Here is a 144,179-nt window from a genome sequence, read left to right as displayed (position 1 = left end):
GAATCTAATTTTTTTTCTAGTGAAGCTACTAGGGATTGAACCCAGGACCTTGTGCACGCTAAGCATACACTCTACTACTGAGCTATACCCTCCCCCATGAATCCTAATGTTCTAATTCCTTGATTATTGTGGCTCCAAATTCAGTCTACTCTATACTCTCTAAATTTTCTCTTGGATTAGGCACATAAATCTAATAAGAAATGATTGTGGTTTCAGGATGATCACATAATTCATCAAGAGTAACACCTTTGGCAGCGAAAAGGGGTACTGGCAATCTGGGGTGTATGGGTATTCTGTATTTCAGTAAAATCAAAGGACATTCTAATATGAGGCCCCAAAATGCAGATTAAAGAATCTCTAGAGCACAATACATGGCTCACTTGACCAATTGGTATCACTCTACCCAGCTTAAAATCAAAATAAAAAAAAATGACAGGTGATATGTAAAGGCCATTCCTAAGGGATTCCACGGATCACTGGTAGTCAGTTGGTGCTTCTGAAGGCTGCAGTAGTGGGGCCCTCATTCCCTTATATATCACCAGAAACTTCTACAACTTCAGCAGAGAACCAGGTACAGCCCCTGCCCTAGAGGCATTCACAATCTAATGAAGAAGACAGATTAATAAACAGATATTTACTGTGCAGAGGAATAAATGTCATTAGAGTAATAAACAATGGTTTGTGAAACACAAAGAATGGGAAAAGAACCTTACTATTTCCTGGGAAATTGGCCAAGACTACAATAATGAATCCTTTAGGTGGAGGAGGGGAAAGTAAAACAAAAAGACAGACGCATTAAATCACTCCCCTTAGGTATACTAAGTACAGCTGTGCAGGTTGCTTATCACATCCATTAGGTTGTGACCAGGTTGTTTGAAGGGCTAGGGAGTCTGCACTTTATCCTACAGATAATAAGGAAACCCCAGTGTTTTTGTTTTTGCTTTAAAGCAGGTAAAAGAAACAAACACACATGTGTTTAAAAATGTAATTCTGCTGGTAGTAGCAAGGGGAGGAGAATCTATATAATGTCCTTCCCTAGCTTACATGGTTCTTTGAAAACCTAAGTATAATAATATGATAAATACTTAAACATCTTCACCACATGTAAGTTATGTATTTGCTTCTATTAAAAATACTCTCCAGCCTCTTTCCTCACACTTCTGCTTCCCTTCTCTTTCATGCTTATATTTTCATCTTAAGCAAAAAAATTTTTTTTCAGAATCCCATGTCACAGGGCCTCCTTTTTAGGTTAAATCAGCATCCTTTCTGTCCTGCTTTTCCAGAAACTACACTTGGGATTTGCCTTGCTTTGGTTTCTTTTTATTGACAAGATGAAGCCAAATATTTTTTTCCTCCTCTTATCTTTTCTTTCGCTTGATTTCCACTCTTTCTTTTAGACTTTGATCAGAAGGAGAGAGCTGTCTGCATTATCATTAAATTTGCTGAGTCATTTGTAATTTTCTTTGAATGCTGAGGGCTTCAATGTCATTAGAGATGAGGTCCAAGCTGGTTGGTTTTTGAATATAATTGAGCCAAATTACATATTCTAATTGTACATCCTAATTTTTAATGAAGCTGAAATGAGAAGAGGTTATAAGGGTGCATGTAGTTACAAAATCTTTCATGAGGTAATAGAGAAATAGTGATTCATATCTTTCAATATTGTATTTTCAAGGAGAAAAGCCACTTTAAAAAGAAACCAGAAAAAAAAATTAATTGAGAGAAATATGGGAAAATCCAAGTTTCAAAAGAATGATCTAATTTTAAAAGATAAACTAAGAGTTTTTTCAAGTAAATTATAGAATCATTCTTTGCTTTACAGAAGTAGTGTATGTGTCTGTGTTGTGGCATCGTTGTACCCAGTAGTTTTCTTTATCCCTTGTTTGATTGACTTTACATGTCTAATGGGTGTGGCAGATTTTAACAGTGGCTACACTATTTTTCAGTTCTTGCAATTAGGAATATATTTCTCCACCTCTTGAATCTTGGCTTGACACATGACTTGCTTTGACTGAAAAGACAATTAGGAAACATGATAGAAGCCAAGGGTTGAAAAGTGCTTTCTATTCCTGCTCCTGCTTTTGGAACCTAGCTACCTTGTGAAGAAGACTGAGATAGCTTTCTAGATTTTGGAGAAAGGTTGTCTTGTTGCCCTGTTGCCCCACCCAATTACCAGAAACATGAGTGACACCATCTAGGACCAAGAAGCCCCCAGTCAACCCACTAGCTCACTGCAGTTGTATGAGTAAATCCAGCAGAAGTGATTGGAAAGACTTCCCAACTAAGTGCAGTCTAAATTGCCAACCCATAGAATCATAAGCTAATAATTAGTTATTTCTGTTTTAAGCCACTAATTTGGCTTGCAAGCATCGAAAACTAACATAATTGATTAATGCATCACCAGAGGTGATGGGCTGCATTCTAAGTTGGTCCCCAAGATTTCTGTCTCCTGCATGCCCTAGAAAATTTGGGAAAGAAAGGGGTCGTCACTCCTGTGATCAGGAAAAAGTGAAGGGATTTTGCAGATGCAGTGAAGGTCTCTGATCAGTTTACCTTGAGTTAGTCAAAGGGGAGACTCTCCTGGATGGAGCTGACCTAATATGGTGCATCCTTTAAAGACCTCAGAGAGACCTGACACAGAAGCAGACACTCTTCTTTCATCCTTGGAAAAATAAATCTGCAATGTTGTAGACATGATTACAGGACAAGGAATGGTGGCCAGCTTTCAGAGATAAGAACAGCCCCCGGGTGACAGCCAGCAAGGAAATGGGGATCTTAGTCCTCCACCTGAAAACTTTCAGCAACTAAAAGCTTGGAAGAGGACCCTGAGCTGCAGATGAGATCACAGCCCCAGTCTGCTCCTGGATTTCAACCTGATGAGACTCTGAACAAAGCCCCCAGATTCCTGGAATCCTCACTCATGGCTACTATGAGATAACAATTAGTTTTGTTTTAAGCTAAATTTATGGTAATTTGTTATGTGGCAAGATAAAATAAATACACCAATCTAGTCTTTCAACTTTTAGATATAGGCAGAGTTATGACTTACAGAGATGATCCGTTTATGATTTTCTTCGCCAGGTTGTAAATCTTGGTAAAAGAGAGAAGTGAGGCTCCTTAACTTGAAGAAAGCCATTTTCTCTTCCTCTAGGCTCACAGAAAATGCAGACCCCTTCAGTGTCATGTGAATATAAAGCAAAGAGGAAGATTTTATCTATAAGTGATGATCTCTTCAAAAGTTAATGTTCAGCTGGAGTCAGAGGATTAGATTATATGACCTCTTGAGGGAATTTCTTGCCCCCATAATGTTGTGGCTCAGAATAATGTCATCTTTTCTTGCCCCTAAAAGTGCTGAAAGGCACTCAAAATTATAAGTCAAAGTGCATGACTGATGGGCTTGTTAATGTTGAAAAGAAAATGGCTTGTTCTCTATTATAACACAAACAAAAGGAGCATAACTTCCACCAAGGAAAACAAAGACTAGAGGAGAACTGTCTACTGATAAAATAAATGGCATAATGAAGCCAGTAAAAGTCCCAGCTGGTTACTAACACAGATACAGACTAGCCACATCTCCATGTGGCAGAATGGATGCAGAGCTTTCTCTGACAGAACAATGACAAGAGATTTCAGTGAATATGCATTGATTTAGCAGGGTCTCGGACAAATCCATCTTTACTGAGTGGCATATACAAGTTCCCTGTCATTAAGTACAAATCAAAGCATTTAAAATGCATGCAAGAAAAAGTTTTCAATCCTACAAGGCTTAGTACCATGCAGAGAGCACCATAGGGCATCAAAGTTTTATTGCGTTATCCCTGTACCACTTGCCTGGATCCATCTGACTCTCTACTCCCTAATTTGCACTTGATTCTTCTAACTTCTGACCTTTTTATGTGTTCACCCTGGCACTTTTGTAGTTATAGCCTTTGCTTCCTTTCTTGAATATGATTTATATTTTTCCCTGAATATAGTCTCTTTATCCCATAATGTATAATGCTAATTTTTCAGGTGGCCATTTTCTCCATTAAGAATGTTTCCGTTGAGTTCACCTTAGCTCCTCAAACAAGACTGAGACAAAACTTGGGCATTGTCATACCCCATGCAAATACCCCTTTCATTCTTACATAATTATTCCAGTGCTTTGAAAATTCTCTGGGTTGTCTTTATGGAGAATGAGGACTTTGAACTAGGACTAGTGGAAGGAGCCATTCATTCATTCAACAAATTTTAATTAAGCAACTGCTGCATTTTTGGCAAAATTTTAGGATCCTAGAATATGTTGGTGAACAAAAAAAGATCACTGACAAATTATTAAGATGTAATATGGATAGGTATAATGATACCATAAAATGATACCATTGGTAGCAAACAATGGAAGAGTGAAATCCATACAAGAACTTAAGAACAGAACTGAGTTCTTATTAAGTATAATTGCTCGGACTAGAAACTATATCTACATTATCTATCTCTTTGCATCCTTCCAAAAACCACTTGAAGTAGGTATTACTATCCCCAAAGCCACCCACACATTAAATGGTGAAATTTGAATTTGAACCCATGAATAAGGTGTTCATTATAGTGGGTTTCCCTGAAACTATGAATAAACAGTGTAAAACAAGTTAGAGAGCATAAAATTTCAAGGCAAAAAGAACTGAATTAAAGATTTTTCTCTGCCAGTTACTGGGAGTGTGATTTTTGTGGCTTCTCAGATAAAGCCCCCTTGCTAACCACCATCTTCCATGGCCTAAACAACATGCATTTGAGACAGCAGCACTAGCCTCTCCCATCAATGTGTATTTGTAGTTAGTGTAAACTTGAAAGAGCCTAAACACGTAGCAGCCACCTAGAGGAAACACGCACAGAACCTTAACGGACTCCTGCTGTTTCACCTCAGCTCTACAATAAGGGCTTTATCCTCACTCTATCCCTTCCAACACATCAATCCATATTTTCTATTTCAATGATTCCCAAATTTGTAGCATGAAAATCACCTGGAGACCTTATTAAAACATAGATGGCTAGGCCCCACCCTCAGAATTTCTGATTCAGTCTGTCTCGGGTGGGACCTGAGACTGACATTTCTAATAAGTTCTCACATAATGCCAATGTTTCTGGCCTGTTGATCACACTTTGAGAACCACTGTCCAATGCATTTACTTTCTCTTCTCGCCTCATTCCCTTCTATACAACTTTTAACCCCTAATTAGATATATGCAAGCAATCTTTCTTCTGATGGTTCTAATATGCATTAACTTCAGTAACCATGGTTTAGCTAAAAATTACCAGTCCCCCACAACGTGGCATAAATTTCAGTTACTATGGGATATTAACTGTGAGTAATTGCATGAAGTATGAACTTCTATGGCTAGTTCTTCAATCTATATATCACTGAGTGAATAACAGATGTGCAAAATGACCAAGGACAAATCACATCAATTCTCTGAAAGTCTGTCGGTGGTTGTTACCATGGACACTGTTAGTTTACCGGCAGACAGCAAAGAATGTGGCTGTTTTGCCTCCTTGTCCCCCAGTAATAAAGCAACATGGCATTTTACAAAAATGGATACTCAAAAGAGAGAATGGCTAACAAAGATAAAAGTACAGCAAAGAAACTAAGTGATAACATTGGGAGTGAAATAGCAATCAAAAGTAAATGGAGTTAAAGAAGAAATTGCTGACTGTGGAAGACAGACACTGTCACTGTTTGAAGGACTCTAGATAAGAAGCCAGAGGAAATTAGTGAAGATGAATGTGTTAACATACATGAAGAAAATGGTTATAATGAGAAAGTTGAACATATCCCAGTAGAAGCAACGCCAGGAAAAAACTTCACGTTAAAGGACCTCTCAAAGATATTTCATGACATTGAAAGTGCAAAAGGTAAAATTTTGGAAGGTGATCCAAACTTAGAAAGGTATGTGGCTATTTGCCAAGGCAGAGAAAAGATGTTCACTTCATATCTTAAGCTATAGGACAAGAAAGAAAATGCTGTTCAAGCGATTCTTAATGTAAAGAAATAAAATACTTTAATTCTCAGTCTTTCCAAAAATTTAAAGTGTACTAAATAAGCACTAGTTTTACTGTAGTTTTTCTTTTTTATTTCTCTATGCATCTACAATAGACAGTAGAAAATTTTTAACGTTTTGACAACAGATTTTTAAAGGTTACAGAACATTCATAATTTTCCATTGATTATTAAGTTTCCCTTGCAGGGTTTTGACCTGCATGGCATTTTTATGGTCCTTCGCTGCTTACAAATTGAGTATTGTCTATACTGTTTCTCTTTTCCTAAGTATATAAAGCTCCTCCACCCCGACTTTGGTTATAGTGGACCAACTGGTAGTTATATTTGCATATTTGCCAGAGTTCCCAGTCTTTACCTCTTAGTCATCCTCCCCAGGAATTGTGCTACTTGGTTGGAATTTACTGCTGTGGTCTAACTAATGACCTGATATTGGTAATCTGCAATAACGCATTTCTTACCCAGCTTCAGTTCTTGCACACGTACTCGATAGGAAGTACACAGTCTGGAGAGCACACTCCCCACTATGCCATTACTATACGTTCATCACTTGCTATGTTATTTGCCTAGAGTTGTTGTAACAAAATACCACAAACTGGGTGGACTAAAACAACAAACAATAGAAATTTATTATCTCACAGTTCTTGAAGGTTAGAAGTCCAAAAATCAAGATGTTAGCAGTACCATGCTTCCTCTGAAAGCTGTAAGGGAATCTTTTCTTTGGTCTTTCTAGCTTCTGGTGGTTTACTGGCAATTTTTGACATTTCTTGGCTTGCAGCTGTGTAACTCCGACCTCTGGCTTTTGTCATTACAGGGAGATCTCTCTGTTTCTCCCTGTCTTCCCATGGCTGTCTTCTTATAAAGACACGAGTCATATTGGATTAGGGGCCCATCCTACTCCAGAATGAACTTATTTTAACTAATAATCTGCACTGACCCTATTTCCAAATAAGGTTCCATAACATTTATTTATAGTGTCGATGCACCTTATGAATCAGCCATAGTTCAAGTATTTAGTCCCTGAGACCTATACTCTCTCACCCTCCATTGCTTCAACAGTGTATTTGGGATACTAATTCCCAGTCACAAAGTATTTATAAGGATTAATAAACATATTTGTAATGCATATAATGCCACATGTCAAAAGTTCATGGCTCCTTAAATATTAGTTCCTTCTGAACAACTCCCCACCCAAACATTTATAAATTTAATCACTCATTGAACACTTAATGTTTATGCCTTATATTACTGATAAATGCCACTGTCTATGTTGGGTCATCTAACAAAATTGCAAAAATCACCAAAGTAATTATGTGTTATTATACAATTTTGCATCTCCAAAGAACCAGAGACATGGCTGCAGACAACAGAGAATTTTTAAAAAGCCCTATTGGATATTCTATCACTGAATAAAGTTAATTACATATGAATGCATATTATGATCCTAGTTCCTGAATAATTAGGTTAAAATAAAAATCAGATTTCATAACTGAACTTTGAAAAAAGAAATAAAAACCAGCAGAACTATTGTATATATAACTGTTTTCCTTTTTCTCACAGGATAACGTGGGAATATAATTATTAAACAAAACTAGTTAAGTTTTTTTTTCTCCAAAAGTCTTTTTGTTCAGGTGAAAGTAAACATATTACTACAGCTTTCAAGGGAGACGGATACCTTACAATTGAATGATTTTGCTTGGAAGTATGAGAGTTTCTGATTTTAGATCTTTCTGGTTATCAGTTTTTGAAGACCACAGATTTTCTCATAAAGAGGAGTTGTAGGGTTATTTACTGAGAAGTCTTAAAAGTCTAATGATAGAATATCAAGGAAATATATAGAAAATATTAATGAAGCTAGAAAAAATAACTCAAAATAGCTTTGAGTATCTATGAGCAATCAATATACAAAAAGAGTGCCACTTACCTTTACCAAGGAAAAGAATAATTTTTGTAATAAACAGCACTGGTGAAATTTTTTAGCTTCATGAAAAATATTAGAGGAAGACCATGCCTTTACACCGTATGGAAAAATAAATCCAGATAGATTTAAGATTTCAATGAAAATGTAAAATAGTAAAACTATTAGAAAAATTTAAGATCTTTGTTTAAGCCAATTTTAAATGTAAATAAATGTAGTAAGGATGGAGAAAGATGTATCATACAAACATTAACCAAAAGAATATAGAAGGATTAATATCTCATAAGTTAGACTTTAGAACAGGAAGTATTATCTTGGATAAATAGAAACATTATACAATGATAACACAACCAATTCTCCAAGAACAATAACAATTTTAATATGTATGTATTTATCAGCAGAGTGTTAAAGTACATGAAAAAAAACCCATAGAATTAAAAGAAAAATAGACAAATCCAAAAAGAGAAAATAAAAGATATAGAAGAACTGAATACCCTATAACCAGTAGTCCTATTTGATCTTAATAGATTTCACTCAACAATATCAGAAAACACTTAATTTACAAAGGTAAACAGAACATTCAGCAAGACAGGCCATATTTTGAGCCGTTAAACAAATCTTGACAAATTTAAAGATTAGAAATCATACAAAGTATGTTTATTGGCCATAACAGAAAAATAGCTGGAAAATCTCCAAATACTTGGAAATTAAACAACATACGTCTGAATAAACTATGATTCAAACAGGAAGTTTCAAGGGAAATTTAAAAATATTTTGGACTATAAAAATAAAAATATCATATATCCAAATGTGTGGGATGCATCAACAACATTTACTGTTAAGTTTGTAGTCAAATGCTTAGAATAGAAAAAGGGTCAAATAATCTTAACGAGAAAAAGAACAAACTAAATCTATAGCAGGTACATAATAAAAATAATAATATAAATAACAAATAAAATTAAAAATAGAAAAACATTAGATAAAATCAAGGAACAATTGATAAAATTAATAAATCTCTAGCCAGACTTAGTAAAAAAGTGAGAAGACACAATTTACAATGTCAGTATCAAAATAAAAGCTATAACTATAGACCCCAGTGACATTAATAGAATTAAAGAAACAAAATGAACAACTTACAATATAGACCTCACAGATATTAACAGGATTAAAAGGACAATATAAACAACTATTCCTACAAATTTGCAACTTATGGGAAATGCACCAATTCTTTGAAAAACACAAACTACCAGTACTCACTCAAAAGAAAAAAAAAGGTAATGAATTAATCACATATCAATTAAAGAAATTGAATTTATAGTTAAAACTTTTCCAAAAAGGAGAATCCAGCCCCAGAAGTGTTCTCTTGTGAATTCTACCAAACATTCATGGAAAAAAAATACTAAGTCTACAAAATATGTACTAGAAACTATGAGGAAGCACATCTCAGCTCATTTTATAAGGGCAGGTTACTATTTCTATTACCAAAACCAGATAAAAACATTACAAGAAAAGAAAAGTAAAAAATAATAGCACTCGTAAATACAGACATAAAGACCCTCAAGAAAAATATTAACCTACTGAATCTAACAGTATATATAAAAAAGTTAATATATCTTAAATAAGTGGGGTTTATCACAAGAATTCTGGTTTAGGGTTCAAAAATTAATTGATGTAACTCATCAAGGTAACTAATGAATCAAGAGATCATGTAATAATCTCAAATAATGCAGAAAACCATTTAACAAAATCCAGAAGTCATTCCTGATTTTAAAAACTCCCAGCACACTTGGAAGAAAAGGAGCTAGACACAATGAGGAAAGAATCAGCGAGCTTGAAGAAATATCAATGCAACTTCCAAAACCAGAATGCAAGGAGAAAAAAAGTGTAAAAGATGGAACAGGATATTCAAGAACTGAGTGACAATTATAAAATGTTTAACATACATGCAATGGGAATACCAAAAGGAGAAGATAGAAAAGAACAAAAGAAATATTTAAACTAATAGTAATAAATAATTTTCCAAAATTAATAACAGAAACCAAACCACTATATCCAGGAAGCTCAGACAACACCAAGCAGGATAAATGCCACAAAAATTACACCTAAATATGTCATATTAAAACTGAAAAAAAAAAATCAAACACAAAGAAGAAATCTTGAAAAATGCCAGAGAAAAAAGCCACTCTATCTAGTAAAGAGCAAGGGTAAAAATTAAGACATCTCCTTAGAAACCCAGCTATAAGAGAGTAGTGAAACACTTAAAATGTTAAAAAACAAACAAGCACCAGATTACAATTCTTTTACCACTGAAATTATCCTTCAAAAGGAGAAATAAAAACTCTCAGATAAATAAAGTTGTGAGACTCTGTCATCAGTAGACCTGTTTTGCAAAAAAATGCTAAAATAAGTTCTTCAGAGAGAAGAAAAATTATATAGGTTAGAAAATCAAATTTACATTTACATTTAAAAAGAAACAATATTAGATATGAACTAAAATAAAGGTAAAAGAAAATGTTTTTTATTCTTAGGTTGATCTAATAGATAACAGTTTTTTCATAACAATAGAAATAATCTATTCAATGATTACAGTTTATGGAAAGGTAAAATGAATAACAGCAATGTTAAAAGGGACAGGAGGGAAAAATTGGGCATATTCTGTTCTAAAGTATTTGCATTGTTTGTGAAGTGGTTTAGTGCTGTTTAAAAGTAAACTTGAAGTTGTAAATGTATATTTCAAATCCAAAGATGGCTATCGAAAGAAAAAAAAAAAAACACTGATAGGCTAAGAGAAGAAAACTGAATCATATAAAATGCTTGTTTAATACCAAAGAGGGCTGAAAAAGAGTGGATGACCATGAAAGGAAGGAAGAAAAGGAAGTTAGGCAGGAAGGAAGGAAGGAAAAGAAAGAAATGACAAAAGGCAAAGAGTAAAAAACAGTAAAAATATGTAGTACATATTAATCCAACTAGATCAACAGTCACTTTAAACATCAATGGTCTAAATATATCAATTAAAAGACAGAGACTTTCATACTGAATTAAGAAAAATGACCCAACTATGTGTTGTCTGCAAGAAATCCACTTTAAATATAAAACCCAGATAGGTTAAAAGTAAAGAAATGAAGAAAAATATATCATGTCAACACCAGGTAAAAGAAAGCTGGCATAGTTATATTAATTTCAGGCAAAACTGACTTCAGAACATGACAAATTTCCAAGGATAAATAAGGGCATTACATAATGATAAAAGATTTAATTCTCCAAGAAGACATAACCATTCTTAACATGTATGTACCTAACAAAAGATCACCAAAATATGTGAGGCAAAAACTGATAGAAATGCAAGGAGAAAGACAAATCCACTCTTGTAGTTGGAGTCTTCAACATCCCTCTTACAGTAATTGATAGATACAGCAGGCAGAAAATCAGTAAGGACATAGTTGAACTGAACAGCACCATCAATCAACTAGATCTAATTGACATTTATAGAAAACTTCATCCAACAACAGCAAAATGCACATTCTTCTCAAGCTCACATGGAATATTCACCAAGATAGACAATGGTCTGGGCCATGAAACACACCTTAACAAATTTAAAATAATGGGAAATCAGGCAAAGTATGCTCTGAGAAAACAATGGAATTAAACAAGATCAATGACAGAAACATAGCTGTAAACCACTCAAATACTTGGAGAGTAAATAATACACTTTTAAATGACACACAGGTCAAATAAGAAGCCTCAAGAAAAATTTAAAAATATTTTGAACTAAATAAAAATGAAAATATACCTTATCAAGATTTGTGGGATTGTAGCAAAAGCAGTGTTTAGAAGAGAATATATAGATTTGAATGCATATATTAGAATCAAAGAAAGATCTAAAATTAATTATGTAAGCTTCCACCTTAGGAAACTAGGGGAAAAAAAGAGCAAATTAAGTTCACAGTAAGCAGAAAAAAGTAAGTAATAAAAATTAGCAGAAATCAATAAAATTGAAAATAGGAAATCGGGGGAGAAAAATCAGTGAAACCAAAAGCTAGTTCTTTGAAAAGGTAATATAAGTATTAAACTTCTAGCCATGTTAACTAAGAAAAAAAAGAGATGGCACAAATGACTAATATCAGAAAGAAAGGAGGGGTCATCACAGCTGATCCTATGAACATTATAATAAGAATAAAGGAATATTATGAGCAACTCTACCCACAAATTTGATAACTTAGATGAAATGGACCAATTCCTTGAAAGAAAAAAAATCTATCAAAACTCACACAAGAAAAAAGATCATGTGAATAGGCCTGTATCTATTAAAGATACTGGATCAATAATTAAAAACTTTTGAAAACAGAAAACACCAGACCACATAGGTTCACTAATGAATTCAATCAAGCAGTCAAGCATTTCTAGAAAGAAATTATACCAGTTCTCTGCAACTTCTTCCAGGAAATAGAAGCAGATGTTTACTTCCTAACTCATTCTATGAGATGAGCATTACCCTAATGCTCAAACCAGACAAAGACACAAGAAGAAAGGGAAACTACAAACCAATATTTCTCATGAACATAGATTGAAAAATATTCATGAAGTATTATCAAATCAACTCCAACAAGGTATAAAAAGAATTATACATTACAACCAAGTGGGATTTATACTCAATACACAAAGCTGGTTCAACATTTGAAAAATCAGTGAATGTAAACCATCACAAATAAGCATTTGACAAGATCAAAACCTATTCCAGATAAAAATGCTCAACAAGCTAAGAATAGAGGAGAACTTCAACTTGAGAAAAGAAACTTACAAAAAACCTACAGCTAACATCATACTTAATGGTGAGAAAATGAATGCTTTCCTCCTAAAAGCAGGAACAAGATGAGTATATTATCTTTCATCACTCCTATTCAGTGATATAATGCAAGCCCTAGCTAATAAGACAACAAAAGGTATACAGATGGAGAAAGGAGAAATAAAACTGTCTTTGTTCACAGATAGCATGATTTTCTATGTAAAAAATTCCCAAGAATAAACAACAACAATAAGCCCCTGGAATGAAAAGCAATTGCAATAAGATTGTAGGATGCAATGTTAAAATAGAGGAGTCAGCTACTTTCTTATATACCAGCAATGAATAACTGAAATTAGCAATTAAATGCACAATATAATTTACATTAGCACCAATAAAATAAATACTTAGGTATAAACCTAACAAAATAAGTGCAAAATTTTTATAAGGAAAATCACAAATTTGCAATGAAAGAAATCAAAGATGATCTAGATAAATGGAAAAATATTCTATGTACATGGATATAGAAAGAATCAATATTTTCAGGATAGCAACTCCGTAGGCACATAATTGTTCATAATCCCCAATCATCCTTGTATTGCACATGGAATCAGTAGTGATGGAACAACTTTCATTTCTCATGTTAGTGATTAGTATATTCTCTCTTTTTTCTTAGTTAACCTGGTTAGAGTTTTATCAATTTTGTTGATATCTTGGGGTAAGAGAACCATTTGGAGCTTCCTGTGTTACTGAAAAAATAGGCAAAAAACAAGAATATAAGTTACTATACTGTCTGGAGTGATAGTTAATGATGACCAAGGGAAACTGGGTTACTGATAAACTACAGAGTAAAAGAGAACTGTGTCTGAAACCCAGTGTTCTTTGGTATACCTCTTAATATTCCCATTTCCAATTCAAAGATTAATGTAAAAGTACAGTTAAAAAAAAAAAAAAGATGATTGAGGCCTTAGCCTTTTCAGGAACGAAAATCTTTGTCATCCCACCAAATAAAGTATCCTGAGGAGCTGTGGTTCTAGCCGAGGGCAATAGAAACGTGGAATTAAGAATAGAAGGAGGATGCCATAGATGTTTCTAGGGCTTTAAGGACAAGAATTTTAAAAAGGAATTGTAAGTAAATATGCACATTTTCTCTTTGCTTGCTATATTTATGTGTTTATTTGACTATAATAACCAGTTTCTTCTTTCTTCTTCCTATTTTCATTTTATATACAAATTATTCGAATTTAAACTCACAATTTAGTTTTGATTTATTCAGTAAGTATGTAAATGTATTTCAGGAGTAATCAATATAAGCATGGAAACAACTGTTGTAATGGTGTTTTCTTATTTTGCAGAAAAAATTAGGAAGTTCTTCACTTGTAACTTGTGGGGTGAAGGAGCAACTTAGAACGGGCCAGCATAAAAGAATTGTGGGGATGATGCACCTGTTCTTTATGGAGGCAAGGTGTCATACACCTGTATGCATTTGTCAAAATGAAGACAACTGTACCAAATGAGAATAAACTGTACTCTATTTAAATTTAAAAAAAATCAACCAGGATGTGTAGGAAAGATGGAATGCGCACAGAAAGCAAACAGCTGTAATTATTACATATGAGTCATATCATCACTCTGAAGGAGTTGGGGAAAAGAGGCTAATCTAAGAATGATGGTAACACTGCTTTGACTGGATACTATAGGGTTAAAGACAAAAATAATTGTACATAAACACTTTAATTCAGTTTACAAATTTGTTTTTCATAAGGATATAGGTAAGCGAGCCTGAAACTACTTTGTTTTATATTAGTGTTGAACAAATGAGCAGAGATAAATAATGAAGAGCATATTTCTCACAGTTGGAGGAATAAAATATGATCAAGAAAATGAAGAAGATTATAAGGAACTCTGTAGTGCTTGGTTCTACATAATCACTATGGACACATCAACTAAATCACTATGAATACAGAAAAAAATGCTTACGCGTGTGTATGTATGCATAAGGTAGTATATATGCATATATTTTCTAGCTCTGTTTATTAAAAAAGACTAAAAGTGATGACATACCCTGCAGCACTGAGCCCACCTACTGCTCAGATATTGGCTTCTAAATGCCATTCTCCAATTTAAAAACAAACACAAAAGCAGGACCCTTGGAAAATTGATGGATTATAGGGATGAGATAGGAAAAAAAAAATACAAGACATGCCTGGTGTGTCCTGGAGGGCTTAAATATATATGGGCATGTCAAAAGGGGAGAGGAGGCAACCCAAAAAAAGCTCTGCATGTCCAAAGTTGGAACAATTTGAACAACAAAGTAAATAATGATAGTATTGGATTCAAATCAAAAGGATAAAATAATTATCCAGGGTTCCATACCGAAATAAATGAATAAGTGAAAGGGGGGAAAGGAACAACTCTTCCTTACAGAATAATTACCATTAGGAAATGTGGAAGGAATGAGAGAAATAGAAAGTCGACATTGGAACGCAACAGTAGTAATTGTCACAGGCGTTGTTGCCTGGTGGTTCTTAAAATTAGCAGCAGAAATAGGACATTTGCATTTATCCAGTTATCCACCTCAAAACATTAAGAGTTTACAAAATAAAAAAAATAGTAACTTTACATTAAAAACCCTGGCAGACCCCACCTTGACCAAATAAACAATGTTAATATTGTTTGTAATACATATCAACAGCGCATATCCTTTGATATGAAGCACTGGGTAGAACATGTCACTTCTTTGATATTCTTCCCCAAAATACAAAACTTTAATCATGAACAAATTCCAGACACAGCCAAACTGAGGAGCACTTCACACACACACAAAAAAAAAAAGACCATATTTTTTAGGGTGCAAAGTAGGGAAAGACTTTGGAACTGTCACAGACTGGAGGAGAATAAGAATGTGACAAGTAAATGCAATGTGGAATCGTGGATTGAACCCTTGAATAGAAAAGAGGCATTAGTCGAAAAATTGGTAAAATCCAAATAGTTTAGATAATAGTATTTTACCAAGGTTAATTTCTAACCAAATTTAGTTTTGATAATTGCTCAGTGCTTATGTAAGATGTTAGTGGCAGCTGAGAGAAGGCTATGCATCAACTCTCTGTAATATTTTTGCCACTCTTCTGTAAGTCTAAAATTATATGTTTAAAAGAAAAACAACCTTTAAAATATGCAGAGGATCCAATTAGGTACGTTTTAAAAAGAGCATATACAAATGGTGAAAGAAACTTACGGAAAAAATATTTAAACTCTCCAGCAGTCAGGACAATGTAAATTAAATTAACTGTGTGGTGCTGTATTTCACCCATTGGGTTGGCCATAAGGAACAAGAGCCATAATACCCAGTACTCATGAACAGATGGGCAAACACTCTCTTTTACCCTTCTGGCTGCAGCATGACTTGTTACAGTTTTTTAGAAAGAGTAATATTCTACAACCTTAAGCCCTGTATCTAGTTCTGAGGAATTTATGCCATAGGAATAATGTTACAAGTATATAAGGATGTACGTAGATTTTCATGTAAAACAAACAAACAATGAAACAGAAACATGGAAACTTGGAAAAAACCCAAAATTTCATCAATAGAGAGATGCTCAAATCACTTGTTACTATGAAATATGGTACGATTATTATGAGTTAGCTCCAGGCCATATTTTCTGACCTGGGCAGATATCAACAAAAATTTTAAACAAAAGTTTTAAGTGAGAAAAGAAAGTTGCAATGCCATGTATATATACACATATATAATCCCCAGATTTGTAATTACAAGCATTGACAGTGAACATTCCTGTACATAACTTACGTAGATACTTCTGTACGAATACAGAGAAAAGAGTGGAAGAATACACTCTAGGCTGATAACAATGTCCATTTCAGGGGAATAGGAAAGCCATGACCTCTGTGTGGGTGGTGGTGATAGCGGTATTTATTAACATAAGTCTTCAGATGCTCAGTCCGTTGCATATTTTTCTGCCTCTCTCACTAGGGCCATTCAAACAAAAAGCAAATTCTCATCTCAATCAATATTTTAAATTACCTACCAATTGTTATCTGAAGGTAGAAACAAAAAGTAACTACATCTTTTCTGATATTTAGTAAGGGAAAGACAATATTTTTTCTTCTATTCATAGAGATGATTCCGAGAGAGTTGAGATGTTGAAAATAACTTCATGTTTTGAAATGTTGTATATTGATGAATAATATAAACATAAAAGTTTATTTTTCACGTAGGCACAAGTTTCTCTTAATTTTTCACTGTGTCTGCAGCAAAATGACTCCTTCTGTTCAAAACAATGACAACACTGAGAAATCCCAAAGCATTTTATAAATAAACCTTCAAAAGTGTTCCTGTATTTGTGACGTGTCGACTGAAATAAATGTGCAGCCTAAAAGTTGAGAGTTATGTTTTATTTGGTGGGAGGACTCGAGCTGGGATGACAGCCTCTCAGATCGCTCTGAGGGACTGCTCCGAAGAGGTAGGGGAGGAGCTAGGATATATAGGAGCTTTACAACAAAGACCAGGTAGTTGGAACATTAAAAAATTGCTTATTATCTAACGAAAACCAGGCATCTCAAGTTAAAGAATTTAGTGCTTTTCTATGTATGGGAGGAAGCAAACATTTGGGCTCATTGAATTCATTCCTTTGACAAGCACCTAGCTATCGAGGGTGCTTTATTTTGTCCTTTATTATTCTGAGTCCCCTCAGGGTGCACCATTGTGAGTGGCTGCAGAGGCCGGGCTGCAGGTCTGTCCTCCCTGCGGGTGGCGGCAAGCGCTGATGACTTGGTTTCAGTATTCTTTGTTTACTGATACGGTTGCAGTATTTTCCCTCACAGATGTTAAATGTATCTTTCTATATAACACTTTCTATATAACACTTCTGTTGAAATTTGATGAGTATGTAACTCTCTACTCACTCATTCGTTCTTTCAACAATTATTTACTAAGCGCATGTTAAGTACCAGGATCTAGGCTATTCATTAGGGATATGAATCAGCCTGCATGGAGCTCCAGTCAGAGAAGACAGACCCTAAACCCAAACTCATATGAATTAGGTATTTAGAGAGTAAAAGTATAGGATGTCCTGGCCTCTGTAATGAACTCATGTTTAGAAATAAGAAAAGGGTTAGAGAAAGAGAGTGACAGTTAAGTGAAGGCCTCAAGGGTAGGTAGATAATAGCTAGAAAATAGAGTGACAGAAGGGGAGGTTCCTTGCAAAGCCAACAGTACACGTGAAGGTCCGGAGGAGAGAGAGAACTTGGCACCTCTGACAAACTGGAGGTCCTCAGGATACCTGGAGTCTAGAGGGCAATGGGAAAGATGAAGAAGAAGGAAGCCAAATAAGCGGGTCCAGAGCGTGGGGGCTACATCAGCTGTTAAAGAGTTGGGACTTCAATGGCTACTCCCAAACATCTTAATGGACTAGTTAAATATGCATAATTGAAAGATGTCTCTTGCTGCTTCCTTTGAAGTCTCTAATAGATCTGCTACCAACAGACTTAGCTTTGAACTTTGCGTTTCGTAGATGTTTGATATATTTCCGTTGAACTGAGTATTTTATGGATAATTCTACTAACAGTCTCCTTTGTTTTCATTTATATCTTGCCTTCTTCCAAAAGGATTCGGGGCATAGTGCAGATAACATATTTGTGGTAATATTTCTTCTGAAAAACTCATTGGTTTATAAAAACCAGAAGACTGGCACTGAATTTTTTACAGACCCCTAAATAATGATTATGGGTTTCTAGTAAGTGTGAGTTCTCTCGGCCTGGGGATGATGCTTAGTAGATGCTCAATTAGCTTTTGGTAACAAAGGAATGAATATTTTATTGAAGATGTAAGGTATGGATGACTTGCATGCAATGGCAAGTATCAGACCAAACACTGAGCAGCATATGGACGGGTACATGACACGATCTTTTTCTGAAGCTCCTTGCAATCAAATAGGGGAAATTGCATGCCCACAAACACACAAGAAGATTCACTCTACCACACATGCACCTTACACTGAAGACAGAACATGATAAGCCCTGTATGAGAGGTACAGTGTCTACATTTCCTATTGCAAAGCAATATTTTCATTTTGCCTCAAATCAACCCAGTTTGCAAAAGTTCAGATACTTATCCAAACCAAATTCAAAGTCTAAAGCCTTGGGGTTTTCCCCGTCACTGTTTATATTACAGTTTTGAAAAATCACTGCAGGATGACTTAATTAATTGTCCCTTCTTTCAGGTCTCCATCTAAAATAGATGAATACCTATGCATCTCACAAATCAATGAGCCCTGGAACTTCCTACAGATAGATTAGCACATCTGTAGTTTAAAGCCAGTTTGCATTAGAAGGGAAAAATATATTCCCACGAGGAATGTTTAAGGGATCAATTCATATGCAAAGAAAACATGCTCTTCTCAGCAAGGAAACAATATATTTTGCTTCTGTTGCTGTGATTAATTACCCACCACAACTCGGAGAATGTTTTTAAAGGGCCATAGTCAATCTTTTAAGACCCACAAGTTGACCTGCATTAAAAGCTAAGGAGGAATTGCACACTAATTCTGAGCAGCTTTGTGTAGCAGGCCTGTTGGTGAGAAGTTATGGATAATAATAAAAATGCACAGCCTTTGTATAACACTTAAAGTGGGCAGTGTAGCCCCACCTCTTGTGACTGAGTCCACTAATGAATCACAGTTAAAACAATCAAACCTCTTCCCTGAGAGTCTCGCCAATTACACTGCAGTGAAAATGACGATGAAATAATGGCTTCAGGAAAATTTCAGGGAGCCTCAGATTCTTCCAGATTCTTCCTTCTAATCAGTCTATGCAAAAATGAATTTTAAGAAGAAATTACAAGCAAAAAATATTCATTTTAAGTCTTACTTTGTTTTGTTTCTTCTGATTTGCTGTGTAAGGCCTTGTTCAAGCATTTACACTCTGCATCAATGACCAAAAAAAGAACAACAAAAAAAGCATAGTCTTTCAAAGCCAGGACCTATGTGCAATTTCTTTCTCTTCTCTCCTTACTGTCCGAGCTTCCCTTCTTCCTTCTTCCCTCCTTTGCTGATCTTTCCGCCTTCAGATAATGAGCAGAGCTCCCTCCAAGTGCCACACCTCACCTAAGTGCCACACCTCACCCTGAAGCAACCTGATAACACATTACGACAACTTTAATGTCTTCACTGTTTGCAGAATGAAGGTTCCTGGCCACCTCTTTTCAGCGGAGTCTTCTTCCTGTGACCTCCTCCCTACTCTATGGTGCTTTATTTCATTTGTTCTTTATTATGCTGGACTTGCAAGAGACGGGTGTGGACTCTCAGTGCCGATTTTTCACTCCTCATCTCTGAACAACTTTCCCCTACCACACAAAGCTATGTACTCCTGACTAGGACTATATAAATAATAGTCAATTTGGCTTCAATTTCAGGCAGATGAACCCTGCCTTTGCACAGTGACCCCTGGCAATCATAAGAAATGAAGCATGTGCACTGCCCACCCATTTGTGGAGAAAGGTTGGAGACACCTATTCCATCAGTTTTTTTCCCCATCTTTCAAGCTCCATTGCCACTGGTACATTCCCAGCAATGACCTGGAATGGGACCTTGAACAAACATAGAATCAATTCCAGGTTGTCTACTTCACAGACATCTGGATAAAGGCAAATTATTTGAAAACCCATAAGTTTGAAGATCTACCACTTCACTACCATAAAAGCTTAAGGCTTCATTTCTGATGCTTTAAATCTGCCACACTGGGGCAGTGTGGAGGCTGACAAAGACAAGAATTCTATGGTTACCAAAGGAGAAAAGGTGAGGAAGGGATAAATTAGGAGTATGGGATTAACAGATACACATTATTATACACAAAATAGATGAACAACAAGGACCTACTACACAGCACAGGGAACTATATTCAATTTCCTGTAATAACATGTGATGGAAAAGAATCTGAAGAGAAAAAAAAATATGTGTGTATATGTATAACTGAATCACTGTTGTACACCTGAAACTAACATTATAAAAAATAAAATAAAATAAAATAAAAAGAATTAGTAGCCTCAAGAAACATTCTATCTGTGCTATGGAGTGTTTCAGTATTTTAAATTTCTAATACCACAATATCTGAGTACCACATACTCAACAGCTTGCTGGTGCTTTGTAGATTTTTGTTCTGTAACTTAGTCCTTGATTTTTAAGAACTTAGAATCAAAGAAAAAACCATAGATGCATACAAATACATAAAATACTCAGATCATCTGTCTAGTCTCAACATGAGTCAGATAGAGTCAGAGAGGGTTAAATCTTGAAGGAAAAATAGACACCAGGAAGGTCTGTACTAACAACTTCCTTCCTTCTTGTCCCACTGACTTTGCAAGTCCGCCTCGCAGGTTCTTCCCCTTCCCTCTACTCATCCTCCAGGAATTATTTTGGCTCTCTCTTTTTCTTAGGATTCTTTCTAGGTCAACTTTCTGTCCATAAATTTGGTTTAGAAGCCAGCTTTCCTCCATAGCAATCTGTAATTACCCCTCATGGCACTTCTCATGTGGCATAGTCACCCTTGTATCCCCAGGGAATTGGTTCCAGGGCCCCCATGGATACCAAAGTCCATGGATGCTCTAGTGCCTTATACAGAAGGCGCAGTGCAGTCACTTATCTGTATCTTCAGGTTTGGCATCCAGGGATTCTGTTTTGATCTACATTTGGTTGAATCTGCAGATACCGAGGGCCAACTGTCATATGAGTGCCTAATTCTATATTGATTTCAAGCCTTAGAGCTGAGAACCTTGAGAAACTTTATCCCATTCCTTTTTTTCCCCTCTTTTCCTTTTATTGAGTGCTAATCTTCACGTATGTTGCATTAATGAGTATTTGTTGAAAGTTCATCATGAAGGCATGTAACAAGAATATGATACAGTAAATATATGAGACTATAGCAGTAAGGGTGGGAAGGGAGAACCAGTGGAGAAATAAATGGAAATGGAGATGGCAGAAGAAGAATGCGGCTTTGTCGATGTTGGAACAGAGGTGACATCCTTCACAGGATGCCTTTTAACTTTTTTCTTCATTAAAGAGTATAATTCCTTAGTGCAAAGGTGAAAATAAGGAATTACGTCAAAATGCTTTCCAATGATAATATCTCAAAAACTGAAAAAAATAAAAGTTTTAAAATGGAGGGAAGCCAAGGAGAATGTGAAGAAATAAAGCTGAAGCCACGCTTCCATGGAAACTGCAGGAAAAAGACCATTTCCGTAGACTTTATCAGCATTTTTTTAAAATATGCACTGGTAATGCAATTAGGCTGATGGGTTAAATACTCACCTGTGTAACAGGGGCACGGACAGGGCATTATGTGCAGAAATTATACAACATATTTACCAAATGTAATGGGCTGAGTCTATCACCAGATTTGTAGAACATAATGAAATGTGTGCTTGACTAACAGGTATTTTACCTTAAAGTGCTTTTCTCAGTGTATTACAAACTTATTTTCTGACACAGGCTATTACTTATTTCTACAGCCTTTATTATAGGAGCAGTTAAAGAGTAACTTCTACTCTTAAAAAGGTTGATTTGTTTTGTTCCGGGAAGGAGTCTGGTGTGAAATGTTGAGACAAGCTTTAGTTAAGGGCAGCTGCCAGGTAACAATGGAAATCATTCATTTCCTTTGCATGCTACCTGTCCTTTTATTTCCTCATCTTTCTTACACTGCAAGTAACTGGTTACAAAGTCAGTATTCTCACTTGCCTATTTGCAATGCTCTTTATTTATTCTTTTTTAATCCCCTCAATTCAAGAGCTAGCCAGTGGTAGGCAAAACTATGCAAATCTATAAATGGGAGTGTGAAACAGAGCGCAGCATAATGCTTGTACCCATCTTTGCAGATTGGATAACATCCTGTGATGCACTGGAAAGTTGGGTTAAGCTATTTAATTGGTCGCTGTTAAACATTTACTTTGTAAGGACATTCATTTTCTATTCAGAGAAATTCTCACGTTTATAGATGAAGAGACTTCATTCGGCATGCTTTCATATATTTAAAAATATTTTAGTTATTGAAGTTTCTTGTACTTAATCCAGTCTTTTACTTATTCTTTCATGGGGGAAAAAAAAGGGCAGGTCTAAATGCAAATTAACATTACTGTTTAAATATCACAGACCATTTTCTCTGAGCCCAGTTACAATAACTAGTAATTATAAAAATTGCTTGCCTCTGGCTTCCGGCTAAGCCAGTGCTAAACTTGTCCTTTTATTAGATCTGTCAGACTGAGTTAATTATCTTTATGATAATAGATGTGCCTTACCTCCAACAAAACAAATACACTTATAATTAGCTTTTTAGTTAGAATTTTAATTTATTTATAAAGAATGTTTGTTTTCCTTCTTTTTTCCTGCTTTAAAAGAAAGAGGATGGAGAGAGGGGGTTTCTCATTTGTCAGGTTACCAGTCTGCTTACCAGCTTGTAAAGGAAGAGAGAAAAGGACTCGTATTTCGCCGCCAAGTCCAGTGTTTAATAGTGCATCATGCCTCTTCCATGTTCTATCAATTCAACTCCAAGGCATTTTATTTTATGTCACATCACAAAAAGGGACCCTTGTTATCTGCCTTCTCAAAAGAATAGTGTTATGAAAGCTATTATATAGAAATACTAACAAGTATGAATTGAAAAGCTTTCTGTATCACAGCAAAGCTGCCTTAAAAGTCGAATTATCTTCTAATGTCCCCACATTTTTATGTCACTTGCTTTTCTTTCATCTATGCCCAGCATGTTTCAGAATATTACACACAAGCCTGCAATGAATTTTTGCAGAGTATCTGTGCCGAAGAAGAGTGTAAAGGGAAAACATACGCTTTGGTGTCATGTCAAACAAAGCTGGGTTTCATTCTCTGTTCAGCTATTCATTAGCTGTGTGGCTTGGACAAATTGTTTGCCCTCTCTGAGCCTTGGTTTCCTCATCAGTATAATGAGAATAACGCCTAAGTTAGTAGGGAATGTTGCAGGAATCAAAGAGAATGCATAGGGAGGGCCCAGCAGGGTGCCTGGCACAGTTGAAAAGCTCAGTAAGGGGTGGTTGTTATTATCAGTATTAGAATCCTGGAGGGGTGTAGACATCTAGAGAATCTGAAATTAGTATTACAAACTAATAATCATTTCATAAGTTCGATTTTATATGGGGATATAGTTTCTACTAATTTGTAGAAACTGGCATCCCTGATTATGTAGAAATTCACTCAAATTCAAATTAAATAATGAAATCACACTGCAAAGAAACAATTTTCTCAAGTTGCTACAATAAGCTTCCATGTGTTCCATGCTGAAGTGGACTGCCTTATCTCTCAGCCTTACTTAGAACAGAACACAACTAATTTTTTTTTCCTTCTGTAAACTTACTGACTCACTCATTTGGCTTTGAAAATTTCCATTGGTTGAAAGTTCCCCTCTAGCTACTTTTGATCTGCCAAATACAGAGATCTTGGTTAGGACAGCAAAGATCTTATTCATTCAATGTAAGTTCCAAAGATTTCATAATGCAAAGGCAGATTTGTCCAGGCTAATATTCATTTTGCTTGCAAGTCATTAGCAGTGAGTGCTCATTACCCCTATTCCTGGCCAGAAGAGCGATCTCAGTACAGGGAGAGATGAATCACACCTTGACCCTGTAGCTCACACATCTGAGGAGAAAGTGTGGGTGGGATGTGAGAGGAACCAGCAGAGGGCAGGAGAGAGGCTCCTATCGCCTCTCAAGCCCAGCATGCCAGATCCCGGACCGATTTGTTTCCACAGCCGCCTTAGGAGTTTGGGTGTTAAGAGGTCAGATACGCAAAGTCAGAGACCACCAAGGCCCTTTGCTATCAGATTCCATGACTTTTGCAACCAAGTCCTTACGCCGTCAACATCATATTCTCATGAAATCACTTGATGATCTTTCTTGTAACTCAGAACCATGGCAACCACTCTCAAATTGCTCTATTCCATCATGGAATTGCATAGATTTTTTCTTAAAATCAAAGGTCTCTTTTGTTTCTTTTTTCCCTAAATGGGGACATAGGTTCTTGTTCCTGGACCTTCTACCAGGTTTTGTTACTAAGACGTTGAGGGACATTGAGGGGTACATTTCTGTGATTTGTGCTTTTCCCCTGAGCTCCTAGAACAGTTTATTCATTCATTTATTCATTCATTCAATAATTTATCTTTTTTGCCAAATCAATGTGCTAGATACAGATGTATAGCAGTAACATGGTACCTGCTTTCCCAGTCCTCTCTCTTCACTCCCACCCTTGCAAGTTTTTGAAAAGGATGCACTGTTACATAAAGACCAGCCAGTAGCAACAACAACAGTGTGGGGGACGACTCTTGACAACAACCCTGAGAAAAAGAATATTTGAGTTTAGGATAATAGCATTAGAAGAAAATTTTATCAATCAGCTGCTGGATAATTGGAATCTGGAATGTTGTCAGTAACTCCTGCATTTTTCAATTAGCAAAGTCACTTATAAAAGAATATAAATATTTTAGCAGCAAAGAAAACAAAGATAGGTGCTTAGTACAGATACCTAGATTTTATAGTCTTATGAAAATGTATACATTTATCATGTATTCATTAAAAAATATGAGTTAGGATGTTACAACATATCCGGCATTTCTAGCCATTGGGTATTATAAGTGAACAAGGAATTACTGAAGACAGCTGCTATATCACTGCATAGCCTTTCGTTATATCTGCACATAAGTCTAGGTAATTCGGAAAAGGTTCTCTCAAACCTGTCTCAATCTGATCAACTTGCCAGAATAATCAACCCCTCCATCCCACCTCTAAAACACACATCCCACATCAAATACCTCCCACCCAAGTGGTCTACGAAGAACCCATTGTGTTTGTTCCTAATTTTTTTGTGTGCATGTTAGTTGTGCTTTTCAGCGTGATTGTGCCAGTTAATTAAATGGGCAAACTGATTATACGTGAGTGTGAAAGGAGAACTGTAGATTCGATAAAGCTGATTGAAATGCTTTAAAGACTTGATGAGGATAAGTCACTAAATAGACTTGATGTTGGAGTAAGTCCATGTCCAGCACGTGCTTATGCACCCGCACCTGTCAGGCGATGGGGGTGCCCTGCGGGTGTGTGCGGTGGCTGGGTCCATGGACTGCTGAGGACCGGAAAGTAGAGTGGAGATCATCGAACATTTGAAATATGGAAGCCTTTTTCAAAGTAATTCTGATGAATATCCTAAAAAATGAAAAGTAATAATTCACATTCTCACTTTCACAAGAAATTAAAAATGTCTTCATTTATCCCTCATGAATTAATTCATGAATTAAATATTTTGGTGAAAAGAATTTTTTTAATAGCTGCTAGTAAGACTAAGTAAAGGAAATGCGGCTGAATGTAAAAAGGCCAATCTTGCCTTCCTTTTCTTTCTTCTGTTTAAATCATTTGGGGCTTTTCTTTGCTACTGCTGTGCTCCAGTGAGCCAATCTGATCTCTAAGTCATTATTACCTTTTTTGCCTGAATGGCAGGGCTACATACAAATAGAACTTGTAGTGTAATTCTACACTTGTATTAACACTCATTCCTCTCCACTTTATTTAAAAGTAATGGTGCAGAGAGGTCCAAAAATAATATTAGACTCTAGTAGCTTGCCTGCAAATTACCATTCATTTCTTTGTATCCTGTATTTCCTTAGCTGTCAGTCCCATGGGCTTAAACAGAGACTCAAGCTCCGGCAGCTTGTTCCACTACTGATACATTTTAGAGATTTATTAGATAGATGTGGGGGATGGGCTTATATGTGCTTATTAACAGGTCCCATCTCCAGGCTTCTACCGTTCCTTTCTCAAAGCTAGGTCTGGCATCTTCTCTTAGGCATCTTCGTGTTTTCTGGGCACAGCTTCTCCCTGTTATGTCATCTCCTGCAGGACACTGCTCAGGCACTTTTACAAATTTATTGGACAACTTGCAGAGTATTTTGGAAAACTCATAAACAATGCCGCCTGTGTTCCAGGCAGTGGTGGGGAAAAAATATACTTTCCTCTTTAATTACAGGTATACTTTGATATGCCGGTACCTATTCACAGTTCTGTGTCCCTCCAGGAAAATTCAGAATTGTTATCAACCCATTTAGTTTACAGTTTCAGTCCCTGGCTCTCCATGAGTCTCTGAGAAGAACATGGTAAGATGAACACGAGACCCAAGCAAGTAAAAAGCTGTGCATCACACATTATTTTCCTGTAGAAAATGCCTCCTCACTGAGCAAAGCCTGTCTGCTTGACTCTTTCTATGGGCTAGGAGCAGCAAAGTCTGAGAGAGGGGATGAATTAGTGAATCAGGCTGGGAGGAGCCTTTAGCAAAGAAAGAAGTCACATTTTCTATTTAAAGGGAGTATCCGTCAGCCTGAGCCAATTGCCGTCATGCTAGGATGTGGGCCAAACACAATCAGACCTAAATTCTCTGGTAAAGCCCCAATCCAGACTTTTATGTGAACTCACTTGATTTTTGAATCTTGGCAACCAATTCAAAACCTATTAAAAGTCTTGGCCAAAAACAATGCATCTCCATTTGGCTCCTAAGTACCTAGTAAATGATGTCTGATTTAGGTCATTGTTTCTTAAGCATTTCCACCCAAATATCCCTTAGCTAGAGAAGCATGGAAGTTTTCCCCTGGGAGAGTATGAAGTAACCACTTTACAAAAAATTTCAAGTGAAGCAGTGCCTCGGGATTCTATACCAAGTTTATCTCATGACCTTGTGTTTGCCCCCATGTAAGATCTTCACTCCGTTTTCTTTAGGAGGCTCTCCACTCCTCTACGACCGAATTTCTGCAGCTGGTCAACTTCACTACTCAGAAAAACATGCCCATGCCCAAGATGCTTTACGCTAGCAAGATCAGCTTAAACTTGAGGTAGACATTAACACACTCAATAAATATTCTTTGAACAACTATTTTGTGCAAATAACGAAGTTTAGTTCACACGTCTACTCCTTAAGGATTTTTTGACCTAGTAGAATATTTAAGGAGGGTAAGGTTAAGAAGGGGAGAAATTTAACTTTGTTATATGCCTGCCATATAACAGGTACCTTGTCATTTTATTTAATTCTAGGAACCATCCTATAAAACAGGTAAGTTGAAGCCCATTTTTAATGCGATAAAGCCAAGTCCTAAGGAGATTCAATTAGTATCAGACAAAGTGTAATTGGAACACCAAACTGCCAGTATCCAAAATCTGCCACTTGAATGTTAGGTATATATATATCCAATTTGATGTCTTTAGGTATATTATGTATCTGCAGATACAGACAGAGATACTAAAGACATGTATGTATAGATATAGATGTAGATAAAATATATTTTAGGGATACATGTACACACACCTGTAGGATATATATCTGTATATCTGTCTGTCTATCTGTCCATTAATTTGATGTCCTTCAGGCAAATGCAGAAAAGAACAATTACAGCTTGAATAAACCATAACAGACTTCTTTCTCTTCCTTCTCTCCCTCCCTCCCTTCCTTTATTCCTATCCTGGATTGGGGATTTTTGAGAAGCTCCATTTGCTGAATATCCTCAGCTTGGTGACCATGTCTTACTTAAAGTAAATATTGCATTTTTGCATTTATTGTAGTCAACTGTTACTTTATAAGATTTCGTTGTCAGAGCGTTTTTATCAAACTCCTAATTCCATACCCTGCAGGGCTACTTCAGTGGCCACATTAACTTCACATGAGCAGCTTACTGGTCCTTAAAGCAAAATTACACATATTTTGGGTCAACTTAGAGAATATCTTCATATCTGGATTTATTTCCATGTAGTGATATTACAAGTTTGTAGTGAAACTATTATTGAAAGTGTTAGATTTTCTAAGCACAATGATAATGCTGGTATTCAGTTTGATGGGTTCTGGGCTCAGTAGATTAAGTGTTAGGGATTTCGATTTATGTGATCATGGCTGTTTTTAACTCTCTTGGTGAGAACAACATTTTGCTAACTTTTGGGGTAACTTTCATGTACAAATAGACCCTAGGAATTAATCAAGGGAGGTTAAAAAAAAATAGATGGTGAAGGCAGATTTTCCCCAACAAATCTGACAGTTACTCCTTTGTTCCAATGTCTTTCTCTAAGTCTCTGTGAAGTTTATATTTTAGGTAATCTTTGGTCATCATGGGCTCTTGCACAAAGACCCCAGGCCACTTTTGTCTACCAGAAGAATGTCATCCATTTGTACCTTTGCATCTAACTAAGAAGAGGTAGGGCATGACCTAGGAAGAATCCCTTAAAATCTGATTCCAGAGACTACAGGGGCATCACTCCTCCTTCCCTCCACGTCACAAAAACAGAGAATAGACACAAGGATCACTAGCTAAATGTGACAAGTTGTTAGCTTTGCTGATGGCTAATTTGGTTGGTGCCCAGTTGTCCTCCAACTGCAGGGATCCTGATAAAGTATGTTGAAGAATGAAGCTTACAACCAAAGCCTAATGAAAACTTCTAATTTTTATTTCAGTGAAGGCCTGAGGGGAGAGCTGGGTCAGCAAAACAGACTCTGATGATCCAGCTCAGCCCTGCCTCACACACGGTTACCCGAGAATGAGGGAGAAAGAGAGGAGGAAGGGCAGGTCTCCTTCGGAGCACTTATCTCAGGGGAACAGAGAGCAGAGAGGGAAAGCTCGCGCCCCGCGTAAGCAGTGTCCAGAGCCCATGCCCAGCGTGAGCAGTGATCCGCAGCGCAGTGTCCTCACCCACTAGGGAAAGTGTAGTCTTACCAGCGTTAGGTTCTCACGAATCAAAGTTAGCTGTTCCCCTCCGGGAAGAGGAGGAAATAAGACAGGGAGAACATACTGACATGCAGTGTGAAGACTTACAGGATGAAATGCGTACCGCTGCACACGCATTTGTGTATTGCAGTAGGATCATTTCTTGGAAAACCTTAGAACTTCTTTGTTTTCATCGGGGACCATGAAACGAGGAGAAAAAAGGTGATGGGAGAGAATAAGGTTGCTTAATTTTTGTGGCTTTTAAAGGTTTCTTTTATCCGTAGGGCAATAGGACTGGGACAGACATTTGATATGTGTTCCTAAAGGTTACATGGACTAAAGTTATCAGACTCAGGCTTTCTCAGGCGTTACCTCCATGATTTAGTTAATGATGCCTTTAACCCTGTCTGCTGGTCAATCTCCTTGGTCCTTTTCCAGCTCGACTCCAGCCCCTGCCTTCTCAAGGCCATGGAACATAGAACTTGAAATTGAGGACTCCCTCTTTTCACTGACTGATGAGGAGGAAGGGATTGGGAGGGAAGGAAGAGTCCCAGATGCTGCCACAGGGAGAGCCATTCTCTAAAGAGAACTTAATCATTTGCTTATTCAACCAACATTTATCAAGTAGAGTGTAGTGATCCTCAGGGGTCTGCAGATGCCAGTTTGTGAAACACTGTGATGAAAGTTAAGGGCTGTCACTTTAGTTGTTCCCTTGATACCAGCATTGTTGAAAACAAATGTGAGTCTTTGAAACATGATAACAGCACCAGATTATAAGGCGATCACCCAGAATATGTTCATATTTATATTTAATATCATCACTGAAACTCAAACAAAAAGCTCACAGAGATCATGTGGACCTAGAAAAATTTATCTTAAGAATCCCGAAGACCTTATTCTGCAGTTTTAGAAATGCTAGTTTAGAGGGAAAAGAAATAGTTTTGAGATTCAAATAGAACAGAATTTTAATCCTGTCTCTGGAATTTACAACATGTTTTGTTTTAGCCAGATTAAATGACTGAATATCTTTATATTTAAAGATGAGAACAACACTGCTTATATAATGGAGGTCTCATGAAGAAGACAGAGCACGATGTACATAATATATGTCATGTAGTATTTTACACATACTAAGCTCCTAATCAACATGTGTTCATTTTTATGTCATAATGTGCCTTCATTCCCATTGTGTGCAAGGAGCCATATGAAAACCTACTGTGACGAATTAAACATTATGTATGAGAAGATCTCAATCTGGTGAGACAATAGACATGGAAACACAATTACAATCCATCGTGATAAATATCACACAAAAAATGTAAAAGAAAAAAGAGATACGAGATGTAGAGGAAGATTTTTTTCTGATACCCTTGAAAGAAACTCTGAAAGTTGTTTCCCAAGGAACATATTCCTGGTGAATATTCAGTTAATGATAATAGTGATGATGACGATGTTGATGATGATGATAAAAATGAAGTTTATGATTATGTTGACAATAATGATAGAGATAGTTTACATTTATTGCATATTTGCTATGTTGTAGGAACTTAATTTGCATATATTACTTGATCCTCACAACGCTCTAGTGAGGTAGAAATATAGCTTCCGTATTGTAGAAAATCTCAAGGTTACACAGGTAGCATGGGGAAAAGCTGGGACCTGACCCAGTTCTGTCTGATTAAAAAACCTCAAATCCTTAACCACTATAACGCATGCTCTTTCCATAAATTAATTACTGAATGGTAATTAGGTTCTATTTGAACTATAGTTCATTTGAATTTAAATAGGCTTTTGCAGGTAGATTGAGCACCTTTCCCTACTCTATCCCATTTACCAATTTCTTGGTTTTTTGCACCCTAAATGGGATTTGGGGAAACAGCACTCCAAAACTCAGTACATGTCCTTCAGGAGGTGAGCACTTAACCACAGACTCTAGATGTGGAACATGTGGCACACACCAAGCCAGGTAAAGCACTGAGTGCTCTGACCACAGGGAGTGATTCAGTGATGGACAATCATATGACTCAACCCAAGAGACTCAAAGCCGGTTGGAACCCATCCTAGAGATTTTGTTTGTGAGATCATAAAAGGTGGTTATTCCTTCTCTTCTAGAATGGAACCTGTGAAGTTATAAAATTGGAGCTACTGCATCTGTACAACTGCCACAAAGAGACTGAAAATGAAGCCAGTAGTTTGGAGAAAGCAAGAACCATCAAAGAGATCAAATCTACAGAACAGCATTGAAGCCATTGTTTCTGGCCTGCAATTTCAGTTATCTGAACCAATGTATTCACTTTCTGCTGAGGCCAGTTTGGGTTATGCTTATTTTCCTTGCAACCAGAGGACTTCTGAATGATGAAGTAGGCTTGCCCTGAGCCTAGTAAAAATATTTTTTAAATTATGATATACTCAATATGTGTAAGATACATATGTATATGTGTAAAATATACAAGTATAAGATATATAAATATATTGTGTGTGCCTGTGTATGCATGTATAATAGTATTAGAAACTCTTACATAATTCCAACTGAAGAGGTAGCACATTATCAGGGCCAGTGTCTACAGCATGGCTTTCTCCATCTCCATCTTTACATCATAGAGATAACCACTCAGTTAAATTTATTTTTGTCTTAAATTTGCCTATTGGAATATCATTAAAATACTACATCATTCTTTAGAAATGTACTTTTTGTTATGGATTATATGTGTAGTCTACATAATTTATTTTCACAGTTGTATAGTATTCCTTTGTATGGATAGACCACATTTTATTCATTCTACTGTTGATGACCTTTGGGGTGTGTCCAGGCATGGGTTATTAACAATGGGCTTTACAAACATTCTTGAACATGTCCTTTGGGGCAAATGAGTAAGAATTCCCTGCACATACCCAGAGGAGGAATTTTAGAGCTATAAAATATTCACATCTTCAACATTATAAAATAACATCAAGTTTTTTTTCCAAAAAGACTGGTTGTGGCACTGTAACTTTTACCAACAGTATGTGAGATTCCCATTATTTCATATCTTTGCCTACTTGAGGGACTGTCAAAATTTAATTTTTTTTCAGTCTACAAATTATACCTATCATGATTTTTATTGTTATTTCTCTAATTATGCATCTTTTAATATATTTATTTAACATGTGTATTTTATCACTTGTTAAGTACTTGTTCATGCATCTTGTCCATTTTTCCGTTGAATTGTTTGTCTTTTAATTTTTGGATTATAGGATTTTTATTACATTCTAGTCCTTTACTGCCTCGTAAATCTTCACTCCATTTATGACTTACCTTTTTACTCTACTTATGGTACTTTTTGATAACCAGAAAGTTAAAAATTGTTAATCTCTACACTTATTAATTCTTTACTTTTATTGATTATATGTATTTAGAAATCCTTCTCTATACTAAGTCATCAAGATAATCTTCCATGTTTTATTCTAAAAATGTAAAACTTTACCTTTCAAATTTATCTCCTAAACCAAAGAAAGTTTTTGAGGTAGAGATATAATTGTACTGTTTCCCCTATAGATAACAATTGCCTCAGTAACATTATTGACAAGTCCACTATTTTCTTACTGCTCTGAAATGTTACCTCTATCATGTATCAAGTTTGCATAAAGATGTGGGTCTATTTTGTTAGCTTTCTATTCTATTCTGTTTTTTGCTTTGTCCCAGTCTGTGCCAATAAGTGTCTTAATTATTATACTTTTATAAAAAGTGCTTAATGCATATAACGAGTCCTTTCAAATGATTATTCTTCAGAAATGTCTGCTAATGTTGAGCCTTTTTTAAATCCATATTACTTTTGTAATCAGTTTATCTAATTCATATAAAAACCTCTGTTGGAACTTTTATTGGAGTTAGACTAAATTTATACATTAATTTGAGAAGAATTGACATTTTAAAATGTTCAGATTTTTATTCATGAACATGGTGTATCTCACCATTATTTAGGTGTTCTTTTATGTCTAAGAGTAAAGTTTGGAATTCTCCCTTGTAAAGGTAATTTCCTCTTTCATTAATTTTATTCCTATGTAGCATGTACTTTTTCTTATTTTAAAATTACATTTTCTATCTCTTCTGTCAATGAAATGAAGTACAGACGATTTTTATATTTGACCTTGTATCCAGAAAATATAATAAAATCTTATTAGTTTTAAGAAATTGTTAGTGTGTTCACATAGGCTTTCTGTGTAGATAATCCAATTGTGAATAATGACATTATTGTTTATTCTTAAAATTTTAAACTATTTTTATGTCTTATGACTAGATCTCAGTAAATGATAAAAAGGAGAGTGAAGAATGTAAAGAAAAGTTACCTCTTCATTCTCACCTCATTTCTGAGTTTAAAGGCAATAAATGTAATGTCTTACATTTGTATATGATCCCACTGCAGTTTTTGGTTACATAGTCTTTATCATTTTAAGACACTTGTTTCTTTACTTGGCTTGTTAAGAGTTTTTATCATGCATGGGGATTAAATTTTACCTAATGTAATTTATGCTTTTGTTTCCATGTCCATATAACTGTTTCATCTTTGATATGCTTAATAGGATGAATCACAGTGATAGCTTTCCTAAAATTGAATGAACCTGCATTCATGAGGTGAAACTGATGGATCATAGTATACTATTTGTTTTGTCAATGTACATTTTTGAGATTTTTGTAGGTATAATCACGAATAAAATCAGCCCATAATATTCCTCTCCCATGTTACCCCTTGTCTGTCTTATTTTAGATCAAGGTAGTGCTGGCTTCATAAAATTTGATGGATAATTTCCCTGCTCCGTCTTTCTTTATCTTTTTTAAAAACATAAATGATGCTAGAATGATCTGTTTTTGGAATGTTTGGTTGAAATTGATAGTAAATTTTTGAGACCTGGTTTATTCTCCATCAGAAGATTTTAAACTAGTAATGCATTGTAAAAATAGTAATAAAATAATTAGTTCTTCTACCTTCCAGAGAGAGTTTCAGTGAGTCTACTTTGCTAGAAAATGGTAAATTTAATGTTCAATTTCAAATTTACTGTCATGATTGTTCATTGTATGTTCTTTTTGTCTCAAATCCTGAATGTGTTTTTAAGCTATATTCCTTTTACATTCCAAAAATGATTTATTCATTTTTTTCTCCCTCTCTTCCTTTTCTGATCAATTTTTATGCAAGTTTGCCTACTTTATCAGCCTTTTCAAATAATATAAATTGGCTTTGTCAATTCTTATTATTGTATTTCTTCTATTTATTAAATTTATTTATTTTTACTTTTGCTGAGTTTATTCTGCTGCTCTTAATCTGGTTTCTAACAAACATTCAGTTTTTTCTCTTTCAATATAAACATTTGAGTTATATTTCTTTTGAATTAGCTTTGTAATTGTAGCCTTCAATTATTGATGTGTTGTATTTTAATTATCATTCAGTTTTTAGAATGTTTACACTTACATTTTGATGTTTTTCTTTGACCCATGAGTTATATGGAAAATTGCAGTTTTCAATTTCCTACTTTACTATCACTTTAAAGTTAAAATTTACTACTTATTACTTATTTAATTTCATTGTTGTCTTAGAATATGCTCAGAATGATAATGACTCTTTGAGATTTGTTGAGGCATACTTCATACTTTGGCCCAGTTAAGTAGGCAAACGCTCCATAAAAATGTGAACTGTAAATTGTTCGATGATGGATTATTTGTATGTTCAGTTGATCAAATTCAACAATCCATTATGTTTTTTTTTCAGCTTCATTGCAGTATACTTAATATAAAAAATTACCCTTATTTAATGTATATGTTTTGATGAATATGGCTATATGCATACACCCATGATACATCACCAAAAAGTAATAAACATATCCATTACCTCCAAAAGAATTCCTGTGTCCATTTGTTGTTTTTTTAAGACTATTTTTAAATAGTAGTTTTAGGATCACAAAGAGGAAGGTACAGAGGTTTCCCATATACTCCCTGCCAATACATATCCATAGTCTTTCCCATTATAAACATCCCTCACCAGAATGGTACATTTGTTACAATTGATAAACCTGTGGTGACATCATAATCATGCAAAGTCTGTAGTTTACATTATGGTTTACTCTTCCTGTTGTACATTCTGTAGGCTTGGAAAAATGCATAATAACATGTATCCATCATCATAATATCATAACAAGAATTCTGCTGCTCTAAAATTCCTCTGTGCTCCACCTATTCATTCCTCAACTCCAACCTCTGGCAACCACCGATCTTTTTACTTTTCCCATATTTTTGCTTCTTTCAGAATGTCATATAGTTGGAATTACACATTATACAGCCTTTTCAGATCAGCTTTCCTCATTTAGTAATATGTATTTAAGGTTCCTGCATGTCTTTTCATGGCTTGATAGCTCATTTCTTTTTAGCACTGAATAATATTCCTTTGTCTGGATATACAACAGTTTTTAATTTGTTTGCCTATTAAAGGACATCTTGGTTGCTTTCAAGTTTTGGCAGTTATGAATAAAGCTGCTGTAAACTACCATCTGCAAATTTTTGTGTGGACATAGGTTTTCAAGTCCTTTGGGTAAATATCAAAAAGTAGGATTTCTAGATTGTAGGGTGAGAGTATGTTTAGTTTTGTAAGAAACTGCCAAACTGTCTAACAAAGTGGCTGTATCATAGCATTTGGTATTGTCAGTGCTCTTGATTTTGACCTTTCTAATATCTGTGTAGTAATACCTTATTATGGTTTTAATTTGCATTTTCCTGATGACATATAATCGCATTTTCCTGATGACATATAATCGAGAGCATCCTTTCATGTGCTTATTTGCCATCTTTATGTCTTTCTTTGTGAAGTGTTTGTTAAGGTCTTTGGCTCACTTTTTAATTGTGCTATTTTTTTCCTTATTGTTGTATTTCCTTTGTGTGTGTGCGTGTGTGTGCGTGTGTGTGTGTGTGTGTATGTTAAGAACTCTTAACGTGAGATCTAAACTTGAACAAGTTTTTAAGTGTATAATACCATACTGTTAACTATAGGCATTGTGTTGTACAGCAGCCTTCTAGGACATATTCATCTTGTACAATCATAGCTTTATACTCATTGAACTTTTATGATTTGTTCACTTGATTTAACAATTACTGAATAATATGCGTTAAACTCTGTCACTATGATGATACTTTCTTAATTTGTCCTTTTAATACTGTGCATGTATATGACACTATGTTATAAGATTTTTTATAAGTCTGAAATTGTCATACAGTTCTTTTAAACTAAAACTTTTAGTCTTTTGGAGACATATTATTTATTTCTAGCAATGCCTTCTGGCTTAATGTCTATTTTTTCTATATTAACATAGCTATACTTTCTATATTTTGATTAGCAAATGCCTGGAAACTTAGATAATGTTTCACTTAACCTTTATGCTTTACTTGATTTAGGTATATCTTTTACAAGCAGTGTATAACTGGATACTGTTTTATTTATATAGCATGACAAATTTTGTCTGACTATCAAGTATAGTCTATATTTAGAGTGATTAAAAGAGTTTTTCTAGTATCTTGTTTTGTGTGTTTGTTTTATCCTACTTTTAAATATTAACTTTATTCTTTCTTGCCTTTTTTAGAATTTAGTATTTTTTAATCTTATTCCAGTTTTCCTTCTGTATTTTTGGATGTTGCGTTATGTATTTTATCATTAGTGATTATTTGAAATGTTTTAACATACATTTTATTTTGAATAACACAAAGACCCTAGCAAACTTTTGAGCAAATTATCTCATGGTTATGATACATGTCAAGAAACTTAATTCTCTCTTCTATCTGCACATATTGTACATTATTATTATTGTTTTATGTCACTTAAGTTTGTTTAGATTTATTCTTTTCCTTATTGTTTTCTTGGCTTATTATTTATCCTTGGGTTTTAATTTTCTATTTGGACTTATTTTTCTTCTTATTGAAATAGGTTTTAAAATTCCTTTAGTAATGGTAAATTCTCTCTCTCTTTTTTTTTTTTTAGTTTATTTGAAAATGTTATTTTGTCTGCATTTTTGACAATGAAGTTGGGTTTACAATTTTAAGTTGGCAACTATTTTGTCTAAACACTTTAAAGTTAATATTGTAAACTTATTGTACTATTTTCTAGATACTATTTCTGCTCTTGGAATTTAATGCAATTTTTATTTCTTTGAGGAAGTCTATTTTTTTCTGGACATGTTTAATATTTTAACTTACATTCCAAAATCTCACTATAGAGTAATTGAGTGTGAATTTCAAAAAAAAAAAATCATCCTGATTTGGATTCACTATATTTCCTAATCTGTTGTTTGATGTCATTATTTTGCAGAAGTTCTAAGCCAGTGTGACTTCAAATACTGAAACTCTAACCTCTGTATTATTTCCTTCTGGGAACTTGTTTAGATTTATTGTAGGCAGTATCATTCTATTCTCTGTATTTCTTAACCTCTCTTCAGATCCCTTTGCTTCATTATGAGTAATTTCATTTGATCCATCTTCAGGCGCACTAATTCTGTCTTTAGCTAAATCAAGTCTATTATTTAGCACATCCAATGGAGTTTAAATTTCAAATATAAATTTATTTATGGAAAACTTATTTGGTTTTTATAAAATTGTTTCATCATTTTATAGTATCTTTTGTTATTCTTGTATGTCTTGCTTATTCATTTAAAAAAATTGTCTAATTATATTTTGATGGCCTTTATTTTTGGAAATTCTATGATGTCTACAGTTAGGGAAGGGTCCTAAAGAAATCGTTTGCATTTGATATTCCTGGGCTTTCAGAAGAATTGTTAAACTGGTACCACTATAAACTGTGTTCTCAGCTTGAACTTTTTTGGCAAATTAGGAGATAAGTTTAAAGTTGGTAATGAATGCAGGCTGTTTTATGTATTCATACATTTATCTATTTGTTTTCCATTTCCATCATAACAATGGTGAAGAGACAATATTATTTGTCATGTTCTTTTACAGACATTTGTTCTTGTCTACTTTTCCCTGAGCATGTAGGCTTTCGGCATTGTCACTTTATGTGAAGGTCTTAATGCCAGTTTCTATTTTGAGCAGATATGTGATAATCAAGTTAAATTCTAGATTACTGTGCTTGCCTCAGCACTCAGGAAGCCTTTGTATCTTTGTCCACTTACCATCCTGGATTTCCTTTTGTTTTGGGTCTTGACTTATGAGGATTTCTCTTATTTTCTTGTTATGTTAGCTATGTACTGAGAAGGAGTTTTGAAGCAGAATTTTATGAGCATATTCAGGTATTTTGTAGCTGGAGAATTTGAGAATACCTGAAATTTCAGAACAAGGAATCTGGCAACATAGTTTTCAACTTCTTTGGCTGTGACATTTAGCATTAAGTATAAACAACTAAACAATATAAAATTTCTTCTTATTATTATTGGATTATGAGGTCCCAGTCTCCACTTGCTAACCACCACCATCTCTCATACTTCTGGAGGAAGCTAACAGAGATTCCCAAAGCAGAGCAATAGATCCATGGGAAATGTTCCAAGTTGCTAAAATTCATATTATACAGACACATTTGGAAAATATCCCATTTTTAAGTGTTGGACCACCCATCTTCATTTGTGAATGTCATAGATTTATTGTGCTTCTGAACCATCTTATGATGGACTTGAACATCCCAACAGCGAGTGTCAGCAAATCTTGTCTGCAATGTGAAGAGGGAAGCCAATTCCATTTTGAGAAGACATGCTTTACAGAATATCTAGAAACTGAAAAAAAAAATGTTTTGCAAGGGATTCAGCTACTTCGAATTGCTTTCCATCTCAATGAAACAACAACATGGATGTCAAGATTTACGTGCATTTTATATCCATCAAATCAATATAGAAAGATGAAGGTAACATTTCTGCTGCTTCTGTGGAATGAGAATGAACCATGTTTTACAGCAATGCCAATAAGATGAGCAAAAGAGCAAATACTGAAAGTTTTTATTCAGGAGATCTATCCTAAATGGGGTATGCATAAGACAGCAAGTATTAAGAAGCACTGTAGTTGTACAAAAGTCTTGTTGGTATGAGACATAAAAAGGTCTTTTACTCCCAAGGAGACTGGCTATTTCATGCATCCTATAAAGTCAAGAGTAGTCTGAACAGCTTACCACACATTTTAAATAACAAAGATAAAGCCAGTATCATTTAGTATACCACTTAAACTTCTGAGCTCATTTAAAAACTGACTTAGTGAGCATCAAGTAATAAGAGATGGATGACGACTAAAATGCCAAAAATATGGTGGCCTTCTCCAAAATAAGAATGGCTTGACAACCTCAGGAAAAATGTCCAAGAGAGTAAACGAGTCTTTACTACCTTTCATCTTTTGGAGCCCTCGTCTTCCTTTCTTGGGTTCTCGGATCCTGACACTGTCTAATGTTGCTCCTTGACTGCTAAACTGATTCTGCACCCCAGTAAGCCCTATCTTCCCTCAGCCTCACTTGTTTTTTAAAATACATGTTCTTAGTTTAAGAAATGATTGGTGGTTTGACAAAATCAATAGATCATTCAGAAATCTTAAATACAAATGAATTTTCTTAAGAGAAATTAATGTAGGAAATTTATTTTGAGAATTTAAAATAATCACAGCATTTTTCTGCTAAACTACATTAATAGGAAGAATAAGTAAATGGGTTATAGAAAAATTAAGTACACTATATTAATATATGTATTTATATAAAAATATATAAATTGGTGTATACATCTATACATATAAATATAAATATATATGTATACATATAATGATTAAATCATCATAGATGATTGAGCTAGGAATTGCCTTAGCTGATAAATACTAGCTCTTGTTTTTCATATTTTCCATTTCTAGCATTCAAGTCTAAAAGTTCTTTGTCAGACATTGTATTCATAATCTTTCTTTTTTTAAATTGAAATACAGTTGATTTACAATATTATGTTAGTTTCAGGTATGGAGCAAAGTGATTCTCATATATATATATTCATTTTTCAGATTATTTTCCATTATAGGTCAGCTATTGTGTATAGTTCTCTGTGATATACAGTAACTCCTTGCTGTTTATCTATTTTATATATAGCAGTGTATATCTGTGAATCCCAAACTCCTGAAATAACCTTTTTTAAAAATTCTTACGTTATTCTCACCTTGCTCCTCCTCCTGAGAAGGTTGAGTCATTGGCCATATTTGCTGCTCTATTTTGACTCAGGGATCCCTTCCCTGACTCGTTTTATTTTAGAGACCTTCCCTGATATTTACTGCTATGTTTCTGTCTTGGACTGACTTAAAAGTAAAATAGAAAACCAAACCAACAAATGAAACACCAACTGGAAAACAGAGACGTTCAAACGGTATCATTGAATCCTATCAGGGTAAGACAGCCTCACACTGTCCCTCTCACAGGATTAGTTTCATTATCTCAACTGCCATCTTTCATTTGCTGGCTTGTTGTAGTCTGGGAAATCCTGCTGGAGTGGAAGCTCCATGAGAGCTGGCGCTTTGTCTATTTTCTTCTCCTTCTGAAATACACGTGCCAATAACAAGGCCCATCACGGGCCACGCGCTCGGAAATCTTTGTTGAATGAATGAATGGCTGGGGAAGATGGATGCGGGCCAGGAAGGCACTTTAAATAATACGTTGAAATCTGAGAGACTTGGCAGTATTACTGAATCGGGCTGCCAACGGAAGATCTTAAACACTCTTTGGGGCAGTTTAAGCAGTTTTACTTTGAAATTAGTGAATGTACATTTTAAAAGGTGTTGAGATTTCTGTCACCTTCCTCCAAAAATGTGTAACCAATTGCACAGAAAAGGAAAGGTAACCGCGTTTCTTCCAATGATCTTAAGCGCTGTAGATATGCTCTAGGGAAATCGTAGACAAGATACCTAGAAAGATGTTTCCACTCTTTTAAATCATGTTTGAATAATTGGCTCTCAGACAAAGTTTTTAAGTAAAGGGAGAGATAAACTGGAAAAAGACTGAATGTAAAAAGCAAAAAGGAATTACACAATTATATACACACAATCCTCCCATAGTCTGCATTTTCTACCAGTTGTTATTGCAGTACAAGTTTGGAACTGTGTATGTCATGCTGCTTTAAATACTACTGTGATAATGATGACAGTAATGATACTCGTAACAACGTCAGAGTGTATAAATCCTATTTCACACGTATAAATTTCTACTAGGTATCACATACCCATTTTATAGGAAAAGTAATAGATTAACAGAGGTTTATTACTGTCACATCTTATAAACCCAATTGTTAGGGCTCTACTTGCCATGTGCTTTGTGTTTTAAAACCTTCTAATAGGAAAAAAAATACAAGATGCATTATCATTTATATCTCACCTATATGTTACACATTGCCTTGCATAATGGGAATTTCTAATTTGTATCAAAATAGCAAAAAAATCCTTGTTTTAAAATTGTGGAGGCCATGCACCTTTGGGGACTTATCTTTGTCCACCTCCTCTCTGCTCTCGCTTAATACTTTCATTTGCTCTCATTCTCCTAACCTCGTTTATTGGTCAATGACTCTCCAATCTTTATCTTCAGGTTAGACCTCCCTCCCAGTCTCAGGCCAATAGACCAATTTCAGCTAAAATACTGCAGATATCTTAAACTTAAGGCACTAATTTCTTCCAAAAATCCACCTCTATTCTGATGCAAGATGGTTAATGAAAAAAATTTTAGACTCTCTGTTCTTTCAAATCTCATCCGGTTCATTGGAGAAATACAAAAATAAACTCGTAGTAACCTTGGAAAGTTAGGAGGAGCCCACTGGCACAGCAGAATGGTAAGAATTTCTGGAGCTTAACAGTGACGTCCAGCAGATATGCTGCCTTGGTAACATAACAGGTGTCAAGGAAGACTTATAAAACAAAAGGGTTCCCCTGGAAGAATGCTAAGATAATGCTGAGAACTGAAGGGACAGAATCTGGAAGAAGGGTCTGAACATGGTCAAATTTCAACCAGGAATTATTTCAAAGACAATCTTTGTCTTAGTTTCCCAATTATTATAGAGCACCCAACTCCAACATTTTTCTCAGAGGAAACAAAATCCAAAGTAATTATATAGATCTAAAAAGTAAGCAAGTGATAAAGGCAGAGAGAACTGATGAGGAATTTCCTTATTCAGAGAAGCCATCACTCACCTGCCTGGACATTCAATCCACCCTATTTGAGGAAATTAAAATTTTGTTTTCAGAGCTAATAAGAGATTTCTGACTAATAAAACCCACCAACCACTAAAGAGGGAAAACAGAAAATCTAAAACCAAAAAAAAAAAAAAGATGAACATGGATTATCTAAATGGCAATGAAAATCCACCTGGCAGCAGTAACAAAGGGGACTTCAAGCAAGAAGCAATGTCCCAGCATTCTGAGGAAAGAATCCTTTGAATCAGTTTTTTCTGTCCCCAGCCAGAACAGCATTCAAGTGTGAAGACCAGATAAAAACATTGTTATGTAAGGAAAGAATATTTCCACCACAAATTTTTTCTTAATGAATTAATTTGAGAGTATATTCTCACAAAAACAAAAATAAATCCACAAGAAAAGATGAGGAGCTTGCAACTATTCTGGAATAAAACATTTATAAATTTTATGACTGTCTAAATAATTATTAATGCAGTAGTTGTGAATCATAAGACAACTATTAAAGAATAATTTGTAAAAACATGGAGATAACACAAAATTATAATAAAATGAAAGTAAAAATCCAGACAATTTCAGTGTGTGAGGGAGATATAGCTCAAGTGGTAGAGCACGTGCTTAGCATACACAAGGTCCTGGGTTCAATCCCCAGTACCTCCTCTAAAAATAAGTAAGTAAAACCTAATTACCTCCTCTCCAAAAGAATTCTTTTAATATATTTTAAAATTTTTAAGAAAAGAAGAACTCAAAGAGATCTAGATAAGAATACAGCAGTTCCTTCCTTAAAAAAAAAAATCCAGATGATTTCAACACCATGAAACGAACTTGGACACAGGAAAGAGATAATAGCCAGCTAAGAATTTTGTCTTGGTTCGTGGGAGAAATTGCAATCCTTTTAAGTGCTGTGCATGTGTGTATTAGTTTCCTAGTTCCACCGTAATAAATTGTCACCAACTGGATGACTTAACACAACAGAAATTTATTCTCGGACAGTTCTGGAAGCCAGAAGTCCAAGATCAAGGTGTCGAAAGTGTTGGTTCTTTTGCAGGCTCTGAGGGAGAAGTACATTCCATGGCTCTCTACTAGCTTTTTACGGCAGCCAGTAGTTCTAGGTACTCCTTGGAGTGTAGACACATCAATTCCATCTTTATGAGTCCTTCCCTCTCTGTACCTTTCACTGTCTCTTAAAAAGACACCCATAATTGGCTTTAGAACCCAGAATGATACCATTTTGAGATTCTTATGTAAATTATGTCTACCAAGACCCTTTCTCCAAATAAGGCCATTGTCACAGGTAGACATGTCTTTTGGGAGGTCACACTTCATCTTCTACAATGTCTTAATACATATTGAATAACAAAAATAAACTCTTATACTACTTTCAATATATCAAGCACTAGGTGCTTTATGTATATTAACTGAAATAATTTCCCTGATAACCCTATGATCTATGTGCTATTATATCTACTTTACTGATAAGGAAACTGAGGCACAGAGAGCTTAAGTAATTTGCCCATGATCACACAGGTAGTTACAATGGTGGAACAAGGGTTAGGATCTATGAGTTTGGCTCCTGTATGTATGTTCTTAACCACTATGTTTGTTAAATTTAAATTCTACAAATTAATTGAATACAAGAAGAGAAGTGGAACGTAAGATATCCAAACAACTAGAAAATATTAAACTGCAACAAGGAGTACTTCATTGATTTTATGAAAGGAGGAAAAATTCAGAAAGAATTATCTCCAAAAAAGAGATAGCATGGAGAAGACATCAAAATAAGGTGGTTGATGTCAATTCAAGTAAAACATAGAAATTTTAAGAAGAACAAAAATAATTTAAAAAGAATTCCTACAACATGCTGTTCAAGAGACAGCTAAATCAAACAACATATAAATGTGGGGAGTAAAGTGATGCAAAGAGATATTACAATCACATTTTAACAAAAATAAATAGTTGCATTGTTCTTCAGAGATTGGTCAGAGTATTTTTTTAATGTAAATCAGATTGTGTCATCCCCACTTTCAGAGACCTCCAATGGCTCCTTGCTGTGTTTTGAATAAAATATCAACTCCTTTAATGGCTTACAAAGTCACAAATCACCTGGTTGGTACCCAACTAACTTTATATCCCATATCCTCCTCTCCCAATTTCCCTCTCTTGCTATGTTCTGAGTCTACTGAGACTTTTGTTCCCCAAATTTGTCGGTACACTCTTTCTTCTCCCTGCCTGAGATACCCTTCCTGTGCCCAGCTTTGACTTGGTTTCTATTCATCATTCAGATTTAAGGTCACAGATGACTTCTGCAGAGATGTCCTCCCCACATTACCTCAAGCGACCCATCATTAAGCTCTGGCACTTTGCCTTAACTATTTCCAACGCAATTATTTCAACTACGTGCTCTTACTTGTTTGTTAAAGCCATTTACAATCACAGAGTCATCAGCTTTTACACCACAATCACCTGCTAAATTAGTCCCCCTTTGGTGGCACTATAATAATCCCTGCTTCTGGGAATCCAGCAAGTCTTATACAGGATGGTATCTAAGGTCAGTCTTAGAAGATGAGCAAGAGTTAGGCTTTAAGTTAAGGAAATGGTGGTAATTTGTGGGTACATATTTAAATAATTTAAATATATAAATGGAGAATAAGGAGACCAGTTGGGATATTGTTGATTCTCTTTCAGCCACATTCTTTAAAAAAATCACCAGCGCTATTATTCTGAACATCATCTATTTGACCCTTTAGGACTAGTCTCCATCCTTCTCTCTTTACTTCATGCCTGGAAGGCAGGCCAAATCAAAGGGCTCTCTTGTTATCTGGCTTCCATTTGGAAGGCTGAGAAATGCCAAGAGTACATGCTTAATTTTTTCCCCTACAATGATTGAGTGCCTACAATGTGCCAAGCACTGTTATAGACCAGAAGGACACTGCAGTGAACAAAGTAGATAAAAATCATTGCCCTTGTAAAGCTTACATCTTAACTGAGAATGACGCTGAATAAAATAAATGTGCAAAATTATATGAGGCATAGCAATAATAATTATGAAAAAAATAAAGCAGTAGGGGATAGCGATGTTGGAGAACTCTGAAATTTAAAGTTGGTCACGGATCCTGCAGGACCCAAAGGGCCACTGTAAAGAGTGTGGATTTTACTCACTGTAAATAAAAAGAAAACTTTGGGGGTGGAGGTTGAACCTGTGACACAATCTAAATTAACTTTAATTTGTTTGTTTTATAGTGTGTGTATGTGTGTATATGTATATTTTAGAATAGACTAAAGGAAGGCAAGAAAATGTATAAGGGAAACTTATTTAAGAAGTTAATAGCAATCATCCAGGCAAATGATAATGATGGCTAAAACTTACCAATATTACCAGCTTAGTGGCAATGGAGTTGTTGACAACGTGATGTGAAATGGTTAGATTAAAGACACAGTTTGAAGGTAAAGTCAAGGTGATTTTCTGATAGATTCATTCATTCAACACATTTATTGAGTGCTTACTATGGGCTAAGCAATGTGCTAGGTGCTTGGGTTAGAAGAGTGAGCAAAACCAAGATCCCTGCTCTTAGAGAACTTAAAATATAATGATAATATGCAAGCACTAAACAGTGAAAAAAACCCAATAGATCAAGTGTATAGCGTGTTACATAGTAAGTGCTATGGAGGAAAAAACTGATAAAAGTCTTGAATGAAGAAGGGCAACAAGGATAATTTTAGTAATAAACAGTCAGAATGTGCCTGGCCAAGCAGGTGATATTTGAGTGAACCCTTGAAGGAAGAGAGGGAATCAGCTACACTGATATTTGAAAGAAGAATTCTCTTGGCAGAGAGAACAGCTAGAGCAAAGGCCATAGGGTAGGTACATGCCTGGGGGCTCACAGAACCCAGAAAAGGCTGGCGAAGCTGGAACAGAGTAGAAAGAGACAGGCATGAGGATAGGACATCAGAGGAGCAGCAGGTTTACGTGTAGACTACACAGGGCTTTCTAAGCACTGGGGCTTACTCTCAGGGCAATGAGAGCCAATGCAGGGTTTTGTGTGGAGGAGAAGCAAGAGCTAACCTTCGTTTTAAAAGAAGTATGCAGGTTGCAGTATTGAGAATCAACTCTGGAAGTCAAGGTTCGATGCAGGTAGACCAGCTGTGAGGTGGGGTGTGTGAAAGAGAGAAGATGTCAAGGACAAAGTTGCCATATAAAAAACGTACGGAAAAAACTGGGAGGAGAGTAGGTTATAGGGAGGGTGGGAGGAAGATTAGGATTTACTATTGGACAAATTAGGGTTGAGATGACCATTAGAGATTCTTTCCTCACTTTTTTTTCCAGGTCTCTATCCCACAGCACTCAGTTATTTAACAGATGATTCTAGAAAAAGCAAGTGAACGTGGTCAGCTTAGTCACTCTGTTTATTCTCTTATTATGGGAACCACATTACTTGCAGGAGAAAAAATGCATTCTCTGATTCTGTCATCTAAATTTTCAAAGTCAAGCCCGCAGTGAAAGTGTCTATGTCTGTATAACAATTGTGTGACTAGATGAGTGAACTTCAGTCTTTGGTAAAGAGTCAGTAAATGTGATTTGCTGCAGTTCCATGGATACTTTCTCTAAAGCACTTTATATAGAATGAAAGTGACTATTTGAATCTCAGTATATCAGAGCCCATGTCAATCTGTCAATCCTTTTGAGACTTGGGGGGTGGGAGAAAAATGGCATCATTCCTTTTCTTCAAACTAAAGATTTAAAAAAATGAATATAGAGTTAATTTTACAAAAGATTATTATTAAGAGGAAGCCTTCACATCCAAGTCTTCTCAATTTTGAAGGTAAAACTGAATTTGACCTTTAACTAAAGATCAATTCCACTGGGTAACCAATTTGGACTGATTCCACTGGAGATCACCTAAGAGTATTCTGGCATTGTAAATGGCCATTAAAAGCCATCAGTGCTATAATTCTTTTAGAAACAGATAGTTATGTGAGAGTCATATGATGGTTATTGCTTTATGATTTAGATATTATTTAATGAACAGTTGGAAATATCTATCAAGCCTGACTTGACAAAAGAGGACAGACAGAACCTCTATCTTAGCCAAGACTATTTGTGGAAAATGCTGTAATTTCCAAAAGCATACCCTTCAAACTGACAATAATAGCACATTATCCGTTTGCTTTACATCTTTCACTTAAAATTATCAAAACATTTTGCAGTACCTGACTTTAGTCTTATGTGTTAACTAGAGTCACAACTGTAAGTCACTAAGACTGCTCATCACCATCATCAGAGGTCACTCTAGGTGAGGAGTTTTAACTTGTTTTGTGCCACGGACCATTTTAGCAGTCTTTTGAAACCACCTCAGAATAAGAGTTTTAAATGCATAGAAGCCCAGGATAAAAACCATATTAAAGCATAGAGCATTTTTAAGTGTACTCAGTTTCTCATTTTGCTTAAATGTTGCACCTATTCACAGGTTTGCTGGCATTATTCAAGAATTGCCTTATTTTATTAGTTACTAACCACTGGCTTATTGAATTTTTACTTTGGCTATGTTGCTCATAAAGTGTCACAAAATTTTCATTGGTTGTAAATATCTCATGTCTGATGTAAACAAACAACTCTTTAATATTACACGACTAAACAGAAAGGTATTGCGAGTTGTTCATGCTTAGGAAAAATAGAGGTCTTGAATCAAAATTATATTTACGTTAGGACAAAAAAATGTATTTTTTTGTTTCAAGTTCAGAACTCCAAATTAAGATGTACCCTGATACACTTCCACAGCAAACCGAATTGAATCAAACCCATTAGTGACATGAATAGTTCAGGATTCCCCAGAAAAGAAAAATCCTAGTGGTTGACCTGAGAGACAATAGTTACCTTAGTTGTTGAAGAGAGATGAGTATTTCCCAGAGAATTACTTAAGCCAGAGCTTGTAATTAAGAACATACTCTTTGACAGGCCTGCGCTGACTATCCAATACAAGTTATGTCTACCTCTGGTAGTCTGTTATAGCAGTTTGTCCTTTCCTTTATGGCATCAATCTCAATTTATAATTATATACTTAGGTCTGTGTTTACTTGTCTACTGTCTGTTTTCCACACTTGGTTTTAAGTTCTGGAGAACAGGGACTATGTCTCTAGCCCCAAACACAGTGAATGTCACACATAAAGGACTCAATAATTATCAGTTTAATGATTAAATGAATTGCTGAATTTATGGATGAATAAAAACATTATCACTCTCTCCAGACATTCTCATTTGACAGATTCGTCTTCAGCAAAGACAGTACAATAAATTGTACATTTATTTACATTTCCATTAGAGTACTGGAAATAATCCATGAAATATTGCTGGCAAAATACTTTAAAATTTCCAGTGGTGACATGTTTTGTACCAATGATATCTATTACTTTTCACAATTCTTTTGTATCCAAAGAAAGGTAGACATCAGAGTTTTGAAGATGGATTATTGTGAAAAGCAGAAAAGCAAAACAAACAAACAAACAACAAAAACAGGATATAGGAGAAGAAAATGAAAATGAATAAGAAAAAGTCAAATAAGATATAGGTTAAAAAAAAAGATCAAATAATTACACAAACAGAAAAAGGAACCAACATTAGTATATAAAAAAGCCAGATTTTAAAAAGTTATGTAACACTTCACATTTCCACAATTTGGGGCAATGTAACATGTTCTACCTTTCTTTTTTTTTCATTGCCAAATTTGTTGGTTTAAATCCCCAGTGAATTTCTACCATGTAGTAACTTGCCTCTGCCCTCCTTTCTGCCTAGAGCCCCTCCAGTTGCCTATCACTAGTTTTCTCATCATAGTCATCTTTCAAGACCCCAATGAGGCTCTGATTTCTCCATTACAACATTTCCATTTTATCTGTTGAAGAAGTTGAGACTCAGGGGTAAAGAAACAATGCAAGTGCACACATGGGGACATCACGAGAACGAGAACACAAAGGAGTGTTCTTTCCATAGCGTTACAAGGTCTATGATTTGGAGGACCCTTTGCTCCAAGGTTTGAAATACTGTACATTATCCATCAGTGGAGCCAGACCATGTCTACCTGGGTCAACATAAAAAACAGGAAATGTTAGTGGGAATCCATAAGAGTATAGTTACTATCAAATCTGAGGTACACACTACAAAGCTGTCTGCTATATCTTCCCAAGTATGCAAAATGAAGTATATGGAATAAAAACCAAAGCATTAAGTTGATTAACATATAATGGCCTAAAAGTACATACATAATATGTGATAATATGTGATAATATGTGATATCAAAGGATACATTTGCAGGGTATGCAAGAATATCAGATGAGCAAATTCCTATTGAACGATGAAGTGATTTGCAACATACTATGAAAAGCATAACTTTAAGGAGGCGGTTTCCTTTTCCCCTTTAATAAAGAACATAAATTTCATTAATTTTAAAATGTGACTTTCAAAGGCAAATGTACCCATGGGCATCCCAGAGAGACTCAACAGGATTTTAAATTTAGGAAAGTAGTATAGTTACACAGTATAAAATCAATATCTATTGGTTATTAAAACATTTCATTCAAGTTTGACATTTATAGGTTTGGTTGGTATTTTTCCTTACTTGCTTTATTTGAAGGTCTGAGTAAGTGACTGTAAACTACAGGATTTTGTTTAGGAAGTACCTCTAAGGCCTCCAAAGGCAAAAAACTCATCCTTTCCTGATGCTGCCTAAAGATACTTCCATCTATTCATTTATTCACTTGTTTATTTCATAAGCATTTATTGGCATCCATTAACAGGTACTTCAAAAAAAAAGTCACCAATTCTTGTCTTCAAGGAAAACAAAGCTACTGTGTGAAGACATATGTAAAAATATGAATGCAATAATAAAATTGCTCTGAGAAAAATGTGAATGAAGTACAGAGAATACAGTTGAGGGTAGAGTAGACAAAATTAAATCCTCAAGGGAAGGTCACACTAGGAAGGAGGCTCAGAAGAGAACAGTGCAGATGGAAGAGGCAGCAGGGCAAACAAAGGATTGGAGACTTGGCACTGGGGGGCTCTGGCCTCATCGCAAGGCCTGCCCTATGAGTCAGATTTAAAGTAACAACACTTAAAGATAAGTGAAATTCCTTGATTAAAAGTAAAGGATGAGCAAATATATTTTCAGGTAAGTATAAATGTCAGGTAAGCAAAGGTCAAATAAAATTCAAGGCAAAGAGCATTTTATAAGACAAAAGTAGTCATTTCATAAAAATAATGACTCACAATGGTATAAATTTGCAGTAATATAAATATCTCATAGCAAATGAAGTTGGCTCAAAATTACCGAAGTTGAAATATTATTTTCATGGAAGTTAGTAGCACACTTATTTATGTCTGACAAATTTGGTATGCAAAAGTTCATCAGGATATGAAAGTCATAAATTAATAAAATATATTGTATACTACATGTTATTTTGTTATTTACTAATTAACGTTATAGTTATATAATTTAATATCTGCTATACTATATTATTTCATTATAACATATCAAACAATATAATTACTATTTGCTATTTTTTTATACATTATATACATACATACCAAACATTCCACAGTACGAAGAAAAAAATACCTTGCTGGGCATCACAGATCTTATACAAAAACTGTACATACGATAGCCACCCCCACAAAATCTGGATACATTTAAAAAGAAGTCAGTTTATGGGTTACATTATCTTGATGTTAATGCAATGAAACTAAATATTAATGAGAAAAATATATGTTTAAAAAAGCTTGGAAAATAAAAAAATCATAAATAACTCTGAGGTCAAAGCAGAAATTATATTTGTCCTGACAACTATTAGAGTACACCATAAATGCAACTACCGCCTATTACGTGAATGGAATGCAGACAAATTTCCACCTAGAAATTTCCATATACCTAAATGCACATATTTTATGCAAGAAATAATGAAAATGAAAGACTGAACATTCAGCTCAAGAATTCATGACAAAGTAAAACAAAAACTGAGTAAAGCAGAGTAAAGGAATTAATAAATGAGAAATACAGACAGAAGAGAATGAGTTAGAAAACCAAAAAGTAGCAGAATAGAAAAATAAATATAAATGAAGATTAAAAAAATAGAATAGGATAGTCAAACCTGGTGATGTTCATTGAAAGAAAGGAAATGAAAGTAGAGGAAGTCACAACTATAAAGCATTAGGAATAAAAAATACATTAAAATCACATACAATATTATTTTCAATGTAAAATCACTATAAACTCAAAATTGGAAAATAGGTCATAGAATATAAAGATATATTAATTATCAAAATTAACTTAAGATGTAAAAATCAAATAAAGACAAATAGAAAACATGAAACTTAAAGAAAAAGGTCTTCTAAAAATGGTACCAGGGAAAGATGATTCAGATGATTTCACGGGAAAGTTATGTCAAGATAATTCTTATGCTATTTAGACAGTTTCAGAACATAGAAAATGCTTTATGAAGCAAATAAAAGACAGGCCCCCAAATCTTTCAAATTAGCATGCAAAAGTATACCATAATGCCACAGTTTTAGGATTATAGATTTAAAGATCCTCAAGAAAACATCAATTTGTGCCTAGTATCATATAAAAACAGCAATATTAAATGATGAAATGGCCTGGGTCCAAAAAATTCAAGGGCAATTGCTTATCGTATATAAATAAATTATATGTATATATAATCAATTGTACAAAAAAGAAAAACCATGTGACTGTCTTGATAGTTGCCCAAAATGCATTTGATAAAATTAACTAACTGTTCATTTCTCATAAACATTTAAAAGGCAACTTCCTTATACATTAAAGAAAATCTATATCAAAAGCATTTTATTTAATAGAGAAACCACATAAAGAGAAATGGAGGCACAAATATTGGCGAATATAAAACAAAATGATTATTAGTTAAAGATGATATATTTCCCTGGACAATGAAATAGAATCCAGTGAAAAACAATTACAACAAATTGAAACGTTTTTAGAATTATTAGAATACTTACATGGTAAGGTGCATTCAGGTCTTATTTGTAGTTTTAATGTGAATGCTCCACACTCCATATTTAAATCTGTCCAATTATCTCTCTTTCCAAGATATCTCATCACTTCAATTTCTTGTGTTTCACTTTAATGACTGTTCTTCATTCTCTTCCTTTTCCTATTATTCCTCCATGTTTGTTAAAAAGCTATGCTGCAACCTCAACCTTTTTGTCTGACCTTATTCTTTATACCTGGTTTAACTACAACTTGGCCTTTCCAAGAGGATTTCACTTTCTTAAGTGGCAGCTGCTGTTTTTAGAGCCTTGCAAAACATTTCAAGTTATAGATTCACAGTCCAACTACCTCTAACATGCTTCTTCTGAGGCTTATGCTTTCTTCTCCATAAAGAAAAACAGCAATAACAAAACGAAAACAAAACTTCCTTCTTGAAAGTGTGTGCCATCTGGCTAAATCACTACTTCCTCACTATTATCCACAAACTTCTGATTTAACCCTCTTATTCCGCTAAAGGCTATGGCTTTTATTTCACACTTTTCTTTTCCATCTGAAATCCCACTATGATCCAGGGTGACTTCTAGGCCAATATAGGACATGTCTCATACTGGCCAAGAGCCACAGTGTGCCTGCCACTTGGACTTTGTCCCCATCAGGGCAAGGCTTCTCTCTGAATTCATTAAGTCAATGACTTCCCTCTCTCCCCAGCCTCCCACTCCTCCAGCTCCTGAACTCGGCTCTTCCTACATCACTTCTTCCATCTATCTGGAGCACCCAAAGCTGTGATTGTGACTGGGGTACGTTCAAATCACGCTGGGAGCTTTAAGAAAATGTGGACGCCTTTTGTCCTATCAAAGACCAATTATTTCAGAATTTCTGGGTTTTGGATTTAGGCTCTGATATTTTATAAAAGCAACCCAAGTACTGTGCAGGCAGATTAGGAACCACTGCCCGGGGGTACTTTTGTCTCTGCTTACAGTTGTCTATTCACTGCCTTCTGTATCCAGCTTGGATTCCGAGTGTAATCGCTTCAAACTGGTCTTTGGTCAATAGCCTCAACTTTATTTTTCTGTGATCCCTTCCATTATTGTCACCTGGTGAAGTTACACCCTCATGGAAAACTACTGCTCTGAGCTTCTAAGCACTGCTAGAGGAAAAATATACAATCTTGCACACTGGAGTTGTCACTAATCTGTAGTCACTGATATAAAATGGCTCATCGCTGCCCTGCAGTCCTCCTGTGTCCATAATAAGCTCATTTTTTCCTTTACTCTATGACACATGCCAAACCACCTCCATTTGCTTCAAATTTCTAACCCTATCACCTCACCCATCTCTCACAGATGTCCTTAAAATGACAATTTCACAGTAAGAACAGAATTCTTTTCATGGAAACCCTCTGAACTTCCAGCTACTACAGCCCCAAACATACGTGCTTCTGCACAAGATTACCTCTTTCCTTCTACTACAGTGTAAGAAATGTCCCTCCTCCTTTCCAAGGTTCACCTCTCAAATTGTTGGCTGAATCCCTTCGGCTCCTTCTGAAAGATGTTTGCTTTGTTGCTTACCCAAAGATAATTGGCCTAATGGAGAAGCCACGGCCCTGATTTGAACTGTGCCTCTTCACTAATTGAGTAATCCTGAGCATTCGACCTAACCTCTTCATGCTCATAATTTAACTGTAAAATGGGGAATAGAAATATCCCTACTGCATAGACTAGTGGTGAGAATTGCAAAAGTTAGTATTTATAAACGTCTTAGAAGTTTAAGTACAATAAAAGTCACTGATGAAAAAATAAATTATCCTCTTACTCTTATATATTTAATTTCTACCAGTATGTTTATTTCTTATAAACAGCATTTAAATACACTCTTTGGAAAGAAAAAATCATCCCCATGTTCTCCTTCAGTAACCAACACATTTTTCTCTTCCCATTCACAGCCAAACATATCATAAAAGTCTGAATTCTGGGTCCATTTTTGTTTCTCCTTTTCACTCCACAACCTTCTGAAATCTGGATTCAACTTCCCCCACTGTGCTGAACCTGCTCTTGTCAATGTCAGCAATGATGGCCTTGTAGTTAAATCCAATAAATAATTTCCAGGCCTTATCTATCCGAACACTTGGCAGAGTTTGACACTATTGACTGCTCTTTCTTTCTCGAAATGCCCTCTCCCTATGACTTATCTGTTACCGCACTCTCCTTGTTCGCCTTACACTTCCTTGACCATTTCATTTCGTCTCTTTGTGAGCTTCCCTTTCTCCTTGGCTGACCCTTTAATTATTGGCAGTCTTTAGAATTCTGCCCTAAGCCCTTTTACCTTCTTATTTTAAATAATCCCCCTGCCTAATATTTTCTGTTTCCAGGGCATCCATTTCCAATCTATAGCATCATGGATCCCAATCTGTAACTCTCCAGCTCAGATGAGGGTGTGTAGGACAGTGTTTAAGAACACAAATTCTGGAGATAGTAGACTATGTTCAAGGTTTGTATTCGTACTCTACCAGTTACTAGGTATCCGATGAGAAATTACTTGTTTATGCCTCAGAGCAGTTATTTGTCACATAAAGGTGAGAATAATTTGTTTTACACATTAATGAAGAAAACATACATATGTATTACTTAAGAGAATCAGTGGCATATAGAAAATGATTACAATATTTTTAAGTTTGCTGATTGACTTTATCTATGGATCATTCTATAAGCCTGGAAGACAGCTGGCTATTTGACACCATCATTTGATTGTCCCAAAAAGTCCTCAACTGCAATGTCCGAGTGTCTTTTCCCAAGCCTCCTTCTCTTCACATGTTTCCTAAGTCACTGAGCAGCATAGTTACCCAATAAGAGCTTTATTCTCAACACTATCCTCTTATTTAATATATTTCTCATTTAATATTGTTCATTTTTTCTTCTCTCTTCTTCTTTAATTAACCCTCCCAGAGATTTGTCTATTTATTAGTGTCTTCAAATAACTATCTTGTGTGTGTGTTTTAAAATAATTCTGTAATTATTTTGCAGTTTTGATTCTGCTTATAGGTTTATTATGTCATTTTTCTTTTATACTAAGGTTTTTGTTCTTTTAGTTGCACATACCTCATTAATATTTGGCTTTTCTTTTTTTTTTTTTAATATAAGCACTTAGTAAATTTCCTTCTAAGGAAAAGTATGAATATGCAGTTTTTTTTTGTCATTCAAGTATAACAATTTAGAATAATACACAATCTATTTAAAAATGGCTATGTATTTAATATCGTTTTGGTCTTAGTGGCCTGTAGACAGAAAATATGATCTTTATTTTGACTATATTTTGAAATTTGTTGAAAACTTCATTATTATCTGGTACCTAATTTTTGTAAATGTTTCAGATGCTTGAGAAGAATTCATATTCTCTTATTCTTGGGCTCAGGGCTCCATATAAATAAGTCTATTAACTCTAGATGTATAATTTAGTTGAAATTTTCTGTTTTTTTATTAATTATCTTTTCCAGTTTAATCTGTCAAGAATTGAGAAAAGTGTCTCAAAATTGCCACAGCATGGTTTTGTTAATCTTTCTCAGTAGCTCTGTCAACATTTTATTTATTTTGAGACAGGTTTATTAGAAGCATATAATATATAATTATTAGAGAATCCTGGTATAGCCTCCTATCATTAATTTATCCTTAAACTAGGGACAGTATATATCCCTAAAAATGCTTCTGATCTAAAGATATATTTTTCCTACTAAAATAGTTATGTTAGCATTCTTTTGGTTAACATTTGTTTTCTATATCTTTCCTATCATTTTACTTTAAGGTTTTTCCATATCTTTCATTTTCAGCCCTGTCTCTATAAACAGCATATAAAGGCACTTAAAATTCTATTAGCTAATTCCTGTCCCTAAATGAGTATAATCTATATTTATTTCTATAATGATGATGTATTATGCTTTTACCTACTATCTCACTTTTTAATTTATAGTTGTTTTCTTTTTATCATGCTTGTTACTATTTAAAATTTTATTCCATGTTTTTTCTTAATTCCCTGTTTTCTTTTTCTATAGACCTTAAAATTTTATCATTCACATTTAGTTTTAGAAAGTCCAAAATTAATCAGTATCTTAGTCCTCTTAGATAACAATTTAAGAACCATGGACTCTTTAAATTTGATCACTTTCCTTCTGACTTGCATAATATGCATGTACTATGTTTTATTTTGACTTTCCTTCTTCCCTAGATACACTCTATAGAATTTTCTTTAGATCAGTTTTCTTTGTGGAAACTTCTCAGTTTTATTTATCTTTACATGGTATTATTTCATGCTTTTCTTCAAAGGTTTATTTTCCTGGTTATACTACTCTATGTCATCAGTTATTTCCCTCAGTACTTTGAAGATATCTTGCAACTAATCTCTGACACCCAATGATGCTGTAATTATTCATTTGTCTGTCCTTTTTTTTTTTTTCTATTTGGCTGCTTTTTAATTATTTTAATTTTAGGATTATAAAAGAATATATCTGCTTTGTAAGTTGAAGGTATTCTAATGTAGACCTCACTAGAATATGAAATAAAAGATGTCACTTTTTAATTTTTATTTATTTTATACAAGAGAGGATGTTCAGAGGAAAAACGTACCTGCTGTCATAAGTCAAAGAATTGTGCCTCTGCTTTGTCACTTCTAGTTACATGACCTTGGGCAAATCTAAAACCTCCCCAAGTCGAGGCATCCTCTCTCTCTGGTGAGAAGAGTGGTGTCAGCCTCAGAGGGCTGCCAAGGGGGCTGAATGAAACAGCATGTACATACTATGAGCTCAGTGCCTAGTTCAGAGAAGTGCCCAAGAGGTTATGCCAAGCCAAGGGAAGCATACTGAACCTGGAGATCATCATTCTAAGTGAAGTAAGCCAGAAAAAGAAAAAAAAATACCACATTATATCACTCATATGTGGAATCTAAAAAAAAAGGCACAAATAAATTTATTTACAAAACAGAAACAAACTCACAGACATAGGGAACAAACTTATGGTTACTGGGGGGTAGGGGGGGAAGGGGGTGAGAAGGGATAAATTGGGAGTTCGAGATTTGTAAATTCTAACTACCATACATAAAATAAACAGCAAGTTTCTTCTATATAGCACAGGAACTATACTCAGTTTCTTATAGTAACCTATAATGAAAAAGAATATGGAAAGGAATACATGTATGTGTACGTATGACTGAAGCATTATGCTGTACATCAGAAATTGACACATATTATAAACTGACTATACTTCAATAAAAGAAAAAAATGTATCTCAAAAAAAAAGAGAGGAATACTTATTTGAACTCTAACTTGGACTGCCAGTTGAGGACTGTATGTGAGCTGCTAGGATTGCCAAGGTCCAGGGAAGCAGTCCCATAAAGTGAAATAAATTAATCATCAAAAGAGCTAATATCACTGAACATTTACCATGTCTCTTAGACTGTTGTAGGTTTCTTTTCGTCTTTATTCTTATGCAGTTTCACTACAATGTGCTTCAGTTTCAATTTCTTTATATTTGTAATTTATATTAGATTTATCATTTTCTGGATTTTTAGATCTATGTTTTCATCAATATTGAAAAATCAATTATCACTTTAAATACTGCCTCTACTCTGTTTTGTCTGGGACTGAGTTTCATGTATATTAAAACCACCTTTATATCATGCAGCCCTTCATTCATATTTTCTATCTTTGTTTCTCTGTTTCCTATTATTTTTGGACATATATTCTAGTTCACCAGTTCTCTCTGCAGCTGTAATCATTCTGCTATTGATATAGTCACAGCTTTTATTTCAAACACTGTGTGTTTAGATTTAGAATTGTGCAGTTTAAAATGTATTTGTTCATTTCTAATATGCTCTTAACTGAGGACCTTTAAGACAGCAGTTTCTATCTCATTATATCTCAAGTAAACCCACTTCTGTTTTCCCTGTCTGGCATTGCCATCAACTGGAAGGATTTTTTGCTTAATTCCTTGTTTTTTTTCCTCTTTACTGATGCTCAGACATGAGGGATTGCTTTCTTCTGTTAAATTATGTGTTTGTTGTTTGAACTTCATGAGTTACAGCCCTAAAAGCATAAATTAAAGGTTTGGGAAGTTTTTGTGCTAATAGTCAATGGAATTCAGAAACCTGAAAGCATCTCAGACCCTTCAGAGGACTTAGGCTCAACACCGCAGGCTCAAGCTCTCCTTCGGCTTCTTACTGGTTTTTAATGGCTTTGGTGCTAATGCTGATTACGCAGGAGACCAAAATCACTGACCTTCCAGCAAATCTGCTTTCCCCTGGCTTTTTAGCCTTAGCTCTGTGCTAAATTAGTCCCAGTTTACATACATATATATTATATACAAATAACTTTTCATATATATATATATATGTAGAGAGAGAGAGGGTTTGTTTCTTTGGTTGTATCATTCTTCCTTCCTTCCTTCTTTTCTTCCTTCTACTACCTTCCCTTCCTTCCTTCCTTTCTTTTAAATAAGAAGAAATGGAGAACTTAGGAGCTGTGTCTACCTCTTGTAAAACTGATGATACTTCTAATAGTATGTTTAGTTATTTTGCTGCAGTCATTTTGACTCTTCCTTAACCCTCAGATGCAATCAACTACATATTCATAACAAGTCATCTTCCAAAATAATGAACACCAAATCAAAAGCCAAAAACCTTTACAATCAACTTCATCTCCCAATACCCACTACCAATATTCCTGCTAAGATTACCCCCGTCTCCTGCCTAGATTACCGAAACAGTCCCCAACTTTCTTCCTGTTCCCAGTCTGGTTTACATCCAATCCGTTTTCTTCCATGTAGTCAGAGCATTCTTACAAAAGTGCAAATCTAAATTTATATTTGCTACTTAAAACCATCCAGCAGCCCCTCTCTCCTTCAGGCAAAAGTCAGAGTCCCTCATCGTGGTTTTCTCCTATGGCCCCAGAATTACATGACCATCATTTACACTTCTGATCTTCTCTTTCATTACCACCCTCTACCCAACCTGTCACATTCTACACTCCAGGCAATATGAGCACTCCACCTTGTTTGCCTGTGTCATACACTCTCTCCCCTCTTGACTCGTGAGCATGCTATTTCCTCTTCCTGATATCCTCCCACCTCACAGATTTCCTATTTCAGCCCCCTAATATTAACTAACTTGTACTGAATAGATTATTCACTCTCTAAGGCACTATTTAAATAAGATTTCTTTTAGTAAATCTCAGAAGAAGTCCCTACTGGAATAGGCATTCCTTCTTGGGTACTCCCTTAGAGCACCACATTTCTTTTATCACAGCACTTAACCACAATTTACTGTAATTCCTCTTTACTTGTTTGCATTCCCAACTAGACTCTACACCCCATGAGAACAAGTCCTGTCTACTTTGTTTGTTCTTGTGTCCCAGATACTTAGATAAATGTCTTGCCTTTGGATGCTCAATAAATATTTATTGAATGAAAGACAGAAAGTAGGGATAGTTTTACAAATAGTAAGAGAAAAGCTCTGAAAAGGAACAGAAATAAAATTTTCAGCTACCATCACATAGTCTCTAATTCTTACTTTTTTCTCTATCAACTCTAAACCTCAGTAGAGATTTCTTAAATAAATGCCTTGCATATAATGAGGGCTCAATATTTTTACTAAAGAGATAACTAAAGTATTCACTGGTTACAATTAGTGCTACCCTTATGCTTCTCTAGATAAAGCTTATGGCAAAAATAGAATGATAAAAATCCTTGGTTACTTGATGGAGGGCATATTTTTTCCCACCATTTAAATACAACACAGTCATCATTTATTTTACTTTAGGTCTGTTTTCACAAAACTTATCCTAATTGGTGTTCGAATCCTATTATTTTCAGTTTGACACAGAGTCCAGCTTCACCACAGTTTCCCACATTCTGCACCACCCACGGTCTCTATCCGTTTTGTCCTGTCAGAGGCATATCAAGCAGGCTCTGAGTGTAATCACATCAAAATCGATTTTCATGGCTGAGAGAAAAATAATGGAAATTTCTCTAATGTAGTAAACGTATGTGTTCCTTTTGGTTAACCAAAATAGACCATACATCAGATCTGTCAAAATTAAGTTTTCTTGATTCAGTGATCTTCCACCAACTTGTATATAAATTATAAAGGCAAGCTGTGGAGTGCCATGATGCAATCTTCCTGCTTCTCTAGTCTGCTCCTCCTGTATCTCTCTCAAATAAGCCATCTCACCAGCTTTGCAAGCAGCAAGCCAGTATACAGTCTGAATCCTCAAGCAACCTGCTCAATGTTAGAATATCCTAAACCTATCACGTCTTAGGTCAATTAACTTTCCCATTAGGAGATGTTCCCAAACAGTAACCATGGTAATATTTGGATGGGTGCAGAACCAAAGTCAGATGCCATCTCTTTGAACTTTTTCCAGATCCCTTTTTTTTTTTCCTTTTTATAATCATTCGACCAAAGGAATCACTTGCTTAAATATCAGTGTTCATTTCCCTGAAGCAATCCAAGGTGATAAAGTCTGTTCAGATTGTGAGATGAAGTGGTCCTACATACACTTTTTATATCATGTTCTTTTAAAGAGATGCATTCTGAAGACATTTACAGAATTCCTCTTTTTGATTTCTTGGTAAGTGCAGTCACAGTTGCACAATGATGTTACGAGTAAGTTTTAACCTGAATGACCCAAATTAACTACAGTTTTTAATATATAACAGTTCCCTCCTGAATCTTGACAACTAAAATAAATGCTAAAAGGAGACATAATAATTGATAATGTTTTGATTAATAGGAATGGAAAAGAGATTCTGTATGTGCAAAACCAACCCATGATGTATTTCTGAAAGTTGTTGACCAATAAGCCAATTTTTTTTTATTAGCACCCAACAGCCATTCATACCAGCAAGAAGTAAACCAAAAATTACTTCAAGTTCAGTATCCCTGATGTACTACAGGGAAATTCCAGGATTTTATTTCTTTTGCCTAAGAGAGGTAAGAATGAATATACACTGAAATGTACACCTTATAAAAAAATGCCAAGATATATTCCAAAGAAACTTCAGGTAGTGTGGATAGTCCAATTAAAAATTTTTTTAAAAAATGGTAAAATAAATTTTCCTAATATCCATCTTGTGAAAATCAAGGTTATTTCTTAGTTCAGTTTTCTTCACTCAGAACTAATTCTTTAAAAGCTCAGATGAAAACAAAACCAATTCTAAGAGCTTGGTAGTCATGAGCAGTAATGAGAAGTTGGTTTACATGTCTGGTGAAAAAAGGTTGACATTGTTAAAAATCAGATTCCTGTTTAAACTCCTGGGATTTTTTTTAACAGGGTATCATGGGGACATAAATGGGTAGCTAGTGATAATGTTCTTTATTTAACATTCACATTTAATAATCTTTAATAACTTGATTCTATATTTCATAATATCCACTGGGACTTTTAAAATAGGAGGCAATATGGCAGAGAAGGAAAAACATGGGACTGAGAATTAAGAGTTCTGTGTGTCAAATTACACTTCCTAGATCTGGTGATGAAATACCTCTCAGCAGTGAACAAACCCCTTTTCAGCACTTCTTTTTAAGTCTTTAAAAAAGCCAAATTTCTTCAGCATTATTTCTACATATGACTGACACAATATTCCTACAGACTTTTACATCTTTAAAAATGTTTAATTTTGTGTTGGTGGTGTTGCTGTCATTCTTTAAACTCTCTCTGAGGCATTTAGGATTTTAAACATCTAACGGCAGAACTTTTTTTGGATATATAATAATTAACTGTTGACTGAAATGTAATCTAAACTGGCTTTGATAACATTCTCCTTCAAAAATTGATGAAAATGTTGTAAAAAAGCCAACCTAACCAGGGTGATAAGAAATCCATTCATACCCCTTAACAGACTTTCAATTCTAGACAGTCTCGTTTCTGGGAGGCAAGTCTGATGTGACGCATATTAGCATAATCAATAGGGAAATTGATCCAGTACAAAGATGAGAAGGAAGAACTGATAGTGGAGGATTTCCTTCTTGAAACACAGATTTGAAAAACATAGTTCCTGGCTAGTATTTAACAGTAGAAATGTCTTTACCTGCCTGAGCTTTCATAATGAAAAATATCCCTTACAATCTGCGAACTTTTTCTAACTCGGCAGCAGTATAAATTAATAGTAAACCGCCGTTATAGTATAATTTATTAAATTGTAGATGCTTTAGTAGCTGTGTGGCTATATATTTCAACCCAAGTGTCCAAATCCTACAGTACAACTCTGGTAATGTCTGGATAACTACTGTGTGAGTTCAATACATCAGCATTATAAAATGGATCATTATGTGTGTTTTATGCACTTATTGAAGTTGTTCAATGAACATTCACTCATTCACTTATAAATATTTATTGAACATGTATATTGTCAAGCACAGTGCTAGGTGCTCTTATTTAAATTCCAAACTAATTTTGCAATGGCAAGAGTTGAACTTATTTCTGTATTTTGCCACCTGAGTTTAAATTCCATTTTCATCACCTATTTACTATACTTACTTGGACGAATTGCTCAACCTTTCTGCTCCCCACTTTTCCCATATGTAAAATGGGAATAATAAGAGCATAAAAAGTCATGGGAGCTTCATGACAAGTAAGTGAAATAACTTATTCAAGCATTCTGTATGGAAACTGCTAATTGTCTTCACATTACATACTCCAAACTGAGACTCTGGAAGAAAAACAGTTTGCTAGTGGGCAACCAGGTAATAAGTAGAGAATTGAAAATTCAGGCTGTATTTCTCTAAAATGCAAATCTTTACTTACCTTTTTAAAAGTTGTTTCTATCAATATAATACCTATGCATCATTTTTAAAAGTTAATTAATACTACAAGACTAAAAACAAATGTAAAATATAGCAACCCTCTCCTTTTCCTCTCAATTCTGAATTCCAATAGCATACTAATATTTCTATTTCTTGGTTTATTAAGTTCAGACATTATTTATTATCTTCCTGTTATGAAATATGGAGACTCAACACCCAAATGTCCCCACCACCTACTTTACATTTTTTCATTCTCCCAACATAGTTATATTAAATTTGCTCAGATAAAGCAATTCTTAATGTTTACATTATGGTTGCTAAGTAATTATTTTTCCCTCCTGAACACTAGATTTCAGTGACGCTTCCTGTGCAATATTTTGTTTTTTTCTAGATTGAAATAATTTTCTCGAATTAATTTTGGCTTAACTGTCTGTGTTCCTCTCACTCTTTTTTTTTTTTTTTAACAAACTCTTCAGAAGTATCAGATCACTTTCAAATTCTCTTTTCCACATGGTCAAGCACATTAGAGTATCTACCTGTTTATCCATTTTCCTTGAAGACATTTTCCTGAAGGTCCCCATGCTCCCACTCCATTCTCGACCTGTGTCTGAGTCCAGTGAGGCTGCTCTCGCCCTAAGACTGCCTTTCTCCTCTCTTGATGATGGACCCACTTCTTCCTGAATTCTGGGTCTTCCTCTCTCTTGTTTATCTCTTTGTTTTGATGAAATATAATCTGAGACGCTAGAATAATTGCCAAAACAAAAGTGACCTGAGATAAATATATTGAAAAATTACCTGTTCACAAATGTCTTTCTTCCACTGTTATATTTGATTGATAGTTGGCTAGGTATAGAATTTTCTGTTGGGAAAAAAAAAAAAAACCTGTATTCAAGATTTTGAAAGCATTATTCAGTTGTTATTTAGTTTCTAGTTTTGCTTAAGATGTCAGTTGCCGGTCTGGTTCTGCAAGTTTTCCATATGACCTGTTTTTTTCTTTTCCTCCGTGGGAGTTTTTGGATCTTAACTTATTCTAGTTTCATAAACTTTATGATGATATATCTTACTGTGGGTATTTTTTACTCTTTTCCTTTTTCATCATTGTTCTGTACACCAGTGGGTCTTCAATTCTGAAAAATTTCCTTGAAATATTTCTTAAATAATTTCCTCTTTTCAATTTTTCTTGTTCTTTTTTCTGGAATTTATATTAGCCAGATGATTAACCTCTTGAATTATCATTTATTATACATTTTTTTCTTATCTAAATTTTTTTAAATGTTGACCTTTTGATTCTATTTCTTAAAGACTGCTGTTGAGGCCAAAGAGTACATGGAAAGATGCTCAATGTCACTGCTCATTGGGGAAATGCAAATCAAAACCATAATAAGATATCACCTCACACATGCAAGCATGGTTATTATTTTTTTTAAAAGGCAATAAGTATAATAAGTATTGATGAAATTGAAAAACTTGCACACTATTGTTGGAAAAGCAAAATAGTATAACCACTATGGAACAGTATAGAGGTTCAACAAAAAAGTAAAAATAGAGTTACCATATGATCTGTAAATTCCACTTCTGGGTATTTATCCAAAAGAATTGAAATCATAATCCCAAAGAGGTATTAGCAGTTCTACGTTTATTGCCATGTCATTCACAGTAGCCAAGATGTAGAAACAAACTAAATGCCCATTAACGGATGAATGGATAAAGAAAGTGTAGTATATATACACAATCAAATATTACTCGGCCTTAAAAAAGAAGAAAATCCTGCAATATGCAACAACATGGATTAACCTTGAGGACAGTATGTTCAATGAAATAAGCCAGTCACAGAAGGACAAATATTGCATGATTCCGCTTATATAAGGTATACAAAACTGTCAAAAGTGTAGAATTAAAGAATAATATGGTGGTTTCCAGGGGCTGGGGGAAGATAGAAATTGGAAGTTCCTAATTAACATGTATAAAATTTCAGTTATAGGAGATGAATAAGTTCCAGTTATGGAAGATCTGCTGTACAACATTGTGCCTATAGACAACAGTACTGAATTGTACACCTAAAAATCACTTGAGGGTAGATTACATGTTACATGTCTTTATCATAATATTAAAAATGACATTTCTGTTGGGTTTTTAATGGAAGCTATCCTTTCAAGTCATTAGTTGTTCTTTAAATTGTTTACTTTTTACATAATGCTGTTCTTATTTCAGGAATGTGGTGCTGTCTCTTATCTCTCCAAGATTAAAGGTTCAGGTTGATTTGTTTGCTTGTTTTAAGGTTTGTTCTGCTCCCTGTTTATCTCTTTGACAATGTCTCTGTGTGATTTGTTTCAATGGCCCTATATCCACGCTGAAGTTTTCCGTACATGTCTGATGATGCCTGGCTCCCCACTCATATTTTAAAGTTAAAGCTCTCAAGAGATGACTGCAGTTCCCTGTGACCAGGCTTCACTGCAGGGTGATTGGGTTGGGGTGATAACACTCTTTGCTGTGCACTTCCTAGGCGCTACTCGCTTAGCAGTCATCCTCATATCTCCAGAGAGGAATCTTCCAATCCACTGCTGGTAAAAGACAGTAGAGGGGAAAGGATGAAAATTAAGCTCCATCCCAAAGTTCTTGGAGCTAACAAGGGGAAGGATGAGGATCTTACTGTCCAATGTGTGGACTTTTTTACTATCTTTATTTTCAGTACTATGCCTCTCATCTTGAGAATCTTGGCTTAATTCCCCCACAAGGCAAGTTTTCTCCTGCCTGAGGTGAGGGTGATCATTACCCAGCTATACAGGATGAGGAAAGAGTTCCACAAATCTAACTGTTCCTTCTTTAAATGTTCAACCTATTATAGGTCTTAAGGAGAACTTCCAAAGTGGCTGAGGCCTCAGATTCCTGAGCCTTCTAGGAACCGGCAACATGGACTTGTTTGCTTCTCATTGGATATTTTCTCAACTGTAGATAATTACCATGTTTATTGATCCTTAGATATATTTTTAAATTTTTCTAACATTTTTGAATGTGGGGAACTGTATTACGGTCATTTGCATTATAGAAGATTGTATTTTCCAAAGACAGCTGCAACAATACCTTCCATCCCACCTGTTATTTATTTTTTTGTGTGTTTTTTGTTGGTGGTGGTGGTTTTTTGTATGTATTTATTGAAGTATAGTCAGTTTACAATGTTGTGTCAATTTCTGGTGTACAGTATAATGCTTTAGTCATACATGAAAATAAATATATTCATTTTCATATTCTTTCTCACCATAGGTTACTATGAGATATTCAATATAGTTCCCTGTGCTGTACAGTATGAACTTGTTGTTCATCTGTTTTATATATATTAGTTATTATCTGAAAATCTCGAACTCCCCGTTTATCCCTTTGACTGTGACCCTGTCTTTCTTTGATGTAGACATGGAGTGTATGTCTTCTGCTACTGAATCTGGTTGAAATGTTGTGACTGCCTCAACCAAGAGTGTGGTGTGGAAATGAGGCTGTGTGATTTGAAGACGGGTCATAAAGAGTAACATGGCTCTGCCCAGCTCTCTCTCAGGATGTTTGCTTTCATAACTCAGCTATCATGGGGAAGCCCAGGCTACATGAACAGGTGTATTGTAAGTGTCTCCACCAAGAAGCCCAGCTGAAGTCTCAGGTGACAGCTAGCAGTCATCATTGTCTGTGTGAGTGAAGAAGCCTTTGAGATGATTCTAACCCCAGTTCTGATCACAACTGCCTGAGAGATCCTGACCCAGCCAGGCCCAGTCAACCCCCCAGAATTGTGAGAGATATTAGTGAAATTATTATTGTTGGTTTAAGCTACTAAGTTTGGGATGGTTTGTTAGACAGCAACGTATAACTGGACATTTGCAATTATAAATTTATAATTATATTTGGCAACGATTTTTTCTTAACAAAACAAACTAATGAAGCATCTTACAATAAATGGCATCTTCAATTTAGAAAATATATCAGCATTCTACTTTCTCTGTCTTGTTAACTCCTCTTCTGCTCTCTATGTTCCAAAAATTTGTTGTCCTCTCTGGTTTACTGGTGAATAGATACCTTTATTCTATTCTCATTTTAGTGAGACTTCTGGAAGGAATGGCGGTAAGTGTGTGTTCAGTATGCTGAACTCATCATCCTATAGATAAAGTTCCAAATTTACAGATGTAGTTTCAATACTGATGGCTACCTAATGACAGCAGTGTGTCCTTTTTTGCACTATTACCCAGGTCTTATTTTTTGTTTTTACTTTAGTGAAAGTTAGTGCTAACAAACAAGGTTAGTGCTCTGAAACCATTAGTTCAATGGAGTCATTCTGCACACCCAAAATGGACAAATAATAAAAACATAACCAAAGTGGATAAAAATTATGTATGGAATAACAATAAACAAGTCAACATAAATTTCTGATCCTCAATTTTCATAAGCTCAAAATAGAAATATCAATTTTAACAGAAATTTTAGGTGATAATTTAATGAGATAATACATGTTAAAATTCTTATTACAGTACCTAATCCATAGAATATAGTGTATCCCTAATATTGGCTCAATATGGATGCATTTAACATTATTTCCTGTATCATTTTTAATGGAACAGTTAATTTTTATAAATTAAGTTTTAAAAAGCATAAACTATCCCTGAACTATTCATCATGTTGAGTTTTTCATAATCTTTTATACACTAATCTCTAATCATGAATGCATTTAGGCATAGGATTGCTTTATGTCTTCCCAGCATCTATTTTCTTTTCTTCTTAAACAGAAGCTCAATTTCCCTTATTAGCTACAGTTGTGGTAACTGACCAAACATGTGTCTCAGCCTTCCCGCTGGCAAAGGGTAGATAAGTGATTTAAGCGAGACCATGACTAAATTCTCTTCTAGGAATTTGAATATTGAGCTGAGCAACACAGAGATTTTAAACGGTCAGATTTCACTCATCCTAAGGATAGCACTTTGAAGAAACTGCCCATTAGTTCTTGTTACCTACATTCCTGGAACGGCTTTATCTGCCCTTGTTGACACATGGTTCTTCAACTTCCTTTGAATCATTGAGCAATTCTATCTTCTTAATCAATTTCTATTTTTTGCTCAAATCAACCAAAATTCATTTCTGTTGCATGCAACTGGAGAATACCAGCTGATATATTGATATTCAGAGAATCCGTTTCTAACAAAAAGATAAGCCATATTTGAAGGTAGAGCTGACTTGATACAAATGAGTGTAGTTTAGCTAGCTTTTTTGTTTTCATGCCCATTTCATAAAATACCTCCTTATTCTCAGAATAAGTGTTTCTTATGTGCATTAAAGCCATGTTTAAAATAGGGTAAAATTAAACAGCCATAACTTGAAAGCAAGATTTGTTTCAAATATATAAGATCACCAAAATTGCCTGGACAGATAAACATATTAAACACACTTATGTTGCAATCTGGTTGGAGAAATTGCTGTGATACATTAAATCAACTTACAATGTTAAATCCACATATCGTTTGGAGATTTTCTCCTACAAGCATTTATTTGGCATGGTGGTAAGCTGAAGTTCTTTGTGAGCCGTTGCTTAAATGAAACACAAGGGAGACATTCACATGATGGGCCTCTGAACACTTTGCCAAATTATAATTATCCATAAACAAAGACCAGAAACCCAGAAAAGAACCTATTAGTGTTGCCATGCCTTCTTAAAGCTCTTCCTTTGATTATTTCTATTGCTACTCAGAGTCACATTATTACCAGCTGATGGGTGGCACAGATGGCGCCGAGCAGAGAGGTTTGTTTCTGTCATGGTCTGCACTATTTCTCCATGCCTTTTCTTAGAGAGTTTTGGTGGATTGCAATTTCATTTATTTCTTGGATAATTGTTTCACTGCTTTTGTTGTTGTTTTTATTTAATTAGTCAGAATATAGTTATGTGTAGAGGGCACTTGACTGGCTCCTGTGGTACTAATAGTAACTGGAGAAGGCTCTGTTAATTTCCCTTCTACTGTTTGTTTGAAAGATGTCCTGGACCATTTGGCTTTTACCATGTCGCAAGAAGCTGGCCCTGAGATTTTTAGCCTGATGTCTGAGCATGCATACGTATAGTATTTTTGCCTTTCTAAGGTTTTCTCGATTTAAATTGGTCTGCTCCTCCCTCCCCTCTCCTCTCTTGTCCCTTCCCCTTATCTTTCTCTCTCCACGTACATACACACGTATATTCACCATCCTGGACCACTTTGATGGTTCCTATGTATGGGAGAAGTTCAATAATGCACAGTAAAACTTGTAGCCCCAAAGTCTCCTACTTAAGATTACTTTCCAGTTTCTACTTGTGCTATTTGTTGGTTTGCTCTATTTTTTTTTTTTTTGTCTGCTCTTTCATGATCTTTATGAATTCCTCTACATTGCTACAATATTTAAGTTGCCTGGGAATTTGCTGAAAATTATAGCAGAAGCTTCAGGCCTCTCCTATGTTCAGGAATCCACAGACTGTGTTAGGAAGACTTCAGTGACTCCGTCTTTGCCCTGTTCCTGTCATCTTTGATAGAAATTTTCCAATGCCAGCTAGCAATTCAGACTGATTTCTCTCTCCATGGCTTTCATCTCTTTTACACTTTAAGAATCAATTTTAGGTCCTAGGATGATTTTATTTCACCTTCCTGAAAGTTTCATTTAATATACTCTGCTTTTTGAACTTTATATATATTCAGAAGCTCATAGGTAATGAATCTGTAGAACATGTGAATATACAGTATTTCCATATAGCTTCCACCATATCCTTGATATGTGAGTGTCAGAATTATATTTCAGAGTAAGGACCAAAGAAGCTTTTAGGAGAATGGTATTTCATTAACTCACCTTCTGGCATTTTAACTGTTATCAGTTGTACAGTTTAGTTTTATTACAACAGACATTATTGTGATAACTTTTCCTACTTTATCTTTGCAATTTATTGGAGCAGTTAATTTCTCAAAAAGTAGGAGCATTTTTTCTCATTAGAAATTCCTTCATGGCCTCTTTAATATATGTTCCTTGCTATTTAGAAGAACTGCTGATAAGTGATTTTGATTTGTGTCCTCAGTAATCTGAGATGTTTAACAGAAACTTGGCAAACCACTTAGGGGCTGAAGCCATTTCTTAAAACCAGCCCCAGCTGATTAATTTCTGCCCCGTTACTGCCACCAACATTCAAAAATTTCCTATATAGCAATGGCCAACCAAATATACTTATGAACTTCCAAAGGACAAAGTTTTTACTTTGTTTAATGAGTCTTTTTTTCCCCTAAGATTACTGTTTCTCCTTTTGATTTGTAACTCCAGAATTTGACAGCATTGAGCTTTAAGGACTGAATCTATTAGCTCAAAGTCAGTGAGAGAGATTTCAATTATCCAATAAGATATGTGCTCTGTATAACTCCAAACCATGTCATTCAATCATCGAAATTATCATCTTTGACCAAATGAAACAGCAAAAGTCAGTCTTCTTTTCTCTTTGCCACACTAAAAGTAGTCCATCTGTACAAATTTTATCCCTAATTTCTCTTTCTGTATTTATTTTTATATTTCCATATACTTTCCTCTCTTTTGGACTTTGAGTTTCTCATGTTTATTTCTCCAGTTGCTGTCCCCTGACAGAGCTTTAGCAAGATAAAGGAGAAGAATTTACATCTGAAAACATGACCCAAATGTGGCAGCCTTCAGAGAGTATAGTAAGTGGTATATAGGAAGCAAGAAGTAGACAAGAATTCAGTGACATAAGTAGGACAGGTACTTAGAAAAGGAAAGAAAAGGTTGATATTGACTGTGATGAGAAAATGAAGGACCATTTTAACCAGCCTAACATGAAAGCTGTTTGTAAACATGACTCTTCAGACTTCTGTTTTGGTTCTTTTTCCACAAGGACCGTTTCTCTCATACAACCACAGAGTGGCCCACATTTGGAGCTCAGAGATTCCATATCCTGCCTCCTGGTTTATAAACACCAGTTCTGACTAGGGAATTTGTAGGAGTCTAGGTGGGCAAGTCGGTGTTAATTAACTATGTGATATTAACAACAACAACTCCAACATTGATGAGGGTCTACCACATGCCTACAGAGCTAAGGGGACTTTTCACACACTACTTTGTTTATTTCCTTCTGCAGTCCTTAAAAGATAATTATTGTTGTCTTTACCTTATAGTCAAGGAAACTAAGATGAGAGAGAGAAAGCGAGTTCTTCAAGATAGTTGAGGTAGTGAGTCACCTCCAGGTCCTTGGGGCTAGGTCTTTTCCATTCTGCTCCACCTAAACACCTTAATATGAGTGCTCTGCTTCCTCTGCCCTCCCTGCTACATGTCCATCTTCCACCAGAACTGAACTCAATGCTTTCCAATTTGGGCAAAAGTAATAGTAAAGTTTGGGTATATCTACCCTATTATAGCTATAATTTACTCTTTTTGGGGGCGGGGGGGATCCATTATTTATTATTGAGTAGGGCCCAGATTCTGATGTCACATATTACCTTGTAGATTATTTCATCAAAGCCCAATTTAGGCTGCCACCTATATTTATAATACTACATTCACATATTAGTTGCATTATATAGTGAAAAACACCTAAGTATCTCTAAAGGTTGGTAATTGGGTAAGTTTCACATCTATTGCAGTGCTATGCTGAAGGTACTGGGTGATAAAAGGGGCCCGTATAGCCCTGCTTCAGAACTAGTTTACACGAAGAATCCGAATGCAGAGACACAACAAAGCCTGAAGTTAAGTCATCGGCTGAGCCCTGGAGAGTTTCACGGGCTTTTTTTGAAAGAGATGAGCTTCAAGAATGCTTCTTGAATATTAAGTAGGAAAACAACCCTAGTCTTTGGGAAGGAATGAAATAGCACCCAAAACTGAGTTTGCATGACACAGAAAAAAAAATTCAGAGAGACTGCGGAAGGAAAATGGAGAAAATCAGAAAGCCTAGAAAAGAGGCAATCAAAGAATCACCCCATTTATGCAAGGCAATGCAAAAGGGGTACTGCAGATTCAGGAAGAACAAATGGTTGATTGGCAGAACAGAGGACAAAAGCAGTCTTGGTGGCATTCTTCTCAATAGCTGATGAAAGAGCTATAGAGAGTCAGTGCCACCCAAAGGCAGAGCATTTCCAAATGGCTCCTGGGCTGAGGCTCCCTGAATCTCGGGAGGAAGACTAAAGCATGGTTCAACCTGTAATCCACACGTGAAACGGCAGGGCACTTGGAGAAATTTTTGCGCCTTCATAAATTTCTGAAGGTCAGAACTAGAAGACGCAATAGGATTTGTTTAGTCCAACTTCATAATTTAGCAGATTAGGAAAGGAAGTTTCATGAGGTGAAGTGACTTGACTCAGATTACAGTGGGTGTGTATTTTAATATCCTAACTATTTAGGTTACTAGCTAAGCTTCTGTAACAAAGAATCCCTAATACATACTGACTTGATTAACAGTCCAGAGTAGAGAGGTCACAAGTTCACTCAGGGGCTCCACCACCCTCAACATATACCTTCCAAAGCTTATCTCATTTTCACCATGTCTAGCCAGTGGGAAGTGATCATATGGAAATTTACTTGAGCCCCATGAGTCTAGAAAACAAAGAAAGTTAAGAAATTGTACTACCCTTTTGTGTTCTGGGAACTGGCCAAGGCAAAGAATTACCCCTTCCAATATGACTTAGGTAAGAGACATAGATGCCCCCTGTTTACCTATGACTAGACACTCTAAATTGCTACTTTTGCCTCATAATTAGCTGAATTGCTTGTTGCCAATGATCAATTGGAACAAAATATTTGCTAATCAAACTTTGGTTTAGTTTCTCTCCTTCCCCCAGGCCTCTGAATTTTGACCCACTCCTAGCCTGACTCAGCATACAGCCTCCTCCTGAGAATAGTCTGATCTAATATTGAATCACACAAACTTTGCCTCCTACACTCGGTTACTTTTAGATTTGTTCCCTCCTCTCTATAAAAGAAAAAACTCTTTTTTTTTTGCCCAACCTCTGACACACTTGCTGCTCTTAAGTTCAGAGCATTCTTCCTATTGCAGTTGTCCCTTCCTACCATCCAACCCTTCCTTCCAAAGAGTCTCTCCTGCTTAGGTCCAGATTCAATTTTATCTGCCAGAACACAAGTGAGATGGTCCAGAAATATTAACATTACCTTTTAATCACACCCCAATTACAACTTCAGTTTGAATCCTGTGTCTGTCATGTATTAGCTCCGTGATGTATGACAAACTACCTTCTTAATATATTATCTTAATATTATCTTATATAATATCTTAATAATATCTTAATATTATAATATAATTTCTCATTTAAAATAATTATAAAAACAGAATCTGACTCATAAAGCTGGGAAAATACTAAAATGAAGAAATTCAGGTAGAGTGCTTGGCTTTATTATTCCCATACAATAATCACCCATAAATGATAGTTTACCACATACTAGAATAACACCTGGCATTTTGACACCTATTACCCTTAAAAATTCCCCCAATATTGCAAAGCTTTTATTATTATTATTACCATTTTACATAAAAGGAATCTGAAGCTCATTCATCTTAAGGAATTTGCCCTCAGTCAGAGTAGTAGGCTAATTGGGATTCAGACTTTAGTTTCTCAGACTATGATTTCCATCTTTTTCATCTCCTTCATGTTGCATCATGCAAGTTCCTAACTTATATATAAGATATATAAGTATAGTACATAATTAACACCCCCTGACATTAAGGGAGAAAAACACCCTTTGTATTATTGAATCACTTTACTGTAATGAAAAATAAAGATATACTTCAACAATGCAAGAAAAAGTAAGAAAAATCTTTCTTATGTTTCTCAAAATAAGTTATTGAGCAACAAAAGTACACAGACAATTCTATTGAAGTTTTTGAGTCTGTTATGCCTGGGTTGAACGACCTGCGTCCACGACATACAGTAGTCAACAAAGATGTGCTGAGTGTGCTGCATGGAAAGAAGAAAATATGGCGGTACTGGTGGGGAAATGATAGTTGAATGTGACCACTTGATAGAGGAGTTGGAGATCATGTTAATTCTTTTGTGTGCAAATGCATACTTCTGTTTTGTTATTGGATTAATGATGACTACAGATATTCTCTAAAATTCTTATTCAGTTCTTATCCACTTCAATTTCATCTAAAAGAAACAGCATATTAAAATGGTTTAGTGGGGCAGTTGGGAATGCTTTTTTGATGAGTTTAAATAGAAAACTTGGAAATCAGTACTTCTAAAGACTTAAAAATCAAGCTTTGGCTAACATAGATACAGAACCATTTCAAACTCTAAACATCCTTTTTTATTCTATCTTTAGGATTATGGTATTATCCTTTTTTATTCTGTCTTTAGGATTATGGTAAATTGTGGCAATGCAACAGTAAATCTAAATTGAAAAGAGAAAGCATCATGATTTAAATAGTGAAAAACTTTTCTAATCAACTATGCATGCTTGATCTGTGCTAGACTGTAAGATTCATGAGGACAGGAAAAATTCCTTGTTCATGTTTCTCTCCATCTAACCATCCATCCATCCACGCAACAAGCGTTTACCAAAACCTTATTGTGTCTGTGCTACTGACTGAATGGAACACAGGAATGCAGACACAGTTCCTCCCTTCAAAAGGTTACAATCTATCTAAGGACACTCATATAATACAACTATAAGAAGTGTTATAAGGAGGCACAGAAAAATGAGGATAAATGTTCAAGAAAAATGATGATTAGTTATGACTAAAAATGAGATAAGGTAGATGCTTACTACAATGAGTTCCATGGTGCTGATAACAACAAATATGTACTGTATATAACTGAGTGAATGAACGATCACTAAAAGCCGCACTCATACGTGGTGCTGATTTCAGGTTTGACTGAATCATTCATATTCAGTACTTTTTTTTTAAGCCAGGTCACATGATTTCCATGTCCAAGAAGAGAGCCAATGCAATTCAACAGAATTTGCTTTCATAAGGTCCTTGTTCATAATGCTTGATTGGTTCTTCTGGAAGTTGACTGATGGTAAGACCCTCTCTGCAGGATGAAATAGCCAAGAACCCTGTGCACATAACTGAGGTTATTAAGAATCTACATGATTGGAAAGCAAATAATTTTGCATCAAGTTCTGAAAACATTATTTCCCCTTTGAGTCTTTTCATAGATTGACCTTCCCACTCAATAAACCTATACACATATACACACACATGCCATACACACAATTTGAAGTCACATTCTAGAGGAAGTTTTTCCTTTTATTGCAATACTAGAGAAGGTATTCCTCTTAGGTGCTACCCTGCTTTCTCTCTTATAGTTTTGGTGACACTTCTCTGTGTTTCTGTTTAACTTTTTTGATTATAACTTTTATGAGAGCAGGGAGTGAGTCATGTTCACCATATATCCCCATTGCCTAGTGTAGGTTCTGGCACAGGATAACAAGACCATAATTATTCATCAAAGGGGTAATAAAATATTGGATAAATTATTTAATATATTGATAGACTAATACTTCCAAAGCAGAACTCTGATCACAGTATGACTCTACTATAAAACCCCGTACTGAATGCTAAATAAAGTTTAAACTCTAGATTGTCAGTGAAAGTCACCTATACTCTCGTCCTTATCAACATTATTGCTCATTTATATGTCAAAAATTCCAGCAACCCTGGCATTCTGATTATACCCTCTGCTTGAAGGCATTGCACATCAGTATTTCCCCAGGTCCTCATATCTGCCTGTTGAAACTTTACGTGCCTTCCAAACCCAACTGAACTGCTTCTTTCTGTAAGGATACTTCCCTGATCCTTTTCTCCTCTAATTTTTTCCTAAGCTCTAAGAATTGTTTTCTTTCTTCTAACTAGCCATAGCTTTCAACACACTTGTGTTACAGAGTTTACCGCAAACCACTGTGAATTATATTTGGATTTTTGATGCATGTTTCATCTCCTTTTCACACTGTGAGTTCCTGGAGGGCAGGCTGGAGGGCAGGGGTTGTATCTTATTCATCCTTATAAACACCACAGTGAAAGATGAATATAATTTTATCAGTATGCAAAGGAAGAAAGAACTTTCCAAGTAGATGAAATTTATGGTACTTTTTTATTCGTTGTCCAAGGGATCGTAGATTAATGTATAATGAAATATTTTAATCCATCTTTAGATTTTTGTATGTCTCCACATGTAGATCTTCTTTCTTTAAGTCTGCTCTAAAAATACAGCTAATAAAACCAAGTCATAGGGTTCTTAAGAGAATCTAATGAGATGATACATTTAAAGTATGTGAACTATTTTCAATATCTTATAATAATTTTTGATGCAAAACAATGTGAAAATGAATATATTTATGTATATGCATAACTGGGATATTGTGCTGTACACCAGAGATAGACAATTGTAATTGACTGTACTTCAACAAAAAAGATAAAAATAGTAAAGCATGTGTCTGATCTATAGTAAGAAGTAATTAAATAGTATTTCTACTTATTAATATTTTATTCCTATTATTTCCATCTATCATCATTAATTATATTATGATGTATTTCGGTTGACATTTCAAAGAAAACTTGAGCATGCTCACTTTGGATTTTCAATCCTTTCATTTTGTTTTAATTTTTTTCAAAGACTCTTGTGTTGTATGAAGTTATTACCACCAAAGCCAGGGCCTCATGTCTAACTAGCGGAACTATATGATTCTCGACTCCATAATACTTGGGAGATGCATGCTTCACTGAAGGGCCATTGATTTTCAACTAAAGTGAAATGCTTTCATTTAATGCTTTCTTAAGAGAATTACAGCGATGGCTGAAGAGAGTTTGGCTTTAGAGAAATCCATTATTAATTTTACCAGGCAAAATTGGGATTTATATATTGAAATTTAAATTCAGAGGTCCCTTACAGCTGCTAAATCAAAATATTGTTCTAAACTTGTTCGTCTTTTCTTTTCTATGAAATGGAAAGGCTATTTTGTCCTAGACTTCTAAATCTCTTGCCTTACTCAAACAAGTCTTAGTATTTGCTTTATGGGAGTACTACCTCTTTGTTCAGCATACCAGGTATAACCTCAGATTTCTCATCTATATGATTTTTTTTGGAAGAGTCTTAAAGAGCTTTGGTGATCTTAAAAATATCTTTCCCTAGCCCTCCCTTCATAGTGAAAGAACACTTAGACCAAACCAGACATATAAATGCATTCACAGTCCACCCTGAATGGTAAAGATGAACTTAGTTTGTCATAATTAAATTCTAGCCTTAACTCTGATAGCCTTCATCTTGCAGGCTTATAACAAGAACTGGTGCATTCTTAGTGTTCTTAACATGCTTCAGTCCAACATAACCTCTTTAAATCAAGAAGAGATGTTATTAAGAGCATTCTCTCTCCCACCACTCAAACCTTAGTAACTTGAAAAAAAAAAAAACTTAATCTTGTATGTGTTCATTGACTTATACAATAAGGAGTGTAATACCATAATGCTGGATTTTTCCATTGTTAAGCTCTTTCTAAGTAATAGGAGTTAAAAAAAATTCAGTAGAATGTGATATATTTTGTCCATGTGTGCATAGCTTAAAGGCAGCAGAAGGAATACAGTTCAGACTATTTCTCCCCTCCAGCCCTCCAAAAAAATTTCCCTTGGGCTAAATCAAGCATAGAAAAATTTTGCCTAAATGCATTTTTTAAAGGAAAAGTCATAATCAATTGAAAATAAAAGGCAACTGATAATGAAAATGGTTTTCTCAAGCATAGCGATAACATTTGCTGCTGTGCATTCTATAAAAAGCCTTTAGATTCCTATAACAGGGACAGTGGTATTGCTTTGCTTCCTGCTGCTGATTATAATTTTAAAGATGGAAAATCTAGATGTTCTATTTTGTCCTATGAAGCAATCCTTGACTGTGTGGTCAGCCTGGTTTTATATTTCTCTATCAGGGACCAAAAGTTTTCTGAGGCAGGAATAAGAAAATTTGTATTGTTCATTTCTTCAAATATTAGTAGACAACTTCTAGTCTTGGTTCTGGGATAGAGTAATTACAAAATTCTGGCGAAATGGAAGTTGAATAGATAAGTAAACAGTTGAAATACCATGTGGTTAGAGTTATAATTGACATTTCACCCACCATTATGGACACATGAAGAAAAGAGATCCACATTCATCTTGAAAAGGGATTTCAATCTTGTAGAATCCTCTAAAAGGCAGAACTCTTGGCAATGACTAGTCACTGCCTTCCTGCCTGGAATGCAGGATGATGAGACTGGATGATGCTTTTAAGGGTCAAAAAGAAGAGTCATCTACAGAGTCAGAAGTCTGCTTCCTTTATGCACTCCAATAAATTTGGATTTGAAGGCAATTTTAAGTGGCACCTCCAAAGTATTGTGAACAAAAGTTGCATCACTGAGCATTAGGCTTTAATGATTAAAGATTGGTAGCACTACATAGCGGTTGAGGGCATATTTTTGGAATCAGAAATTCTGGTTCCAATCCTGTCCAACCCAAGATAGCAATTACTTGGGCCTGTTACATAACCTTTAAATAAGATGCAAGTGTCTCACCTATGAAATGGAGGTGATATTACCTACCTTAAAAAACTGTAAAAACTGAAAAAAAATATGGGAAACTTTACCGAGAATCTGACATATAGTAAGTAGTTAAAATATGATTAATGTTATTCTGACATCAATATATACTCATGGTAACTTTAGAGTTTACAAAGTGCACTCAAAGATTATTTTCATTTACTTAATTTTCACCACAACCTATTTGTTTAAGTATTAACTATTCTTACATCATAGATGAGGAAACCGGAGTTCACAGATCAGTGACAAACAGCAGACTACAATTTAGAAAGTGGAAAAGAGGGAACTGAGTTCTGATTTTTCATGGCTATATCAGGCCATGTTCTTCTCAGTATATCAAAGCTGAGCCTGTGTGGATGATGACTAAAAAGAGAAAAAGCCTGTGTGGATGACGATTAAAAAAGAGACAAAAACAGCTTCATGTTAGAGATGATCCTTGTCTTTCCTAGCCTTTATTCTTTTCATTGACAAAGTTAAAGCCTGACTCACAGTAAAAGGTAGTCATGGACCTCTTTAAAGTAAGTCTTCAGTATTAATGCAAGAGCTTTTAGTAAATTACTGTTATTTAAAATTCTTTCTATGTACCTCCAGGACGTGTAATAGCTTGCCTCACTTATGTTTTTTCTTATTCATTCATTCTCAATGGACAAAATTTCTAATTCATTCAGTCTCTCCTGACACATTGTACTTGGCAGGTAATTTGTAATAAGTTTTAATTTTGAAAATGAACATTTGTCATTTGGGACCGTCATTTAGATAGTTTTAAAAACACTGAACCTGCTGTGCAAACATCTGGAAAACTTGACGATAGGGGATTGTTTGTTGCAGTCAACAAGTCTACCAAGTAAATGACAGAATCAGACTTGGAAAGGTCTGTTGTCAGGGATCACCAATAATGGTGATTTGTCTAAGAAGAGATGTCAGTTGAAGTAAAGAAGAAAGGAGTCATGGCAAGTGCATTAGCCATTGTAGGCTGGTTGCTAATTGATGCTTTAAAACTGTGATCCAGTGTACTTTTAACTATGAAATCTGTACACACCAACTCATACCCATGTGAAGACAGGCATCTGTGGCAAATTTAGAGATGAGAAAATTAATGCAAAATGCCATACTTCGAAGGTAGCTCCTTTAGGAATTGTCAAATGCCAGTCAGGCACTTGTATAAATCAGCTTTCATGTGAAGGCTGGAAGATCAGGAACAAAGTTCTAAGAATTTAGTCCACAGGTTGTCTAGTAATATATGCAGATAATCAGAGAAGTAACATGAAGAAGAATTATGATTGTCATTTTAAAATATGATAATCTATTCTTCTTTAAATAATAATTAACTTCATAGGACCTAAAGCCTTCTTGTTCACCTTCTTCTCTGATAAGCTTCATTTTTAAGAAGGCTGAAAACTTCCCGGAGATTCTCAAGGGAGACTCTAGACTTGAAATATGTAAGTATCAGAGACTAGTTTTTATAGTCATAGAAAGAGGTCAAGGATGCCTCTTGCATTCTGGGGCTTACCTTGAACAGGGAGATTAGGTGGGATCCAGAATCTTATAGGAGCAGGTCTAATATGTCCCCATAGGATAAACTAGACATATCTAAACTATAACTGCTGTTAAGTAGTGGAGAGAGACAAACATATGAACAGAAAATTTAAAAATTATAATATATAAGTGCTTTTGCAGGGGCACAATTAAGTGCTGAGAGAGCACTGTGGACAGAGCATCTGCCGAGCAGAATGACAGTCTTCACTGAGAAGCTGATGTTCTTGCTTGATCTGGAAGGAAGCAGGGGAATTCTCTTGGTGAAGGGGTTTTCTGGGACAGTGGGTAGCACACACAGAAGCAGTAGGTGACATCTGAGGAATGGGGAGGTTTTCTCTGGACGTGAATCCAGGGGAATTACTGTGTCTCCAATAGTGCCTTAGTGGTCAATAAAACAGAGTCAAAATTTTAGGAAGTCAGTGACTTAAGGGAATTTTTCACTAGTTCTTCTCAGTGTGACATGAGATGTGGAGAGAAAAAGAACCTTGACTTTTCAGTTGTCCAACATAAACTGTGAATGAAAAGTAGATTTTAGTTTACATGGTAATTCCACTAGATTGGCCATGTCTTCCCGGAGCACTTTACTGGGATTCTGATCATTTCTGACGTCAGCAGAAGGAAACACTGTGATCAACTAGTAATGACTTCCCTGTCATGGTAATGACACTCAGGCCAGGTTTTCTCACACATGGTTTAAATATTCCAGGGCATCTCCGAATAGTTTTAAGAAAAGCATCAAAGACACAGACAATTTAGTAATAAACATGTTATAGTGAACCTTTCTTTTTCAACGATCCAAGGTTTTTCCAAACTTGAGCCATGAAACTGAAACAGAAAACCATACTTCGTACTCCAGGAGGGGACTTGATGCCAAAAGATTATGTAAGCATCACTAATGTGCTTACGTGGGAAGATATTGCTGCCAATTGTATTTCTATCCTGACTATATTACTCATTCTTAAGATGATGTCACTGCGTGTACGTGTGTATGTGTATGTGTATCTTATGACATGAGATCTGGAGAGAAAAAGGAAAGATCCAGATTGATTTCAGTAGGAGCTTTGGCATTCACATGCCACTTACCTGAATCATTTTTAAATCAGACTGTCCTTCCATCTTATGATTCAGTCAAACAGCTAAATAGCGAAGTGCATTTTGTCAATGCCATGGATATTCTCAAAGCCTTATAAAAATGCTCTAGGCTCATGGAGGCTGAATTAAAAGATAATCACTTGCGGTGGCTTTAAACCACACAGGATGACTCATCATATCGGTTACATCCACTTGTGCTGAAATTTGTCTTGAGTAACTATTGTGTTAAGTGCTTTCCATAAGTAGCATTCATGCAAATCTTTTTTTTTTTTTTCCTGATCATTAAGGCACTTTAACACAAAGGGGTAGAACTCTGTCTCATAACCACATCCTGGGTTTGTTTCTCTATAGGAAGATTGCTTTGTGCCTGAAAGCTATACAGGATATTTCAAGACTTGAGCAAATGATTAAAATTACCCACATTTTTTTCCCCTGGCAACCCAAGCCTTATGCTTTTACCTGTCATTCAATGCTTCCAAATGCTAAAGAAAAGAGCTGAGACTAAGTAGAAATCTTGTCACATGACCTCAACTTCCTCCCTAATCTCCTTTTCAAGGGCTCCTGCAATTGTCATTTACATTAAACTTCTGTACTTAGGCTGCAGGTAGAGAAATGCTCTTTTGGAGAGAGTTTAATTTCTGTTACAGGTCAGAAAACAAAGATTTTGCCAAACATCGGACTATTTTCTCAAGTATTTTCTTGCCAGTATTCTCTAAATATAGGAAGAAAGCCAGAAAGCAATGCAATCTTTGAAATGTTAGTATAATATAGAAATTCCTTTAAGAAAATGAGCAACTTGGCTCTCAGGCTGTTTTGGAATCCAGAGTTTAAGAATTTAATGGCATCGACACCTGTGAAGTCTGGAGGGAATTAGAAGAAAGAGGTAGCTACACAATGCAATCTACAAACGTTTATTTAGCACTGATAGTCCAGGCATCGTCCAGTGAGAATAATTTATGCACCAGTGATTGTAACAGAAATACAGTTTCAGTATAGTTGGAAAGATTGAAGGGCAGTTCAGAGAAGGATGAAACAGAAGGAATAGAATGTTCTTCTCATGTCTCATCGTTTTCAAGTCTATTTTGACAACATAAATATAGACACAGCACAGTGTAGAGAAATAAATAGGAACTTTGGAACAAGTGTGTCTTCAGATAATTTCCTGTCTGTGTGATCTTGGGCTGGGAAATGGCTAGACAATAATCAGAGGGTATTTTCTATGTCTCCTAGAAATAGAGTTTATTGCTAAATAAAGAGTTAGACTGTAAAAGATACCAGAATTTAATTGAAAATGTGGGCCACATTTTACTTTAAAAATAGATCTTGTTAAATTATAAAATCTACTGTCATTTTCTTTGAATTTTTTTGGTAAGGATTGTGAATCTCTTTAATTTCTCTAATCTTGCTTGATCACAAAACTATTGCATACTTTTCTTGAGATGTTCAGAAAATAGAGAAAAGCTCAAAGACAGAAATTAAAGTAATCCATAATCCTACCAACCCACTACCCAGACTTAGTCACTGTTAATGTTTTTGAAGCACTTTCTTCCAGATTTTTTTCATAACCTAAGTTATTTTCATAAAATCCACCATATCTTTGTGCTGTGCTGTACAACCTGATTTTTATCGGTGGAAGTATTCATGCATATAATTTATTTAACCAATCCCATATAGTTGACTATTACTATTTTTTTTTAACTTTCACCAATATTATAATTCTTCATGAAAGGAAGATTGAAGTAAGCATGGGCAATCAAGATGAGGAACCAGATCGATAGTCTCTATAGAAAGGATTACAAACGAACTTCATAAAATCTTCAACTAATAGCAATATATTTGAGATCAAGGTCCTTGCCCTATATTTTTGTACCTCTGCAATGAATACTACAGGCCAGGTGGCCATGGAGAAGCTGACCTACATTACTTAGAAACATCAGAAGGAAAATTACAGAATATGAAATGAACTGCTTAGCAGGCACAAAGCTAAACATCGTTAGGGATTAATGTGCCCCCTTGCTGAAAAAATGCCAAGGATTTTACTTTGAAATTAGAATAAAATCTGTGTCTTAATAGGGGCAATAATAATATTGTTATTAATAATGATGATGTAGGAACAGCTATTGAGGGCTTTTTATGTGTAAGGCATTGTACTTTGTATGCATCAACCTACCTATTAGAACCTATAATTTTTCTCCTGGGGTGCTAGGAATTCTCTGTGTCCAGATCGTCTGTCTTTCAGGGTTAACATCACATGTTGCCACTCTTTACTGTAGACACTTTTTATTATGAGATCCTGGCTTACCTTCTTCAAAGTACTTATCATAAATGCTGCCATTTCCTCCCTAATTTGTTTGCTTATTGCCTACTTGCTTTACCAAAATGAAACCTCCATAAAGGCATGGACTTTACCAATTTTGCTTATTACCGTGTCCTCAGCACCTAGAACAATATCTGGTAACTAGCTGGTGATCTTGTTGAAAGAAAGAATGCATGGAGTAAAGGGCTTGCTGTCTGTCCTCAAAAACGTGACAGCCCAGTTAATTCTAGAACTACAAGAGTTGTATTCAGTAAATAGGTGTTTTTGAGAGTCTCTAAGAACTGTAGTTCTATGGAAGCAAAGGTGAGACGGAGTTCACACCCACCTGTGGGTGCTTAGAAAAGAACCCAGGCAGAGGCCATGATTCAGCAGGGCCTTGGACATATAAATTGCTTGAAAAAGTCTCTGACTTTGTCCCAGTTATTTAATCCCAGCCCCAGTGATTCAAGAAATGAAAGCAAGCCCCTTCAAAGGGATAGCTAAGAAACCCCAGAGCCCTGATAAAAACGCATCAAATGAGATGATAACGCCCAGCATTGATCACCTCAGAAAGCCTGACTGAAGATGTTTATCCTAATCCTCCAATCCGGACACTTCCTGAGATATGGTCGGGAGGGCTAATTACTCCAATACATAAAAACGGAAATGCTCTCAACCCAAACAGCCAGAGAGATCCACATGAGCAGCAACAGCAGTAAACCCTGGAGCTGCATCCTTGGTGAAAGAATAAAGCAATGTCGGACCAGTGACAGCAACATCCATAAAAGCCAAATTGGATTCCTCCCTTGAAAATGAGCCACAGACTTCATCTCTCCCCCGATTGCTGCATATTAACAAACGTGTAAAAAAAATTCAACCAGGAGAAGAGATTTTCCTTGCTTTATTAGACTTTAAAATCGCCCTGGACTCAATCTGGCACCAGAAGTGAATCCACAACGGCTACAAAGGGAATGGACAGAAAAACAAATGACGTAGTTAAGTTTCCATATCAATCCATCAACTGAAGGATGGAAATGAGCAGAAATGGATGTCTTCAAGCGGGAAAGTGAGACAAGGACTCACATTTCATAGCTTAATAGAGACTAGGTTGAGTTACTCCCAGGGCCGGAGCTGTGCCTGAGCTCAGGGCCTCTGATAAACCAAAGAGCCACTGCCTCTTGAGATGGCACACCGGGCTGGATTTCTCTGCGGCATTTAGATCATTCATGTGGGGACTAAAAGAAAGAGGTTAGTCACACATTAGCGACCAAACTCTTTAGATCCATCTGCATAGCAGGTATTAGGCTGTTTTATTGATGATGGTCTGATAGAGTCATGATTGATAATAACATACAATATGGAAAACAATGTGCCTAGTTGATCATTCAAATGTGAATGACAAGGAATACAAGATTGCACTGTACTTCATTCAATTTTTTCCTGTTACCAGAAATATATGGCATCATGCTGGCTCTGAAAGGGCATACAATCTTTTAGAAAAGAAGACTATAGATGTGAAAATTTTTCTTAATAATCTTCTTAATCTTCTTAACAAACCAATCCTTGATGTTTCTGTGGAATTCCTCCAACATCTTTCTCCAAACCAAGAATAGCACTGGAGCATACAAAATAGCCTAATTCACTTGAACCTGATAGAATAGCACTGACATATCTTAGCTTAAATTCAAAGTTGCACAAAACCTGCAAGGAACTATGACGTCACTGGTGTGTCAAAGATTAGACCACAGATACTTTTTTTTTTTTTCATTTTTTTAAAAATTGAAGTGTAGTCAGTTTACGATGTTGCGTCAGTTTGGACCACAGGTTCTTATTTATGTCCCTTAATGCCTTGTAATTTAAATAAGGGTTTTTAAAAAGCTGGATTCAATTATAACGACGGTCCCATAGTCACAATGTATAATTAATATGTTTCTAGCTACCTTGTACTTTTCCTTCCTGGATAAATGTTTTCATGGAGGCAATTTTTTTTCTATATAGCTCTGATTTGTTTTTAATGACCACTTACATTTCAGCCTATACGCCTTTACCTCAGTGTGCTTCCAATGACATCTAAGAGGAAACACTGCAGAAGCAACGTGAATTCAATTAAAAAAAAAGTGAGCTCCTACTATCTGCTGGGTACTGCAAGGAATAAGTAGGCAAGTTTCCTGTTCTCATGGAAGTGATGTTCTAGTAGGGGAGAGCCAGAAATCAAACAATTAAATACGTAAATAAACGAGAAGAGCTTCACACAGTGATAAGTGCTTGGTTCAAACACAGAACATGTGGCTTGTTAGAAAACGATCAGATGGCTGTTTTTTTATGAATGGTCAAAGGAGACTCCTCTAAGAAGTTGACATTAAGATCTGAATTGTCCAGTGGATTGAGCCATCTTCAGAGGAAGGATAAGAGCATTTAAGGCTGAGGGAAGGCAGGTATAAAGACCAAAAGGAGGGCTAGACTTGGATTCTTGTAGAAAAGAAAAAAAATCAAGTAAGAGAAGGGAAAATGGTGTGAGAGAGTTAAGGATTTAGACAGAGACTTAAACAGGGATCATTCAGGGCTTTGTTCATCTGAGCAAGGGGACAGGATTATAATCCAAGGAAGAGAAGCCACTGGAGAATTTTACACAGAGAAATTACATAATCTGATTCATAATTGTAAAGAATCACTCTGGCTTCTATGTCAAGGACACACAGCATGGAGGCAGATGTAGAAGGCACCAACTGCAAGGGTCCAAAAGAGAGATGATAGATGATAACAATCCAAATTGGACTAGGGTGAAATGGGGAAGTTGGTGATGAGGATCATATCTAGAATATATCCCAGATATATTCTAGAGGTAGAATACAGGAATTATTGATGGCTTCATATTACCTAGAAAAATTGAAAATATCTTAAATGTTAAGTCAAATTTTATATGTGATAAATAAGAATTCAACTTTTGCAGACCTATCTAAATTGAACTAGTACAGAGAGAAGTGTGTATGAACAAAAACATTCATCATTCTCAAGGTAAAAAAAAAAAAAGAACTGGGAAACCCAATGAGGAATTCTCAAATATCCATCAATATGAAACAACTTCGACAAATAGTGGGCAAAATATTTTACAGGTATTATTACTGATGGTGCGAATTTGTACTTATTAACATAAAAGTATGTCTGTGGCATATTGTTAGATGAAAAAGTAAATTAAATAGCAGTATATATTCTGTTAAAAGAAAAAAATATATATTTACATACACATGCAATATGTGCATAGAAAAACATGGAAAGAAATACACAAAACCATTTCTATTGGCCCCTTTTTAATGAGTACATATTACATTTATCATCTAAAAATAGCAACAATATATTTATAGTGTATTTCCATTGGGGGGAAATGGATATTCAGTACCTACATTTTTACCTTCACTAGCCATGTCTTTGTTTAAACTATTTGTGCAAACTTTTGAATATTTAGGTGCGAGTTCTTTGTCAAGTTAGGTTTTCCTAACTGCCATGTGTCTGCTAAGTAGTTAATAATTCATCAATTTACAACAACGCCCTCACAAGCAGACTTTAAATACAGAGTACCAACCAAACACCCTCTGACAAGACTCTTTAGTGATATTTAATGGTAGGAAATGAGCTCTACACTTTCATCTCTTTGGTATAACATCTTGTATTGTCATCAATGGAGTTTTTTCACAAAACAGGGGCACCAAAAATTATAATCTGTGGACACTTGCACTTTGGTCCAGCAGCTTAAACCATAACTAATTGTTTCTCCAACATTGTCAAATCACACTAAAAGGTCAGATCACACAGAAATAGACAGAAGAGTACACCTTTTAGCTATTTTAATTACAAAATAAAAATATTCCTGATACTTTACAAAAGTTCTTGTAATTATTTACTATGTGATTGCAAATCATTTTCTTAGATGCCTTTCATTGATTCATTATTACATATTTTCCTATCTTCCCTTCATCTTTTTACTCCTTCTTTACTGCTTCCTTCTTTCTTTCCGTCTTTATTAATTGTATTCAAACTTTTATTTATCGATTCGGTAGTTATTGAGTCCTATAATACACCAGATATTGCTAAATGCCTATGATATGAAATGAGTAAGACAAAAATGATTTTTCAAGGGACCTAGAGCCTGCCTAATGGAAAGACAGAAACATAAAGATGTAAAAACAACCATAGTGATGGTGTGATTTTTAATGTTGACAATGTTGATTTTTTAAAAAGAAAATATAGGAATATTTTATTTTATTTTTAATTGAATGGAAGATTCTTTAAATTTTATACAATAGCACATTAAAATTTTCAGAAGTTTCACATACTTGATTTCATATAATCCCGTAATAGCCCTCTCCCCTTACCTCTATGTTGCCTTCCCCTCTTCCCACCTCCCACAGGTAACCACTAGTTCATTCTCTGTATCTGTGAGTCTGCTTCTTTTTTGTTTTATTCAATAGTTTGTTGTATTTTTTAGATTCCACATAGAAGTGGTATCATACAGTGTTTGTTATTCTCTGTCTAACTTATTTCACTTAGCATAATGCTCTCCAAGTCCATCCATGTCACTGCAAATAGCAAAATTTGCTTCCATATCCTGGCAATTGTAAATAATGTTGCTCTGAACATTGGAGTGCATGTATCTTTTCGAATTAGTGTTTTTCTGTTTTTCGGATACGTACCCAGGAATGGAATTGCTGGGTCATATGGTAGTTCTATATTTAGTTTTTTGAGAAATCTCCGTACTGTTTTCCACAGTGGCTGCACTAATTTACATTCCCACCAACAGTGTTCGAGTGTTCCCTTTTCTCCACATCCTCGCCAACATTTGTTATTTGTGTTCATTTTGATGATAGTCATTCTGACAGGTGTGTAGTGGTATCTCATTGTGGTTTAGAAATTTGCATTTCCCTAATGATTAGTGATGTTGAACATCTTTTCATGTGCCTATTGGCCATCTGCATTTCCTCTTTGGAAAAATGTCTATTTAGTTCTTCTGCTCATTTTAAAATCAGGCTGTTTGTTTGTTTGATGTTGAATTTTATTAGCTGTTTATGTATATTGGACATTAACCCCTTATCAGTCATATAATTTGCAAATATCTTCTCCCATTCAGTAGTTTGTCTTTTTATTTTGTTGGTGGTTTCCTTTGCTGTGCAAACACTTTTAAGTTTGATTAGGTCCCATTTATTTATTTTTGCTTTTGTTTCCTTTGCCTTAGGAGATGGATGAAGAATAATTTTCTTCTGTGGACCTGCATCTTTAGAACTATGGTCAGTATGCCTTGGATTAAGGAAAGTTGGTACAAAAATTTGGGAAGCTATTTTGGGATGGAGCCTGGTTGATATCTGAAAGGTTGAATGGACATCATCCAGGCAGAGGTGTGGCATGGAGCAGGGACAGGAGAGGAAGGGATCATTAATATAGAGCAGCAGACCCAGCAAAGGTAGAGGACTGAGGAATAACCTGGCACCTTCAGAGATTACTTGCACACAGAACAGCCGAAGCAAAGTGAAGATTAAAAGATTGGTGGGATGAAGCTAAAGAGAGTGTTAGAAGTAATTCCCAAGGCTAGGCGGGGTTTCTCTGAAACATATAAGGATCTCAGTTTCTTCTCATAGGTCCTGCCGCCCCACGTCAGGGTGCTCCAAGCTACCTCGTTGCTGCTGCTCTCATAACTGGAGAGTGAGTCACAAAGTCTTGTAACTGAGTAGTCAGATATTCAGGTTTATCAATCAATATTGCAGAAGCCTTTGGTACCAGGAGATTTATAGAATGGTACCTGAAGCTTATTTCTCTCAAGGCCTTAGTCTCAGGCTCATACTCAGACAAGAGGACACTGCCCTGGACCCCAACTTTTAGGAGACTTCTTCTCTGGTTTTCCTTTGGTCACACTCCATTTGTGTAGTGAGGTATCCACAGGACCTAAAGAATATGACTACATGGGTGTCCATGTATCAGCATCCATCCTCAAAAAAATCATAGGGACCTCTAATCCTGAAATTTCCTTCCCAAGATGTACCAAATCCTTGTTTCAGGGTACACATGTGTGGTTCCTAAGAGGTGTCCAAGAGGCAGCCATTTGAAAGAGAGGGAGCTGGATAAGGTCAATGTAGATAAAGCTTAGAGATATATCTGAGTTGTCAGTATGTAAGCATCACTACCTGTATACGATGGAGCTAGGTTAGGAAAAGAAAGGGCAGATTGTATCTGAAACAGAAAGGTGTTACCAGAGGCCAGTGATGAATTCTGGTACAGAATTCAAAGGCATCCATGACCTATACATTTGAACCTGAACTTAGAGGTTATTATGCAGGTGTGTCCATTAAAGAAGGAAGACAGTTTCAGTGGTGCACTAGAGCTAGCGCATAAAGTCTTGAGAGTGCTGATTATTCACATCACTTCCCAATCCCACGTTCACTGGTTGCTTGAAACTAGCCATAGGGAAACAGTTTACAACATAGAAATCTACAAGTGTTACAAATCAGCATCCCCACTCTTCTTCAGAGTCCCAGTTGTTTTAAAGTACGCTTTATTTAATGGCTTGTGATTTTAATGAATAACTTTTGAACTTTTTTTACGTGGGATATGTAGCGCTCTATTTATACTCTGCAAATGTTAGGAGTACAATTGCCCAAGGCTAGGTTGGGTTGTGGCATAGCCACTTAAATTCACTAGGACACGTATGATCCTCTCCCACTAGCCAAAAAAGAGTGAATATTCTCTTCTGGTCTATTCAGTGGTCACAAATCAATAATAATACGCACACTCCTTTTCTTCTATATCTGTGTGAACTGAGAGGCTGAATGATCACATTTTGTCTTTATGGGTTTAGACTCCTTATCCTTTTGAGAAATGAACAAGAAGGTGCCCTTTTGAACTCTCTGGAGCTCAGAGGTAACAGGGCCACGTTGTAGGGCTTTAAGGCATATCGTACACCATGGTAAGGAACTTGTTTTGTAGGAAGCATTCTGGAAGTCTTCATAATATAGTTTTGACATCTCCCAGGCCATCGTATATGACTCATATTTCTATTTTGGGCTCTAGGAAAGGTGTTTTTCGTTTTTTGTTGTTTTACTAATATCTTGAAATACAAGTCTAACTAAATCTAGGATGAACTGCCTAAAGCTGGTTTTCCATATTTAAAAAGTGTATTTAAAATGCCTGGGAAAATGATTTAAAAATGATGATTCTCCTCTTTGAGTCCTAGAGATTCTGACTCAGCAGATATGTATCGAGTGAGGTCCAGAAATATGAATTTTTAATAAATGTCCCAGTTGTTTCTGATGAACATGGTCTATGGATAGTATTGGTAATTTCTCTCAGTTTTTTTGGTATCATAAAAATGAACTGACCTTAATGGGTAGATTTTGGGCCACTCACATAGATCCTACAGGTGTTATGGACTGAGTTGTATCCCCCCCAAATTCATATGTTGAGGGTTTAACTCCCAATGTGACTGTGTTTGAAGATTACCTGTAAAGAGATAATTAAGCTGAAATGAAGTGTCCTTATAAAAAGAGGAGATGCCAGGAGTGCATCTGCACACAGGGAAAGGCCACGCGAGGACACAGTGGGAAAGTGGTGTCTGCAAGCCCGGAAGAGAGGTCTCATCAGAAACCAACCCTGTCAGCACCTTGTTCTTGAGCTTTCAGGCTCCAGAGCTGTGAGAAAGCAGATTTCTGTCGTTTAAGGCACTCGATCTGTGGTGTTCTGGATGGCAGTCTGAGCAGACTAATAACACAGGCTGAAATATTTTCAAAAGAAATGGCAAGTGGCAGGTGAAGTCAATGTGATGGTCTTTAGCATGATGAAAATATTTCTCCTGGAAGTTGTACTCCATCATGGAAAGAGGACTTGTGCTAAATTTATCAGGCTCTGACGAGAGGACCATTCACATTGGACAAAGCAAACACTCTGACTTTGAAGGTTCTCGTATGGGCATTTCCAAGGACTGACTCTCTAACTCGTTTTTCTTTGCTTCCATGGATGACTCATTCTTCCTTTGGCAAAGTCATTCATTTCTTAGTTTTGTTTTTTTTTAATATAATCAAAAAATTACAGTTTGGTCTTATGGACCAGAGACCCTCTGTATTTTTCTAAGCTGACTTGGCATGTCTCAATTCAAATACATTCTGTGTTAGTTACATAGTCAATTTGCGGAGAAAGTGTTTATCTCTGCCTGTGTGTGCATTAGACAGTCAGGAAATCAGGGTGGGGACAGGGGGTGTGGGCTTCCATAGGAGATCGAGGGAAAAACGAAAATAAGTGATGCAGCAAACCCTCTTTCTTAGAAGAATTGGCCACAGATTTTTTTAAAAGTATTTTCTTAATAGGCAGAACAGTTGATTAAGAGGGAAACTTCGCCTCATGACCACAATGGATAATTGAGTGTTTATGCTGATTAAAATAGATGTACTGGCATCTATTTGATGCCATTCAATGTCATCTTCTACTGAGTTCAGATTATTTTTTTCCCTAGTCACTTTTCAATTGTAAGTATCTATTATAAATAAGTTAGTTTTAAATAAGCTATTTCTAAAAGCCAGAGGAAGTATATTTTTCACATTTCTTTTTATTTGCTGTGGTAAAAAAGGAAACCTCTGTCTCAGTCACCGTGATTATTAAGTCATTTCTCCACAGGTTTCCAGGGACCCTCTGCTAACTAATTTCCATTTTCAGTTGCTGATGACTATGTTCATTCAACTAGAGTGATGGAGTTTCTTTTCATTGGTTTTAAAATAGGGTCTTTTATGGAAGGTTTCTGCATATCACTGTGGAAGGTGCAGTATGCCATTTGTTTTTGTTAAAAGTTTCATTCAGTTCATACATGACTGAAGACGCCTGGGTGGTGAGTTCTGCCCTGAATTCCCTGAGTTTATTACCAAAGAAATGTAGTCTTCAAGTATCCCACAGAGGGGAGAGAAATAATATTTATTGTTAATAATTTTCATTCCTCCATACCAGTACTTTGCACAAGATACTTTATAATATTATTCCCGTTTTCCGGGTGAATAAACTGAGGATCAAAAAGGTGAAGTGTGTCAGCTTGGGTGTAGAATGGCATGAAGAGAACTGTACCGGCTTCCTCCATCAGGAAATGGAGATACCAGGTTTTCATCCCAGATCCATTTGACGTAAATCCAAGGTGACCCGTTAGTTCTGGTTTCCCCAGGGCTTTCCATTTTAGCACTGAGTGTCCTCATCCTGTCAGTCCTGAGTGATCTAGGACCATTGGTCACCTTACCAAATCCTAAGCTCTTCTCACAGTACCACATTGTTGGTTCATGCCATGACTTTATCGATAGATTTGCTAAATCACATATCTTAAAAGGAAATATTAGTATGAAGTGGGTACTATTTTCAAAATATTAACCAAAGTTTTTCTCCCCTATGTTTGCTCATACACAATGGCCTTTTTCTTACAATCAGTCAGCTAGGACCTTCTATGCTCTCGGATTTCAAGGTAGAATGTTCAACAGGGAATAGGAGTTGTTTACTGGTCTATTTCAAGTTTAGATCCTTTAAAGAGTGGGAAAGTCTTTAATAAGGACAATAAATTTGGTAATCTATATGATGACAAATAAATAAGAGCTTAATCCCTGAACATGATGATGATGATGATGATGGCTAAAATACGTTGGATATATGCTATATTGAAAACACTTTTCTAAGTGTTTTACAAATGTTGTCTTACACTTTTCATACAAATTGTTTACTCCTTATTTTACAAATGAGGAAACTAAGGCACAGAGAGACTAAGAAAAGTTTCTAAGTTCAAACATACAGTAAGTGATATCAAACATTCAGCTCCAGGCAATCTGGCTCTAGACCCTGTGCTCTTAAGCTCTGTGCCCTGTGGAATAGAAAGTGATAACATTGGTTGTAGACCAAGAGGGTCAATTGGAAGGGAAGGAATGAGGAATTAGATGGCAGTTGGTCCTTGAGAAGAGGCTCAATAACTACTCAATCTTTGAGGGGTTGAGTCTTGGGGAGAACAGATAAGAAAATCAAGATGTATTCTGAAGGAATCTAGAAAAAGGAGTGGATTTGTGTTCCATTTCCAAGTAGACTCAAGATAGGGCAGGATCCCAGAGTAGAAATCACCTTGCGGTTAGTGTAAGAGTTTATTCATGAGATAACAGGGATCAATTAGGATTCGGTTCATCTATACATAACAAAAATCCAAAATAAGAGAGCTTCAAACAAATAGAGGGTTTTTGTTTTTATTTTTGTTCTTCTCAAGTTCAGTTATAGTAACTGGATAATCATCAGGCAACAAGTTTCTTTATCATCATCTTTATCATATTTCTTATGCTCTGAAATGACTGCATGAGCCATTACATTTATATTTAAAGGCAGGAAGGAGGTACAAAAGAAGAGCAAAAGAACACACCTCCTTTCAAAGTCCCATCCAGCAATGTTCACTTCTCTCTCAATTGGCCACAATTTATTCACACTGCCACATTTGATTGCAAGGACACAAACGAGTCTAATCTTTTATTAAACACAACCAAAATCCAAGTTCTTGCACTAAGGAGAGAATAGATACTGTGTACGAACTGTCAGTTGCAACCAGTAATCCCATATGGTTGCAATGGACAAAACCAGTGATTAAAGGAAGCAAGTGGCCCAAGAGTAGCAGAAGAAGTGAAGGGGCTCATGGTTCCCAAGAAACAGCACACTCCAGTCATATTGGAGGGATTCCTGAATGCCAGATGATCCAAAATTAGCTAAATATTATCTAAAAATAGATATTCAGACCCAGAAGGCCAGAAGGTCAAGAGAGAGGTACAGCATAGCAGCAGTATTCATGACAGTTGAAAATAAACACATTGAGAAATGACCTCCCCTGATATGTGATACTGTATAAGCAAATACCTCTTAAATCCCTGAGAACTTGACACAATTCTAGGCAAAGGATACAGGGGCCCCAGCTGGGCTGAAATTCAACTTATTCCACCACAACAAAGTGGTATGGAGAGATTAATTTCACTTTAAGGATGAAGTTACATTTCTTTCACATCTAAAATTATAGACCAAGATTCATAGAAATTACACATGTAAATGAAAAAAGGGATGTGTCATTACATGTTAGTAACAAGATTGTGCTTAGAGCCAAATGAATATTTCTGGTACCCTTTGATACCATTTGATTATATCCCAGCCTCTTCAGACCCTGTGTAGCTCGAGGTATTTTGGCACATAAATAAGCAATTTTATTATGAGTTAGAATGCATGTCTTCGAATTCAACTGTGCTAGTTTGCTGGGGCTGTCATGACAAAGCACCACAGGCTGGCGGCTTAAACAATGTAAGTTTGTTTTCTCACAGTTCTGGAGACCAGACATCTGAGAGCAAGTGTGGGAAGGTTGGTTCCTTCTGAGGCTGTTCGCCTTAGTTTGTAGTTGGTCACCTTCTCCCTGTGTCTTCACTTACTCCTCTTTCTGGGTACATCTGTGTCCTGATCCCCTCTTCTTATAAGAACGTTGATCATATTGGATTAGGACCACTCTAATGAACTGTTTTTGACTTAGTTGCCTCTTTGAAGACCCAATATTCAAATATGGTCCCATTCTGAGGTCCTGGGTGTTAGTACTTCAACATATAAATTTGAAGGGGACACAATTAAGCTCTTAATATCAACTTTTCACCAAAATGATCCCGTGCTTATTACACTATTGGGGGGCACCTCAGGATTATAGAAAGCCTCAGGGTCATCATTACACAAGGGTTATTGAGTGATCACCCTATGTTTACTAGACCCTCTGTTGGGAGTTGTAGGACCGCAAGACCCCAGCACTGTACAGAGCTTCTCAGCAATGGAGGTTTCCAGATACTGACATGTTGCACAAGGCAATCTATTCTACCTGATCTGTTATTGAAGTTTATCCTACTATAGAGGTAGGGAAGATTCCACATAGTTAAACTATAAATGAGGCCAGTGCTTTAAAAATAACAAGGATTAAAAAAAATTAGCAAAGATATACTCAGTATATATGGTGTGAATAAATGTGAGAACAAAATATTACTGCTAAAATCCCTTGTAAATGAGTCTAGTTTATGATATTTAGTAGTTGTGTAAGCCTGGTTACTCACATTACATCTTCTCTTTAGAATAAGGGTAATAATTATTTATAAAGCCTGGTTAAATAGCACGCCATATGACAGGAGCCATTTTTAAGCTCTAATCATACTATATAGTAGTTTTTTTTTGGAATCTACATTAATATTAATTATATATTATATATTATTTGCATATATATATATATATATATATATATATATATATTATATGTTATTTTCAGGGAAGAAAAACACCCTCCATTATCTCCATGCAGGGGCAAGGCCCCACAACACATCAGAGACTTCTGCACCACTGTCTCTGACATCACTGCCATTCTTCTTGGTGGGATTGAAGAGCACAAGGGTGCTATTTGTTTAGAGTCTGTGGTGCTCACCAACTTCTCTGTACAAGATTCTCTCTTTGTCCAGTGGCCTGAGGGGAACTGGGGAAGGGCTTTCCTATTTCCGCTTTTTGCAAAATATACATACCTTTTTAGTCCATTCAAAATATCAAAGCATTAGTGGGATAGCAGATAGAGAAGAGTACTAAAAGAAGAGAAGAGAAGAAATACTAAAAATTGATTCTGTATCAGTTCAGTTCAGTTTGGCTTATGCTGCCAGACCAAAACAATCCCAAATATCAGTAGCTAAAAAAATGTATTTCTTGTTTACATTACATGCCCAACATAGGCAAGCGGGAAAGGTTTTTCTCTTGTGGTCATTCAGAAATCCACAACAAGACAGGCTTTCCTTTGACATACATATGTACCAAGTGAATGTGGTAAACTGCATAAATTGCGTATTGTGCCTTAGAGATACCGCCAGGAAGTGACATATGCCACATCTGCTCACATTTCCTGGATTAAAGCAAGTCACATGGTCATGCCTAACTTCCACCTTATGCCTGGAAGGGAGATGGAAATAGTTGTTGAACAGTAATAACGTCTATCATTTATTAATTTAGTAATCCCCTCCACATGAGAAAAGCCTACCATGTGTCAAGAAATGGCCTAAGCACTGAGGATATAGGGATTTTTATAAACCTTCTGTTCTGATGCTTATGAAATGTATCATGAATATGTATGTGATGGGTAGTATCAAAGTGAGAAATGTGGATAGAGATGGTCTGGAGTAGAGTGGTTGCAACTGTATATAGGCTCCTCAGGGAAGGTTTCCCCAAGAACAAATAATTTTAATTATGTGAAGTAGTTAAGAGGGTAACCAAGTCATATGGGTAAATATTAGGCAAGCATGCTAGCCAGAGGGAACAGAATGTGCAAAGGTCTTGTGGCAGGACCATGCCTGTTTTTCTTGCAGAAAACAAAGAGTAGGAAAGGGGGACAGTGTTAGGGGGTAAGTTTAGAGAGGTAATGGTGAGAGGGAAGAACCTACCATACAGGTCCAGTAGATCATTAGGAAGACTATGATTGTGAGTGAGATGGGAACCCACTGTGTGTTTTGAAGAACAAGTGATATGATCAAAGATATTTTAAAGGCTCAAGACTTGGGGAGAAACATGGAGACCAATAAGAATCTCATTATTCAGGTCAGAAAGGATGGAGGCATTGACCAAGGTAGAAGCATTGCATGTGGTAAGAAGAGGTTGGATTCTGGATATGTTTTGATGACAGTCCAGTAAGATGTATTAATGGTCTAGCTTTCAAATAATGACTGTAATTGAGTTTTGATATTAAAAAAGTAAAGCCTGAAAAAAGATACTACACACCTATGAGGAAACTTGCAGTGTGGGCAGCATTTTCCCATGGCAGCGGGAGAAATCAAGGCAATCTAAAGGCTAATTTTTCTCCTGCACTTTTCTTCCTTTTTGTAATTTCATATGAGCATGTACTTACTTCAGTTTTCATCTTTACATTATTTAACTTCCTCCCAGATTAAACAGAGAATATCAGAGGCGGAGCTTTTTTTTTTTTTTTTTTTTTTCCTTTTCTACTCCCTTCAAAGTCTAGAACTTTTCTGGGGAAAGAGTGTGTGCTCAATGGAAGACATTGACTAAAGAGAACACCAAGACCTGCATTGGAGGGACAAAGATGTCATTAGGCTGCTCCCTGGACCATCACAATGTAGAGAAGAATGCTTTGCTTTTCCGCCTTGCACCCTCCACTGACCATAGTGATACTGGATCTGTTTTACATGCTAGTGGTATTAAGTTCTAGCTGCTTTAAATTTTTTAGGTTATCTGCTATTATCTACCTTTTTTCTGCAACTTATGACTAAACTCTCAAGGGAGTGCATGGTGTATTATATTTATTGAGCAAGCCCAGAAAAACTCACACAATTCTATTTATCCAAAAAATGTTTTTGGATGTTTTAATAAGTTAATAAGAAAACAGACCCATTATGTATTCCCAGAATCCTAGGCCGCCTTTTTATTCTTAAGTGATATACCTTATATTTTAGAGGATCTATCAGTATATATACCAGGTAACTCATTTGTCCATAAACATTGGTTGTATTCCAACTATGGTTAGAGACACAAACAATCCAGACACTAACCTAATAATTACAAGTGTGGTCTGTGTTACCAAGTGAACGTAAAGAGCTCTATAGGAATCTGAAATGCAGCTCAGGCAGCAAAGGGCAATAAATTTGTAAAGTCCTTAGACCCACTTATGAATGGAAGGTCTATACCAGGGTTGGCAAACTCCAGCTTGTGGGGGAGCTGCATATTTCTGTAAATACATTTTTTTACTGAAGCATAGTCAGTTAACAATGCTGTGTCAATTTCTGGTATACAGCGTAACGTTGCATTCACACATACACACACATATATTTATTTTCAGATCCTTTTTCATTATAAGTTACTACAAGATATTGAATACAGTATCCTGCTATACAGATGAAACTTGTTCATCTATTTTATGTATAAGAGTAGTTAGTATCTGCAAATCTCAAACTCCCAATTTATCCCTTCCCACCCCCATCCCCCCTAGTAACCATAAGTTTGTTTTCTATGTAAATATATTTTTACTGGAATGCAGCTCTATTCATTCTTTTAAGTGTTATCTGTGAGTATTTTCTTACTACAATGGCAGAGTTGAGTGGCTGTGACAGAAACCTTTAAGATTTGCAAGCCTCAAATATTTCCTCTCTGGCCCTTTGAGAAAGATTTTGCTGGCTCCTGGTCTATGCAATGGTTAGCAACAATTGCAGAAATACTTGTAACTTTGAAGTGTGATACTCACCGAGGGCTATTCTTCCTGATTCTATCACATAGGGTTGGCACTGACAGCAGAATTCCTAGCTGATTGGCTTACAAAATCAAGCTTGGCAAATAAGGGCATTTCTCTAGGTTGACCTGAAGGAGGGCATTGCTCCTGATGGATTATTTTTACACAAGACCAGGAGAGCCTTTGTAAACATGTGACTGTTGGTCTACCCCTCACTTTCCATAGTAAGAAAAACAGCAGAGAAGCTATCTCCAAAACCAAGTGTTGATTTATTGACGTTGGCAATCCTTAAGCCCACATTTGCCTTGTCATGACAATAAAGTTATTGAAATTAAAATTGAATCAAATTGACAGACAGCAAGAACTATAGCTAAACTGTCCCAAGTACATTTTTTATTTATAGGATTCAGCATAGCGTATTATAGGGGCATTTGATGAAAGCTGAAATCATTCCCAAACTGAGAAATGACCTAGAACAGAATGGCAAATTGCGCACCAGTTGTCTCTGATCAGGTTTTCCATGGCATGCAGTGTGCATGGTACACCTTGGAGGTGGTGATGCAGTGACACAGGGACTATTATTACTGAGCAGAGAACAATTTCCTCCAGAAAAAAAAAAAGTTTGTAGAATTCCTACCCAAATCTAGGAGTTTCAAGCGAATGTCAGTGACAACACACGCATTCCATTATTTTCACATTTCTAAGGAAGAATTTCTGTTGTTCTGCCCACATAAGTTTTATATTTTTATTTTTATTTTTATTTAAATTCACAATAGATAACTCCTTTTTTTTCCCTTTTAGGATTTAATCACATTTATTGAACATTCATCAGCACAATAAATTTATCATATGAGAAATCCCAGTAATAAGGTAGAACAGACCCATTGCCTTTCAAGAGAATACAACCTAAAAAGGGAAAGAAAATAAGTTCTAAAATATTTTGTAAAGCAGACAACAAAGCCTAAAACACACACACACACATACTCACACAAAACGTTTATAAAAGGTGTGGGACTGTGGGGTTGCCTGGCGTACTGGATATCTGATATTACATGAACTATGTCCTAAACCAACTTAGGATTTGTTGGGAATGGAAAAGTCATGTTTTGATCATCTTTTTACCCCCCATAAAATTTAAAGAGAAAACCCTTTAAGAAGACTGCATTACACACAAAAATATTCTAAGTACTGCCATGCAAGAAAGTCCAGCTGTGAAACCAGTTCTGCCTCATGTATAATACACCAAGTACTGAGCCACAGAATTTGAAGTAATTTTAAGAATTATGGGTGGAGATGAACACATTTCTCTTTAAAGGTACTACTAAACCGAAGCTAATGCAAATATGCTGCGGACGTTTACATTCTTACATTCTGATCCCCCAACCCCCGTCTAGGATCTGAAATGCGCTTCATGTTTCTAAGTACTTTCATATTATTGGTTTTATCCCATAATCTGGTTTGGGAGACAGGCTGAAAGTAGTGATTACCTTTTGTCTTCTGATAGAAAGACTAAGGCTTAGCAGGTTAAGGGAATATTCTAGATACACATCAGAATTGCTATTAATGGCCAGGTCTTTGGCAATTATTCTGAGGTTCTTGGGAAGGCAAATTTCACATCACATAAAATCTTTTCTGAATGTCTAATATTTTATATATATATATATATATATATATATATATGTATATATATACACACACACACATATATTTATATATGTATATATATAGAGAGAGAAAGTTATAGAAGTCACATTCACTCTGTTCTGCTAATGGTTATTGCAAGGAAATTTCATGGATTATGCTTCTCTTCTGCATTGAGAAGGATGTTACATGTTCCTCAGTTCATGGAAACTTCAAGTCTAGAAAACGAAGGAGTCTGGTTAATATCTCTAGAGACCCACAGGGAGTGTCACGCTCCATAAAATGGTTTATGCATTCATATACAGCACATGATCATCGTCCCTTGGCAAGGGGACGCAGGGTAAGCACCTTCCATATGCAGCAGGGAAAACCCCTTCGGCAAGGAAGTCTACCCATTGGCATGCACAAATTATACTAGCTTTAGTTTCAGTATGTCAATAGGAATATTCCCCACGCTTAATAAGAGGCATTGGATTAATGCCGGGTGTTTTCAGCGGGGGAAGGAATGTTCAGATGCTTGGGAAAACAAGGCACCCGGAGGGTGCAGTGGAGGTCACTTACTCATATTGAAAAATCCATTATTTGCATGGCTGCAAATAGAGTCTACATTATGCCTATGGGATATGTGTGTGTGTGTGTGTGTGATAAATACACACATACATTTTAGGTACTTTTACTGCCACTCCTGCTTAATTTATAAAACTGGGAGAGCAACACTTTCTTGCCACGGATGACCAGTTGCTCCTTCAAGTGGTTTTTTTTCCAATCTCTTCCTCCCTTTCAGGGACGAAGTCTTGAGAATGTGGTTGTATCTGGATGTACATCCAAAACTGCTTTGTGTGCCAATTTGGTTGCTCTTTTCATTAATTTTTACACAATTACTCTGAATTGGCAACTAAGATGGACTAAATGATAAGCTGTGGATTTCATGTTCAAGGTAGTCTCATTTTAAAGACTCAGGGAATATGGGAGATCCTCTTTTCTCAGTAAAAGAACATTTTTGAAAACACCTGTTAAGGGATTATGGTCAATTTTCAAAACTGACTTACACATTTTTACATCCAGAAAAATTCATTTCTTTGACCAGCTTCCATGATGCTTCTGATTTCTACCCAGAGCATTATCATTTCTTCAGGTTGTAGCCTCACAGTATGCATCTTCTACAGTCAAGTCGTTAAGAGTCGTGTCTTTGTGGACACTATTGAGTAAACTGGTGAATCTAAATAGTCTATTCACTCAAGGAAATTGCACAGGGCAGGTAAGTTTTGATGGACAGTAGAGAGGTTTCATTTACTCGACCACTCATTTTTTAAAGCACTTATTTTTTTCCTTATTAAACTTGATTTATTAGTTTTCCACTGTGGAGGGTAGATGTCCATAGGAGATGCTAATTGCTAATCTTAAGTCTGATGACGGCAATGGCACCATAGGAGACATCCCGGAGCACAAAGCGTAGAGAAGTCTAAGTGAGAGGAAGGAATGTTGAGATTCATGAAAAGAAAAATCACATTAGTCAGAGACTCAAAGTCAAGTCCCAGCTCAGCCTTTTCCTCTGCTTGATTGTGACCACTGCCTGCATCACTGGGACAGCCAAAGTGGCAGAGCAGACCGTTGAGTGTCTTGAGATAGTTGAGGAGTGTTGCCCGCCCAGGAACACGCACCAGGGCTTTTTGGCCAGTGACTGCCTGTCCTGCAATGGTCCTCTCATAGCCCTTTAGGGTTCTAGGTTACAGATCCTGGACCAGGATCTTAATATTAAAACCAATAAGATGATTCTTTAAAGAAAAATGAGAAAGACCATTAAGGGAAGCACAAAGGTCCTGCACACTGAATTCTTCTCCGAGTCAAAGCCAAGATCCTCACAATGGCCTAAAGATGTTCACGACTTATTCAGCCCAACCTCTGTCGCCGCTCCCAGTGCATCTCTGAACTCGGCTCTCTCTCCACTCTCTACAGAGTAAGCTCTATGAAGACAGGAGGTAGACACCTCCATAGCACCTAAAACAGTGCCTGGCAAAGAATAGGCACTCAGCACATGTTTCTTTAAAGCAATACATGAACAGTTAATGGGTTTAATGGCTCTATTTCATAATCCCCTGGAGCCTCAGATCTCTCATTTATACAGATAGGAGACACACTGCCCATCTTTCAGAGAAGCCAAGAGAATAAAAAAGGATAGTGCACATAGAGGATCCGGCAGAGCATTCTACACAGTTGATACATAATACATTTTTGTTTTGCTTCTTGTCCTCTTCTATTTTTCTAGATGTAATAACAGTAGTTAATACTTATTATATTTTTTACCATGTGCCAGGCTCAATGCTGAGAGCTTTACAATCATTGTCTCTGAATTTTCTCAACCCCATGAGCTAGGAACTTTTATTATTCCCATTTTATAGATGAAGATTAGAAAAGTTAAATTATTGTTTTCCAAGATCACACAGTCAGTAAGCAGTCAAACCAGGATGCAAATAAGGTTTACCTGACACCATGATCCCACATTTTTCCATGATGCTATACTGCAAGTGGAGTAAGGAATACTTAATTGCACTTTTGAGCTTGAATCATAGCATAGACAGATGACTAATGTATTGCTCAGGCTCCAATAGCTGGGGTATAAAGGTGTTGCTTCCCAGTGGACATCATCATTCGTTTACATGTGGGTTTATTTAATCCCAGGAAGGTTTAAATGGCTCAGCTAACTCAGCAAGTGCCTGAACCATCCTCCTAAAACTCCATCCCTGATTCTAAAGCTCTGAAGGTCTTTAAATATACAACATAGATTTGTTATCTCCCCTGATTACTTACTGGCAAAGAGCTATAATATAAAATTACATTTATACATATTATATTGCATATAGCATATTTTCAAATCCTCAAACCAACCCTATTACACAGGCATTATTATCCCAGTTTTACCAACAAGGTCACTGAAGAGATTAGAACAATTCCCTGAAGCCACACAGCTAGTGAGTGGCAAAGCCCTTAAGAAATTATGGAATCTGAATTTCAGCAATTGATTTTCATAGGAGTTAACAGCACTCAAGGACCTAATTCAGTCTAACTCCAATGCCTGCGCTCTTAACCATTATATTAAACTATAAAGTGCTCAGTATATAAATGCAAGGATTTATTATGCCTTTTCTTATACCATTATTTCACATGGAAATTTCTTCTCTGGAATGCCTTCATAAGAACTTTTAAGTTCCCATCTAGAGATTTCCTCTTTATAATCAATTATTTAAGGAAATGAGTTGACAGTTGCTCTCACAAGTATCCAGAAACAAAGGCCAAAAATGACTTTGGCACGACAACCCAAATACTCATCACACGTCTATCCGACCACTTTGGCCGAGTGGAGAAGCCCTTAGCTGTGCGGTAACAGGCAGTTCAGATAAAGCATTTAAATGGGCTGTCTATGACCAAAAGCTGGCAGTCTTCCCAAAGTAATGCGCCAAGGTTTCGACCTCTTCCTGGGCATAGGAGAAGGTTCCAGGCTCCTTCCTCATTGCTGATGTTCTCAGTTGCCAAGGGTGCGTGCCTGGCAGCCGCCAAGTCAACTTCTGGTTGAGATTCGAGGTGGAGACCACTTCTGGGGAGTAAATTAGTCTTCTGGAGAAACAGCATTAATTTTGTTAAGCTGCTCAAAAATAAGTTAGGGGCACTTCAGCATCCCATACGCTGCTTATATGATCAGCTGCATCTTACAGCCAATACCATCGTCCTCTTAAAAAATGTTCCTGACATCGTTGGAAGACTTCTGGCTTCTCCTACACGATAATTTGCTGTTACGATCTCCAGATGAATTACTCAATGCCACTGTTCCCTTTCTCTTCTACATTTGCTGGCATTGCCAGTCCAACTCATTGTTAAGCTTAGTATGACTCCTAAATTCATTCATCAATATCTGTTTCAGTCTTGTAATACATGTCACCTTTAAGGATTGTGTCCACTTGCATAGACACCAGCCTGCTACACACACACACACAAACACACACACACACACACACACACACACACACACACACACACACACACACACAGAGGCTTCTACATTGTGTCTCACACCACAGCCCCACCACCACAGGACAGTATTACTTCTTCAGGATGCATGAACAGCAAGATCAAAGACATGACAAAGTGACATAAGATTGTAGGCCACCAGATTCATGATAGCATCCAAAAGTTTGGCAGGAGGGCATCATTAATATTTGAGAAGATTCCCTGCTTTTTGGCAGAAAATCTGCCCACAGCTTTCCAATTAGCATGCTTTATGGCTGGGGAGAAGCTGGTTTCTCAATTGTAAGTACCTTGTCTGACTGAAATCTTATTCTCCCAGATAAATGACAAAGGAATTTGTACAATTTTATCCAGACTCCAACTCAGCCACAAGATTAATAGGAAAACAGAGCCCTCCCTCAAGTCTTCTTTGAGTTCTTCTGAGCGTTTTCTTCATTATGTCTCCCAAATGCTCTGCTTTGCTAACGGAACATTAAATGGTCTTCTTACCAGGAGGTGTGGGGTGGAAATTTCAACTAAATCTTCTCAGAAGAAAGCTCGAGATGGTGATATTGCATTAGGGAATGGGAGGGAATTACTGACCGTGCCACATCCTTCTTAATTTCTGCTTGCTATGCATTGAAATACAATTAATATAACTTGCTCTGAGAAGAGCTGAGCCTTAACTTATTAAATAAAACCTTGACAATGTCTCTTTAGTTTTATGATTTGTGCCTTCTGGGCAAAACACCTAAACATCAGTAGAAAAGATTTTCTGGGGATATTATATTGTTTGGAAATATTTTGAAGCTTTGTCAGGGGCTCTACAAGGTCCTACTTGGGATGGCTTATGGCTTAAGAATGTGCTTGACTTACTGTTGCTTGAAAGGTGCCTCGAACATCTCCCATTAGAGAGGACTTTGTCTTACTTAATGTGACTTTTCACCATCAATATGTTTTTACTGAAAACCTACGGGCCAACACTCTAGTTATTCTAAATTTGTAACACATTGGTAGAAAACATGTTTTCCCTTGGGATATTTATGGTTTAATTTGAAAATCAGACACAAAGATATATTCTGCATTAACACTATATAAATACTTACAAAAATCTCTTGAGGTGTCCATTATACCAAGTATCCATCTTTCTATGACTAAAAGCCCTAACACATATGTATCATGTCTTGAAATTGAGATGTTACATCTAATAGCTCATCTGATTTTCCAGTTTACTTTGAGTGTAGGTAAAGCATTTGTTATTCACATAAAACATATTAAAAATTCCGAGGAATATAAGGCTTACAATAATTATCATATTATGTTTCTATCAATGTCTTAAAATTAATAAGATTGTTATGATAATACGACTTTTTCCGCATGAGAAAACAAGATGCATAACGGTAACAGTAATCAAGCCAAAATTTCTTTGACAGTCATTATGTCAAACTAAGGTTTTTTTCTAGATGGTTGCGAGCCATTCGACTATAAATACCTCAGGACCAGGACTAGTTAGGCTCTCTCTCCAGGCATAAAATTTAAGGAGGCTCCAAAATGTGGTAATCAATATAAATAACATTTGAAGATGATATTTAAGAAATCAAAATTACAATATAGCCAGTATGGAAAACAGTATAGGGTTTCCTCACAAAACTAAAAATTGAATTTTGATCCAGCAATCCCACTTCTGGGTATAGACCCAAGGGAAATGAAAACAGGGTCTGAGAGATATCTGCCCTCCCCATCTACTGCAACATAAACATGACGGCCAAGATATGGAAGCACTCTAAGTGTCTGTCCACAGATGAACGTATAAAGAGGATGTAATACACACACACACACACACACACGTGCGTGCAGTGGAACGTTATTCAGCCACGAGAAACAAAGATATCCTGCCATTTGCAGCAATGTGGCTGTACCTTAAGGACATTATGCTAAGCCAAATAATTCAGGCACAAATACTGTGTGCTCTCAGTTATACGTAGAATCTAAAAGAGCTGAACTTGTAGAAACGGAGACTGGAATGGTGGTTACTGTGGGCTGTGGAACGGGGAGCTGGGAGATGGTGGTCAAGGAGTACAAGCTTTCAGTTTTAAAGTGAGTAAGTTCTGGGGATCTAATGTACAGCATGGTGACTATAGCTCATATAGCTGTAGAAGAGTCTTGAAAGATGATAAGAAAGTAGATTTTGAATGTTCTCAGCGCCTGAAAGAAATGGTAGTGTGGGACCTGATGGAGACATTAGCTAATGCTAGTGGTAAACACTCTGCAATATGTAACTATATCAGCTCAACCTGCGTACACTTGGAACTCAATATATACGTCAATTATATCTCAGTAAAGCTGGAAGATGTATTCACAGAGCAAAAAAAATCAAAAGTAATGCAAAAAATACATGATGAACAAAATATCAAAATTTTAAATAGACAGAAATAGCATTACAGATTTTTCCTTGACTCTTGGATTACTTAATAGATCGATGGCAATTACTGGCTGATGTTATTTGCGATAATATTATTTTTGGCCTGGTGTTACACTAATTTTTAAGTGTGAACTCACTTTAATATGTGATTGTTTCTTTCTGCCTGGATGGCAAGGTACTAGAAGTCAGCAACTCTGAGTGTATTCATCCACTGTGATCGATTATTGATCATTGAAGACTATTTAGTTCTAATATTTAAAACTACATTTGAATGAAGAAAAGAACATCCCTCTTTCTGAGGCTGTTTATTGAAATGAGAAAGTCATGGAGGTAGCAAGGTTCAGGGGAAAGTGCTCTGGTTTGTTCATTAGTTCTACCTTAAGTTACTTAACTTATCTGGCTCTCCATTTCCTCACCTTTAGAACACAAGCATTTGAATATTTACCTTGCTGGTGACTCTGAGTATTAAATGAGATAACCAATGGGAAATGCTCAACCAATTGCAGACATGGAGGAATTTTCTTTCCTTACTATGTAGCATCCTCCCCATCGCATCCCTGGATCATTGAAACTTACATATCCAAGATTCCAACCAATAGGTGATCATTCTTGTCTACAGAGCATCTTTGCAATGTGTGAACTCAAGTACTAGCCCTGCCTCCCCACCTTTCCCAACCCTGGACCACGTCCCTTCCCTGGCTGTCTAACCTGGGGCATACACCAGATGGCAGTGTCCCATTGAGGACAGGATCCTTCTGGCCTTTCAGCTCACTGACCAAATGACCAGTTGCTTTGCCATATCTCTATGTGTGTTACAGGTCAATAGCATTAGCCTTGGAGTCTGGTTGATGTTCAATGTAAAAATAAACACTGGAAAATCTCTGTACACATTCTATTCCCTTTCAACTGCAAAGCATTTTATTTCCAAGGTCAATTGGAAGAGGTACATATGTGATGCTGAAGTAAACATACACTTCATATAGATTTTTGTCAATGTTTGCACTTCACTGCACTTTAATCAGTAATAACAACCCCTTACAATATATCTAACACACACTTCGAGGCACCAGGGCTACAGATGTGAGTGACGCATGTCTGCTACCTTTGAGTAGCTCACTGTTCACTAGGAGAGAAAGAGTTTTACGCAACTAATGACAGTGCAATGAGATCATTGTTATGCTATTTAACCCAGATGGCTTCACAATTTTTTATCTTACGTGTATCTGTCTTGGAATTAATCATTTCATGGCTTTTACTAAGTTCACTTGCCTTCAGCTAAGAGCTCTCAAATCCTCACGGATGCCTGGTAGTCTCCATTTAAAAATACTATGAACGTTTCTATCTCGCTACAATTCATCATGCATATGATTTGGGAGGCTTTTTTCACAGCCACCTTTCAATATGAGGAAAGAATGTACCCCATCACTTCTACTACCTCTATTAATTTATCCTACAAACACTTGCTACAGGGTTCCAGGTGCTACCCCTGGGGAAATAGAAACACGAATCAACTATATAGTTCTTGGCCCTGAAGGCTGTGAGTCTAATAAAGGGTTAATAATTGGTAAGAATTTGAGATTCTGGCAGGGAAATTTGGAGTATCCTGTGAATGTGTGTGTGTGTGTGTGTGTGTGTGTGTGTGTGTCTGCACACATGCAGTTTTCAGCTTACTTTTGGTGAGATTCATGAACTCACAGCTCAGTCATTTACCCAAGGTGGGAGGTGTGCGCTTGTGAGTGTGTGTACGTGTGTGTTGTCCCTTGATTTGTGACTGTGGTGTCTGAGATGAAAGGCCATCTCCCTGTGTAGTACTCAAGACACATGCACCTTCTAGAATTATGAAACTGAAAAATTATGACTGGAGTCAGTTTCTTCTGGTCGCATTCCATTCCCTCATTTCCCCTCTCCACTCCCTTCCTGTCTCTGTCCTGAGCCAGCTGCCTCTGACCCGGAGCAGTCATACACCCTCCTGTGACCTCTAAGGACTCACAGGAATCTGATTTTCCTACAGACCCGCCAGCTGGGGCCTCGGGAATCCGATCCCCTCTTGGATTATTCACAGGATCGGATCGGCACTGGCATTTCAGAGTAGGCGCCACACAGATCCCGGCCTCACTTGTGCCCCGTGTGCGCAAGGACACCCACACCCGGGGGTTTCAGAGACCAGCTCTGCCCCTGCGGAGGCTTGCTGTTCCCGGGAATTTTGTTTCCAGTACCCATGGAAGCTAAGCCAGGAAGCAGTTCATTGGGTTGCTTGACCAAGTGGAACCCAAAGATGCCTGTAAGAGCTGTGAATGGCCAACAGATCAAAGCTCAAATTCAGCTGGATAATTATCTGCGATTTAGGTGAAAAGGGTGTGTGCTGATATCACTCTATCCCCTCTGTACAAGAGGGAAGGCACAAAATAGTCCCTGAATTTCTGACTACCTGTCCCTTCCAATGACTCACAAGATCTGAGATGGAGCCTGGGAATTTGTATTTTTTTTAAAAAAAGTCAACAGGTTTGTCTTATGCAGCCTAACCAGATGGAAGCCCTTGCTTAAAGTTTCCTCCTAACATAATACACTTTGATTCTATTATTCCCGGAATACAAAGAGGTAAGGGTATGACGCCAGGTCAGCTACGAAGACGGGAGCAAGGTGAAGATTAGAACTTGAGTCTCCTAACGCCTGGTCCACCGCCCCCGCTCTGCGCGCTGTGCACAGCACAGGAGCCCAGCACTCTGTTCACCTGAGGGAGGATGACTGGACTATTCCGGAAAAGGGCAGATGGGTGCTTACAAAGCTTCCACGGGGTTCCCAAAATAAACACGCCATTGTTTAAAGCTGTCAGAAGCAAAGCAAAAGAAAAGAGTCGTGACCTCTGGAAATGAGATGATAATGCAATACAAATTTTGAAAAAAGAAGGGTGATCTTAAAGAATGAAGAGGGGGTTAGGCCTTTGGTTGAATTAGGTTGTGAGGAATCGTGAGAAGCAGGTATGTTCAGTCTGGAAAGCCAGCCACGGGACCTGAGCCGTTGGCCAAATGGAGCGGGCTCCGGGGAAGGAGGACGGCCCCCAGGGAGGGAAGGGGGAGACGGGGGCGTGGGTAGGACTGTGCAGGTGTCCAGAAGACAGCAGTGGAGTCCAGCACGATCCGTCCAGATCCCCCCTGCTCCCACCTTGAAAAGTATACTTCCAGGTCACTTTCGAGATGACATAAGGCCAGAGAGAGTAATTATAACAACTATGAATTATCGCGCACATGCGCTCTATCAGGCAGGAGGCTCCTGCCAGCACCTTCCTTTTGCAGAAGCAGAAATGATTTACTATGAAGACCCGGAAGCCCGCACTCCAGGCCCTCACTGTCCCAGGTTCCATCCGTGGTCCTGGGAGAGGCCCTATACATACGTTCTTATGGTCGCAGGATAATTTTCTAAAATTTACAAAGTAGAAATTTTTTTTTTAATTTCTATTCATATAGAATTAAGCTCTGGGGCCCACAAAATCTGTGCCCGCTTTGGTGAGGTAGGTATTGGTGGTGGTTCTGATGCTGATGCTACATTGTAGACAGATGGCACTCTCTCTGAGCCTCACTCTTCTCATCTGTAAAATGGACTTCTCTGCCCCATCCAACTTTAGAGAGGAACTCAGAGAATCAAATTACTTCACAGTGATGGGGAATTCTGAGAGGCAAGCACAAGTCACTGTTCTATTTAAAGATTCTGGAAACTGTCCAAATCTACAGAAAGAAATATTTAGTCTCAAATATAAAATAATATTCTTCTCTGGAGTTATGCATACATATGTAAAGACCCACTCAGCTGTGCACTTGGACAGGTCTGGGTCTAGCTCTGGTATAGAACACTTACTGACACAAAGGTCTTTAATACTCATTTACCTAGAAGTAACCAGATCCCTGGTTCTCCCCACAAATAGTAAACTTTCCCCACATCAAAGATGACCAACCTCCCTGTGGACCAGGGATGCCCACACAGAGGAAAATTAGAAGTAAAATAGTCTGTTTCATTTGCATTGCACAAATTGCTTATGGTCCAGGACCAGAAGGAAGTCGCTGCACATAAAGCCACTGTCAGATCACCAAAGCCCTTTTCACACATGTGGCAAGGGTAATGCTGATGTCCCAGCCTCACGCAGCAGAGGGAACGTCATTTGGCCTCCTTCAATGTTGTGCTTTGAAGATGCAGGAACACTTTAAAGGAAATGTCTTCTCCCAGTGTGAGCCTCCTCAGTGTACAGCTGTTTCAATCTGCCCGGGTCCCTGTGGAGTCCTTTATCCTGCCTATAGAATGTTCATCCTTGGAGGAAAGATTTCATTGCATAACTGATAAATTCTCATTTTCCCTTGGCTCCTAGTTTCTCTTTTAGAAATGCCTGCAGGTCAACCCCAATGGAACACCAAGCACATCTGTGCTGAGATAAAGGAGAAAGGAGGACACAAAGAAACCAGGAATAAATAAGAAATAAAGCATAAAACACAAGCTACACTGAGTTGCTATAATGCAGCAGAGACTTCATGCATTATCATCTCATTTAATCCTCACTAGCAGAGTGAGAGGAAGACACGGGTTTTGAAGAAGAGAAATTGGAGTCTCGGGGGTGGGGAGTAACTTTCCAAAGGTCAACAATGAATGAGAAAGGAAGCCAATATTAGACCCTGGTTTTTTGAATTCAAAGCCTGTGCACCATCTCCTCGACTCTGCCACCTCTTTTGGGGGGCAGGGTGGGGAGGTAATTAGGTTGGTTGGTTGATTGATTGATTAATGATTAATGGAGATACTGGGGATTGAACCCAGGACCTCTTGCATGCTAAGCATATGCTCTACCTCTAAGCTATACCCTCCCTCTCTGCCACCTCTCTTAAAGAAAAGAAAGAAAGAGGGAGAATGGTATTTTTTTTACCCTGAAAATTACAAATTGGATTCTACCAAGTGGAAAGCAATGCAGTCAGATTCCATGGTCATTTCCTTGTTTTTAATTTCATATAATCACAATGGTTGCATGTTTTAACCCCCTGAAGGGCCACAGTATATATTGCTGGTTCCATGCCAATCTCTAGAGCCCAGACACCATCTCATGCAAGCAAGTGACTCAGAGGCTTTGAAAAGTGCCTTGACAACCCCTTTATGGAGACTGTCAGTCAAAGTTTAATATTAAGAAATCCTTCCCTAATAAATGCTGGAGACAATGTGGAGGTGTAGAGAAAAAGGAACCCTCCTACACTGTTGATGGGAATGTAGTTTGGTGCAGCCACTATGAAGATTCCTTAAAAAACTAAAAGTAGACTTACCATATGATCCAGCAATCCCACTCCTGGGCATACATCCAGAGGAAACTCTAAACTGAAAAGAGAAGACACTAATGAATTTATCTACAAAACAGAAACAGACTCACAGACATAGTAAACAAATTTATGGTTACCAGGGAAAAAAGGGGTGGGAAGGGAAAAATTGGGAGTTTGAGATTTGCAGATATTAACTATATATATATTAACTAAATAAAACATTTCTTCTGTATAGCACAGGGAACTATATTCAGTATCTTCTAGTAACCTATAATGAAAAAATATGAAAATGAATATATATATGCATATGTATGACTGAAACATTGTGCTGTACACCCAAAATTGACACATTATAACAGGCTATACTTCAATTAAAAATATATATATATGCGTCCCAATGTTCACAGCAGTAATATTTACAATAAACAAGATATGGATTCAATCTAAATGTCCATTGACAGATAATCGGATAAAGAATTTGTGAGATAGATAGATAGATAGATACACACACACACACACACACACACACACACACACACACACACACACTGGAATACTATTCAGCCATAAAAAAGAATAAAATAATGCCATTTGAAGCAACACAGATGGACCTAGAGATTGTCATACTAAGTGGAATAAACCAGAAACAGACAGAAAAATACCATATGATATCACTTATATGTGAAATCTAAAAATGACCCAAATGAACCTATTTACAAAACAGAAACAGACTCACAGACATAGAAAACAAACAAGGTTACCAGGGGGAAAGGGAAGGGAGGGGGATAAATTAGGAGTTTGAGTTTTGCAAATACTAACAACTATATATAAAATAGATAAACAGCCAGTTCTTGCTGTATAGCACAGGGAACTATATTCAATATCTTGTAATGGCCTATAATGAAAAATAATGTGAAAGAGAATATACATATGTATATATGTATAACTGAATCACTATGCTGTACACCAGAAATGAACACAACATTGTAAATTGACTATACTTCGATAAAAAATATGAAAGAAAGGAAGAAGTCCTTCCCCAAATGAAGATGCCCTCGGCTGCAACAGAACAGCAGTATTGCCACTTTGGCCTCCACACAGAGCTTTTTTGTGTGTGGTCCCAGGGCCCCCTTGTCAGTAACGAAAGGGCCACGTGTGTGGTACTAGGAAGGATCTAGATGGTAGCCAAGCATGCCAGCTGCACTGGGATGTTTTGAGTAGTTGGGGGTTATGAGCAATAATCTCAAAGAGGATAGTTATTTTCTCCAAAGTGGGCCATCGTGAGTCCACCCTGGTGCAGGGGGCTGTGCCAGAGCACTCGCCTCCCTTTGAATTGTGTGGTTTGGGGGAATGCTAAGTGAAGAGGTCATGGTTACCTATTCAACATTGAATTTTTTCCCTCTGCTTTTATTCACCCATCTATTCACGTGATAAATATTTACTGAGCAACTACTACCATCCATGCACTACATGGAACACAGGAAATAGAGAAGAATAAAGCATAATCTGTGCTCTCTGTATCTTATAGTTCAGATAGGGAGGTATGCATGTAAACAAATGGGAGTGATAAAGTGTTTTGTGCATGTCAGCAGAATTATATTTAGGGCTTAAAGGAGAGTGTGCTCAGTAGGATCCAGGGAGGAGAAAGAGAGGAGTGTTCAGAAAAAGCGTAGAGAGGAGACCGTCCTTGCAAGACAGTATTTTTAGCAGGAAGAATAAAGGCTGTCAAATCAGATCAACATGAAATTAAATCCCAGTTCTGCTAACACTGTGCTCTGTGACCATGGCCTTGATTTTTATCTTTCCGAGCTGCATCCCTGAAGTGAGGATGACACACCTGGACCCACCTCAGAGTGTTGTGAACATCGAATTAAGGTTCATGCGAGACCATTCCAAGTGAGATTTTTAGAACTGGATATGATTTGGTAATTTTCCAAGGAGAGAAGTTCTCTGGGTCAGATGGGTGATTTTCCCAGTCGTGCTGTCTGAACTTTGGTATGTGAATGTGTCCTTTTACCCATCTAAGGTGTGCCAAGAGCACAGACCCTTGACCTTAAAGATTGGAACTGTGAGCTGACAAAGGAAAGACCTCAGCAACACCCAGGCACACGTGGTAGCTGGCCGTGCCCGTTGTCCCCTGGAGGAATGATGACGTGGTTTACAACAAAAGAGTGTGTCAGCCTTTACCACGTGCTGTCCCTCAGGAACAGTGAGAGTGTCAGATATTCATATCCATCTCTGGAGGCCTGACAGAAGGCAAACAGATATGACTTATCCTGCAATCTTTGTCTTTTCGGATTAGTCAACTTTCTGTTATATTTGGGAAGCAGAGGCAGCTCAACAGACAGTTCAACTACTCAATGAAATAAAACAGTGATTATTATCGCTGCGTCCATCAGGGGTCTACCATGTAGGCAACAAACGCTGACTCTGGTTTAAGAATACTGGTTTATTGAATGGTATTGGGTTCTCCACAGAATCACTCAGCAGGCTGGGGAATTAGAATAAATGCTAATCTTCTGGGAATTCAATTGATGAGAAAAGGAAGCAAACTGCTAGAGCCGTCATAGAACACTGGGTACCACTGTCCTCTTAGAACTTGCCGTTTCCAAGGAACTTGAATTTCCTGCAGGTGCCTCTAACACCAAGGCCTCCTCTTTGCCAGGAACTCAACAGATCGCCATTGCTACTGCCACCACTGTTAGAGATGAATGGAATTCGCCATCCCTTCCTTCCTGCGTCACTAGGTCCTTCAGGCCTTCTATCGGTAGAGTTACTCACTGGCTATAAGAGAAAGTGGGTGAGTTTGGTCTTTTATTTTGAGAAAGTAGAATCTACAATAAAAGGAATTTCCTAACTTAGAAAGAATATGGCAAAGATGCCATTAGACCACAAACAGGACAAGTATCCACTATAATAATTATTATTGTCACCATCATTATTGCTGCCTCTAGTAACTCAGTAAGCATTTACTGATGCACTGACAAGTGTGAGGCATTATGTGGAAGAACAACCAGAAATAAAGACTAGACAGCTTGCCCTCAGTTTTCACTTGGGAATTACAAGGACTGTATCCCAGACAGAGAAAATCTGATTCTGTGAAAGGAAGAGTTTGATGTATGTATGAGTGTTAGAAAGGGCCTCATTTTGCCATTTAAGGAAAACATGGAGTCTTAAAAGACTTGTAAGATTTGGTTAGGAATCCTTTCTACATCCAATGAGTTAAAACAGTGGTTCTCAAATTTTAATGTACATCAGAATCATCTGGAGAATTTGTTAAAACAGAGTGCTAGAGCTTACCCTCAGAATTAGTGAGGAACAAGGGCAAGAATTAGCATGTGTACCAAGTTCCCAGATCATAGTCTGAAGACTACAGTTTGAAAACCACTGAGTTAGAAAAACCTTTAGGACTGGAGGCAAGGAAGAAAGCGAGTGTGAGTCAATGATAAAGATGATAGCTACTGATGGAAGAGAATTTGTGTAAGGGATACATCAGGAACGGTGCTGGAAAAGTAAATTGAGATCAAGCATTCAGGGGTGGATTGTACTTGAATGCCCTGCTGAGGGTGCATAAACTGAATGCAACAGGCAAGATAAAATTCTAGAAGACTTTGGGTCGTTTACTGCAAAAAAAAAAAAAAAAAAGTGTAATAGAGACACGATTATCCTGGATATTCTGCCAACTGCTGGGAATAACAGAAAGAAATTTGATTTAAAAAAATAAATTAAGTTATTTTTGAGAGAAGGGAAGACCAATCCAAGTGTAACCTTGTGTAGTGACATCCCAAAGGGATGAAAGGGCCAAAGCAAATGACATTTGAGAGAAAAATCTGTAAGATGTCTACATAGCAACCACTGTCCTTATTATTAGCTTGCTGTGTGAGCTTGGGCATGCTGTATAACCTCTCTGGTTTTCAGCTTTGTTGGCTAAAAACCAGTGTTCTTTAAGAATCTGCTTCTCTGTTATGGTACATAGGTCTATGGTTAGATAGAAGGCTGAAGTAGAGAGACAACTCAAAGGTGATTTCGACATTAAAAGACTGGAGAACTGGGGGAATCATGAAGCTAGTGACAAAAATAGAAATAATGTCAACATTTTTCATCTCAACTTGAAAATACTTATGACCTTGCTTCAAAGTGGAACAATAACAACAAGAAAACTAGTGCATCAGGACACCTCTGTTTAAAAAGTTACATTCAATTTTGGAGGTTAAGAATAGATAATGTATTGGGAGGCAACAGATATGCATATAGATGAATCCTAATTTAATGCAAACCTGTTAGTTTATTTATGTTATTAATATGATACCCTAGAGGATATAAACCAATTAAAAACCCATTTCAATTATTAATTGGGTCCCCTAATTGAAGGGACATAATAAATTAATTAAAATGTCCTCAGCTCTATTCACAAAGGAAAACACCTAAGTCAGGGAGTGGATTGGACAAACAGATCTGTCTTAAAATCTTATGCTGGATCCTATCCAACTTCACGTGGAAAAAGTAGCCAAATCCACAGAAGGAGGTGTTTGAACAAGGAGATTGGGAGAAGAGAGATACAAAGATGGATGTCCCACTGAGTTCTATGGATATCATGTCGTGGACATGCTCATTAAACACTTCAGGCCTCAGTTTACTTAAATATAATTTGAGATCATTGAATTGAATAATTTAAAATGTGCTTCCCTTGTTCTGGCCATTATACCTTATTATAAATACATGGGCCAAAAACACCAATCCTAAAACTCTCAGTGATAATGAAGCATTAACTGAGCATTTACTGAGCACACAGAACCTAATCTGTGCTCACAGTTAAAGGCTATGAAGGTGAAGAGACACAGTTCTTTCTCTCAGGCAGCTCAGTATCTCAAGGTGTCACAAGTACATGCTAAATTTGTGAGGAGAGGGCGCGAATGGAAATGTACACTTGGTGTCAAACCAACCTGGCCTCAAATCACAGCTCTGTATATGGATGACCCTTAGTTCTCTGTTTCTTCAAGTAAAAATGGAAATAATAACATCTCAGAGCATATGTTACTTAATGAAATAGATGTAGAGATTATATAGCAAAACAGCTAGTAGGTGAGAGTCAGTCAATACTGGAGTAGGTTGACGTTCCCATATACTTTATAAATAAAGATGTCTTGGCACTCCAGGGACATCTTGGGAGGATATCACATTGCTGAAGGAGAGTGTTCTTTCCTGTTGCTTTGTCGTGAAGTATTAGGAAGTATTTAGGAGGGTACAAAACAACAAATGGTTTTAATGCTCAATGTTCAAGGGATGAAAATAAGCTCTGGTAGAAGAGAAGAGTAATTTTTCACTGTATAATTGGGAAATATATCACATATATCAACGAGAGTATATAACTATGTATCTAGTACATGTTAGAGCACCTTAATGAAATAGATGAACATAAACATCCCTGTACCTAACACCAAGCTTAAAAATTACCTGGAAAATTCCCACACATCCTTCTACTACACATTTAATTTCATCACCATCAGAGGTAACTGAATTTTTTGTCCTAATAATTCCATAATTTTTTCTTAACATTTTTATCACATATGTATTTACCCCTAAATATGTATTGTTTGGTTTTAGCTGGTTTTGAACATTAAGTACATGGGAAAACATTCTATATTTCCTATGATGACTTGCTTCTGTCACACAACATCAGACTTTGAGATTGTTCTATATCGTATTAATTCATCTTCACTTTTGTATTCCATTGAATGAATTAGTTCATATTCACTGTCGTATTCCATTGAATGAATAGCCCACTATTTATTTATGTGTTCCACTGTCAATGAGTGATTTTTTTTCTATTAAATGTAATACTGCTACAGATATTCATTTATATCTCTTCTGGTAAATATATAGGAAATTTTCTCAAGGCTATGTGTCCTGGAAGGCAGAAATGCTGAGTCATCCCATATTCTCAAGCTTACTAAAAATGACAAAATTGTTTTCCAAAGTCATTATTTCAGTTTGCATCCCCACTTTCAGTGAATGCTTCACTTGCTTAAGAGTATTTTCAGATGTTGCAATGTTACAAAAGTGATGCTTTTAATTAGCTGACCTCTGATTTCTAAAAAAGTTAAGGATATTTTCATATGATTTGGGGTCCATTTATGTTTCCCCTATTCTGAAATGTTCGTTCAGGTGTTTTTTCCATTTTTACGTTAGATTGTTTGTTGTTTTCCTATTGATTTAAAAAATAGGTTATCATTTTCTTATACTATTCCTTTTCTGGTTTTATATATTGCAAACAGCATTTTCAAGTTTGTGCTTTCTTTTTTCAATCTCTGTATGGTGTCTTTTGAGAAGCAGAGCTTAATTTCTTTTTTTTTTTTTTTTTTTTTGTAGAAATAACCTAAGTGGATGATTCCTTTTATTTTCATAAATTTGGTCAGATCCATGACAACTTGGGCAATTCTGTGCAGTGTTTTATTTTATTTTATTTTATTTTATTTTATTTTATTTTATTTTATTTTAATTGAAGTATAGTCAGTTTACAATGTTGTGTCAGTTTCTGGTGTGTAGCATAATGTTTCAGTCATACTTATACATACATATATTCATTTTCATATTCTTTTTCATTATAGGTTACTACAAGATACTGAATATAGTTCCCTGTGCTATACAGAAGAAACCTGTTGTTATCTATTTTATAGAAACAGAGCTTAATTTTAGTTTAGCTTTTCTTTTATGGTTTTCTCCTTTTTATCTTTTTAAATAAATATTTTTTCAAGTTTAGTCACAAAAATGTTATTCTAACTTTCCTTTGTAAAGTTAGATATCCATGTTTAAATACTAGATCTATCTGGAATTCTGTTTTGTATAAGATATTAGGGAAAGATTCATTCTTTTTTCTTTTTTTTCTTTTTTTTAAATGAGCATGCCATTTATCATTTAGCCCATCTCTCACCACTGATAATGCCATGGATGTAATGGCATGCGTTAGGCTTTTACATATGTGGACATGGTACGACCCGTCTATCCTGGGCTCATAAAATATTGTCTTAATTTTTATGTAAATTGATAGTAAACTTTTATATCTGGGACAGCACAGATTCTCCTCTGGTCCTTCTTTAGAAATGTCTTAGCTGTTTTTAGTCCTTTATTCTATTATTTATATTGTAAACTCAGCTTGTCAATAATTCTGTGAGATAATTTTTTGAATTCCCATTAATCTCTGGACCACTTTGGGAAGAAGTTACCTTTAAGATATTGAATATTTTCTCATATGAACATGGTATTTTTGTACATTATTTTTGTTTCATTTTCCATTTTTCTGTAAACTTTTATAATTTTCTCCTTTAAATTCTTATGCATTATTTTGCTCCTAGGTACATTTTTGTGTACGTATTTGTTTCTAATAAAAATTCGTACTGATCTATACAAGTAAAATCAAATTTTATGTATTGAATTGAGTGTATGTATTGATATTATATCTGTGTATAAATATTATATATAGAAAATAGTGTTGATTTATACAAACATTGAATTTTATATATTGATATTGTATCAGGAAATACTGCTAAATTTTATATATTTTAATAATTTGTTTGAATATTCTTGGATTTCCTTTATCAGGTTAAGGAGGTTTACTTTTATCCCTAGTTTGCTGAATTTATATATATCTATATATATATGTTGTTGAATTCTATCACAGATTTACTTAGGCTTCTATGGAAATGATTATGTGACTTTTCTCTATCTACTGCTACTGTGGATGATTACAGTGGAGGTTGTCTAATGTTGAATCAAACTTGCTGTTTTGCAAGCAGGTTGGGTAGGATATAATATCTTTCTTACAGACTGCTGGATTTGGGGGTGCAGATATGCTCTTTAGTGTTTTTCCATTGATATTCAAAGTAAGACCAGCCTATAATTTTCATTTCTAATTCCCTTTCTCTAGATGTGATACCAGGTTTACAATAGGTTCATAAAATGAATTGAATGTTTTCTCCTATTATTTTATTTTCAGATATACTTTGCAAAAGGTTGAAATTGTCTGCTCCTTGAATTGTTGATAGAATTCACAGAGAAAAACATTTGGACTTACTGCTCCCTTTATGAGAAAATGTTTTTAACTCTTGGCTTCTGTCTTTAATAGTTACAGATGACCCAGGTAGTCTGTTTCTTCTGCAGCAGTTTTAGTTTTCCACTTTTCCTATTTTTAGTTGATAATATTTAATTATCTTTTCAGTTTCAACTGCATCCTCAGTTATGTTGTCATTATACGTGTATATTCATTAACCTTTTTCAATTAACTATTTTTTATGGTCTTAAAACCTCTAAAACAACATCCTTTTTTCCCTATTTCATCATTTTTGCCATAATTTTTATTTATGTTTTTTATTCTTTCTTTGAGTTTATTCTCTTCTTTGCTTAGTAACTTAGAATACATGCTTAATGTGTTAATTTTCAAGTTTTCTTCTTCCTAATATAACTATTTAAAGCTATATATTGCTCTCAAATGACTGTGGCATTTAGCTGACCACCACAAAATTTGGTTTCCAGTATTTGCACTATTGTTTAATGTATTTTTGGATTTCCATTATGATTTCTCTTTGACTCTAAGTTTTTCCAAAATTATATTTTTAAAAATATATTTTAAAATTTCTAACTATAGAGAAGCTTTCAGTCATATCTTTGGTTTTTATTTCTAGCTTAATTGCATTTGATCAAAGATTATGTTTCAAATGAATCTAATTCTAAAAATTTCTTGGACTTTGGTTTTCAGCCAAATTGTGCTCTCTTATTTTTTTCATAAATGCTTCTTTGATTCAAGATACATTAGTAGGAATTACAAATTTAGAATTTTTATAACTTTTTGATTTAGTGAAAATTGTTCTGTATTGATTCTCCTTATGTCTAGTAAAGTTTCTTGACTTAAAATTATTTTGCCTTATATTAATATACTTATACAATATATGATTATATTTGGGTTTATAATTTTTCCCCTTATTTACTTAAAATTGTGCTGCATTTTTCTGAATGTTTTGCTGTATTTATTTTAATAGTATATACCAGAAGTCTTTTTTTTAACCTAGTAATAAAAATCTTTGACTTTTACTGATCAGTTCATCCACAAACCTCAATTGTGACAACCTAAATCTTTTATTTTATTTCTATGAGATAAGCTTGTATTTTAATTTGTTCTAGTTGATTTTAATTTATTTCCACTCCCCCTTTTTTCTTTTACTGATTGATTTTTGGTGGGCTTCCTGACTCCCAGTTTTTTTCCCTTTAAAGTTATGAACTTTATATACTCTTTTATATTTCACCCTTGGAATTTTTAACAATTCAAATAATTTAAAATAATGCAGAATGTATCAACTCTAATCACTTCCTTCCAACATACATGCTTTTGGCTAGAGTTTTCATATTATCTGGATTTATCTTTTAAACCATATTCATTGGACAATATTCATACTCTTTTTAACAACCTGTGTTTAATATACTTACACATTTGCTCTTTTCTTTTTCTTGATCCTCCTGAATATCTGAATTTCCTCTCAAAACTTTTTCTTCTTCTCAATGTATGACTTTTTTTCTTTTTTAATAGAAATGTAGTTAATATTAGATTAGTTTCAGGTGCACAACATAGTGATTCAACACTTATACACATTATGAATTGATCACTACAATAAGTCTAGTAAACATCTGTCACCATACAAAGTTATTACAATATTATTGACTATATTCTCTATGCCGCATGTTACATCCCGATGACTTATTCATTTTAAAACAAAGTTTGTATCTATTAATCCCCTTCACCTGTTTCACCACCACCTCCTCCTCCCTTCTGGCAACCACCGTTTGCTCTCTGTATCTATGAATCTGTTTTCATTTTGTTTTGTTTGTTCATTTTGCTTTTTAGATTCCACATATAGGTAAAATCATACAGTATCTGTCTTCCTCTGTATTACATATCTCATCTAGTATAGAATCCTCTAGGTCCACCCATGTTTCAAGTGGCACAATTTTAATTTTTATGGATTAGTAGTATCCCACTGTAGATGTATATGCCACATCTTTATCCATCCATCTATCAATGGACACTTACGTTGCTTCCACATCTTGGCTACTGTAAATAATACTGCAATAACATAGGGATGCATTTATCTTTTTGAATTAGTATTTCTGTTTTCTTTGGATAAATACTCAGAAGTGGAATTTCTGGATCATATGGTTTTATTTTTAATTTTTTGAGGAGCCTTCATACTGTTTTCCTTAGTGGCCGCACCAACTTACATTCCCACCAACAGTGCACGAGGGTTCCCTTTTCTCCACATCCTCATCAACTGTTGTTATATGTTGTCTGTAACAATAGCCATTCTGACAGGTGTGAGATGATATCTCCTTGTGGTTTTGATTTGCATTTTCCTGATGATTAGCAATGTTGAGCATCTTTTCACATGCCTGTTGGCCAAACATCTATTCAGGTCCTCAGCCCATTTTTAATTGGATTGTTTTTTGATATTGAGTTGTGTGAGTTCTTTAGTTCTTTATATATTTTGAACATTAAACCCTCATCTAATGCACCATTTACAAATATCTTCTCCCTTCAGTAGATTGCCTTTTCATGTCCTTTAAGCTCTTGTTTGTACTTCTGATAATGTCTTTTCCTGGCCACCATTTCTCAAAGATAGAAAAACATAGGGACTGAAATTAAGTTAACTTATAATTTTCTATCTCAGAAATTTAAGGTCATTATCTCACTATGTTCTGACTTACATGGTACATGTTGAGAAATTAGATGACTCTCTACTTTCCTGCTTTTTGTTGGTGATCTGTTTTCTTCTCTGGATGTTTTAAAGATCTTTGTTTTGTTTTTTGGTTTGTCTTAGTTACCGTATACATTTTAAATTAATGACTTTCAATAATAAACGTATTAATAAATTGCCTTTAAATTTTTGTCTTCAGAATTTTCATTTCATTTCAGTATATTTCATAAAATATAATACACATTAAACTAAATTTGATCACATATAACACATACCAATAATTTTGTGTTAACATACACATCCATGTTTATTTTATATAATTTTACTAATTATTTACATATTATTTTATTATGCTTTTATAAATACTTTGAATAATTATTATACTAAATTATAATTTTAACAACTTCATTCATTATATTATGTTCATTTACTGTATTTTGTTTAACTGGTTCTTTGATGTTGGCCATTTAAATTGTTTCCAACTACTTTTATGATAATAATTATATTTCATAAACTTATTTATGCAGCTAGAAATGTGTTTCTACTATGGCATGACTAGTATTGACATTAGGAAGCTTGTACTCATAAAGAAAGGTATGGAATGAAAGCCAATTTTACTTCTTACTCACTAGCAAATTATTTGACCTTTGTGGACCTCAGAAGGCTTAGATCTGAGGTTTCATTGGAATTAAATTTTTTAAATAAGCTGTGGACTTGACCAAGTGTAGTCTCAACTAGAATTAATTTTCCCTAACACTACTCTTCTTGCTTATAATAGATACATATAAGTAGAATTATTTAGTCAAATGTCTGAGCACCTAATGACTCCTGCTAGGTATTTAACTGATAGCAACTGTCTGAATGAATGATTCACAGCATGTTTAGCTTTAGAACAGTATAGCGAACATGAGCACTGTTCACACCACATAAATAGTATAACCTGTGAATAATGTGCCCCTAATTTACAGATGACAAAGTGAGGCACAGAGAGGTTATGTGATTTCCCAAAATCACACAGCTGATACACAACAAATAAGTGGCAGATTGGAATCCAGGCTCTCTAACTCCAGAGACTGTGTATTTAATGTTATGATGCTTAAAACTTATATAAACATCTCCCTGACACTCAATTACTTCTTATATTATGGAGACCAACACATTTTAACTAGGTTTCTTGATTTAAAATTGCTCAAGATTGAAGGCCATCCTTATTTTCTGTACTAGTCATTTTCCACTTAGTCGTACAGTCTTTCACTGCTATTCATTTCACAAATATATATGCCTCCTCAGCTGATTTTAAGCTTCTTTAAGAGTTAGACTAATTTTGCATGTTTCTTTTGAATCTTCCATAACATCCCCCACAGTGGATAATCAGTAAATACTTACTGCCTGATGTTTAGACAATCTAAATGCTTTATTTCCCTGTGAAATTGTCTCCTTTTAATCAACAAATGGAAAATAAAAATTGTTGTAAGAAAACAAATCCAAAGAGAGAAGGAAAACCAAAAATGCATACAAGTCACATTAAACCCACTATACAGAGTGGCCAGACCAGGATTGTTTAACAAGGCAACCACGCTCAGATTTCCCTGGAGATCAGAGAATAGAAGAAAGTATCAATGCCAGAATCTTAATCTTAATCTTAATCAATCTTGAACGTGGGTAAGAAATAACCAACCAAACTGGACAACTACCAGGTAACTTTACTATACAGCATCCCATCTCAATCTGCCTTAGAAACATGATCTAAACTAGCACCACATCTGAACAGTAAGTGTTTGTATTCTTGTTTCTGATTTTGGAGTTAAAAGAGTTAACTCCCACTTCAAGCAGCGGCAATAGGTGTGGAAAGAAATTCAAACCAATTGTGATGATTGGAATTGCGACCAACAGGCTGAATAGGCTTGAAGCTGCTTTCCTGATAAATGGAGCTCCAGTAAAAAAGTGCAGGGTAACTCCCTTAACCTCACTGGGATGTTGTAAAGATTAATGTAATAACTTATTATCATCTGCCATATAATGGGCACTTAGCAAATAGTGCTATGACTATGACTAAAAGATTACTTATGAGGAGCACCTCCTTTCTGTCCTTTCTACAGGACATTTGGGTTTTGGATGTTTCCAGTTACTGCAAATATAAAATTGAGATATGTATGCTTAAAAGTATAAAAAGTTTATATATATTTCATTCCTCAGGTTAGAAATTATATCTTATACTGCTGCCACCGTGACTAAACCTGTCAAATCATACTAACACATACGTATGAATTAACAAAATAAAGACTTAAGTAAATCAATTATAGGTATTTATCATGTTGAACTTTAAAATAGGTGGAATTTCCTCGAGATGCAGTTAGAAAAATTACTGGCAAAGCAAGTTTTTCTCAAAAATGTATTTCTGCATATGGACAAAGCCTTTCCTCCTTTGAGTAATCTAGTTTTTTCAATTATCTCAAATAGTAAAACCATCCCTTAAAAAATGAATTAAATAAAGGTCGTCAAATTTTCCCGAATCCTCCAAATAGGTGACAAGTGAAAAGAGTTACCTAATATACCTGTATGTGTCAGTAAATTTAAGACTGCCATTGAGAAAATATTGATCTATATCTGATGCTGATCTATGACCAAAGTTATCTATTGTCGGAGCTTTGTGGTTTATTTTCAGCGCCTGCTCCAAGGTAGGTTGCATTCATGCCCATGATATAGAACACAGTTAAATGCTGAGACTGGATTTTTAGTCCTGAAAAACAATCCACTGAGTCATCTAAACTGGTTTGAAGTACACAGATCTGCATACTGTTTCCCAGACCCTCAATGCCACATCCCCCCTCACCCATATTCCATTTATGTCAAATGACCAGAATATGCAAATCTATAGCACCAGAAAGTAGATAAGTGGTTGTCTAAGGCTGAGGAGGGACTAGAGGTGGGGGATCTGGGATACGATAGGTAAAGGGCATGGGGTTTCTTTCAAAGATGATGAAAATACTCTTTAATTATGGTGATGGTTTCAAAACTCTGTGACTATACTAAAATCCTTGAATTGTACAACTCAGATGGATGGATTATATGATATGTAAATTCTATTTCAATAAAGATGCTATGGAAAAACATAAAATAAGTTTTTTAGAAAGTGGTAAAAGGAGAGATGATGCCACGTGACTTTCATCAACTGTGTCACGCCAAGTTTCACTGGCATCTTAGTTCACTGCATCTTGATGGAAGGATGCAAAAGAAAAAAAAAAAACAGACTAGAAGGTTCCCCATGCAATATCAAGGCAAGGGAAAGCTTTTTTAATGATGCCAAAATATTTACAATTTTTCTGCTTAATCAGATCAATTAATATGATTCACACATAAGAGACAGAGAAGGGTTAAGACCAAAAACCCATCTGTCAGACCCTGTATGTTGCCACATTTGATATGCAGAGGCTTTGCATATGGCCCTAATTATTTTCAAGTGAATGATCAAGAGCATTATAAAGACATGACTTTGTTTCCAAGGCAGTGGGCACTTTCATCCCAACACAGGATATAGTCACATCATACACATATTCAACCCAGTGGAATTTCCTCATAGGTACTTGCATGGGGTGGTGGGGGGAGGAAAAGAAATGGAGAAGAAGAGACATATTAATTGAATTGATACTGAAGAGTCAACCAGTACAGCCATTCAATGTGCAAATATCTCAGAACTAGCCTAAATCAGAAGCCCAGAATCCATCTTCTGCCAGTGTCTTGGTTCCCACGTGCCTCTCAGGACCTGGACATCTCATCCCATTACATATGTTTAAAGAATCTGATTTGGGATCAACATAGCCTGTATAAAGAAGCCAATGACTTTATCAGTGGTTCAACTGAATAAAGAGTGTATGATTCTAGTGCTGGTGGAAAAATGGACTCTGCTCAACTTGGTTAGAGAAGACCTTCCACCCAGAAGCTACCGAAGGGAATTTCAAGGGTAATTCAATAACATACAATTGTCTTTTTATTCATGCTCTGACCTTAGATTCTAGCACACACGGAAGTGGCAGCTTTATTTCACGTCCTAGTCTGCTCAGTTGATAACAGCTCTTTGGCAGATGATGGTAGATGAAGGACAGCTCATAAATGAGGGTGAGCTGTGAGAAGCTACCAGAGCATCAGATGCAAAACAATATGCAGATAAAAAGAAGCTTGGAGCAAAAGAGAAAGAACATGCAGTGAGGAGACAGTATACAAGGGGAACTGACAATAAAAATGGAGACATGCAATGAATTCCGTAGGCCTCCTGGTACACTTGACTCATGTAGCAAATAGAACTGTTTTTAAAATAGATACTTTATTCGTGTCTGTAGTCAAAATTTAATGCCTTAACTTGCGATGCTCAAGTTGATCTGAGATTTGAAATATTACTCTCTCATTAAGCTAACTGTACTCTCAATATTTAAATAATTATTATAAGGTCCCCTAAGTTCTCCCAAGTTGAATCACTGTTTGACTAAAGGAACTTGTTCAGTTTTGCTTTATTCTGGCTTCTCTTAATGAAGTTGTATGATTCTTAATGAAGTGATATTGGAAAGAATACTTCATCTATAAATCGAAAGAGATGAAAGTATTATGCTGCGTGAGATACCCCATAAAGAAAGGCAGAAATCATAAGATCTTATAATTTTTCATTCTGAGAATTTAACTGACTATGCAGAGGCTCACCTAAACAACAGCTGAAGATACAGTGGGCGACTTGATGCATTAATGCACCGGCATTGCTTCCCACTGGCGGGCTTTTTCTGATAATAAGCACTTATTTTAAAGGCTAATGCATCTCCTTGCCCATTAACCAAATGCTAACTGAAGGGTTAATAGGTATCCAGGAATAAACTAGGCAAAGTTGAGAAATATAGGGAAAATAAATGACACCTTTCCTTTACCCTAAAAATTTCCATTCTTGTTTGGGGAAAACAAAATTAAGATAAAAGAAACAGAAAATAGACAATTACCATCACATTGTTGTGTTATGACTTTCCTGATATGAGTGTCGGGACTTCAGAAATGGGATATCTAAAGCTAGGCTCTAAGTCAGGATCAATTTCATGGAAAAGATAAGAATCTTAGTTGTGCCTTGAAGGATGGGTAGAACATGACCAAGCAGAGGATGGAGGCCAGGGCTTTTCAGACGGGGTGGGAAATGGCTCAACAAGAAGTCAGAAGATGGAGTGATAGTGTCAGTGTTTGGAGAGGGTGGGAAAGAGAAAGCAGAGGGAGCTCAAATGGTGGAGTTCAGGTGCGGGAGCATCAGGTGACACTTGGAGCAGTTCTGTTTTGACAGGGTGGCAGCCTGCTGTGACTGCACTTTCCTTTCATATCCCCATAAAATAACATGACCCATCTCAGCTGTGGGAAGCCTGCCCCTTCTCCACCTCCTGATGGGCCCTGAGGTGGGGGTGCGGATGGGCTCCTGTCCTGCTCAGGTGCCAGGCGTTCCCCACCTTCTTACTTCTGAATTTCCCTGCAGATCTGTGACTTTGAAATTCCCATTTATTTACCTCTTGAATGCTCTAGCTACTACCTGGTAGACACAGCTCCAACCCCTTCATTCCTGGAAGAACCAATAATTCAAATGGTAGAGAAACTAGCATATTCTAACTGAAGATTAGAGAAACAATACAGAGGTACTTGGAAGGTGGGGACAACCTAAGATTGATATCAAGATTTTTCAGCCATTTCTACTCCAAGAAATTTCTTACGCATCTTCTTTTCTGCTCAGAATCCAGATGGCCATAATTTCCTGATGTCTGTGTGTATGAGTGTGTATATATATATAACGTCTGTCTCTATTTCCATCTTCTCCTAGTTCTAGGATACACCACTATCCCCCCACCTCCAAAACCGCCAGGGCACACAAGCAAAATTCTTGACACTTGATAATACAGAGTAACTTTGCTTTTCTGTCTCCACTCCCACCCTGGACTAGTTCTTGGGAGCCTAATCATGCATAACCTAAAAATCCCATCCGTAAGTTTTCGTAAACAGAAGAGCATCTACTCCAGAGATGAATTCTGCTGTTCCCCTCTAATGCAGAGAACAGCTGCAGTCATTTCTATTTTTCAGTGATCTTTTTTTTCCTGCCTGTTACATATTATTGAAGATTGATTAGCTAAGCAGATCATTAAGGTTCAGGAAAAGGTAAAACAAATACAGTGCTTTGGGATGACAAAGCCCATTTGAAGCCGGCTCTGGGTAGTGCTTTCTTCACACTTGGAGAGAAAACAAAGAGATCTTGCTTTTCTTTTCCTTTCTTTTTTTATTCTCTCTCTCTCTCTCTCTTTTGTTTTTTTTGTTTTTTTTTTTTTTTGTCTTTCCACCATATTCAACAAAATCAACTCGGCAAATAAAAAAAAATCATTGTATGAAAACAAGGCGAGAGCACTCAGTGCAGAGTGGGAAAAACTGGCAATGCAGATAGCTCAGTTCTTCATTTTCACAAAATATTTTGCCCTTCATTGGTGACCCTTTGCATCTGTTGCCCGTGGTGCTGAGCCAGGGACATTAGGAGAGTCAATGGGGATAATGTAACAGACTCCCATTCCCTAATGGGAGGGAAGCCCTCGTTTATGCTGATTTAAGTACGCATTCTAAAGACTTTACACACCCGTTTGGATTTTCTGCAGCTTTTAGATTTCCCTGAAAATCACTAAACCACAATCTTCATCTGTGTAGTTTTTGTCTGTCTTTAGGAAACATGTTCAGAACAGTCTTTCTGCAAAGGCAGGGCTGTGTGAAAAAAAAAATGGTTTGATTTGTCCTCTCCTGGACTCTGGTAAAAGCATTTGATTGTGAGGTTGGTTTGAGAAATGCTGCATTAAGCAAAAACTTAATGCAGCTTCAAGGAAGTTTTTCCTTCTTGCAGCTGCCAGATTAGGACCTGGGTGTAAACTCACGAGTACAAAGTATTGAACTGCCAGAAGGCACCATACCTAAGCAGGGTCAGGGACCCAAACCAATCACATGGTGCCAAGTCCATCTGCCCCTCTCTTTGTCACGTGGATAAAACCTAAGGAAGATGAACCTCACCGGCAGCCATGATCAATGGAAGTGGAGCACAAATATCACAATCTGTTATCAGTGGAGAGAAGTGGTTTGGGGTCAGAGCCAACCTCCGAGAGGGGCCCTGAGATTCACGTGCTGATGTTAATTTTTATGTCAGTGACCAGTTGATAGCTATGCCATTTCCTTCTTCCCAGGGCCCTGAGTCACACAATCCACTGGAGATAGCTCTCTGGTCAAGAATGAACTTGGCATAATAATGTTGGCCACCTGTTCCTCTCAAGGCAGAGCCAAAAAGGCAAGACGTGGGAAAAGACTAAATGCTGTCTGCGTTAAAGGACCTTTCCCTGTGCGCAGACCTTACTTTCCTCCTCGTCAGTGAGACTACAGTCAGCCTGCTTTGTCCATTGCTGAAGCACAGCATCGCCCTCCCTGGTGATGCCTGTGGGTATCAGCTGCTTAGCTATGACCGAAAAGCTTTTGCTCTAGAAAAGGAAGTACCATCTCCCATTCCCATTAAAGGTCTTGGTCTTTCTCATGGTGCACACACCCCCGTGTTGGGTGCATGTGTAAATTCAAACTGCGTGTCTTTTATGAGTTGCATGCTGTTTCTCCAGCTTTTTTTTTTAATACAGCATCCTCCTGCTTGCAATGAAACCAGCATATTGGATTTTATACGGTTATAAAATCCCACATAAGACAAACTATATAGAAAACTCTTTTTATGTAACTTGGGACTTCTTCACAATATTTTTTTTTCCCCAACCACTGCCACATCCCCTACCTCCCCATTCTGTTTCCTTCTCTGGTCTTGAGAAACTCTTGTCCAAAACATTCTGGAGACATCTACTTTTTTTTCTGTCCGTTTCTTGATTGCTTTTATGAGCTCACTGCCTGGGAATTACTCTTTTTAACTACGAAGGAGCCCACTGATGAAGGTTTGTAATGACAACATCTGTTTGGAACAACATCTGTTAGGATAATCTCTTGTCACACACTTAGCATGCTGGTCAGTACAAGCCAACATTCAGCCTGAGAGCGAGGCTCTCCTGGTGTTCTTGGGGCCAAGACAGATAATTTGATAATTTAAACTATAAACGACTCTGGATGGCAAGTCACATTTTTAGATAAAGTCTATAAAAACACAACAGGGCTAATCTCCATCCACTGCAAAACTCAACTTAGTTATGTGTACCATATGATAAATTATGTAGCATAGAAAGCCATTGCCCACATTGTGAAATTCACTTAAAAATAGCATGCGTAAGTTCTGCATTGCCTTGAGCTACATTTGTTTATGCAATAAGCCCGGATAAACATTCCACAACATTACACACTAGCCTTATTACCAGGAGTCAAATATTCCAAAAGGCTTTTTTGAGTTTAAGGTAATCCATAGTTAATCATGTCCTTCAGACGAAAACTTGGCTCTAGTATTATTTTCAAAAGAATACTTCAATACCAGCCATCCTTCGCCAGTGCCAGAATGCTTACAACATGATCAACAAGTTGCACGTATACCCTGACAAGCAAGGGTTATGATTTAGAAGGCAAGCCGGGAATGTATTATTATGGTGAATGTAATTCAAGATGCTGGGCAGTATGAGGCACAGGTCACCCTAAACTTCACACTCTGGGAAAACAACTTTCAGAGGGAAGGGATGCTCGAGCAGAAACCTGTGCAGGAGGAAGGCACCAGCCATGTAAGTATCTGGGGAAGAGGACAAGAAACAGCAGGCACAAAAGATTGAATATGGGTGTGCGCATGAAAGTAGGAAGGAGGCCAGTGGTGCTGGAGCAGAGTCAGCTGGGGAGAAAGTGGAAGGAAATGAGGTCAGGAAAGTGGCCCAAGGCCAGATCATGGCCTTACAGACCATTAAAAGCCATTTGAATTTTATTCTAAATGTGGGAAGCGCAAAAAGTTGACACCAGAGGAATGAGGAGTCACTACCAAAATAATACAATAATTATGCTCCAATGGAATAAGTATGGGCTCTTTAAAAAATAGGAACCCAGAAAAAGAAATACCTCAAGTTTTTTAGGATGCCAAAAAAAAAAAAAAGGTAAAATTGTTATTTGATTTTGAAGGATTTGGCTGAGAAGGGAGAAGAGATGATTCAGATTGAAGCAACGCTTCTGTGCAGAGACAGCAGTATGCATAAAAACAGAGGGAAAATACAATATACTACAAAATAGTTTAACTGGTTGGAGAATGGAAGGAAGTAGTGCGAGGTAGGGTTAGCATGAGATCTTCAAGGTCTTTGCATGTCACCCTAAGGAATTTGAACTTTAGCCAGTAGGCTAGGGAGTCACTGAAATATTTTAAGCAAGGAAGTGATGCAACATGATCGTACTTTTATTTTGGAATAATAAATCTGTCAGTAGTGTGAAGAATTAATTGAAGTACAGGGGAGTGTCTGAGGTCAGGACTACCAGCTAGGTGACTTGAAATAATCCATATGAGGAAGAAGAGATGAACTAGGGCCATGACAGTACGGAGAAATATACTGGAGAGTTATTTACAAGGTAGGGGCTCACAACTATTTGGATATGAGTGGAAAATTTGACTGTCATCAAGGATAATTTCTTGGCTTGTGGTTTGAGGAATTTGGCCAATGGTGATATCATTACCCAAGATAGGATGGAGGATCAAGTGTGAGACTAAACATTTTCGGATTTAGTAAAAAATGCAATTTGTGAAATAGAGGAGATACTCAATGGACTAAAGACCTAAAGAAGGTTAAGAGGATACAGGTACCAGAGCACAGGTGTAACTTAGCATTGGCAAAGGATGAGCGCCAACTTACCTGTAAAGGAGGAAAAGGTGTAAGAGGTGAAGAGAACTTGGGTAATTACAAGATGGAAGAGGAAAATAAGAGCATTCACTCAGGATTACCCTCTTCCCTCTCTCTCTCGATATATATGTTCATATCTCATATATATGAATATACATATGTGTATATAGATTTTTACCTTAAGTTTATATATATATATATATATAATATATATATATATGTAATGGCTTAATATGTGTGTATACATACACACATTAATTGGGGGAAAATTTCCATGGAAGATATATAAGCTGAAACAGGCTTAAAAGATAGGTAGATTTTGCCTAGATCAAGAACAGTCACAACGGATGCTGAAATCTCAATGTTTATTGACAGAAGTGTGGCATCATCATTTGAAGAAGCCGAAGAAAGAATGTGGGCACTAGCTTGTTGGTAGGAGAGGGAGCGATGATTAATTTCATTTCATACATGTTGAATTGAAGGTGATGGTAAGAAACCAAAGGGTATATGTTCACTCTAAAACTGAAATTACACTGTTGGGGCAAAAATGGGTGGTCTGAGCAAAAAGAATAAATCAACAAAAAGGATAAATCTGCAGAAAGGTAGTAGTTGAAGGTATAAAGTTATACTGGTAGCAAAAAATTGTGAAGGAGAACCTCGTGGGCAACGCTTTCCACAGTCAGCAAGGAGAAAGTCCACAGACTCCAGAGTCGCACCCCACCAGAGGATCTTGTATTGGCTCTGAACCGGTTAATTACTTGAGAAGGGGGAACCTCCCCTAAGAGGCAGGTGTTTTATACCTAAATACTAATTTAACAAAAACTGATGAAAACAGGATGAAAATGCCTGTTCATAGGGAGTATGGTCAGAACATCACTAGAAATGTCCATGAAGGACAATAAAAATATGAAATGAATATTGAGAAATTTTGAATAGGTTGGATTACAAAGAAGGAAACCTTAGCTAAGTCCTAGAGACAGGTCATCAACACTGCCGATTGCTGAATTTTGAAAGAAAAACAAAACGGGAAAGTGACACTCTCTGGGAGACGATGCACTATGTAAACATATGTGTCTACCCCTGTCATAGAGTAAATCGGCAGTGCTCAATTTAATCTTTTGCTTAGAGATTTCTCCAGCCTGAGTTTAAGTTTACAGGTTGTACATTCCAGGAAAAGAGCTAACCAGCATTTAGTGATGCGGGGATGCTGACATCAGCCTTTATCCATCCCTCTTTTTTACCCCAGTGCCACCATGTCCCTGCTACATTCTCTGGCAATACAGATCTAGGTTCTTGGAACACAACTTCACCTGGGATAACTGCCCTTGAGGAGAAGAATTGGCTCATTCTCCAATGTGATGGCTGTGGGGCCGGTGCTGTGAAAATCTCATGTGTCCCATTAATTCCCTATAATCTTTAAAAGGTTAGAAACATCAGAGCCTTGGAAATAAGTTAACAGATCTTCTGAGACGCTGAAGAAGGTACACAGATCTTTTTGAAAGACAGTCCAGGTTCCAGCTGCTTTTGAAACCTCAATGCCACCAGACGTTGAAAATATCTCCGACTGAAACCATGCAGACTATGAAACTGTAGAAAACAAAATTCTTTGAACTTTAAACACACAGAGAATAGAATTAGACTTTTTACTTTATTATTGTGGGTCTTTGACCTTAATTTGCAAAGGGTTGTTATGTTTGTAGTTTTATGTATTTTCATAATTTTTTTTTTAATGAGGTGGGGTTTAAATTCAAATTGAACCAATTCTGGTTTTGGCATTACCCTGTTGTACCCTCTTTGGATATTTTACTGTTGGAGTATCTTAACTGTTGTATCTAATCTGATTGATGATTTTTGGTATGCTGCATTGAACAACGTGACTGGTCAAAATAGAGAAACAGAATGGGAAGTGAATTTTCAACTCTGGTTGAAGACTGACCTTGAAGTTGACTGCATAATTCTGACCCATTTCATACCTTTATGTGGACAGCATCAACAGCACACCGCTGGTCCAAGGACAAAATCCAAGAGAGTTCTGGTTGCCACTGAAGGAGCAAACTCATTGCGGTGAGAGCAGAATAATCCTGATAGAGGTCAAATTGCCCCTATGCAGCCAACGGCCACATCTTTAATTGACCATAGGCTTAAGGGTTAATTAAACTCAACGGGCAAATAAAAACAAAGAGATAGGGAATTTTAGAGAAAAGCCCATCTGGTCTACCCTTCTACTCATGATTTCCATAAAAGGAGATGTGGTAAGCATATTAATGTTCCCCTTCTCCCAATGGTATCTATATACTAATCCTCAGAACCTGTGAGTATGTTACCTTACCCGGCAAAAGGGACTTTTCAGGTGTGACTGAGTTAAGGATCTCGAGATGAAGAGCATCCTGGGTTATTTAGGTTAGCCCAGTGTAATCACAACTCAAACAGGGAGGTAGGAAAGTCAGTGTCAGGGTCAGGGAAGGATGTGAGGATGGAAGCAAAGGTTGGGGTGATGCAATTGCTGGCTGGGGACTATGAGTTAAGGAATGCAATTCGCTTCTTAGAAGATGAAGAAGAAGAAAAAGATTGTCCCATGGAGCCTGTGGAAGGAATATAGCCCTGCTGACACCTTGATTTTAGTCCCATGACATCCATTTTAGACCTCTGACCTCCAGAACTGTAAGATGAATTTATGTTGTTTAAGCTACTAAGTATGTGGGTGATTTGCAACATTAGCAATGAAAAGTAATACAGTAGTTTTTCCCTTTCTGTGGCCTCTTTTTTCCCTTTCTGGGAGAAGAAATTGTATATTGCTTGATTTGTGTATTTAGGAAGTTAAAACAGAAATTTTCAGGCTTAGCTCTTCTATTTTTCTTCTTGCGACTGTGCCTGCACAAGCTCCTCGCTGGTTGTCCATGTGTGAGTCTTATCTGTGCACTTGGGTGGCCTGCCTCATCCACGATGGCCTGTGGCTGCATGGGTGAGTCTGATTTCAGTAGCTCATTGAACAGGACCATTTGGCTCTCACAGTTAACCTCTATCAATAATTAAAATACTATTTTTATATCAACCAGGAATTCCTTTCTGATTTTTTATTCTTAAAATCTGGGTGAGGAAGTGGGCTATGATTCTTTGGGTCCCTGAGGCCCCAATAAATACAAAAAAGTAGGCGGCAAAACATATCCAACATTGTGGGGAAAATTGAGACTAATAAGGAAGACTAAAAACAGGCTGTTGAATATGGTAATAAGGTTACCATAATGTAATGCAAACTTACCACCTTTAGCCCGAAGGACAGCATCATATTTAAGAAATGTTAGAAGTACTTGCCTTAATGTTAGAAGACATGGGTGTTCCCTTATACCTCTATTACATAGCATTGTTCTTGAGGTTTTAGCCAACTCTATTAGAGAAGAAAAATAAACTAGAAGTATAGAAATGCTAGAATGTGAATAAAACGATTACAATTTGCAGATAATTTGATCATGTACTTCTAAATCCAAGGAATATATTAAAATAATTAATAATTATGATAGTTTGAAATCTTAGATTTTGTATGATTTAAATCATATCTTGTGTAATATTGTGTAGTATTGTTTCATATCAGCCATTATACTATTTTTTCCCTAACTACATTGCCTAGAAGCTCAGTACAATGTTGAATAGTAATGATTAAAAAAATATTTTTGTCTTATGCCTGAGTTTAGTAAGCATGAATTATGATATTATTATATTCTTTTTAGAAATACTCTTCATTGGGTAAAGGAAGTTTACTCCTATACAGCTGTGTTTAATAAGTTGTATACATTTCTGAATGCAATTTATTACCAGTGTATGAAGGATTATTGAAGCTATATTTGTGTGTAGTTGGTCTCTCTATACATATTTCCATTAACTGTTCTTGCCTGATTTTGGTATCTCTGGATTATATCAGCTTATAAAACATTTTCCTTCTAGCCTCATCTCTGAAATATTTTATTTAAGAAAAGGATTATCTTTTACTTAAATTTTCAGTATGAACACCGTATGATAAAATCTGAACTTGGTAACTTGAGTAGGTAATTTTTAAATTATAAGTCAATTTCATTGTTTTGTCTTCCAGATCTTTAAACTGCTCATTCACATTTTCATTTCTTTATCTTTCTGATTTAGATTTTAGATGAATTCTTCAGTACTTCATTTCAATCACATTTTATTTCATTAACTTTCTCTTTAACAGTGTCACACTAGAATTGATGGAGTATATTGAGATTTTTAAAATTTCAATGACCATATTTCCATTGTTATATTTTTATGTATACCTGTTCACAATTTGTTTGTGGCAGCTTTACTGTATTTTTTTTCTTTAGAGATTTTTTTTAATTTCTTTGAGGATCTCACCTTGTATTTATAGCACTTTAAGACTACTCTTTATTTTTATTTTTAGAAGTGATTTTAATTCTTGACATTTTTCTAGCTTCAAACAAAATTCTTCAGAAACTTTTGATTTTCTAAACTTACATATATTACTCTTCTGTCTCTACTGAGCCTTCTCTTGATGGCAGTTCCAAAGGCTCATTTACTCGTATTCCTACAGCTCCAGTCAAACGTGAGGTGTCATATCCATGTCTCCAAGATTCTGTCCCATGGTGCTACCCAGTTACTGAGACAGCAGGCAACTTGACCAAGGTCTTGGTTTCTGGGCTGTCTGCTTCTGCTCCAGACAGGGTGCTTATATAGTGAAAGCTGAGACTCACAGTCCCACTAATTTTTTAGTTTAAATTCTTGAATGGGAATGCAAACTCCAGGCCACCAATTTTAAGCAAGGTGATTTGCTGTAGTCTCCAACACAAGCAGAAGTCCAACTTCTGCCCTTTCAGCGTTCTTCCATACCCTGAGGCCAGCACATGCAAAGCTTTAGCCTTTCTTATTACTACAGACCTCTGTTGCAGGGATATTTAATTTTTCAGTATGGGTATATATTTTTATAACAAAAAATTAACTCTGTTTAATTAAGGACAATTTAAAAAAATGCAAACATACTTTTGGATTTTGACTTCATTTCAAATAGAATTTCCAAAAAGAAATGTCTAATTTTTGTGATCAGTTTGAATGATTTTTTTTGCCCTTTATTTTAATTTGAATTATTATTTCTGCCTTTACTGTTATACTTCACATGCCAAAATTACAGTCCTTTTAAATACAAAAAGCACGGTTGTGGTGTATACTTTACATTTAAGTTTTTCTTACTGATACACAGAAAGGTTTCATTCTGATATAAGGTGTGAGTTAGGAATGAACTTTATTCCAAAGGATCAGTTATTTAATATAATTTATTGTTATTTTCACATTGATTATACTTTAAATTAATATACGTATTTGTCTTTTTCTGATAGTTCTAATATATTGGGATTTCATGATTAATAATATATTGCTTATCCTTGCAATTGGGAAATACCCAATTATTGCAACTTTATCTTCTATTTCAATATCTGGTAAAGAAAGCCTTCTTTTACCATTCTTTTTTTCAGTCTTTGTTTTAGGTAGTTGTGTATGTTTTCTTTTCCAGGTGAAGTTTACACGTAATTTTCCCAATAAGAAAAAAAATTCTACTAAGTTTTTGATTGGCATTAAATATATAAGTTAATACAGAACTACATATTTCTTCATTTAATCATCTTCTTCATGTCCTTTGTTGATTTTTTTTGTCGATACCCTCATAAGGGCACCATGTATATCTTATTATATTTATTTCCAGGTGTTTATCTTTTCTGTCACTATTTGAATAGTATATTTATCATCAATATATTTTTACCTGGTTAATGTTGATGTTGAATGCTCTTGTTCATTCTGATATCTTATAATTGTTCACATTATGAATATGCTTATTAATTTAAATAATTGTTCAGTTGATTTCCTTTTGTTTTAGAGGTATAAAATCATGTCTACAAACAATGATATTTTGCCTAAATGTTTAGTATTTATAACAAATTTTATGTTTGAGCTTAATTACAGTGGAAAGCACTCCTAGCAAAATGTTCAACATTGTGGTGTGTATAGAGGGACAGGATCATAACAAAATTTCCCTATATCAAATTCAATGTGACTATTTCTACGGATTTGCCTCTGAACATAGTACTCACTTTAGTTTACAATAAACTATTTATATACTGCTTAGTATTTTTACATTTTATTTTAAATGGATTTTTTATTTTTAAAAATCAGAAGTAAATTTTAAATTTTACCAAGCAATTTTCCGGTATGCAATAATAGCAGATGCATGAAGGTGAAATCTACAATTGTGCAGCCTGTGTTCTGGTACAGGTCTTGCCACTCGCAGGCCGCATTAGTCTAAGCAAATAATTATTAATCTATACCTTGGATTTCTCATTTGAAAACTCTAGGTGATAATGTTCCTATCATATATATTTTTAAACAATTAGATGATCCAGTGCTTGTGAAAATATTTCTTGATACAATGCCAGGCAATGCTAAATGCTAATAATTATGAACTATTATTATTTGTAATGACTGTCTCATTGTTTTTCTCCCCAAAATGGTTAATTTTACTAATAGATATCAAATATATTTTCTAAAGTTAAAACAGTGTCTGGATCATAGTAAGCACTCAATAAATGCTAGCATTATTATTGATAAAATTAAATTATTAGTCTATCTAAAATAGTAATCACTATAATCTATTTTTTAATTTTCTAAATATGTCAGAATTTAATAATTATATTTTTGTTATTATTTTCTAGCTTAATTCCACTTTGGTCAGAGAATAGCTCTTTAAGTTTTCAATTCTTTAATATTTGTCATATGGCCTAGCATATAGTAAGTATTATATGCCCCAGCATACAGTAAATTTTGGTAAATGTTCTGTGTGCACTTGAAATTAAAGTATATTCTAAAATTCTGAGCTTCATATTCTATGTTTGTCAGTTAAGCCAAGTTTATTTCTATATATTTGCTGATATATTTTGTGTACCTATTCTCAGTTAATAAGAGGAGGTATGTTAAAATGCTCTCTCTGATGTAGATTTGTATATTTCCTCTTAGTGCTGTAACTTTTTTACTTTATTTTCTAAAGCAGTTTACTGGAGCATACAATTTTAGAATTATTATATCTTTTGGATTATTTGCCCATGGTTTCATAAAATGTCCCTTTGTCTTTACCATGTATGTTTTTATGTCCAACCCTTCTTTCTCATATATTAGTATGGTGTTTAGATGGTATGCATTTTTCATTCTTTTTACTTTCAACCATTCAGAACTGCTAGATTCAGGCATGTCTCCTTTAATCATCATATAATTGAGTTTTATTTTATTATTCAGTCTAAAAATTCTTATATTTCTTTGCAGTATTAGTCTTTTCATATTTTATCTAAGTATAGATAAATTTGGTTTAAATCTACCATCTTAGTATTTGGGAGTTTTTTGTTGGTACTGATTCTGATCTCTTTTTCAATCTCTCATTCTCTTTCTTTGTCTCTCCTCTTTTTGGGAATATTTTTATTATTCTATTGCCCAATTAACTGGAGGTTTTATATATATACATATGATATATATAAATGAAAGGTTATGTTTTATATATAATATTATATTGTACATTATATAAAATAAATATTATATTACATATATTATGATATATACTTTTTAAAATTTTATTTTATTGAGTTAGAGTCAGTTTACAATGTTGTATCAATTTCCAGTGTATATATATATACACTATATGTAAAGATACAAAAATATATATGTATATATATACATGTATATCTTTATAATTTTGCTATTATTTTAGTTTTTTCTGGAAATTATTTTTTTAACTTTTTTTTATTGAGTTATAGTCATTTTACAATGTTGTGTCAAATTCCAGTGTAGAGCACAATTTTTCAGTTATACATGAAAATACATATATTCATTGTCACATTTTTTTTTTACTGTGAGATACCACAAGATCTTGTATATATTTCCCTGTGCTATACAGTATAATCTTGTTTATCTATTCTGCATATGGCTGTCAGTATCTATAAATTTTGAAATCTCAGTCTGTCCCTTCCCACCCTCCACCCCCTTGGCACCACTAGTTTGAATTCTGTCTATGAGTCTATTTCTGTTTTGTATTTATGTTCATTTTTCTTTAGACTCCATATATGAGTGATCTCATATGGTATTTTTCTTTCTTTTTCTGGCTTACTTCACTTAAAATGACATTCTCCAGGGACATCCATGTTGCTGCAAATGGCATTATGTTGTCATTTTTTATAGCTGAATTGTATTCCATTGTATAAATATACCACATCTTCTTCATCCAGTAATCTGTTGATGGACATTTAGGCTGTTTCCATGTCTTGGCTATTGTAAATAGTGCTGCTATGAACATTGGAGTCCAGCTGTCCTTTTGAAGTAGGGTTCCTTCTGGATATATGCCCAGGAGCGGGATTCCTGGGTCATACGATAAGTCTATTCCTAGTCTTTTGAGGAATCTCCATGCATGAATTCTTGTATTAATACAGTTTAATAAAAATTCATACTTTTACCACTTTCAGGATAATACAAATGCTTTAAAATATTTTAACTCCATTTCTCCCCTTTCTCATTTATGGGCTAATGTTCTCATATATTTTCATTCAATGTGTATAAGCCAAAATATTTATTGTTATTGTTTTAAATAGTCAGTGTCCATTTATATTTACAAACATTTATAGCCATTTTATTTACTTTTGTTTATTCTGGGATAATTTTCTTTCTGACTGGCTTTTAATATTTCCCTGGATGATGATGACAGCCAATTATTTGTTTGACTGAAAAAATCTTATTTTTAAAAGAATATCAACTTCTGAATATTGAATTTTATGTCTACAGTTATCCTCTTTTTTTCCTCTGATTCTTTTAAGATTTTTATTTTGGTTTTCAACAATTTTACTATAATAGGCCTGAGTGTGTGTGTGTGTGTGTGTGGCTTTAGGTTTCTTGCATTCATCCTATAATTCTTCTACCATATATAGGTAATACTTTTTGTAAGATTTTTGGCCATATGTCATCAAATACTGCTTCTACTTTAACCTCTTCCTAATTTCCTTTTGATATTCATTACATATATGTTAGGTTTTTTTCACTGTATCACACTTGCCTCTAACATATTTTCTTTATCTTTCATCCATTTCTCTCTTCACACTTCAGTTTGTATATTTTCTTCGGACATGTTTTCCAGTTTATTAATTTTCTCCTCAGCTTTCTTTAATTTTCTCAAAGCATCCACTGAGTTCTTAATCTTAATTATTCTGTTTTCAGTTCTACAATTTTTATTTTATTCTTAACTATAGCTTTTAAAAACGTTTATTGAAATATAGTTGATTTACAATGTTTTGTTAGTTTCTGGTGTACAGCATATTGATTTAGTTGTAAATATATTTTATTTTTCTTATTTTGTATCATTATAGATTATTATAAAATATTGAATACAGTTCCCTGTGCTAAACAGGAGGACTTTGTTGTTTTCCTTAATTATACTGTTATTTTTTCCTTACATAGATCTTTACCTTGTCATGTATTTACTTGAAGCTACGAATCATAGATATTTTTAAGTCTGTGTCTAATAATTTCAATTTGTGCATCTCCCATGGATCTATTTCTAATTCTCACTTTATTCTCTTCAATTTTCAGTTGATTATCATCTTTCAATATACCATTTTACACTTAATTATCAGTATTGCATAAAAATTACAGTAAAAATGATGTGATGTAATAGATAACATTACATTCCTCCTGATGAGATTTACATTTCCTTCTCCCTACCAATGATATTAAAAGCAAATCACCTTAACTGGATAAGTAATTGAACTGTTAAGAGATCTGGCTTAGTCTATCTCTGTTTGATATTATTGCCAGGATTTAGGCAGCCTTCTTAGCCTTCAGCTATCATTCTGGCTTTCAGAATTGAGGATAAGTCAAGGAGAAAAATATTCCAAAACCTGGGTTCACCTCTCTGGACTTGCCTTATTTTCAAAATCTTCATCCTGAAAATTCTCACTGCTTTGATAAGCTTGATTGAAATTTCAGAGTCATATTTTACACACACAATTTGTCCTTTTGTTTCTTTGTTTGTTTTTTATCATCAGGAGTTGATTCAGTACAATATTCCCTTATTTGTGGATAGAGAATGCTTAAAACTTTTGTGCAAAATTTCATTTTATTTTCAAATTAATGCAATTGTTTACTGTTTGCAAATAATATCTATTCTTCCATATATGTATATGTATATCTATATATGTTTATTTCTATCCATCTAACTATTTGTTTTAAATTTTCTTTATATGGTAACATCAGTGGCTAAAAAGATGTTTCCATTTCATCCTGTGGCTTCTCATCCTCACTAACACATCCAAATATAGCTCCGGGAATCAAAATATCCCATTTCCAGAAGTCAGTAAATTAAATGAGGAGTTAAGTGAGCAATGAGTGTGTTCACCTCAAGGTGTTGTATACCAGTTTTATAGTTTAGAAGCTGATTGCTATAGAAATGATAATGGATTAGACTAAATTTTTCCTTTACAAATATTACTTTCCCACATATTTTGTTGTACTCATTGACTCAGTGGTCTGCTTCTACCTAAATTACATCTCAGCACTGAACCAGGGAGGAGAATAGATTCTGAATTCACAGATGTTAGAGGAGAGAAACAGAATATAAATAAAAATTATATTAAATTAAACTATATGCTATGATAAATGATGTTAAGAGAGTTGCAGACTCTCTGCAAGATATCATCTGCTTCATTTGACATAATTTATGAAATTAATCTAGCCCTCAATATTAGCACATGAATAACTGTGCCATTTATTGGATGCTTAGAAGTGCCCTCTGAACACAAAAGGGAAAACTGGGCAAAATAAATGATCTAACATATTTTTCAAAATATAGGACATGTGGTTCCAGAGTAAGAAATTAAATAATTTTAAATCACAGACTGAAAGAGTTATTCCCTTTAAAATTTTTCTTTTAATACTGATGATCTCAAGAGAAAACCTTGGTTTAATTTTTGTTAGTTTTAAGGCACCTTAACAAAGAAACAACAAAGAAAGTGCAGACTCTCAGCTCTGAGCATTTGGCAGGCTGCAGTATCTAGCTGGAATTTAATGGCATTGCCCTTCCTTGT

This window comes from Camelus dromedarius, chromosome 1, assembly GCF_036321535.1.
Source record: "Camelus dromedarius isolate mCamDro1 chromosome 1, mCamDro1.pat, whole genome shotgun sequence".
NCBI classification, from domain to species: Eukaryota; Metazoa; Chordata; class Mammalia; order Artiodactyla; family Camelidae; genus Camelus; species Camelus dromedarius.
Note: the sequence above shows the minus strand (reverse complement) of the source record.